The 144,179-nt window shown below is 41.1% G+C and overlaps 2 protein-coding genes across 5 annotated transcripts; one reads left to right on the top strand and one right to left on the bottom strand.

Moving 5' to 3' along the window:
• Positions 1-39,284: 39,284 nt before the first annotated feature.
• On the top strand, positions 39,285-84,904 carry FXR1 (FMR1 autosomal homolog 1). Of its 2 annotated transcripts, XM_081328361.1 has the most exons (17): positions 39,285-39,973; positions 58,491-58,543; positions 59,058-59,151; positions 62,339-62,410; positions 62,743-62,891; positions 65,345-65,438; positions 66,046-66,162; positions 66,286-66,456; positions 67,943-68,021; positions 68,298-68,407; positions 70,099-70,185; positions 71,204-71,411; positions 76,704-76,907; positions 78,615-78,815; positions 79,604-79,684; positions 82,891-82,982; positions 83,878-84,904. In XM_081328361.1, the coding sequence occupies exons 1-17, from the start codon at positions 39,923-39,925 to the stop codon at positions 84,046-84,048; spliced, it is 2,034 nt and encodes a 677-aa protein (XP_081184487.1). In that variant the 5' UTR covers positions 39,285-39,922; the 3' UTR covers positions 84,049-84,904. The 2 variants fall into 2 exon arrangements, with proteins under 2 accessions (XP_081184487.1, XP_081184488.1); XM_081328362.1 differs by lacking the exon at positions 79,604-79,684 and having other exon boundaries at positions 39,293-39,973.
• DNAJC19 (DnaJ heat shock protein family (Hsp40) member C19) lies at positions 84,027-98,134 on the bottom strand. 3 transcript variants are annotated; one of them, XM_081328364.1, is made up of 8 exons: positions 98,006-98,134; positions 91,863-91,914; positions 90,127-90,200; positions 89,637-89,713; positions 88,307-88,377; positions 86,794-87,889; positions 84,966-85,926; positions 84,027-84,189 (listed from the first exon to the last, which is right to left on the bottom strand). In XM_081328364.1, exons 1-6 carry the CDS (start codon positions 98,006-98,008, stop codon positions 87,819-87,821), a joined length of 348 nt encoding a protein of 115 aa, XP_081184490.1. In that variant the 5' UTR covers positions 98,009-98,134; the 3' UTR covers positions 84,027-84,189; positions 84,966-85,926; positions 86,794-87,818. The 3 variants fall into 3 exon arrangements, with proteins under 3 accessions (XP_081184490.1, XP_081184491.1, XP_081184492.1); XM_081328365.1 differs by having other exon boundaries at positions 84,966-85,063; XM_081328366.1 differs by lacking the exon at positions 84,966-85,926.
• Positions 98,135-144,179: the final 46,045 nt, after the last annotated feature.

Genomic DNA, 144,179 nt, shown 5'->3' with positions numbered 1-144,179 from the left:
CAGTCAAGGAACCACCGACACAGACAAGGAATCAAACAGTAAACAACAGCCTAATCAAAATGTGAATACTCCTACAAACACTGGACTAGGGCAGTTCACTTGTATATAAATAGAGAGCAAAACTCCTGTCTCTTTTCTAGCACTGAGGATGTTATTTAGTTGGGTAACAAAATGTCCAACCAAGAAACAACCAAGTTCAGGGAGCCCTAAGGACCATACAATTCAACTCTGAGCTACAAATATTCTCTTCTATTGATATATTGGTGAGCTCTTCATCTGAATTATGTCATCCAGCTTTAGTATAGAAGTTCGGCATGTTAATAAACTCAATATCTTAAAAGAAGTTATTGATTGCCTCAAGTCAGAAAACCACAGTGTACTGTAATATCCTATTATGGATAGGAAATTGCAGGGATTTTTGACCCAAGATTTAACTAGCATGGTTTTCCCAAGGAACCTGGAAAACTGCAGCTTCATTCAGTTGCCCACTTGGGAACCTCTGTTCCCTGTCCCCGAACTACATTTCCCAGGATTCTTTAGGGAAAGATGGCAGTTAAATCATTTTAGATTTCTAGTTTTCTGATTCCTTTGATGTCTTGGTTCATTTATACAGTTCACTGCCACAAGGTGTCATAACAGTAATTAGTTTAGATCATTTATTTTTTTAAAAAGGAAGTTCATGACATTCTAACAACAGTTATTAACCATCACAGTTCAATATGCTAAAGAAATGTTTTTCTTAAATGCATTATTCAAGAATCTGTACCCCAGACTGCTAGGCAAAGCTATTGGCAGGTGTGTAGGTTGTGCATTTTATAGCTTAAATGTATCATATTACATATTGACTGCAATGCTTTTCTGTGATTTTTAAACGGTCACAATTTTTGTTAATTTTAATTGTAGTTAGAATCTATCCCAGGATGGAGGTGGGTGGGAGGAAGAGTGGTGCACTATAAATGAAATGTTTGCTTGCTTTATAAGCAAATCACATTTTCTGAATATTCAAAATTTGCTATGTAGATTTTATTTAGAAAATTAGCACAGCAATACTAAATATTTCCTTTCTATTAAATATATTTCAGAACAAGATATGTCCAAATAGGTGAACATACTACTCCAGTATAATGCAGGAAGACTGTAGACCAGGGGTGTCAAACTGCTGGCCCATGGGCTGGATGCATCATAGTGAAACCATGCCCACCCCATTGCTGTCAATGGCAAAAAAAATTGCAATACGTTGCACCACATCACGTGACGTTGCGAGTTTGACACCCCTGCTGTAGAAGATCTTTACTGTAATGCCATATTCGGAAGCTTTCCAGGGTCCTTGTTGACATAGTGATGAAAACACTACAGTGATGCAGTAGATGTAGGACAAGAGCAAGTAGAGTTGGGGGTGGTGGAGTTAAATGCATCTTTAGTTTAGAGTCCTTGCGCTGCCACAAGAAAATCCAGTCCAGTCCCAGAATTACTGCTGATAGTTAATTGACTGGATTCTTGCATATAGGTTTGAATAAATTTTCTATGTGGAACTTTACGAATGATCCTGATTCTTTATGCCTAACATTAATCTGATCAACTCATGGTCAGCACCAAATTGGCTCTAGATAAGGGTCAACGGAATTCAAGAGGGGCTGGAATTGTATTTCTTGTGGACTCTAAACTGATGAGGCATTTAACTTGCCCTCCAGCTCTGCCTGCTCTTCTCCTACAGTAGATCTACTTTTCATTTGATCTAGCACATCATCTTTTAAAAAAGCTGGAAAACATTTCCCTTCCAATAAGGCATCTACCAAGATAGGGGAGATAAATGTGTTAGTAATGACCTATAAAGCCCTACATGGCATGGGTCCGGAATACCTTGGGGAGCACCTGCGGCCGGCGTCAACTTCCCTCCGCCCAGTACGCTCCCACAGAGAGGGCCTCCTCAGGGTGCCACCGGTCAAAGAATGCCGACTGGTGGCCCCCAGGGGGAGGGCGCTCTCTGTGGGCGCGCCGGATTTATGGAACCATCTTCCAGTCGAGCTCCGGATGGCGCCTGATCTCCGCTCATTCCGGCGTGATCTTAAAACCCACTTTTTTGAACAAGCTGGCCTGGCCTGATAGGCTGGGGTTGGGTTTTATAAATTGGTTTTAATTTTAGTTTGTACTAATTTATTATGGGCATTGCTATTTAATTACTTTTAATAATTTTTAATTTTTGTATCTTGTTTTTATTATGTATTGCCCTGTTCACCGCCCTGAGTCCTTCGGGAGAAGGGCGGTATACAAATTAAATAAATAAATAAATAAGTAAATAAAATAAATAAACTAAGATATCAGCCATGACCCTGTGATTTAAGCCTTGCCCTACTAAAGCATTTGAGAACTTGCTCCCATGTCGAGAGACCTGGATAAATAGAATCCATACAATTGATAAAAAGTAGACTGTACTGTTATAATTCCAAGGTGTGAGAGGGAGGTAGATTTTGCTTCCTTCATTTTATTAATTTGCTGAGTAGATCTGGGAATCATAGATGGCAATCAGTCTCCCCATAAAAAACAGTATAAATAAGGGGGGAGGAAGAGGGGGGGGAACTCTCTCCAACCATCTTTTCACCAATGAAGGTGTACTGAAATTAAAGAGCTTATTCAAGAAGGTCATTAGTAGCAGTTTAGATTGACAGATGGTGTTGATTCTTTATCTGTTTTCCCCAAGAAACTGCTCTTAATAGCTAGAGACATGGCTACATTGGTTTTAGGGAGAAATTTCTCACTAAGACCGTCTCCATGAGGAAGACCATGTTTAACAATTACCGGTAGATTTTTCTCGTGTTTCAGTATTGGCACAAGATGTGGTAATTTCTAAGCTTTGGCAGGAAGATTCTCGGCATCTTCATGGTAGCTTTCCCAGAGCTGGGCTAATGAGAAAATTCCTGGTAGAAGGAATAAGAACTGTTCAGTTGTATAAACTAGGGATGAAAGGACATTTAAATCATAATTACCTTTTGTTGGACAATCTTTGGAAGAAGAGTCTCTGGGAGAAACTTTAAATTATCTCCCTTGTTGATTGGTAGGAAACACTCTTAATAACAGTCTTCCAATCTATGACTTATTTTATTTTCATTATAAATCCTCCTATTCCTTCTTTAGTTGTGCTTCTCTCGGATAGAAACCAGGAGACTCTGAGTTCTAGTCTCATCTTAGAAATGAAAGTCAGTGGATGACATTGAGCCAATCAACAGGAGACAGTGAGTTCTAATCCCGCCTTAGACATGAGAGCCGGCTGAGTGATTTTGGGCCAATCATCAGGAGACTCTGAGTTCTAATCCCACCTTAGACGTGAAAGCCAGCTGGATAATATTAAGCCAATCAACAGGAGACTGTGAGTTCTAGTCTTGCCTTAAGCATAAAAGCATGAAAGCCGGCTGAGTGACTTTGGGCCAAATCATGCTCAGTCCAACCTCCATCACACGATTGAGAGGAGAAGAAGGAAGTATTAATTATGTTCACTTGAATTACTCAAAAAGCAATAAAGGTAGGACAAAAAATAAATGAATGATATTTTAAATAGTTAGCATTCCGATCTCTAATTTTTATGATAAATTATAGAAGTAAGTTAGAGATAATATGCGTTCTCTAATGTGTCTCACTCATTTCCCTATTCTGAACCACTCTAGTTTATTGTAAAGTTTCCTCAGAAAAGAAATCAGATGGGATTGGACAACCAATACATTTAAATAAATAAGTGAATGAATGAATGAATGAATGAATGAATGAATGAATGAATGAATGAATGAATGAATTCACTGTTTAGGCATGATCTATATATGAATCTATAGATTCTGTAGTGTATTCAGTATTCAGTGAAGGTAAAATAAAATTCTTTTTGCATTGTCTTGTTTGTCTCATTTTTCATATTTATTTGATTAGGTATCTGGTCTTGTTTACTATTCTGTAACTTGCCTGTTCACTTGGCATTTCTCTCTGCTTATATGTCTGGTTCCATTTCTCTTTGTAAGATTTTAAGTAAAATTTTATAAACATGAGGAATTAATGAAATGGTTCGGTAATTTCATTCAATGCATATTTTCTAGCATTTTCTTTGTTATAGGTACTGTATGTGTGTGTTAGTATTTTAACTATCTCTTTGACTGTATTTTTTTAACAGTTCAATTGGTATTTCATCTAGTGTCTAGTGCAGACACGTCAAACTCGCAATGTCACGCAACATATCAGGACGGTTTTGCTATTGCCGGCAATGGGGTGGGCGTGGCTTCTGGATGATGCGTCCAGCCCATGGGCCGGCAGTTTGACCCCCTGGTCTAGTGCCTTTCTGTCAAATAGCTGCCTTGCTAACTAGCTATTGCATCTAGTGCAATTAGTTTATGAACGTGAAGGTAGTCCTTGACTTATGACAGCTTGCTTAGTGACCATTCGAAGTTATGACGGACATTAAAAAAGCTACTCATATGACCCATTCTCAAAGTTACGACTTGCTCCCCCCGTGGTTATTTGATCACATTTTGGTTGCTTGGCAACTGGCTCACATTTACAACTGGTTGCAGCATCCTATGATATCAATTTGTGACATTTTACTGATTTCTGGCAAAAAATGCCTATTCAGAAAAAGGGCTTTCCTTAATGACCATGTGATTTGTTTTACGACCATGATGATTAACTTTATGACCATCATAAAAATAGCTGTAAAATCGAATCTAGTCATGTGATGCTTCAACTTAAAACCATAGCAATTTATGACCGAAATTCTGGGCTCCATTTTTGGTCATAAGTTGAGAACTACCTGTGTTTTTCTCTATAAATGTTTCTTTTGTTCTATAACATGTTTGTAAAGCAGTATTTTCACCTTTCTCAAATTTCATTTGCCTCTAAATGATCTTTTCTATGAATACTCTTGAGCATTCCCTGCTTAGCTGTAAATTTCCCTGTGATTTCTATGATCTTCCTAAACACTTTTATTCTTGCTATATTATTTTATTTGTTGACTTTTTTCATTAAGATATCTTGCCTTGTCATTCATGCTTGGTATTATTTAGTCATTATGTGTCCATCTTGCTCAAGATGTTCCTCTTCCATCTTTCTCATTTAGTTTATCTTGAAAGCCACTTCAATTTTTTTCCTGGAATTTTGAGAATATTTATTTTTCTGTTTCAGGTTTCAGGATGTCTCTCAAATCTTCTTATAGCTCCACACCGTCCCTTTTGTAAAAATTGCTTTTCTGTTCTGTGCTTCCTCTAAATCAAATGTTGCTGGCACAGCTACTCTTTTTAATGCTTTAGAATGATCCATGTACTGGATCTGAAAAATTCACGGTCTGACCCAGAATCTGCAGCAGGAAATATCCTGATAGGATTGTGCAGTATTTACAGAATATATAATAACAGAGTTGGAAAGGGACCTCAGAGGTCTTCCAGTCCAATTCCCTGCTCAGGCAGGAAACTCTGTACCAAATCCTTGTCCAAATCTCTTCTTTAAAACTTCCAGTGTTGGAGAATTCCCAACACAGGTTGGTCCACTGATTAATTGTTCTGTCAGGAAATTTCTCCTTAGTTCCAGGGCTGACCTCCTCTTCTTTGTGGTAGCCTCTCAAATGTTGGAACACTGCTATCCTGTCACTCTTGTTTCTCTTTTTTATTAAACTAAAGATAAAGGTTCCCCCGCACATGCGTGCTAGTCGTTTCCGACTCTAGGGGCCGGTGCTCATCTCCGTTTCAAAGCCGAAGAGCCAGCGCGTGTCCGAGGACGTCTCCGTGGTCATGTGGCCGGCATGACTAGAAGCCAAAGGCGCACGGAACGCTGTTACCTTCCCACTGTAGTGGTCCCTATTTTTCTACTTGCATTTTTACGTGCTTTCGAACTGCTAGGTTGGCAGAAGCTGGGACGAGTAACAGGCGCTCACTCTGTTACATGGCACTCGGGATTCGACCTGCCAAACTGCCAATCTTCTGATCAACAAGCTCAAACTAGACATATCCAATTCCAGCAACCATCCTTCATATGTTTTAGCCTCCTAATCATTTTTGTTGCTCTTCTCTACCCTCTCTAGAGTCTCAACATCTTTTTTACATTGTGGCGACCAAAGCTGGATGCAGTATTTATTTATTGTCTGTTTCCTGTTATTTTGATTCTGATGTTGTCCATCTGGTTGGCAATAAAGAAGGAGTTATCCTCACAATTTATCTCCTGCATCACTACATTAACCCAGTCCAAATCTTTCAGTGATTTCAGGCTATTCCATTTCTACCTTCCAATTACATATTGGTGGTACAACATTTTTCATATTGAATTTAGCGTTTGAGATTTGTTACATAAATACTCAATAATTTTTCTGTAGTGCATCTGCAGAAGGTGCTTACAATTGTATAATAATGATATTTACTGGATATTTAATAAAATTAGTATTTATGATCCTGTAACTGACTTACAGCTGAGCACATATATACTTAACAATATCCTTTTTGAGTATACTTCCAATCTTTTCTTTCCTACGGATTCATTCCCTGAATAGTATTTCATGTGTCACTCATTCTAGTTCACATTACTAAGATATTCAATTTAATATGCTTAAGGACCTCTTTGACAATTTCTGATTTTCCTTGGTTCATGCTAAATCCAACCAAAACAGTTGCTCTCAAAGCACCACACAATGACCCACACCACAAACGCTAAATCAATCTGTGCAATCCACCCACGAATAAAGCTAAAGATTTCACTTTAGGGCTGGAATTGAAGAAGTAATAAATATACCCCTTTAAATAATGCAGTGATTATACATCCCAAAGGTGCTCAAATTTTGTGGAACCAAAACCTGTCTTGTGACAAGTTCACAACCTGTGAACTTGTGAAGACAGAGCGAGAAGCAAAGCTCAGAGGAAGTTTTGACGTGTTTCTATAGTGGAGATAATAGACGTAACCAGTGCTTTTCTTGCAAAAGAAAAAGGTGCCGGAACTCACACATGTCATACAACCCACCTTGCCTACCCTATAAGGTTCCATCCAAAAAAGGTGCTGGAACTCTGTTCTGAGCGTTCTATGAGAAAAAAAGCCCTGGACGTAACAACCAAAAGGGAAATGGCTCCCTTTTTCTTCCTGTCCTTTAGACGTGACCAGGGCCAAACCCAGATCCTCTCTTTACCTAATCGCATCAGACCTACACTGACCCTCCATGCCCCAGACAATCCTCTGTAATCCCATCTAAACCAAAGAGTAAAATTCACCTCACCAGCTCAATATACAATATATGCTGGTGATGACCTATAAAGCCCTAAATGGCATGGGTCTGGGTTATTTACGGGAGTACCTTTTGCCGGCGTTAACTTCCCATCGCCCTGTGCGCTCCCACAGAGAGGGCCTCCTCAGGGTGCCGTCGGTCAGGGAATGTTGACTGGCGGCCCCCAGGGGGAGAGCATTCTCTGTGGGCGCGCCTGCCCTCTGGAACCAGCTTCCTGTTGAGCTCCGGATGGCTCCCGACCTTCGCTCTTTTCGCCGCGACCTGAAGACTTGGCTATTTGAACTTGCCGGCCTGGACTGAGGGATTGGGATTTTAGATCTTAAATTTTAAAAATTTTAAATTATAGAATGTGTTTATTGTTTAGGGCTATTTGGTTTAATTTCATTTTAATTTTTGTATATTATGTGTTGTTTATAGTGTTTTAATTGCCCTGTACACCACCCCGAGTCCCTTGGGAGAGGGGCGGTATATAAATCCAAATAAATAATAAATAAATAAATAAATAAATAAATAAATAAATAAATAAATAAATAAATAAATAAATATACAGCCTAAGAACAGCCCTAATGTGGAGTTGCAACCTAAAGAAACCCCCAACCTTTCATCTTCTCATCAGTTGATGACCACAACATTCTATCACCTTAAGTCAGGGGTGTCAAACTTGCAACGTCATGTGACGTGTTATGACGTATCACGACTTTTTCCCTGTTGCTGGAGCTGGGGTGGGCATGGTTTCACCATGATGCATCTGGCATGTGGGCCGGCAGTTTGACACCCCTGCCTTAAATAATGAACTTCTCCAACTCTCCTCCCCAAAGCCCCATTTTGCCTAACAATAGTACTCATTACACCGACAAGGCCTGCTTAGCTTCCCCAAATTGACCAGCCAATCAGATCCCTAGGATTTCCCACCTTGCAGGCCTCAACTTCTATACAAATCTTTGTTTTCCCATTATTCGGGGTCTCTTTTTCTTGTAAAGCAGACATTTAATATCATGGCTATAAAACATGGCTCAATGGTGTGTGCTCCTTATTTCAATTGTTCCATGACAGTTAAAACTCACTTGCATTTTGCCTGGCTGAACATACAGCTGGTGTGCACAAACAAAGCTGATGTGCATGGAATGAGTGAATTCCAACAGCCTGAATCAATTTTGGGGAAAAGAATATGCAGCCATTTGTGGATCCCAACATTCCATTGAGAAGTTGCTAAGCAAAGGATAAACTGGAAGACATATAAGTACATATGCTATACTATTTAATCCTGGACCGGCTCAAGGTTGATTCAGCCATCCATCCTTCCAAGGTTGGTAAAATGAGGACCCAGATTGTTGGGGAAAATATACTGTGCAGTCCCACTCACACACACACATAACAGTGGTTTAGTGGGCTTATCAATATTTCCCTGCAACTCCTTTCACCCCAGAAACCCAGAATTGTCCCAATTAAGTCCAACCAAAAGCAGACCAGTGTTAATCTACAGAATAATGGCCAGTGAGTCCAAAAGGCACTTGAAGGTTACCCAAACAAGACAAATCTACCAGGCAAAATTAAATCCACAATACAAGAGGATTCACGAGGCAAGAAAAGTCCAGAGATCACAAGGCACAATCCAGAATCAAGGCATGGTGTCAATCCAAAGCAAGGCAAGAATCACAACAGCTAGGAAATGAACACATTGCCAGCATTGTCTCCATCTGTTTGCTGTGCTAAATAGCCAGCTTTTGTTGCAGCCCATCAAGAGGGGCGAGGCTGCCTCCTCACAAATAATCTGGCTGATCTTTGCTGCTCCTGCCTTTTCTCTGCCCTGCAGATTCTTGGATCAAGTGCAAAAGGCAGTTCCTCATCCTCATCACTGACTGGCTGGCTGCAGCTGCCTGCTTTCCCCACCTGAAGCCTCAGGGCTGTCCTGCTGCAACTGTGTTTCAGCCAAATCCCTCTCAGATGGCTGCTTGGGAGCCATTGGCCAACTCCCCTCCTGACTTGCCAGGAACTGGATCATCCTCTCCTGAACTGACAGCTGGAGAGGTATCTGGGGAAGCTGACGCTGTAAACCACTTAGAAAGGGCTGCAAAGCACTATGAAGTGGCATATAAGTCTAAGTGCTATCACTACACTACATCTGAATTTTATTTTAAATAAAGTAACTTTATTTTCTTTGCTGTAAATGTAGAGTGGTGCCATTTGGATTAGGACCCTTAGGAGAGGCTGTGGAAAGCCTAATCTTCCTCCCTTTAATCCATTTGCACCAGTACAGTTATTGTTTCTTGTCTTGCCTTCTGGTGCTATGGAAAATAAGTTGACCCCCTCTTCTTTCTGGCAGCCCCTCAAATACTGGAATACTGCTATCATGTCACCCCTAGTCCTTCTTTTCTCTAGACTAGCTACACCCAATTCCTGCAACCGCTCTTCATATGTTTTAGTCTCCAGGCCCTTAATCATCTTATTTGCTCTTTTTCTTTTTCCAAAATCTCAACATCTTTTTTGTAATGTGGTGACCTAAACTGGATGCAGTATTCCAGGTGCGGCCTTACTAAGAATTTAGAAAGTAGTAATAATACCTCCCATGGTTTTGATTCTATGCCTCTGTTTGTACAACCAAGGATTGCATTCAGTGGTGGGTTTCAGCCTAGATTACGGGTGTCAAACTTGATTGTGTTATGTGACGTATCGTGATGTATCGCTACGTTTTTTGCCTCTGTGGAGCCAGAGTGGGTGTGGCCTGCGCGTGACACATCCGGCTTGTGGGCTACCAGTTTATTTATTTTATTTATTTTATTTTATTAACACCTCTGTCCTAGATGAAACAAGATTTGAAGCTGGGACACCAGGCTATTGATGTTTGCAAAACATTAGAGCCAGTGGTGGGATTCAGCCACTTCGGCAGAACTGGTAGCTAATTTTTTGTTGCCCAAGACCAGAACGGACTTCTGGAAGTGGCATCCACACAGAGAACCGGTTGTTCACATATTTGAATCCCACCACTGATTGTATTTGCTTTTTTGCCTGCTGCTGCTGCTAATAATGATATAATGATGATGATGATGATGATGATGATGATGATGATGATGATGATGATGATGATGATAATGACGATGATGATGACATTCTTTGGCTTTACAATTCTTTAGGTGCTGTTGTAACATTATTGTCATGTAAAATGTAATTTAAAATTTCAGTATGATTCACTCATAAATGTAAAGTATGAAATTATGCGGGGTCAGTTTTATTTTTTTTATTTTTTTTTTAAAAAAGTGTTATTCTTTCATGGCAACTGGCCAAATCATATTCTTTTCCAATTGATCAACAGGCAGGTTTGGGATCCCTTGTTTTTGCTTCATATGAAACACCATATTTTTTTTCTCACAATGACCAGATGGAGTAGAAACCATTCAGAGAACAAAAGAGCCCAACAGCTGTGGCTGCCCAGTTGGGAGGTTACAGCAAAGGGGTCCCTTTCCTGAGTGGCATTCTGCCAATAGCCTCATCATCCACTGTAAATTAAAAAGACATTGGCAATACATTTTATTATATTCACCACACTTCCATGGCAACTCTGCTATCATCCTGCCCAATCTTTTGCTCCCCTTTGTGTCTGCATCAACAGAGGAGATGCTATCCAGAGGAAGTGATAGTATCACTCTATACAGGTAGTCCTGAAAAAAGTGACTTAGGACCATTTTTCACACTTATGACTGTTGCAGCATCCCCATGGTCATGTGACCAAAATTCAGATGCTTGGTAAAGCTGGATCTTATTTATGATGGTTGCAGTCTCCTCTCTGACAAGCAAAGTCAGTGGGGAAGTCAGTTCCACTTAACATCCGTGTTATTAACTAAACAACTGCAGTTAACAACCTAACAACTGTGGAAAGAAAGGTCATAAAATGGGGCAAGGAGAAGGGGACAGCAGAGGATGAGATGGTTAGATAGTCATCAACACAATGAACATGAATTTGGGCAAATTCCAGGAGACAGTAGAGGACAGGAGGGTCTGGCATGCTATGGTCCATTGGGATTGTGAAAGAATTGGACATGACTTAGCAACTGAACAACTAACAAATTGATGATGGTAGGACTTGTGATAGATTGAATCCAGATTACAGGCCAGTTGCAATTTTCTTCGAGTTCGAAAATTGCCTTCTATATAGTAGTAATGAAATGGTATGAGGGAATAACTTTGGAGACTGAAGGAAAACCAATACACTAGACAACCATCATGCACAAGGCATTTCAATCTACAGTAGAAAAAGGGGTGTGGGAAGCATCTCAGAATGGACCCACCATAGTTTGGGTGAAAGTAAATGTAAAGGAGGGATGAGGTACTTTCAGATTTGCAAGACTCTGCTACCATAGCCTTACAATAAAGGTAGAGTTATTACTCAGGATTAGTAAGTCTGGATAACCTCAGACATCAGTCTTTTGTGATGGTTATCTAGTCTGTGGATCTTCCTCCTATCCCCTAAAATTCTTCTCACATACTATTACAGGCAGGAATACTTCCATAATCTTCATCTTTGAGATGAGGAAGAAAGGAATGCAGTCCTAGGCTGCATTAATTGAAAAAAGCCAACGCAGTCCAGGCTGCATTAACAGAGGGATAGAAGCAAGATCACATGAAGTATTAATACCACCCCATAATGAGTTGGTAAGACCAGGGCTTTTTTTGTCATAGAACGCTCAGAACGGAGTTCCGGCACCTTTTTTGGATGGAACCTTGTAGGGTAGGCAAGGCAGGTTGTATGACACGTGTGAGTTCCAGCACCTTTTTCTTTTACAAAAAAAGCACTGGGTAAGACCACACTTGGAATACTGCATCCAGTTTTGGTCACCACGATGTAAAAAAAGATGGTGAGACCCTAAAAAAGAATGCAGAGAAGAGCAACACAGATGATTAGGGGACTGGAGGCTAAAACGTATAAAGAACAGTTGCTGGAATTGGGTATGTGTAGTTTAATTAAGAAGGGACGCGGTGGCTCAGTGGGTTAGGACGCTGAGCTTGTTGATCAGAAGGTCGGCAGTTTGGCAGGTCGAATCCCGAGTGCCGCGTAATAGTGAGCGCCTGTTACTCGTCCCAGCTTCTGCCAACCTAGCAGTTCGAAAGCACGTAAAAATGCAAGTAGAAAAATAGGGACCACTACGGTGGGAAGGTAACAGCGTTCCGTGCGCCTTTGGCGTCTAGTCATGCCAGCCACATGACCACAGAGACGTCCTCGGACAAGCACTTGCTCTTCGGCTTTGAAACGGAGATGAGCACCGGCCCCTAGAGTCGGAAACGACTAGCACGCATGTGCGGGGGAACCTTTACCTTTACCTTTTAGTTTAATGAAGAGAAGGGTGAGGGGTGACATGATAGCAGTGTTCCAATATCTCAGGGGCTGCCACAAAGAAGAGGGGGGTCAAGCTATTCTCCAAAGCACCAGAAGGCAGAACAAGAAGCAACGGATGGAAACTTACCAAAGTGAGATCCAACCTAGAACTAAGGAGAAATTTCCTGACAGAACAATTAAGCAGTGGAACGACTTGACTCCAGAACTTGTGGATGCTCCAACATAGGAAGTTTTTAAGAAGAGATTAGACAACCATATGTCTGAAATGGTATAGGATTTCCTGCCTGAGCAGGGGTTTGGACTAGAAGACCTCCAAGGTCCCTTCTAACTCTGTTATTCTGTTAAGGCAGAACAGAGGAGAAAGAAACAATGATGCTAAGCAATGTTAGATACTGATTTTAATTCTTATTTACCAGTTGGAACCATGGGATATAAGACAGATAAGGGAGGGATAAATGGATTTTTAATCTGTTCATGTCTACTTGCATCAGTGTATAGGGATATTTTAAATTCAATGCTCAGCTGAATTTTGCTGGGTGGCTGATCCATAGGTAAAAATATATTTTTCAGATTATATAGTTTATATATAGCTAAGATGCTTTAAGTGGCAGCAGCAGACCAAAATACAGATCAAGACTGTGGATTGGAGATGGGGGAGAAATCAAACAGCTATCCTGATCATGATTTTTCCCTTGTTAATTTGAGTGTCTCATTATAAAATTAATGCATTTATTTTCACTAGCATTTTATACCCTAGATGGCAGCAGTGGCACAAAATAGCCATGGAGAAAATGTAGTTTGCTAATCATGATTATATATGTTATTTTTGGTGTGTTCATTTAGGTGGTAATGAATTTATTTATATAGTTCATCAAGCTTAAGTAAGGAGATGATTTTCTGAATGAAACAATAGAAGCTAATTGTCCAATGCAGTTTACAGCCTTCATCCAAATTACTGGAAATGCTTCATTTGCATTAACTTAAGAACCTTTACAACAGTCCTGTAAGGCAGACTTGCACTACTTGTGATTTTCCTATCAAATATGATATGAAACTTGTAAGCAGTTGAAGGCGAGAATTAATGGCTCTGCTTAATAAATGCCTAGATTACAGGTGTCAAACTCGATTGTGTTATGTGATGTATCGTGATGTATTGCTACGTTTTTTGCCTCTGTGGAGCCAGAGTGGGTGTGGCCTGCGCGTTACACATCTGGCTTGTGGGCTACCAGTTTGACACCTCTGTCCTACTGTAGATGAAGCAAGATTTGAAGCTGGGACATCAGACTATTGATGTTTGCAAAACATTAGAGCCAGTGGTGGGATTCAGCCAGTTCGCACCACATCAGCAGAACTGGTAGCTAATCTTTTGTTGCCCAAGACCAGAATGGACTTCTGGAAGTGGCATCCACACAGAGAACCAGTTGTTCACATATTTGAATCCCACCACTGATTAGAGCTCTCAATAACTAATCAAAATAATTGTGTCTGAGATTTTAAGGATTAAATCAAGAAACTTGGCTTTACCACTGTCCAAACGAGACCAGAATTAAGCTTATCTTCCTGTTATATTTTCTTCATATCTTGCTAAGATTTTATTTGACTGATTGACTGATTGATTGACTGACTGAAAGCACGTGTGGGCTGCTCTAACAGTTAACAGAAAGTTTTGGAATTTCAATCCTGTCTTTCTTTTATTATCATTAATATTTTTAATACTTTTATATACTATTTTTATTTATTGTTGTTTTTTTCTGTTAACTATTTTGTTCTTAATAGGGTACTGTATGTAAATGGCAGGCTAACAATTTGTAAACAAATTTAATATTTAATAGCTCAAAATCCTTTTGCCCTATTTTGCAAAGGGTGGAAAACTAACATTGTATTATATCAATCAGTATTCAACTAGGGAGGATTGTTATGTATGCAGGCACCTGCATAGCAACAGCCACCAGGGGGCGTTGGCCTGGACGGTTTTGGCGGGAAACCCAGTTTCGGCTGGAAACCTAGGGCCAACCCCATTGGCTGTCCGCTTACCTGGCTAGGTATTTAAGGAGGCCAGGTAACCCTCATCTCCCAGTTCGCTACCCCCCCTTCCAATAAAAAGCTGAACTCGCATACCGGCTGGCGTCTCTTCCTTGCGTCGGACCCACTACACAATAGTGGCGACGAAGGTGGGATTGCTGCCGACAAGGAGCTGAAGTCACCGGGGGAGCGCTCTGCGAGCTGAAGGGAAAGGCATTTTCTTTCCTTCTCCCCCCCACGACCGCCAGCCGACCGGACCAGCCGACCGGACCACGCCGGCCACCGCATCTGCAACTGAGGCCGCACACCGCACCACGACTGAGACCGCACCAGCACCGCAATGGCCAGGGCTGGACAAGGACATTGAGGAACGGGTCAAGGCCTGTTACACATGCCAGAGATCCAGGCTAGAAATGCCACACGCACCCGTGCACAGGTGGGAGGCCACACACACACCCTGGTCCCGCATCCAAATTGACTATGCAGGGCCATTCCAGGGCCAACTGTTCTTAGTAGTGGTGGACAGCCACTCCAAGTGGTTGGAGGTAGTCCCAGTGCCCAACATGACCTCGGGGAGGACAATCCAGGTGCTCAGAGCTCTCTTTGCCACACACGGCCTCCCCGACATAATTGTGTCTGACAATGGGCCTCAGTTTACCACTAATGATTTCCAGGTGTTCTTGAAGGCGAACTGGATTAGGCACGCCACCTCCATCCATCGACCAACGGGCAAGCTGAACGGATGGTAAGGATGACCAAAGATGCACTCCGGTGCATCATTAGCGGGGACTGGCATCACAGACTGGTGAAATTCCTACTCGCCCAGCACACTACACCATGCGTTGCTACCAGGAAGAGCCCAGCAGAACTGCGATGGGGAAGGCGTCTCATCACCAAGCTGGACCGTTTACACCCAGACCGGGTAGCAGCCGAGACGGTTAGGCCCCCCCCATCATCATCATCATCATCATCATCATCTTCATCGCCATTATCACCAGCACACAGAGTTCTCAACGTGGGGGACTTGGTCTGGGCGAGGAACTGTGGGGCAGGGCATCCATGGGTTCCAGGGACAGTGGTTGAGATAACTGGACCCCTCTCCTACATCGTGGGGGTAGAGGGGGAGAGACACATAAGGCGACACAACGACCAGCTCAGAGGAAGGGTCCCTGAGCGCACCACACACGCCCAACTGGAGAGCCACACCCCAGGAGAGGCCAGCCCAACCAGAAACAACACAGAGCAGGAGCCAGAGGAGGGGGGGCCTCCTGAACCCAGCTCTGTTCAACCCAGCACAGAGGCCCCAGGAACCAGCTGTCCAAGCCCAGGGCCAAGCCACACCCAGACGGTCCACCCGGCCCCCCAGGACACCTGCCTACCTGTTGGACTATGTGTGCAAATGACCCCTACACAGTTGCATTGGTTTTTTTATTATTGACACACAGTGTATATAGTTATAGTTAGTTGCAAGTTGTTTCATTGTTATGTGGTTCTTCTCTAAGGGGGGAGGGGTGTTATGTATGCAGGCACCTGCATAGTAACAGCCACCAGGGGGCGTTGGCCTGGACGGTTTTGGTGGGAAACCCAGTTTCGGCGGGAAACCTAGGGCCAACCCCATTGGCTGTCCGCTTACCTGGCTAGGTATTTAAGGAGGCCAGGTAACCCTCATCTCCCAGTTCGCTACCCCCCCTTCCAATAAAGAGCTGAACTCGCATACCGGCTGGCATCTTTTCCTTGCGTCGGACCCACTACACAATAAGGATAATATGTGTATATGTGTTAGTCTTTTTTTAAGACACTTTTTCTTTTTATTACTTTGTTTTCTGTATTTTTTCTTCTTTTGTCCTCTTTTAAAAATATTTTAGTGTTTTGTAGTTTAACTTTCATGGTGTCACAGAACACTTTAAAGTTATACTTTTAAAGGTTTCAAAAGTATATACTGATTAAAAGTAACCAACATAAAGACAATGAACACGTGGACAGCAGTTCTAAGTCAGTTCTATTACATCTTAAATATGTTTGTTTGTTGACATTATGTTAAAATATCTGGTTGAACAGAATTGTCTTTGTGTAGGTCCCACAAAGACAATAAAATGCATGCTTCACATGGGGAGATTTCCTAGCATCACCAGGACATTTGATTCCCAGACAGCTGTTTGTCACAGCTGTTTAGCATGGGAGAACATCTGGAATTAGGCCTCCAATAGATGATCAGAGCGCACGGTACACTATCACTATTTCCACTGTCCAAGAACTAGTTTAAAAAAAGATCTGCAATTAATCATCTTCTGCTTTTCCAACTTGGAAATTTTACTCCCAAATTCTCTGCCTTGCTCTGAAAGCTGCCACAAATTCTGATGCAAAACAAATGCATCATGTGCTATCCTGACCAAAAAGAAAAGAAATGTACAGGGGCATTGAGCTTGTCGATCAGAAGGTCAGCAGTTTGGCGGGTCGAATCCCGAGTGCCGTGTAACATAGTGAGCGCCTGTTACTCGTCCCAGCTTCTGCCAACCTAGCAGTTTGAAAGCACGTAAAAAATGCAAGTAGAAAAATAGGGACCACTACGGTGGGAAGGTAACAGCATTCCGTGCGCCTTTGGTGTCTAGTCATGCCGGCCACATGACCACGGAGATGTCCTCGGACAAGCGCTGGCTCTTCGGCTTTGAAATGGAGATGAGCACCGGCCCCTAGAGTGGGAAACGACTAGCACGCATGTGCGGGGGAACCTTTACCTTTTACCTTTATTTTGCCTTTGCTTCTTTGGTCAATTTCATCTGTACTGGTTCACCTGGGTTATTGAGAGGCAAGAGAGACTAACAAATGTATGACTGAAGAGAATGTCCCGTTTCTGCCATTCTAAATCAGGAGTTGCATAGAATTATTGCACTGCTATCGTCCTCTTCTGTTTTGGTCGCCATGATGTAAAAAAGATGTTGAGACTCTAGAAAGAGTGCAGAGAAGAGCAACAAAGATGATTAGGGGACTGGAGACTAAAACATATAAGGAACGGCCGCTGGAATTGGGTATGTCTAGTTTAATGAAGAGAAGGACTAGGGGTGACAGGATAGCAGTGTTCCAATATCTCAGGGGCTGCCCCAAAGAAGAGGGAGTCAAGCTATTCTCCAAAGCACCTGAAAGCAGGACAAGAAGCAACGGATGGAAACTAGTCAAGGAGAGAAGCAACCTAGAACTAAGGAGAAACTTCCTGACAGTTAGAACAGTGGAACAACCTGCCTCCAGAGGTGGTGAATGCTCCAACACTGGAGGTTTTTAAGAAGAAATTAAACAACCATTTGTCTGAAATGGCATAGGGTTTCCTGCCTGAGCAGGGGGGTGGACTAGAAGACCTCCAAGGTCTCTTCCAACTCTGTTATTCTGTTACTCAATGGCAAACGTGAGTTGAGCACTCACCAGATAGAAAGCCAGAATGAAAATTTAATAATCTTACCCAATCTTTGTTTTTTCAATATGTTTGACTGGCGCTCCAGTAGATAGTTAGGAGTCAAAGTTCATCACTTATGGATGGCATCAGCTGTTTTAAAGTTAGGGCAGAACATATGGCTAGGAAATTTAGAAGGTGGCAAACAGATGGGAGGAAACATTTTCATATCAACTTTCTCCCTTGAGATTAACAGCTAAGGTCATCTTTGGGCATGTTCTCTCTCAAACAGCGCTGATATGCTATGATTTAGCTGCGGTGCTTTAACTTTTTACTGCTTTGAGATTAATTCTTCTCCTTCTCATATTTGTTTCCCATTCTGATCTGGTGGATTAATTTTTTTCCCTTCCCTTCAGTCATGTCCAATTCTTGGAGATTACCTGGACAAATCCCTTGATTTTCTTGTCAAGGTTTTTCAGAAGTGGGTTGCCATTATCTCTTTCCTAGGGCTGAGAGAAATGGACTAGCCCAACGTCACCGGCTGACTTCATGCCTATGTCAGGACTAGAATTAACAGTCTCCCAATTTCTGCCTTGAATCACTACATCAAACTAGCTCTTGGCTTAAAAAGTGGGAAATTATAAATCAGACTTTGCCCTCAAATTGACTTTAAATGCTAGAACAGGGGTCCCCAACCTTGGCAACTTTAAGACTTGTGGACTTCAACTCCTAGATTTCCCCAGCCAGGTGGCTGGGAAATTCTGGAAGTCCACAAGTCTTAAAGTTGCCAAGGTTGGGGACCCTTGCGCTGGAAGATGAAGTTAAAAACTGAAAAATACTATTTCATCTCATTGAAAGTAGCAGTATAGGGAATGATGCTGAACACTTTACAGGTAGTCCTCAACTTACAACAGTTCATTTAGTGGCCATTTGAAGTTACAAGGGCACTGAAAAAAGTGACTTATGACCATTTTTCACACTTACAACCATTGCAGCATCCCCACGGTCACAAGATCAAAATTCAGATGATTGGCAACTCACTCATATTTATGATGGTTGCAGTGCCTTGGGGTCATGTGATCAGCTTCTGCGGACCTTCTGCTGAGCAATGTTAATGGCAAAATTCACTTAACAGATTTGCTTAACAACTGTGTGTTACTAACTTAACAACTGCAGTTAATCACTTAACCACTGTGGTAAGAAAGGTTGTAAAATGGGGCGAAATTCACTTAACAAATGTTTCAGCAACAGAAATTTTGGGCTCAATTGTGTCTGTACATAGAGGACTATCTGTACTTCCAACGCTATTGTAGGAGATGACAAGGCTGAGGCCGAGGGAGGGGACAAATGTGTCATCAGTTTGCAGTCCCTTTGTGCCCACAAGAGATCAAAGTTGAGCCCAGCTTGAATTCATTTGACTTTTATCTACCAACAATGTGCTTTGACCGTTGGACTCAATTCTGGTCATAAGTCAAGGACTACCTGTACAAGTTCTTTTTTTTTATTGAAAAGTTTTACAGTACATTTTATCTTTAACAGTCCCCCCTCCCTCCACCCACCCCTACCTAACCCTCCCTATCCCTCCCCCCCATTCCCCCCTCCCCCCCCCCGACTTCCCAGAGCTAAGTACAAGGTATAAAAACAAAGAACAATCATAAACATCCATATGCTAACAACAATAAACTATTAAGTCTATCGCACTCTAGCTCATATAAAATGACTACAAGCAATACTGATATTACATAAAAAAGAGAAGAAGAAAAAAGAAAAGAAAAGAAAAGAAAACTTATTCAAATGCTAAATGAAACTTTTTAGTCCCATATTTGTTCTGGATATAATCAATCCACTTTTTCCACTCCATAATATAACGTTCTTGCGAATGATCCTTCAAATGAGCCGAAATCTTTGCCATTTCCGCCAGGTCAGAAACTTTAAGAGTCCATTCTTCTATAGTCGGCAGTTCCTCCTTCTTCCAATATTGACCTATTAAGAGTCTTGCTGCTGTGATTAAATTCAACATCAACTTAATGTCCACAACAGTAGCATCTGTAATTATACCCAATAAAAACAATTGCGGACAAAACTTTATCCTTTGCTTGAAGATCTTCTGCATATTCCACCAAATCTTTATCCAAAAAGCCTTAACCTTTTTGCAGGTCCACCATATATGAAAATACGTTGCATCTTCGCCATTTCTGTACAAGTTCTTTAACAGAAATTGGAAAAAGCCTGTTGAGAAAGCATCAACAGTATTGCCATTCCACCCTGCTCAAAACTTTGGCTTCTTTGGATTTTTCTTTAAAAAAGAAGAAGGGAGAGGGGGGGTGTTGTAATGTATAATTTGTCCCTGAACATTAAGTCCCCTGCTTCTTTCCGGTCCGTTCAGAGTACAAGACAGGAAGATGGGAAAGGCAGCGTGAACCAGCATCCACAGCGGGAAAAGTCAGTGAGACCTTATCCTAATTTTTTCAGATGAACTTCCTCCAAAACTCTTTGTTTGAACTGCTTTTCAAGAGAGGAACAAACAGAGAAGACTTCAAGGCTTCCTAAAATTGAAAGCTTCTCCCTGGGGTAATTGAATTTTTTTTTTAATCAAAAGACTGATAAAATCGGGTTCCAGGAACAACACAGAAGGAACAGATAAAGCCAAGTGGGAATTGGTGAAACAGAGCCAGAGTTACCGTATAGGCCTATTGAAGGTGGTCAAGCTAATTAGAATCGGTAACTCAGGCATTCTATCCCATGCTGAGCAAATGACCCTATAAGTTTCGACTCTGCCTGCTATAGTTTCTCTCTCTCTCTCTCTCTCTCTCTTTCTCTCTCTGTGTATGTGTGTGTGCGTATTTCAGAAGTAAAAATAATAATGTGAATGATGGATTTTATGTCCTTGAATGGCCAACACCAACCTGAAGTCTAGAATATGGCAAATTTCTTTTAAACAAAAGCCTTTTGAATTCTACATAGCTCTCTGTCTTCACCGCTGTTTAAAACCCGTCTTCTAAAAATTTCACACAGAGCTTTCTGAGATGATAGGTTCAAAAAGAATTGGGGGTGTGTGGAGGAGGGAGAGAAAGAAGCAATGAAACCAAACAGTTTTACATTTCAAAAAAAATGCTCTTAGAGGGATGAGGTGGTTTCAATTCGGGTAAATTTATGGGCAGAAATGTCAGCTTAGATCAAAGATGAATAACTTGCTTTTTTACAAGGCAAAATGGTGCTCAAGGAATATTAAAACAGGGAGTCCTCACCTTATAACCATTAGTTTAGTGACCGTTCAAAGCTTTAGCAGCACTGAAAAGGTGACTTATGACCAGTTTTCACACCTCTGACCATTGCAGCATCCCCATGGTCACATGATCAAAATTCAGACACTTGGCAACTGGCATGTATTTATGACAGTGGCATTGTCCAGGGATCATGTGATCACTATTTGTAATCTTCCCAACTGACTTTCAACAAGCAAAATCAATGCCAAATTCATTTAACAACCCAACGGTTAACTTAACAAATGTGTCAAAAATGTCCTAAAATAGGGCAAAACCCGTTTAACAAATGTCTTGCTTAGCAACAGAAATTTTGGGGTCAATTGTAATCATAAACTGAGGGGTACCTGTAAAACAGATTGGAGCTGTACGTGGAATTCAATTCCGAGCATAGCAGAGATTTCCGAATTCTTGCTCAGTAAGGGGCATTGTGTCAGGCCTAGATGAAAAGGTAATCCGAAAATTTCTGCTTGTCAAAGTAATCCATTGGACCCGATATAATCCTGTGAGATCCAGAAGACACAGTCTTGGAAACAGGCCTTAGTAGTCTGGGCGTAAATTCTTTTGTTTTTGTGAGATTCCTTGATAACTTTAATCACACCATGCATTTGAATTATTACTCTTAAGTTTCAAAATCTTAACCTTTGTTGCTTCTGGTTCACGCTATGGTATGTTAGGTTCTGATAGACGAGGACTCAGAGTGGTTTTTGCAATGAACGAGTTTATTGAATACACAATTGTCAACTGGCAACTGTCAAGTGTTGCAACCTTTTATAGTGGAACTGTAACCAATTAGAGGCGTTTATTCTCCCGCTTCTTGCTATTCGCAGCCAATGATTGCACCTGAATCTCCCGCTCAAACCTAGCTACGGTGCAGTCTGCAAATTCCCTAGTTTGCAACTATTTACATACACAACACCCCTTACCCCCCAGTTGTTGTTATTTATGAACAAAATCCTTCAAGTATTTAGGTGGCCTATGGATTCTAGAAGGGTATCTATTGCCCTGGCTGCTAGGGACACCCTTACCAGATTGTCTGCTTAGCTGATTGTCTCTGTTGGACCTGGGCTCTTGGTTAACTGGCTCTGATGCTTCCCTATTGCTGTTTTGTGGATTTGTTTGTGTTTGAAGATCATCTGATCCTGGCCTACCCCGCAGGGGTATTTCCCAATTGTACTGACTATATTGCTGTTGTTGGTTACCAGGGACTGAGTTGTTATGCAATTCTGCAACCCCACTATCTGGCAGGTTGTTATCACTGAACCAGGATGTACTGTTCCCCACAAATGTGCTTTGCTCCCCTTCTTCAGGTACGCACCCACTAGTTCGCTTCCTCAACTGGTCTATGTGTCTCTTGCTGATCCTATTCCCTTCCCCCTCAATAGTATAAGACAGGGGATCTAAAATTTCAGTAACCACCCCTGGAATCCATTTGTCCCCTTGTGCATAGTTCCTAGCCCAGATTAAATCCCCCACTTTAAATGTTCTACTAGGCATGTCCAGTTCAGCACTTGGTGGAAGTCTGTCAGGGTGTAATCTGTCCAATTTGGTGGTTAGTCTTCTTCCCCACCTCATTTCAGCTGGACTTTTGCCCGTGGCAGTACATGGGGTCGTGTGTTGGGTCAGCAAGAATTCGGCCAGTCTTTGAGGCCAGTCACCTCGGATGATCCTTTTTAAAGCGTCTTTCGTGGTCCTCACATTACGTTCAGCCAAGCCGTTGGAGGATGGGTGGAAGGGTGCTGATGTCTTGTGCTTAATCGAGTTGGCCTTGAGGAAATCCTGGAATTCAACAGAGGTGAATTGTGGCCCGTTATCTGACATGATTACATCTGGTAACCCGTGAGTGGCAAAGAGGCCCCTTAATACCTGTATTGTTCTACCCGAAGTCGTAGAGCTGACTGGTACTACCTCTAGCCATCTAGAGAAGCTGTCAACAACCACCAGAAATGTTACCCCCTGGAATGGTCCAGCGAAATCAATATGAATCCTGGACCAAGGATTTCTAGCTAACTCCCATTTATGCGTACGAATGTGTTGTTGTTCTGGCCTAGAGCGTTGGCACAGGTGGCAATTGGCAACGCATTCCTCAATGTTGTTGTCCAGACCTGGCCACCACAAGTGACTCCTAGCCAACGCCTTCATGCGTACTATTCCTGGGTGGCCTTCATGTAATTCTAATAGAATGGCTGGCCTGTGGATTTCAGGAATAACCACACGATTTCCCCACAGTAAACATCCCAAATGAACTGACAGTTCATCTTTCCTTCTGAAATATGGGATGTACTTGGCATCCGGATTTGCATTTGGCCACCCGCTTAGAACCCAGGCCATTATTCTCTTTAAAGTTGGATCAGAGTTTGTTGCCACAGCTATATCTTTAGCTGTTAAAGGCCAGTCAGGGATGTCCTGTAGAGACATTATTTGTCCCACAGGGGCAGGGTCATCCTCAGTGATGTTCAAGGGCAGCCTGCTCAGGGCGTCAGCATGTCCCATGTCCTTGCCCGGTCTGTATTGGAGAGAAAATGAATATGCTGAGAGGAAAATGGACCACCTCAGCATTCGGGGTGACATGATTTGGGGAGTCTGTTTATCCGTGGTAAACAGTCCCAACAGGGGTTTGTGGTCCGTCAGTATGGTAAAGTTCCTACCGTAAAGGTAGTCATGGAACTTCTTTACTCCGGCCACAATTGCCAATGCTTCCCTGTCTATCTGCGCATAGTTCCTCTCGGCTTTGGTTAGTGTCCGGGAGTAATATGCGATTGGTCTTTGTAACCCTTGGTTGTCTAAATGGCTGATCACAGCCCCCACACCATAAGGTGAAGCATCACACGCTAGGTAAATAGGTTTATTTTCTATAAAGTGGGTTACAGTTGATTGGCTGGAAAGAATGTCTTTTAACGTTTGAAAACTAACTCTATGTTTATTCTGCCACTGCCAAGGGGCCTTCTTATCTAAGAGTCTGTGGAGGGGTTCTGCAATGGCAGCCTTGTGAGGTACAAACGTATGGTAAAAGTTTACCAAGCCAAGGAAGGCTTGTAGTTCAGCCTTGTTTCTTGGCTCAGGAGCCCATTTAATTGCCTTAATTTTGTCAGGGGTAGGATGGATTCCATTCTTGTCTATCCTGAATCCCAAAAAATCAGTGGACTTAACCCCTATGGAACATTTTTCCTTTTTTAATTTCAATCCAGCCCCCCTAAATCTGCCCAGTACCTGTTCCAGCCGCTCTACTAACATTTCCTCATCTTTTCCAGCTATCAGGACATCATCAAAGTAAGGGCATACACCAGGTATGCCCTTTAAGGTCCTCTCCATTACTTCTTGGAAGATGCCTGGAGCAGCTGCAATACCAAATTGCAGTCTGTGGACCCGGAACGCCCCCTTGTGGGTAACAATCGTCTGTGCTTCTGCAGCCTCTTCAGAAACAGTCAATTGTAAGTACGCATGCGCCAAGTCTAACTTGGCAAACATGGCGCCGTCCTGGATCGTCGCGAGGACCTGCTTCACCGTCGGGACCGGGTAAGCATGCTTTTTCATTCCAATGTTCAGGGTGGCCTTATAGTCAGCGCAGATTCTCACATCCCCATTAGGTTTGAGGGGTGTGACAATCGGCGTTTCCCATAGGCCACCCTCAACAGGTTCTAAGACTCCTTGGCCTACTAGCCTGTCGAGCTCGGCCTCGATTTTTTCCTTCAGGGCGAAAGGCACCCTTCGGGCCTTAAGCCTGATAGGTTTCACTGAAGGGTCTAGGTTAAATTTAATCGGGGGCCCTTTGTATTTACCGAGAGACCCATCGAATACGTCTGCAAATTCATTGCAGACTGATTCGAGGGTCTTATTTTTAATTACTGAATTTATTCCCCCAACCCAAATGCCCAGGGCCGGGAACCAGTTAAGGCCAATTAGACTAGTCCTATGCCCTTCAGTAACTATTAAATCTAAGACCCCCTTAAATCCCTTAAATTTTACTCTAAGGCTAACCTTCCCTTTTATTTTTATTGGGCTTTTTTGAAAGTCTGTTAACTGAATTTTTGTTGAACTAAGTGGAATTTTTCTTCCACTTAATTGTTCAATCCTCTCAAGGGTTTCACTGGAGATTATTGACACTGAAGCCCCTGAATCTATTTCCATTCTGCAAGGAACCCCTTGCAGATGGACTATGATTTTTAATTTTCCTTCTGGAAAATTGCTGTTTTTCCCTTTCCACCTGCGATTGACGCGCGCCACCTCCCCTAGATTTGGAATTTTAACCCGGGGTCTAGGGGTCTCTTTGCCACTAAAGTAAGGGGTTACCTTACCTTCGGGCCACACATCGACTTCGTGCAGGCGGTTGTCACGAGCGCGGCTCCTACAGATGGCCTGGATGTGGCCAGTCTTCCCACACGCCCTGCACTTTGCATTTCGGAATCGGCAAGATGCACGGGGATGGTTGCCTCCGCAGCTGCCGCACCGGTTTTGGCTGTCGTTGTCTCTCGGTCTGGTTGCGGTGTCCCTCCATGGTCGTTGTGCCCCGGTCGCTTGTCTTTGCGGAGTTGCGGGTTGTTGTCGGCGGTTAGGATCGGGCCCCTCACTTCTGGGCGGTCTTGGCGCCAATTTCCCGAATCGTCTTGAGACCTCGGCGATGTCGTCTTCCCACTGCTGGTCCACCTCCCCGCAGTCCACATAGCCCTCTTGGTTGATCTCGGACGCCGCTGCCATGCTACTGCGGGGGGGGGGTCGCGATACCCGGTAGACTCGTACGTTAAGAGTTCGTCTATAACCTCCTGCAGATCGCCGGTGGGTTTGGCGATTATTCTGTTTTGTAGCTGCTCATCACGCAAGCCCAGTACGACTCGGTCCCGAATTCTTATTTCTAAGTTATCGTATTTACATCGTACTGCGGCTTCCCTGACGGCAGCGACAAATTTTTGAATGGATTCACCCGGTCTCTGGTTCCTTTTCTCAAAGATGCGGCGCCAAAAGAGCTCAGATCTCCTAGGTGTAAAGTGGACCTTTAGTTTGGCTAAAAGGTCGGCATAAGGCACGCTAGAGACTGGTTGCGGTTGACACAGTCCGACGGCGATTCTGTAGACCGGTGTGCCGCAAATCGTCAATAATGCTGCCGCCTTTTTCCTGTCATCAGTGATTCCGTTCACTAGCAGGAACCCTTCCACTTGACCGATGTACTCTTCCCAATCCTCGGGGAAGTTTAGGTCGAATTCCTTCAAGGACCCTATTTGCGCCATTCGGAGAATTTTTCTATTTCACCGCGGCCGCTGGTTGACTGTGACTCGTATTCGAATTTGCCGCCTTTGCGCAACAATTCTCCGATTCTCTGGTCTTCTGTCTATCCCACCTTCGTCGCCAATTGTTAGGTTCTGATAGACGAGGACTCAGAGTGGTTTTTGCAATGAACGAGTTTATTGAATACACAATTGTCAACTGGCAACTGTCAAGTGTTGCAACCTTTTATAGTGGAACTGTTTGAACTGTAACCAATTAGAGGCATTTATTCTCCCGCTTCTTGCTATTCGCAGCCAATGATTGCACCTGAATCTCCCGCTCAAACCTAGCTACGGTGCAGTCTGCAAATTCCCTAGTTTGCAACTATTTACATACACAACATGGTATATGGGCTTAGGCTATCTTTGGAGTCTTCTAGAATATTTGACTGAATATTTTCAAAAATCGGTAAGATCCGGAGCCATAATAATTGCATGCAGAGGCATGAATATACATGCCAAGTTCTACGCTTCAGTGGATTTTGATCAATACAGGTTTCATAGTTTGTTCTCAAACTATGAACTGATAGCCATTTGTTTAGCAACCGTTTGAAGTTACAATGGCACTGAAAAAAGTGATTTGCAACTGATTTTCACAAGACCGTTGCAGCATCCTCACAGTCGTGTATGTGATAAAAAATCGGGCACTTCGAAACTGGCCTGTATTTATGACAGTTACAGCATCCTGCGATCATGGGGTTGTCATTTGGGATTTTTCCAGATGGTTTCCAACAAGCAAAATGAATGGGGGAAGTTGGATTCGTTTAATGACTGATAATGATTCATTTAACAAGTATGGCAAAAATGGTGGTAAAATCAGACATAACTCTCTTAACAATTGCCTTGCTTAGCAATTGAGTTTTTGGTCCCAACTGAGATCATAATTTGAGGACTACCTATTTCAGCTAATTGATCAGTTTCGTCATGTTCGTGCTTTGCAAAACACTGTTTATCCCTAAAATAAGTAACAGGTGGCTATGTACAGATTGATTTTTCTGTTCTTTGCTTTCTCATTTTCTACTCTTTTTTTCCTTTTCCCTTTGCTATGATCCTTTTTATTTATCTCATTGTCCATCTCATTTCATAGAACTGTAGGATTGGGGAAGGGCTTTGGGGAAATAGGGTTCAAACTTCTGCCCAGGGTAGAAGACAAAAATATATAGCTAAAGCTGGTTTATACAGCAGCATTCAGCAAACCACACCGTTCTGGCCTTGCAAATTGTCCTTGCTTCCAACCACATCCATCCATCAACCCTACCCAGACAAATGATTGTCCAGTCTATGTTTAAAAATATTCGTATCTTCCCTGTCTGCTATTCTCATTAGCCCAATTAATTAACACTGGATTTGGGCATTTCTGTCTTATATCCATCAGAAACAAATGGAAGAAACACTTTGCTTAGAAATACTACTGTAATTTTGCATAGCAATAGCCATAGCACTTAGACTTATATACCGCTTCACAGTGCCTTTCAGCCTTCTCTGAGCAGTTTACAGAGTCAGCGTATTGTCCCCAACAATCTGGGTCCTCGTTTTACTGACCTCGGAAGGTGAAATCAACCTTAAGCTGGTCAGGATTGAACTGTGAGCAGAGTTAGCCTACAATACTGCATTCTAATCATTGCACTGCCACTTCATAAAAGGAGGAAAATCCTAATACCAAAGTTAAGCTGAAAACCCAAAAGCACAATGATGAAATGTAGTACATGTTATTTATTTATTTATTTATTTATTTATTTATTTATTTATTTATTTATTTATTTATTTATTATCACCCATCTTCCTCCTAAGGTGGAATGTCTTTTTTTTTTAGATCTTGAATAACTGATGGATCAGCAGAGGAAAAATCCTACAACAAAAAAAACATTTTTTGAAATGGGTGGAAGATGGTCACGAACACTGATTTCCAGGAAAAATGAAACTGGGTTCTATCTGGAGCGACATCATCATCCCAGAAGGCCCTTCTTCTCAATTCAGAAGGTGCAGGAAAAGATGACTGATTTTTAGAGCAGTTAAGAAAAAAACAACCACAACATTGCATATTCTCGTTAAAGAGACAATATTATTGGTAGAGCAGTCTAGTGATGCACACTCATATGAGAGTTCAGGGGATGGATAACCAAGAGAGGTACCTGCATACATTTTTCTTTCTTCCATTCAATCGTGTCTAATTCTCAGAGACTGCCTGGACAAGTCCCTGCAGTTTTCTTGGCAAGGTTTTTCAGAAGAGGTTTGCCATTGCCTCCTTCCTAGGGCTGAGAGAGGGACTGGCCCAAGGCCACCCTGCTGGCTTTGTGCCTAAGACCAGGTTAGAACTCATAGTCTCCGTCATAAGTCACTTTTTTCACTTCCATTGTAACTTTAACTTTAATTTAATTTAATTTAATTTAATTTAATTTAATTTAATTTAATTTAACTTTAACTTTAACTTTAACTGTAACTATGTATAAGCAGGCATATACATAGAATGAAGGCTACTGCTAAGCTTGTAAGCCGCCCTGAGTCTTCGGAGAAAGGCGGGATATAAATGGAATTTTAAAAAAAAAAGGGTCAAGTCTATGGAGATTGTCAGTCATCCAGGTCATGGTTGCCCCAAAGGTACTTTTTCAAGAGGCAACTGGACTTAATTTTTCTTTGAAAACATTTCACTTCTTGGATGAGAAAGAAAATCCAGTTGCCTCTTGAAAAAGGCACCTTTGAGTCAAAGAGTCAAGTTTATAAGTTGAGGACTACTTGTCTTTCAAATAAACAGGTCGGTGCATCAGGTTACTTGAATCACCATAGATTTTTGTCAGTTTTCTTCAAATTAGTGTATTATTGGTGTATTATGGGTCTAACTCATATTATTTGCAGCCAAGTTGACACTCAGGTGTTCTAGTTGAAGACATTTATTTATTTATTTATTTGATTTGTATACCGCCCTTCTCCCTAAGGACTCAGGGCGGTGAACAGTGACATAAATATCAAAATGCACAAATACAGATATTGAAAACAAATTAAACCCTAATGCCCCAATGCAGAAGATAAGTTACCTTAAAACAATAATTACAACAGAACCCGTCAGACCAGACCGGATTGCTCAAACAGATAGGTTTTTAGGTCGCGTCGGAAGGAGCGAAGGTCGGGAGCCATCCGGAGCTCAACCGGTAAACGGTTCCATAGGTCAGGCGCGCCCACAGAGAACGCCCTCCCCCTGGGAGCCACCAGACGGCATTCTCCGAACGGCGGAACCCTTAGGAGGCCCTCTCTGTGGGAGCGCACTGGGCGGAGGGAAGTTGACGCTGACAGCAGGTGATTCCTAAGGAGGAACCAGTTGGGAAATGGAAAGGCTAATATTGTAAACAAACTTTAGTATTGTCAGTCTGATTTCCTTTGTATTGTTCCCTCTTTAGTTGAGCCCCATAAAAACACCGTAGTTTTTGGCCAGCTGCAATAAGCGACACCAGTATCAGCATATGAATACACTTCTTTTTAAAGGCTGCTGAGTGCATATTTCCAGCACCAACAATTTTAATCAGGCAAATTCACCTGCAGATTACAGAAGGCCAAACCAACTCGTTATCATTATTGACCAGAACGGTGAATAATATTCCAAATGTAGTCTTGCTGATATTTCTTATGGGCGCACATCAACTCACTTTGAAATTAGCAGAATCTTAGCCAATTCAAAGACTGCAGGGGTGTACATTTTCCTGACTAATTGCTCTTTTATTCTGACTATATCCTAATGCAATTTGTGACCCTTTATGACCCAAATAGTTTGTGAAGAAGGCTTGTGCAGTTGTTTAGTTCTCAGGAACCCTTCATTAGTCAGAGCTATTTAAAGCCAGAAAATAGGAGGTAAAATGACATTCAATGAATAAAGTTAAGCTATTTGTTTTTATGAATCTAAATGTTAGATGTTATGTCTCTTTTCTGACTGTCCTCCTTCCTCAAACACTTAATGGAATCAGACTATTTGAAAGTCTACCGCTATCAAGTTAAAAACTGAATAAATTGTAATGGATGAAAAAAAAACAGTATAGGTAATCTTCTACTTATGACCGCAACTGAGCCTAACGTTTTTGTTGCTAAGCAAGACAATTGTTGAGTGAGTTGTGCTTCATTTTATTTTACTTTTTTTGCCACAGTTGTTAAGAGAATCACTGCAGTTGTTAAATGAATCATGAGGGTGTTAAGCGAATCTGGCTTCCCCATTGACTTTGTCAGAAGCTGGCTGGGAAGGTTACAAATGGGGATCACGTGACCCCAGGACAGCACAGGGGTCATAAATACACGTCAGTTGCCAAGCACCCGAATTTTGATCATGTGACCATGGAGATGCTGGAATGGTTGTGTGAAAAATGGTCATAAGTCATTATTTCCCATGCTGTTGTAACTTTGAATGGTCACTAAATGAATGGTACACTACAGGTGGTGTTCAACCTATAGCAGTAGACTAGACTAGACTAGGCTAGACTAGACTAGACTAGAATTCTTTATTGGCCAAGTGTGGTTGGACACACAAGGAATTTGTTTCCAGTGCATAAGCTCTCAGTGTACATACAAGTAGTAGTGGTAGTCATAATCACATACAACATGAAAATACATTCATCATAAATCGTGAAATACAACACTTCATCATAAATCATAAGATGCAACACTTAGCGATAGTCATAAAGTACTAGCTAAGCAAACAACATAAATCATACTAGGGTACAAAAACCCCCAATATAAATTGTAAGATACAAGCAGCCAGGTTATAGTCATAAGAAGATAAGGATAGGTAATAGGAAAGATGAGGAGTATCATAGTAATACAGCTTTACTAAGTATTTTGACAGTGTTGTAGGAATTAGCTGTTAAGCAGAGTGACTGCATGGGAGAAAAAACTGTCCTTATGTCTAGTCGTTCTGGTATGCAATGCTCTATAGCATCGTCTTGAGGAAAGAAGTTGAAATAGTTTATGTCCAGGGTGTGAGGGGTCTGTAGATATTTTCACAGCCCTCTTTCTGGCTCGTGCAGTATACAGGTCCTCAATGGAAGGCAGGCTGGTAGCAATTGTTTTTTTTCTGCAGTTCTAACTATCTGTTGAAGTCTGTGCCTGTCCTGTTTGGTTGCTGTACCAAATCAGACAGTTATAGAGGTGCAAATGACAGACACATTAATTCCTTTGTAGAACTGTATCAGCAGCTCCTTGAGCAGTCTGAGTTTTCTGAGTTGGCGCAGGACGAACATTCTTTGTTGTGCTTTTTTGATTACATTTTTGATGTTAGGTGTCCATTTTAAATCTTGAGATATTATAGAACCTAGAAACTTGAAGGTCTCTGTAAAGTAGTGGGTCCGACGCAAGGAAGAGACGCCAGCTGGAGTACGTGTTCAGCTCTTTATTGGGGGGGGGAACGTACTGAAGAACGTTAAATACCTAGCCAGGTAGGCAACCAGCCAATGGGGTTGGCCCTAGGTTTCCCACCGAGACTAGGTTTCGCGCCAAAACCATCCAGGCCAACGCCCCCTGGTGGCTGTTACTATGCGGCTGCCTGCATCAGGATACATAACAGTCTCTATTGTTGATACTGTGTTGTCTAGTATTGCAAAAGGTTGTAGAATAGTAGGGTTTCTCCTAAAGTCTACTGACATTTCTACAGTTTTGAGTGTTTTTAGTTCAAGATTGTTCCAGCTGCACCACAAGGCTAGTTGGTTAACCTCCCACCTGTATGCCGATTTGTTGTCTCGAATGAGGCCAATCACTGTTGTATCATCTGCAAACTTCAGTACTTTAACCGAGGGATCTCTTGAGTTGCAGTCATTGGTATATAGCCATGGTGGCCAACCTAAGGCACACGTGCCACAGGTGGCACACAGAGCCCTCTCTGTGGGCAGACGCGCCGTTGCCCCAGTCCTAGGCCTTCAGCTGGGTTTTATAAAACTTTTTAACTTTAGGCCTCCGCCGCCGTGTGGAAAAAAAAAAGGTTCAATCAATCAATTTCAACTTCTTGCGGGGAAAAAAAAGATCTCACAAATTTGGAATTGTTTGAACTTTTTAGACCCACCCAGTCTGCCATTATCATCGCAGCCATGCCAACCCAATTGGCCACACCCACCCAATGGGCCACGCCCCCGGCACCCGATGATACATAAGTGGCTTTGGGGCTGCAGTTGGGGCACTTGGTCTGTAAAAGGTTCGCCATCACTGGTATATAGAGAGAAGTGGAGACAGTACACAGCCCTGAGGGGCCTCTGTGCTAATTGTAGAGGTATCTGATGTGATTTTGCCTAGCTTCACTTGCTGCTTCCTGTCTGTTAGAAAGCTTATGATCCGCTTACAGGTGTGATCAGGCATGGCTAGCTGATTTAGTATAGTGAGAAGAATATCTGGAATGATGGTATTGAATGTTGAACTGAAATCTACAAAACGGACCGTTGAATAGATCTTTGGAGATTCAAGACGTTGTAGAATGTAGTGCAGAGCCATATTAACAGCCTCATCTGCCGATCTATTTGCTCGGTAGGCAAAATGCAAGGGGTCTAACAGTGATCTGTGATGGTTTTCAGGTGGGCTAGCACTAACTTTTCAAAGGTGTTCATAAAACTACGGATGTCAAAGCAACCGGTCTGTAGTCATTCAGTTCTTTGATGGAGGGTTTCTTTGGCACTGGGATGATAGTAGAGCATTTGAAGCAAGAAAGAACATAGCACATCTCTAAGGTAAAAGGTAAAGGTTCCCCCGCACATGCGTGCTAGTCGTTTCCAACTCTAGGGGCCGGTGCTCATCTCCGTTTCAAAGCCTAAGAGCCAGCGTTTGTCTGAGGACGTCTCCGTGGTCATGTGGCCGGCATGACTAGACGCCAAAGGCGCATGGAACGCTGTTACCTTCCTACCATAGTGGTCCCTATTTTTCTACTTGCATTTTTACGTGCTTTAGAACTGCTAGGTTGGCAGAAGCTGGGATGAGTAACAGGCGCTCACTCTGCTATGCGGCACTCGGGATTCGACCCGCCAAACTGCTGATCTTCTGATCAACAAGCTCAGCGTCCTAACCCACTGAGCCACCACGTCTCTTAGCACATCTCTAGTGATTTATTAAAGATTTGGGAGAAGATGGGGGCCAATTGATCAGCACAAGCTTTCAAGCAAGGAGGAGTTACCTTGTCTGGGCCTGGTGCTTTTCCAGCTTTTGTCTGTGAAATAGACCTTGCCAGTGCTTTTTTTGTAAAAATATAATAAAATAAAATAAATGGTGCCAGAACTCACACACGTCATAGAATCCGCCTTGCCTACCCTACAAGGTTCCATCCAAAAAAGGTGCCAGAACTCCGTTCTGAGCGTTCTATGAGGAAAAAAAGCCCTGGACCTCGCATATCATTTTCTGTGATTGCCAGAGGTGGGGGACCCAAGGGGATGGGGTCAGTTGTAGGAGGTGTGGCTGTTGTTGGTGTATCTGAGATGGGGATGATGGAGATAGGTGACAGTCGTTTCCTCAAACCTACAGTAAAACACATTCAGGTCGTCCACCAGTTGTCGATTTCCTTCAGCATGGAGAGGTTTGCTGTAGCCGGTGATATTTTTAATTGTTTTCATCATATTTGCTGGATCATTTGTTTAGAACTGATTCATTAGCTTTTCAGAGTAGCTTCTTTTTGCTGCTCTGATCTCCCTTGTTAATATATTTCTGGCCTGCTTGTATAGCAGTCCATCTTTTTTCCTGTAGGCTTCCTCTTTGGCATGATGTAGTTGCTTGAGTTTAGCTGTGAACCAAGGTTTATATGTTCAACCCTAACAACAACAACAAAAGAAAAAAAATGGTGTACAAAAAAGGAGGAAAAAATGGTCAGTTAAATTTAACATTTAACATGTAGGATCTACCCTGGCTGGGTGCTGAAAGAAAAGAAAAAAGCAATAAATTCTCCTCCCCTTTTACAAACAGGAGGCAAATGCCATTCTTTGTCAAAAGCATTGTAAATTGTGGTCATGTGATGGTGGGGTATTGCAAATGGCCATCAATGTAATCGGAGATCAGAACTTTGAATCTGGGTCATAGGTCTCATATTTGGGATCTGTTGTAACTTCAAACCTTTGATTGTTTGGCTGTCCAGTTGTAAGGCGAGGACTACCTATATATGGCACTGTTTCTCGAGCTAGGCAACTTTTAGATGTGTGCACCTCATCTAGCTGGCTGGGGAATCCTGAGAGTTGACATCCAGTCATCTGAAAGTGGCCAAAGATGAGAAACATCAGATAGGCGGATGTGAGTCCCTCTTCCTGAGGTGGGGTCCTGGGGGTCAGTTGGGTCTGTTGCTCACGTACCTTTCTCCCAGCTGCATGGCAACGGCCTTGCCTGGGCTACTCGACACTCTCTCGGGGTTGGCGGTTGAGTTTCCCAGGCATATGGTTCTGGGAGATTTTAACCTGCCTTCCCTGGGTGGCGCGTCGGGGGTGGCCCGAGAGTTCATGGCTTCCATGATAGCCATGGACCTGACCCAGATTATTCAGGGTCCGACTCACGAGGGGGGAAACACGCCCGACCTTATTTTTATCTCTGGGCAGTGGCTTAATGGTCTGGGTGGGGTTACTCCAACATCTCAACCCCTTTCATGGACAGACCATTATCTCCTGCAGTTGGGCCTCCGTCATGCCACTCCCTGCTGCTGGGAGGCGGAACCGACCAGGTGGTTCCGCCCCAGGCGCCTGATGGACCCAGATAGGTTCCAGACGGCGCTTGGATTGATTTCTTCCTCCCTTTCTCACAGCCCGGTCGAGACCTTAGTTGACGCCTGGCAACGGGCAGCTTCGGAGGCTGTCAACCGTGTTGTGCCTTTGTGGCCTCTGACCCGGCGCAGATCCCGGCTCGCTCCTTGGTTCTCCGTAGACCTGCGGGAGATGAAGCGCCGGAGAAGGGGCCTAGAGAGCATTTGGAGATCCAGTCGGTCCGAGTCTGACTGAACACAGTTAAGATCCTTTTCTAGATCTTATCTTGTGGCAATGGAGGTAGCGAAGCATGCTCACTTCGCTACCCTCATTGCATCCGCAGATAACCGCCTGGCCGCCCTGTTTAGAGTGACCCATTCCCTTTTAAATCAGGGCATGGGAGAGGACCCCTTGCAGGGACGGGCCGAGGAGTTTAGTGAGTAACTGGTGGATAAAATTGCTCAGATTCGGGCTGGCTTGGACTCCGACTGGGCAGTATCTGACGAAGGGGAAACAATGGGTTTGGCCGATAATATCTGGGAAGAGTTTGATCCTGTGACTCTGGATGAAGTGGACAGGATCATGGGAAAATTAAGTGCCGCCATGTGTTTGTTGGACCCGTGTCCCTCCTGGCTGGTTTATGCAGCTCGGCAGGTTACACGAGGCTGGCTCCTGGCAGTTATTAATGCTTCCTTGAGTGAGGGGTGCTTCCCTGCTGCCTTGAAAGAGGCGGTGGTAAGGCCCCTCCTCAAGAAACCTGCCTTGGACCCAGCTATTCTAAATAACTTTCGTCCTGTCTCCAACCTTCGCTTCCTTGCGAAGGTTGTTGAGAGCGTGGTGGCACGGCAACTCCCTTTGGTCCTGGAGGAAACTGAGTATCTGGATCCATACCAATCGGGTTTCAGGCCCAGGTACAGCACGGAGATGGCATTGGTCGCGCTGATGGATGATCTCTGGTGGGCCCGAGACAGGGGTTATTCCTCTGTCCTGGTCCTATTAGACCACTCAGCGGCTTTTGATACCATCGACCATGGTATCTTGCTGCGACGTCTTGAGGGGTTGGGAGTGGGAGGCACCGTTTTACGGTGGTTCTCCTCCTACCTTTCGGGCCATTCGCAGATGGTGTTGGCAGGAGGGCAGAGGTCAACCCCTAGGCCACTTAGTTGTGGGGTGCCTCAGGGGTCGGTACTCTTGCCCCTCCTGTTCAACATCTATATGAAGCCACTGGGTGAGATCATCTGTGGTTTCGGGGTGAGGTATCATCAATATGCTGATGATACCCAGCTTTTCATCTCCACCCCGAACCAACCCAGCGATACCCTCGATGTGATGTCCCGTTGCCTGGAAGCAGTACGGATTTGGATGGGGAAGAACAGGCTCCAGCTCAACCCGGCCAAGACTGAGTGGCTTTACGTACCGGCATCTCGACTTGTTCCATCTTTGTTTATGGGAGGAGAGGTGTTACCTCCCGTTGATAGGGCATGCAATTTAGGCGTCCTCCTGGACTCACGACTCAGTTTTGAAGATCATATTGGAGTCGTGGCCAGGGGGGCATTTGCCCAGGTTTGCCTGGTGCACCAGTTGCGCCCCTATCTGGACCGAGATGCCCTACGTACGGTCACTCATGCACTCGTTACCTCCCAGATAGATTACTGCAATGCTCTCTACATGGGGCTGCCCTTGAAGACCACCCGGAGGCTCCAGCTGGTGCAGAATGCGGCCACGCGGGTAGTGATGGGAGCATCCCGATACTCCCATATTACACCCCTCCTGCGTGAGCTGCATTGGTTACTGGTTGTCCTCCAGGTGAGATTTAATGTGCTGCTACTTACCTTTAAAGCCCTACATGGCTTAGGCCCAGGATATTTGCAGGACCGTCTGCTGCCGGGAACGACTTCCCATCGCCCAGTGCGCTCACACAGAGAGGGCCTCCTCAGGGTGCCGTCGGCTAGACAATGTCGGCTGGCGACCCCCAGGGGGAGGGCCTTCTCTGTGGGGGTGCCAGCCCTGTGGAACCAACTCCCCCTTGAGCTCCGGATGGCCCCGGATCTCCGGTCCTTTCGCCGCGGCCTCAAAACGTTCCTTTTTCATCAGGCTGACCTGGACTGACGACAGGGTTTTTTAAAATGCTTTTTAATTTTTAATTGTTTAGTTTAACTTATTTATTGGGGCTGTTTATTTAATTTCTTTTAACTTTTGTATTGTTATTTTTATTGTTGTTAGCCACCCTGAGTCCTTCGGGAGATAGGGCGGCATATAAGTCCCAAAAATAAATAAATAAATAAATAAATATGTATACCACTGTTACAAGGTCACAGTTTCCCATAAGTGATTAGGCAAATCCACAGAACACCATTTTGAGGCATCTGCTGATAGCAAAGGGATCCATGGCTTCCCACACTCCTTAGAAGGAACCCCAGAGGCATCAGCCTTTCCATCCTTCATAAGAACATAAGCAATGCTTGGCTGGACCAGACCCCTGGTCCATTCCAACCAGCACCCTATTCTTCCAACCCAGTGATCAACCAACTTTCACAGACATCTATGGAGATTCTCAAGCTTCCAGGTCATGCTTGTCCCAAAGGTGCTTTTTCCAAAAGGCAACTTGACTTTCTTGGTTTTTTTTCCCTTTTAAAATGTTTTGCTTCTCATCCAAGAAGTTTCTTGAGTTTCTTCATGAAGAACTAAATAAGCTTCTTGGATGAGAAGCGAAATGTTTTCAAAGAAAAAAAAACAAGTCCAGGTGCCTTTTGGAAAAAGCGCCTTTGGGACAACTCTCACAGACCAACAAACCTAAGAAGCCCAATAGTTTCTCAGCAGATGGCTATCAGAGGCAGACCCACTGCTGTCATGTTAAGAATCATGGATCCCCAGAACTTCCAGGAATGAGTCCAACCTTTTTCTCTGAAGCCAACCAAGGTGGTATCCTCCACATCTCATGCTAACAAATTCCAGAATTTGATTATGTGTTGCATTAAAAAAAATATTTTTCATATGTCCTATTCTTCTAGGGTTCAGTTTCATTTAGATGACCCCAGTGGTGGGATTCAGCCAGTTTGTACCATTTCAGCAGAACCGGTAGCTAATTTTTGTTGCCCAGGCCCAGAATGGATTTCCGGAAGCAGCATCCACACAGAGAACCGGTTGGTCACATATTTGAATCCCACCACTGGATGACCCTGATTTTGGGAAAACAGGTTCACCTTATCCATGCACTTTTTCAGATGTCAGACACCTCCTTTCCATTAAAAAAACCTGCAAGGGCCACAATCTTCATATGGATGCTGCTTCCAATCTTGGACCATCTTAGCTAGACCTTCTCCTTGGGCCCTTCTCTATCTCCACTTTATGCCCTTTTCTGTGATCAAATACACAATACAGCTCAATTTACGACAGTTGAGCCAGAATTTCTGTCGCTAAGTGAGACATTTGTTAAGTGAGTTTTGTTGCATTTTATTAAGTGAATCTGGCTCCCCTATTGATTTTGCTTGTCAGGTTAGAAAGGTGATCACATGACTCTGCGGCACTGTGACCATCATAAATATGAACCAGTTGCCGAGCATGGTCATGTGACCGTGTGGCTGCTGCAACAGTTGTTAAGTGTGAAAAGCGGTCATAAGTCACTTTTCCAGTGCTGTTTGTCCTCATGCCATAGATTTGTATAAGATTAACCACTCCCAGGCAGCCACCCACTCACCCTTGCTGCTCCCCATATGGCTTGTAACAATAAAACAGTGTTTCTTAATCTTGGCGGTTTTAAAAAGTGGACTTCTAAGTCCCAGAATTCCCCAGGCAGAATGCTGGCTGGGAAACACTGGGACTTGAAGTCCACGCTTACTTAAACCAGCCAACGTTGAGATACCACGGAGACATCCCAGCTCTTCTCCGATTCGACCTTCCATCGAAGCCCACCAAAGGATCACCGGTCCTAGAGGAAAGAGGGGTGGTGGTGGAAGCTCCCCCGCCCCACTCCCCAACCACAGGTATTGCACTACAACTCCCACACCTCCTACTCCAGTGTATAACTCCAGTGTATAAGAGCCTTGGTGGAGCAGTGGGCTAATGCCTCCTTAAGTAACACCAGCTGCCTGCAATTAGTGCAGGTTCGCATCCCACCAGGCTCAAGGTTGACTCAGCCTTCCATCCTTCCCAGGTAGGTAAAATGAGGACCCAGATTGTTGGGGGCAATTAATGCCGCTTGGGGTGTGTGTGTGTGAAAGCCCTAATAAGCAGGCATGTACATAAAATGAAAGCTACTGCTAAGCTTGTAAGCCGCCCTGAGTCTTCGGAGAAGGGCGGGATATAAATGGAATTAAAAAAAAATAAATAAAAAGAATAACGGCTAAAGAGCCGCTAGGAATGCTGGGAGTCGAAGTCCCCACCACAACACTAGCCACGGGAAGACGACGCGCAAGCCCCGCCCCCTGGGGGGTGGGGTGAAAAAGCCAGAACTCGCCTTCGGGGCTTGCGCGAGGCGCCCGGGGGACGGACGCCGAACCGCCGAGGAAATCCCTCCGCCGCTGTGAGTCGCCCGCGGCGACTGAGGGCGGCGCCGCCTCCTCCTCCGCCTGTCGCGTTTGCCGTGCCGCTCCGCCTTCCCGCGCCCCTGGGCCTGCGCCGGGTGTGCGGAGGGGGAGAGAGCCCGGGGGGAGGGGGGGAAGAGAGGGCGTCCCCTCCTCCTCCTTCTTCTTCCTTCCTTCCTTCCTCCTCTAACCCACTCAGGTGGCGATAGTTTCTAGAAGCCCGTCCCGGCGTCCTTTGCGGCCCCAACATGGAGGAGCTGACGGTGGAAGTGCGCGGCTCCAACGGGGCCTTCTACAAGGTACGCCGCGCCTCGCGCCTCCCGTCGGCGCCACCGGCTGAAGGGGGAGCGACAGCGGGAAAGGCCGGGAGCTGTGATGGCGGGGGCTACTTGTGTGTGTGTGTGTGTGTGTGTGTGTGTGTTTGTGGAGGCCTCGGCCGCCGTCGCTCCCCGGGCGACCGGTCTTTGGGGCTTTCCGCCCCAGGCCGGAGAGGGGAGCGAGGGGGAAGGCCGTGAGGGGCCTGTGGGAGGGAGAGCTGAGGAGAGGCCGGCGGGCCGGGAGGCGGCGAGGCCGTTTTGTGGTGCTTGCGGGGAGGTTTCATCCTCAGAAGTGGGGGAAAAAAAAGGATGCCGTGAGGCTGAGGGGCGGCTTCTCGTCTCTTCTCCCGGCCCTCGGGGAGGACGGTTCTCTCGGGATGCCTTTCAGCCCCCTCCCTCCCTCCGTGCCCGTAACCGTTTAAGCCCATCCATAAACCATTAAGCTTCGGTCTCCTTTGTGTGTTTTCTAGTGCAGAGAGACACACGGGGACGGGCAGGGTTGTGTTTTTTTTTTCTTCTTTTTTTTGCTTCACCAGCCCAGGACGAGTGTGCCAGGTTAGGGGTTTGAACTCTTCTCTCTCTTCTTAATCGTGCCGTCTTTCCTGGGGGACCTTTACTCATCTTTGATTCACCCCCCACCCCCGTTTGAAGTCATACAATTAAAAATACCAAAAAACAAAAACAAAAAAGGAACCCACTAGCCTGAATTGTTAGTCCTAGGACAGGGGTAGGCAACCTCGGCTCTTTTATGACTCATGGACTTCAACTCCCAGAATTCCTGAGCCAGCTATGCTGGCTCAGGAATTCTGGGAGTTGAAGTCCATGAGTCATAAAAGAGCCGAGGTTGCCTACCCCTGACCTAGGACATCGTGTGGAAGTTTCGTTTCCTCCCAAATTCAGGAAACTTTGCAGGTCACAACTTTTGTGGCATAATGTGTGGCTCCTGTAGTCTTGGAGGACCGGGGGGGGGGGGGAGGGGGGGCTCTGGAGTTTTATTTATGTCACCAGAAAGCCTTTTCCCCTGCTACCCTCTCTGGAATGCCAGGATGTTGCAGGATCAATACAGGATACTCTCAGCTGTGGCTGTCAGTCTTGTCTTCCTGAGCCAAGCCTTGGATTCTTGAAAATCCTAACCCGTTTTATGGTGTGAGGCCTCTGCCTTCCTTTAGAGAAGTGCTGCTAGCGGTCAGCGGTGTGTGAATGTTAGTTTATCAGTGCCTTGTGTAAATTAATTGCGTGCGATAACATGCATATACTGTGCTGCTTGTTCTATCCTGCTATCAGGTGCCATATTCTTTTGTTATTGTTTTTTTATTTCAAGTTGAGTGAGTAGCGGTTAAGTATATATATAGTAAGTCTCATGGAAATTTGAAAGATACTTAAAAAAAGATGTTCCAAGGACTGTGCTTAATAGTTTGGTAAGACGAATAGGAGGAATCTCTATAAAATATTTAATAGCTTCCTGTCACACTTTTGAATTCTTACATAGCATGTGAGCTGTGTTCTTCGTTTGTTGTACTAAGAAGGTTTATGTCTTTTATTTCTCAACATAGCATTTTTGTGTAGTTTCTAGGTTCTAAAAGGAGATCCTAATTTTAAAAAACGTTATGTTAGCATTGAGCCAAATGGCTTATAAAGTTTCTGAACTGGGAGGGTCGTTTCATTAAAAAAAATAAGATAAACCGGATGGATGTCTGGAGTCATTCATTGAAGCCATAATGATATACTCTGTGTGTGTATGTAAAAAGTTGGGATATATTCTGTACTGAAACATTTCTCCTTTAGTTCACTCAAATTTTATCTTCATCTATTTTATATCAAAAAAAATGAGACAGTGCCTGAATTTGTAGAAGTTACCTCATGCCAAAAGTAGCTGCAATCAACTGGTATTGATGTTTTAACAGAAGTTTGTTTCTTTGTTGCTTTTGTGCATATAAAAGAAGGGAGGTGGAAGTGGTGTTATTAGAATGGAAGATGTTGTGATGGTATCCTTTCCACCTCAGTAGGTATGTAGCTGGAGGGTTTTTGTTTCCATTTTGTTACTGGAAGCACAGGCCATCTCAACAAGTCAGCTCATTTACCAGCTCAGTTCTCTTGAACTGGGATTATCAGAGCTCCATGCTCTCATAATCACAGAAATGGCTTATACCAGGAGTGTCAAACTTGCAACGTCGCGTGACGTATCGCAACTTTTTCTCCATTGCTAGTAATGGAATGGGCATGGTTTCAGCATGACCCATCCAGCCTGTGGATCGGCAGTTTGACACCCCTGGCTTATACAGATGCCATCTTGAGAAGATTGTCCACAAGTTGCTATTGCTGTAGATCATAACTACCTGCTTATTAAATCATATGCTAAATTGCACCATATAAAATGCTGAAAGTGCTGCAGTGGGTTTCCTTCAATTATTGGACCCAGTATTAGGTGTTGGCGTTGGTCTATAAAATTTTAACTAGGTACTAGGAATTTAATATCTTCCCCAGTACCATCTAATCTATGCACTGAAGGTAGCTGGGAAAACCCGAGAGGCTGGTTTGGTTCAGAGTTCAAGGGCTGACATTAGGACATTTTCAATCACAATAACTCAGTTACAAAGAAAAGGTAGCTATCTTTTAGCCGTCAGGTGAAGATGTGCTTGTTTATCCAGGTATTTGTAAAATAGTGATTCCTAGATCAAGCAGTTTTTAGATTTCCTGTTTATATGACTTTTTTTTTACAATTTGGTTTTGATTTGTGAAAGTAGTTATAAAGAGTTGTTTGTTCTTTAACATACTATATTTCTTTTTAAGTTGTTTTGGGCACCAGTGGAAAGAAGAGTGGTATAGAAGTAAATAATAGTCATTTGGTAATGGGATTTAAAATTATGTTATGAAGTCATATTAAAACAACCATTGGCAGGTTTATTTTCTCAAAATAATTCTGTACTATATTTCATTTAGATTGAATTTGAATACTGAGCAGACAGCAACACCAAACATGTTATCTGTTTATTGATATTGTGCCTCTTCATTCAGGTAGTTAAGTGGATAGCCAAATACAACATATAAATTAAAACAACCAGAAAAACAAATAAGTCAAAACTTGACTAAAGTTATGAGTCGATAGCTATAAAAGCTAAATTATGACCAAATATAAACTTGTGAAAGAATTGTGCTCTGTAGCCTGAGAAATAAGGGCAGAGAAAATCCTCTTCTTCATGCTGGATAAATTGACCTTTGAGAGGAGAAACTTTTTCAATATTACTGGTCTGCTTAGTGTCAAATCTTTTAGGCCATTGAGTACCCCAATTTTCTTTCTTGGAAGTACTTTATAAAGAATAAAATAGTAACTGCCATTGAATCTGATTATTTCTTTAGTGTTCCATATTACCTTTGCATTTGCAGGACTATCACATATTTACTTGCTAATAGCTATTACAATCACCCGAACAGTAATATGTATCTGTTATCATTTTACATATTCTAAGAGATACTATTCCTTACAGAAGCCTATATCTGGCTTTCTCTCTTTTTTTTTTTTACAAAAAGTAACCTTCCCCACTGTGATACTGAAAGACATGTTGAGAGCCTGTCTTTCGAAGAAAATAATGTGCCAGAAACATTTGCAGCAAAGAAGAATGTGAAAGCATCTGAGGCCCTCTGAAGATGCTGAATCACAACTTGTAGCATCCATCACCATTAGCCATGCTTGTTGGAATTACTGGTCATTGCAAAGAGCACATGAAAGATATTAGTTTCCTTACCCCGATACAGGTGATAGCTTTCAGATGGCTAGATTTGGAAACTAGTTTTTAAAAAATCAGGCTAACCAGGATTTTAGAGAAGGGTCTCTACATCCTTACTTGTATATTAATGAAGCTAAGTTTCCTGCCTCTGAGAAATATTGTTGATGCCGATTTTCTCCCCATTCCACAAAGGTGTTATACTATGCATTTCCTATTTAGCATATGATCAAGTCAGTGTGATTATTCATTGATCATTGAGAGTCATGAAAATCAGAATATTTAATAATGCTTAGTTCTGCTGAAATATAACTATTATGGTTAACCTGGCTGAAATTAGTAAAAAACAATATAAAAATTGTTACGCTCTAATTGCTGCTTCATTGTTTACCACAATTTGTATAACTAGAAGGCAGCGAAGATGATCTATATCAAAACAGCTGAAGTTTGTGGTGGGAAAGGAAGCACCAAAAAGAGTTGCTTTTTATATTTTGTATTCTGAAATCAACATTAAGTTTTGGACTTTCTCTTCAAGGGGATTCTCAAATAATTGACAGTTAAAAATACCCCTCTAAAACAGTGAAAGATTAATTAAGCATCTAGTAAAATTATCCAGCCGACACGTTTTCATCATTTTTTTTACAATCTGCAAAAAACGTTTCCTAGAAGAAAACATCACGACTTAGATTAGCCATTTGGAAAGACGTTTCTCTGCATCTCAGAGGTTTCTGAGGTATTAAAGAGGGGCTCTGAATATTATTTCAGTAAGTGATCGATTTCTTAAGTGAGGAAGGGGCCTTTTGTCATCTGCTCCTAAACCATTTTAAACTTTCACACCAGGCTTATTAGGGCTGTGGTAAAAATTCTGGCAGTAGTAGCTCCCTCAGCCCAATAATAATAAAAATAATATTTGGGATTATATTGGGTTGGACTTGCATACAGTTCTCAGTGAAAGGAATTTGTTGTACTTACTTGAAAGTAATATTAGGGTGTTTTTTTCCCCTTTCCGGATAAAATTGAAGGATTGTCTGAAATTCATTGAGAAAATAGTAATTGAATCAGATCAGCAGCAGAAGCAGATAATCTTCAGTACTGAGATTAGTTTTAGAGTCACATTAATACACCTTTAGAAGAACTGTAATACTTGCTGAAAACTTTAGCACTTAGATGGCAATCCTTCGATATATAGACTAGGCAAAAAAGTAAGAAAAGCATATTGGATGAAGATGGTGGCAATCCATACTGTTTTGTACCCATACAAAAAAAAACCCATGGATTTCATGCATGAAAATAAAGTTACCTGTATCCTATAATTATATAATATACCCCAGGACTGGCTTTCCTGTTCAAATTTGATTTACAGTCCCATTCAACAGGAAGCCAGCAGGTGTGTGTGTGTGGGGGGGCAGTCAACAGTTTGCTGTCTCTGGTTGCCCCTGCCTTTAGGAACATCTTGTATCCTGACATGAGGGATTTCCCTAGTTTCTTGGTTTTCAAAAAGACTTTGAACACTTTATTCTGCAGATTGGGTGCACACTAGTAGTGCTAGAAGTGCCTTAGTTTAGTTATGTTAGATTGATAATTGCTGTTTGATCAGGTTGTGTTACATTCTGATTGCAATCTGCCTTGAGTCATTTGTAGAAGTGGGTGATCTATATATAATCACATAATGTGACAGCTTGGGAATCACTTTTATTTCCGTACCAAATGTAATTATGATGCAGCTATTCTGCCTTATTGTATACTAGTATATTCTTAGAAATTTTGAACAATTGCATTAGAAAAGTCTAGCTGAAAAATGTGTAATATTTTGTTCTTTTAAAGAAACCTTTGCTGTCAGTGTTTCATATAGTTTTTTTAACGTGAAGGCTAAAATTTCATGAATGAATTCATTGAGACAAATCCAGTGTTCTGCATTGCCTACCCATATGACGGAATGACTTTCTAAGAGGTTCTGTATCTGTTTCAACTTTTCTATAGACAGCGTTTCCAAAGTAGTTTACACTACAAATAGAAATAGATATGCAGAAATCTAAGAAACATCCACTACAGGTAGTCCTCAACTGACAACAGTTCATTTAGGGGCCATTCAAAGTTACAGCGACCCTGAAAAAAGTGACTTATGACCGGTTTTTACACTTACGACCATTGCAGCATCCCCATGGTCACGTGATCAACATTCAGACGCTTGGCAGCTGACTCACATTTATGCTGGGGTCACGTGATCCCCTTTTGCGACCTTCTGACAAGCAAAGTCAGTGGGTAAGCCAAATTCATTGAACAACTGTGTTGTTAATTTAACAACTACAGTGATTCATTGAACAAAAGTGGCCAGAAAAGTCGTAAAATGGGGCAAAACTCACATAACAAATTTCTCGTTCCACAACATAAATTTTGGACTCAGTTGTGGTCCTAAGTCAGTCAAGGACCACCTGTATTTGCACTTTTTTTTAATGTTCAGCAGGTACCTCTGAGTTTTAACCTAGGTCAGAATAGGCCTGACTAAAAAAAGATCTGTATCCATTTTGTCTAGTGGGAATATTTTTAATTTTAACAGTTATTTAAAATAATATGCTTTGTATAAATTAGACTAATTAAATATGGAATATCACTGATACTTTTCGTTTTTGAACAGAAGTGACAAAATTTGCTACCTTTAATATGTTTTGAAATCATTAGTTTGACCATAAGTGATACCTGCCTCTACTTTTGCTTGCTTCTGCTACCCGTGAGTCATATGTCTTTTTTTAGTTTGAGTTCTCATTGGCTCCCTCACATTCACTTGTCACTGTCAAGTTGCATAGCTGTGAGGTTATTTTGGGCTATCTGATTTTGATAGTAGAGCTGTGAAGACCTTAGCAGCTATTGAGTATTTAAATATTCTGACTTTGTTCATTTTAAAATCTTTTTTGTGGTAATCGATTATTTGTATTAGTAATATTATTAAAGATTACAATTAGAAAGATGAAAGTTAATAGAAGCAAAAAAAAAAGAAAAGAAAAAAGTGCAGAAAAAATACACAGGAAAAAAGCATAAAAGCAAAAAAAATATTGGAGACTCTGTAGGCTTGACATCTCACCGCCTGCAAATGATGGACTGAAATCCCTGCCAGGCAGAGGCAGAAACAAGGGACATACTCTTAATATGTAATAGGTATAATTTAAGGTAATGTGAGCGATATAATTGTTTAGAGAGAAAACAAGATCTCATCAAAAGCTGCAGTGATAGATGCCCAATTTATTGTTTCCTATAAGATATAAAACCAATGAATGGATTGTTGGTATATTGTACCTAGTATAAAGTTTCTGGCTGATAGCGACATCCAAGGGCTTAAGTATCGACTAGTCCTAGTTGAAGAATTGTATAATTGGTCATTCACCTTTTTAACCAAGCCACAATTTTAAGTTCCCTGAGCTGCAGTCTCTCCTTCTTGTCAGAGATCACTTGAGTGGGCTATTTTGCATGAGTTTAGCATCCCCTGACTTCTTTTCCTTTTGGATGAGCTGGTGAGGATCATGCTGTTGGGCTCTTGCGCTTGAGCATTCCTCAGTATATTTTACCTGTTTGTTTGTATCCCACCATTTTTTTTTGCAAATAATTCAAGGCAGCAAACATCTCTAGCATGCCTTCCTGCTCCTGTTTTCCCCAAAACAACTACCCTGTGAGGTGGGTTGGATTGAGAGAAAGAGTGACTGGCCCAAAGCCACCCAGCTACCTTTCATGGCTAAGGCGGAACTTGAACTTACGGTCTCTGCTGTCTAGTCTGGTGCCTTAACCACTATATCAGGAGTAGGCAACCTTGGCTCTTTTATGACTCATGGACTTCAACTCTCAGAATTCCTGAGCCAGCCATGCTGGCTCAGGAATTCTGGGAATTGAAGTCCACGAGTTATAAAAGAGTCAAGGTTGCCTACTTTTGCACTAGTCCAAAGTGGCTTATTATATTTGACCTGCTCTTAATCCCCGTGGTCTACAGGTAGTCCTTGACTTATGACCATAGTGGAACCCAAAATGTCTGTTGTTAAGGCAGTTATTAAATGGGTTGTGCCTCATTTTATGACCATTTTTGCCACAGTTGATAAATGAATCATTGCCGTTCTCAAGTGAAACGTCGTTAAGTGAATCTGGCTTCCCCCCATTGACGTTGCTTATCAGAAGCCGTCTGAGAAGGTTGCAAATGGTGATCACATAACCACAGGATACTGCAACCGTCATAAGTACGTTCCAGTTGCCAAGCGTCTGAATTTTGACCGTGGGGATGCTGCAGTGATCATAAGTGTTGGCCCTAAGTCATTTTTTTCCAGTGCTGTTGTAACTTCAAACTGTCATGAAACGAATGGTTGTAAGTCAAGGACTACCTGTATTGCTCTTTCCAAAAAGATCTGAACTACTAATAGTAAGGAGTATTTTTTTAAAAAATCCCATTTATATCCCGCCCTTCTCCGAAGACTCAGGGCGGCTTACAATCTAAAGCACAAATCAATGTGCTTAGCAATAGCCATCATTCTATGTATATGCCTGCTTATTAGGGCTTTCGGCCCCCCCCCAAGCAGCATTATTACAAAGTCAGCTTACTGCCCCTAACAATCTAGGTTCTCATTTTACCTACCTCGGAAGGATGGAAGGCTGAGTCAACCTTGAGCCTGGTGGGACGCGAACCTGCACTAATTGCAGGCAGCTGGTGTTACTTAAGGAGGCATTAGCCCACTGCTCCACCAAGGCTCTGGACTTTAATACTTGAAAAAGGAGTAAATGTTTGACCAGCATGTCTGAGCAGGGCTCCCTCAAAAAGGAGGCCAAATTTTTCTTTAACTGCTGGTACAGTTGGTAGCTGTTGATACTGATATACTTACTATAGTGAAATATAGAAGGGCAGTTCTTGAGACTTGTCTTCTGATAGGGGATTATTTTGACTAGAGATGCAGCAAATTGGATTTGACATATTATACCCATAGTGTAGGGACGCGGTGGCTCAGTGGGTTAGGACGCTGAGCTCGTTGATCAGAAGGTCGGCAGTTTGGCGGGTTGAATCCTGAGTGCTGCGTAACAGTGAGCGCCTGTTACTCGTCCCAGCTTCTGCCAACCTAGCAGTTCGAAAGCACGTAAAATGCAAGTAGAAAAATAGGGACCACTCCGGTGGGAAAGTAACAGCGTTCCGTGCGCCTTTGGCGTCTAGTCATGCCGGTCACATGACCACGGAGACGTCCTCGGAGAAGCGCTGGCTCTTCGGCTTTGAAACGGAGATGAGCACTGCCCCCTAGAGTTGGAAACGACTAGCACACATGTGCGGGGGAACCTTTACCTTTACCCATAGTGTACACCTTATCACTGAGCTGTGGTCCTTCACTTTCCTGTAGTAATGGAACTTTTGGTCCATACTTTCCTGTAGTAATGGAGTGTTTTGTCCATTAATATCTCCGCATTGACTCCCATTCACTTTCCACATTCCCACTGCAATTCTCAAATTTTTCCTCTTAAAATGGTTTGTGTAGAGTTTCAAATTTGCTGACTTTCAGTTCCTTGTTACTTGCTTTATACTCTGAGATCTATTTTGACACATTTGTGGGGTTGTAGTCTTTCCCAGTGTTGTGTTGTCTGCTTATTTCTCATTGTGGACTAGGGTCAGTAGAAAAAATTAAAATGGCATTTTGATTAGTAATTTAACAAAATGATTTCCCGCATAATTACCTTTTTCATGTTGAAAAGTTTATATGTCTGGAAGAAATTATGGAAAATAGTGTTGATGTATATTGTGATATTCTTGTGTATAAACTGATTTTGTGTAAAGCAAACACTAGTACTTTGACAGTGATTTAACGCTGTATTTTTTTAATTCAATTTAATTTCTAAATAAGTATGTAGAGGATTACAGTTTAAGTCAGTGGATTTATGCTTATGTGTCTGAATTAATTTCTGAGTAGATTTGTGTAGAATGGTTCTGTGAAGCGGTAATTTCAATAATTTTGGTTATGGTGATGGTGGTATTTACTCAGTAATCAAAATTGTCTTTGAAGGTTACAGAGTTAAGCATTTAAATCAGAAAAACTACATATATTAAGTATAGAAAAAATATTATTTATATATAAAAGCAATATCCCAGGATTATGATGGTCATTTTAAATTAAAAGTAAACCAGTGTCCTTAAATGAGCAACACAGAGTGCACTTGCCCAATCATTAAGCAGGCAAAAATGAAATTGTGTACGTAATACTTGTTCTAGAAATATGGCAGTGGCTTTGTGTGAACTACCAGAACTAATTGAGTGTGTTGAGATCAGTTTAAAAAGCCCAGAATGGCTTACGGTCTAAGAATCTCAAGGATTATTCTAATATACCATCCAATCAATGGGCTAAGATCAGCTCGGGAGGCCTTCCTTGTGTTCCCACAGGTTATGGGTGTCCCATAGTGGGATGGTCAGGAAGGAGCTTCAGTTGTGGGAAACTGTCAGAAAGGCTCCTGTGCTTTGTTTCAAAAAATACATGAAAACCAGGCCATTTAATTCAGGCACGTGTGTCATCGAATATAGAATAATAGAGTCGGAAGGGAGAAGAATCCCTGCAGAAACAGGAGAATTCTATACCATTTCAGATAAATGGCTGTCAGTCATCTTCTTGAAAGCCTCAACTGATGGGGCACCCACAACTTCTGAAGGCAAGGCATTCCACCGGTTGATTGTTCTCAACATGAAGAAATTTCTCATAGAGAAATTTAGAGACCGCTTGTTCATTAGATTGACTGTTTTTGTTGCTCAGGGATTATTGGTTTTATTCAGGGGAATAAAATTGGGAATTGTGGTCTGCAGGATTGTAAAGTTGCCATAGTTGTCCGCGCCTGGTTTTATTGCATTGTTTTATTGGCAGTTTTATAAAGTTAGGAGCTGAGTGAGTAAGCAGATAGGGACTGTTACTGTAAATAGGAATATCAGGCGGCTAGGATGGGGCTGCAGAGTTTCAAAGGGCACCGCAACAGAGACACTACTATATACAGTACTCAAAACCTCAGATGTTCTACACCACTGCACGAAGTATAAAAAGTAAACAGTGAGAACTAGCGAGCTTAATTCAAGGACACAACTTGGTGGGATAGTATACATGATTAGTACATAGCGTGAAAAGCCTACAATTTATTTAACAGTGGAAAACCTAGTAAAAGGCATGGAATGTTGCATTGTACATAAAGAAAAAATATACTTGCCCAAAAATCTTGGAGCTGCAGTGTGGCAATTTTTTTGAAAGGAGATGAGTAAGAATAAAAGAAGAGAAACAAAATTGATACATGTGATCTGTACATTCCAAAATGGTATCAGTTTTGTTTTTCCTTTTATTCATACCCAAATTCTTTCAACAGGGAGTCCCACCAGTTTGATTTTTCTCCATTTTCTATGTCTGAAGCAGTAGTATGTGTATGTGTACCATTGGTGGTATATGAGCACCGGGCTGCTGGTACGCGGTGTTGCCTTCCTTCCCCCCCTTCGCGTCGCGCCCATGCAGCGGCTTTGCTGCATTGACCCGCCAGGAGCTCTCCGTGGACTGGAGCCTGTTGGCGGAGGTCGGGGCCAGCCGTACATACCGATCAGCTGCTGACTCTGTACAGCCGGCCCCAACCTCCGCCCATGGGCTCCAGTCCACAGAGAGCTCCCAGTGGGTCGATGGCTTCTCGGCGGCAGCCCCAGCTGGTGAGGCTGGGAGGGAGGTGGCGGCCCGGCGCTGGGGCTGCCAGGGCTCAAGCGCCAGGATCAGCGCTGCTTTGCAGCTGTTTGGTGCTTCTTCAAGGCTGTCAGGGCTCAGCGGAAGTGCCAGGATCAGCGCCAGGATGCAGCTGGAATTGCTGAGCCCCGAATAAGCACCAATCACCTGGAAAGCAGCACTGGTCCTGGCGCGTCTGCTGAGCCCCGAAGAAGCACTTATCACCTGGAAAGCAGCATTAATCCTTGCTCTCACACACACAAACACGTGCGAGCAGTTATAGCTGAAGGCGTTTCAGCCTTCAACTACGGCTCCCAGTCCACCAGCATTTGCAGAGAGAGAGAGAGACAGAGAGGCACTTGTGCTTCCCTTCTCTCTCTCTCTCTCTTCATGCCGGCTTGCCCCCTAGCAGGGTGCCTGATTGGCCCTGTGCCCGCTCCTCTCCCATCGCCCTTTGCAGGCCTGCCGTAGAGCTGGACGTGAAGCGCCCGGGGAAGGAGCCACGCGGGCGGGTGGGTGGGCAGGTAGCGAGTCCCCTCTGAAGTGAAGCTGCGGAGACGCCACGTCCTCCCAGACCACGCTCCATCGCCTCAGCACTGCACCTGTCTTCCGTGTGGCCACCGCTGCTGCCGTCATTTTCCAACAGGCGCGTCCCCAAGGAGGCTGATGGGCGCCACCCGCCCAGCCCCAGGGTCTGCCCCCACCCCACCGCCGCCGTCTGAGGGTGGATTTCTGGCCTCCCTCTGTGCGTCTCCGATAAGGAGCAAGGCCCCTCGCGCCTTCTGAGGCAGCCAAAGCCCGCTTGGGAAAGAACGATCTTTATGGAAGCAAAATAAGCCCAATTTCGGGACTTTAAGGTCAACTGCAACGGAAGCGTGACTGTGTCTGATACCTCCCTATCTTGGACTTCAGAAAGCGGTTTTCCTAAACCGAGAGTGCCTGGTAGCAAGAGGAAATAATGGGGAAAGGAGACGCGGTGGGGTGGGGGAGTTGGACTCATTGAAAACACAATTGCTCAGAGAATGGAGGAGAGAAAAAAGAGAAGAAGCGACCCAAAAAGCTTAGGGAAGAAGTGGAAAAACAAAAAGGTGACAAAAGAAGAAGCCCAGAATTGTGAACTGCTGAGAATGAACCGAGGTTGGTGGAGGAATAAAAAGAACTTTTTGAAATAACGATCAAGTTATAAAAAAAAAACAGGGAAGGAAGGAAAGAAGAAAGCTAGGGACAGTGGGAGAGAGGGAAGGAAGGAAGGAAGGAAAGAAGAAAGGTAGGGACATGGGAGGGAATGAAGGAAGGGACAAAGGGAGGGAAGGAAGGAAGGAAAGAAGAAAGGGACAAAGGGAGGGAAGGAAGGAAGGAAGGAAAGAAGAAAGGTAGGGATATTTGCCCTTCAGAGTATAAACAGTAACATGCCTATTGAAAAGTTTGTTTTCCCTCCTGCCCACTCACAATAGTAACCCATGGATTCCCCCCAGCACACACAGACACCCTGCAACCTGAGGGAGGGAGGGACAGTGGAAGGGAGGGAGGGAAGGAGAAAGGGACAAAGAAGGAAGGAAGGGACAATGGGGGAGAGGGAGGAAGGAGGTCACCCACCCAGTCCCACCCCCCTCCACCAGGGACCCATGGATTCCCCCCCCCCACAGGCACCCTGCAACCTGAGTGATCACATGATCCTGGGACACTGTGACCGTCATAAGTATGAATCAGTTGCCAAGCATCCGAATGTAAATCACATGACCCTGGGGATACTGCAACAGTCATAAGTGTGAAAAATGGTCATAAGTCACTTTTTTCAGTGCTGGCTCACGGGCTGGTTGCATCATAGCGAAACTGCGCCCACCCCATTGCCGGCATTGGCAAAAAAAAGTTGCGAAACGTTGCAACTTTGACACCCCTGCTGTAGTGCATAGAGGAGGTTTTAAGATCTGTCTTTTGTCAAGAGATCTCTGGTGGCTACAGGTGAGAGCAATTGGCGATGGCTTATTCTTTGCCATAGTCTAGGACTGTGTTCCTTTACGTCCTGCCTGTTGCTGAACCAGGGGTGTCCCTGCTAAAGTGTTTGCTCCAGCTGTTCTCTGCTGCTGAACCATGAAATTTGGACTTTAGGATTTGGAAAATCTTTGACTTGCATATTTTAATGAACATTCTAGAAGTAATAGTTTCTTTTATTATATGTAATGGGTTATCATTCACTCTAGGGGCTACAGAACTGGTTTGGCGCTATTTTTCTTTTTTCAAAATGGGATTTTTGTTACTTCTGTGATCCCACATTTTGGTTCTCCGTGTGTATCCAGATACTGGAAAGCTGTCTTTCAATTATTATTGGCCAGTCATGTCATTTATCATTGCCTCATCACCTGGAATGGAATGTGAAGATGGAGTGAAGAAACGTGATATTAGAACAATATTTGTCTCGCTCTCTGTCCACCAGTGGAACATTTGGCCTGAATTGTGGCCATTGGCAGAATTTGCTTTTAAAATACTCGTGTGTGATACTGTTGGCATGATGGAGAGTTTATGGCTGTAGCTCACACGGTTTGTTCTCCGGAATCCTTGCCTTGAGTTCCTTGCACCTCAAATTTTCTCCAAGCGGTGCAGCTCCCTTTTGGGAATGAACATCTGGATTCTGCCAAGGCTGTGCATAAATGGATAGTGTATGTGCATAGAGAGGAAGGATCAAGAATTACTGTGTGGGATTTGAGTGGTTTTCCATTTAATTTTCACCTTATTTCCCCATCCAAGAAAGTGGATTCAAAGCTTATTGGGCTTTTTACTGTGGCTGCTTAGCTCAACCAAGTAGTTTTTCGTTGTGAAGTATATCTGGTGTTTCATTGCTTTCTCTTTGTGCAAGAGTGGTTTCCCTGCTCCATGTATTCAGCAGTTTCCCCCTCCTGTTCTAACTACCCCTGCCTCCCTGTTTTGGTAGACAAGGTGGAATAACTTCTAGATGCTATATGCAGGAGGAGGAGGAGGAGATTAGAACCTTTAATTCATTGGAATTCACTGAAAAGGCCATCCTGACACAAAGAGATTATTGGCAGCAGTGTCAGATGTTGTGGAAAGCAGAGGAAATGGCCTTGAGGGACAGGAAGAAGAGCTGATGCCAAGACTGGTCAGGTTAAGATCATTGGCCTTGAGGTGCCAGGCTAGTCTTTGTGGGTTAGGATCGTTATGCTCTCTGCATTCCATGGTGGAAGTAAAGAGTGAGCACGAAGGAGGAGGTAGCATCATAGCTAACAGGCCTTGGGAACATGGAAGGCAGAAGAGGGAATTGGACAGGGTGCTGGACCACTAAAAAGCAGAGACATCACCCTGCCAACAAAAGTGCATACAGTCAAGGCTATGGTCTTCCCAGTTGCAATATATGGCTGTGAAAGTTGGATCATAAGAAAGGCTGAGCGCCAAAGAATTGAATCCTTTGAACTATGGTGCTGGAGAAGACTCCTGCGAGTCTCTTGGACTGCAAGGCGATCAAACCGGACAGTCCTAGCGGAGATCAAGCCTGACTGCTCTTTAGAAGGCCAGATCCTGAAGTTGAAACTCAAATACTTTGGCCACCTCATGAGAAGGAAGGACTCACTGGAGAAGAGCCTAATGCTGGGAAAGGTTGAGGGCAAGAGAAGAAGGGGACGACAGAGAATGAGGTGGCTGGATGGAGTCACTGAAGCAGTAGGCGTGAGCTTAAATGGATTCCAGAAGATGGTAGAGGACAGGAAGGCCTGGAGGAACGTTGTCCATGGGGTCGCGATGGGTCGGACACGGCTTCGCAGCTAACAACAACAACTGGACCACTGCAGAAGATATTCCTTAGTTCAGAAGATGGCAGTAGGAGAAAGAGATCAACTTTGCCTTAGTTAAGATAGGAATGTTAAATGGGCGTATTGTCTTGACAAGCTTTCAAGATTTGAGATACATTATCCTGCTAGTAATATAAGTGGTTTTGGTTTTGTTTCGTTTTGTTATGCCAGCCTCACAGAGCTCTTCAGTCTTCAGCATAGTGCCTTATAAAAAAAACCCTCTTCTTAATGAAATGGTTAAAATATGAGCTATATGTTACTATTGTTAGTTGGATTCACGATGGAATGAATGCATCTGGTGAACACTCGTTAATGGTTCCACTTCAGTTTGAAGGGTTGAGTTGAATGCCACATGGTTTAGCCCAACATTTTATCAGGCATTTATATTGCCAGGTCTGCAGGTATTACGGTATTACAAAGCTGGGCTGAAAGAAACACCGGTACAATGTGACTCTTCAGCTGCTTGGATCAGGATGAATAGGGATCCCTCCTGGGGACGTATAGCGTATTTTAGTTCTGATTGCTATTTGAAGTTTTAGCTTGCTTTAATGTTATGTGTTATATTTATATCATATATTATATTTATATATTATTTAATTATTTTGTATGCCATGTTGAGTTTGGTAGCTATGTAAAATGTTTCAAATCAGAAAAATATAGACTGGCCTTGAATAGTGGACTGAAATTAATAGGAGGGAATTTCACAGGAAATTCTACATCTAGATAGGAAATACGAAATATAGGGCACAAGAGATCTGGCTTGGTGATACCAGGTAGTAGAAATGAAAGGCTTCTGGGTGACCTTGCCAGCCATAAGCCAAATCTGAGCCACCGGTGTGATACATCTACTAAAAAAGCAAATGCTATTTTGGGAATGCATTAACAGGATCATAGAGTCTACTTATAGGAAGTAATTGTACCAATTTGCTTACCTTAGTCCAATCTCATTTGGAGTTTTCAATTACCTCATTTATTAATGTTTTCTAGCCTTCATCAAACTTTTAGGAAATTTAAGCATAATTTCAGAAAATGCTTAGTATGGAATATAGTAGGAGATCAACCCTGACGGCTCTTTAGAAGGCCAGATCCTGAAGTTGAAACTCAAATACTTTGGCCACCTAATGAGAAGGAAGGACTCACTGGAGAAGAGCCTAATGCTGGGAAAGGTTGAGGGCAAGAGAAGAAGGGGACGACAGAGAATGAGGTGGCTGGATGGAGTCACTGAAGCAGTAGGCGTGAGCTTAAATGGACTCCAGAAGATGGTAGAGGACAGGAAGGCCTGGAGGAACGTTGTCCATGGGGTCGCGATGGGTCGGACACGACTTCGCAGCTAACAACAACAAAATTAGGTGTTAAATCAAGACTGAATAATACTACTCTTATCTGGCTCTGAAATGTTACTAAAGTTGGCATCAAATGAGCTGTCTTGGACCAGACATGGAAATCACTGGCCATGCCTGAGAAGTCACTTGTTTGAAATAAGGGGATCTAACACAACATTTCAGGGTTAACATCATTTGGAGAATTTAACTAGAGATGTATCAATTAGCGTGGTTTTTCACCTAACAGGAATTCAGGAAAGGTTCTGATTTGACTTGCTTTGGAGGAACTAAATTAAGTATCAGTTCTACTACTTTTTCAGATTTCTTTGAGTCAGTTTAGTGAATCTTCCAAATCCAGGAAATAATCCTGGGAACCTTCATATTTCTCATTCATTCATTTAATTTGTTTGTTGTTGATCGATACTTAGTCTTTAATTAATTAATTGATAATGCACAATGTTGGGATTTGTAGGGTTTGTATTTATTCATTCGAATAATTATCAAATGTTTCTTGCATTGTATGCAGTAAATATTTGTGTCCATCAGTAATGTAATGTTGGGAAATAATTTTTAATAGAAAGAATGAAGAAAGTTTATATATCTTTTCTTTCTATTTCTCTGCATCACCTGCGGTGTTATAAACTCATCAAAAGCTAGGAGTCTTATTCTATGATGGCCAAGGGATTCACCTTATGGCAAGACTGATGGCAGTTCCCATGCAGACTTGGGATGCACTTTACTCAGCATAGTAACAGATACAGAACTGAGGTTGCATTAAGGTGTCAGAAATCCTGGGGTGTTTCTTTTTTATTCTGGAAGAAGAAAGTACATAAGTGCCGAGTGACCACTTGCTCGGCAAATATTTGCCGTTATAATGGTACTGAACAAGGAGGCTTATAACCAGTCCTCGTGTTGCGCTTGACACAGTGTCCCTGCAAGTCACATAATCACCATTTGTGACTCTCTGCCATCTTTTCGAAAGCAAAGGGTAAAAATCCCTGCAGTTTTTACTCTGCTAGTCGTTGCTGACTGTGGAGAGGGCGGTGCTCATCTCCATTTTAAGGGCTATTGAGCCAGCCCTATCCAAAGGTTACTGCAGTCATGTGGCCAGCGTGACGTCACAGACACTGTTGACTTTCCCACCAAAGTGGTATCTACTCACTTTTACATACTTTTGAATTGCTAGATTGGGCAAGAACGGGAACTCACCCCGTCGTGGGGCACTTGGATCTCGGGCTGTCAACTTTTCAGCTGACAAGCTCAGTGGCTTAAGCATTGGGCCACCACCCCTTAAGCAAAGGTTAAGCCAGCAAGAAATCTCAAGTTGCCATCATTGCACTCGTTGTGGCATTGCACTCAATGACCTCACCTGACTGTAACTAGATCTACCATCTTAAGTCATGTGATTTCTCCCCCCCCCCATTTTATGACAGCAGTGCTTAACAGTGGAGTTCTCTCCCAATTGCAGTCATTAATTGCCAATTAACTGCAGGTTGTTTGTCTCGTCTGAACGTTTGTTTTTGGTAGTCTGTATTCTGTCACAATGAAGGTGTCAAGAAACTGGATTTGACAATAATGGTTGGATATTTTTTTTAGTAATATTTCAGAGTCAACAGTGAGATTGGTGGCATATTTAATAAATAAAGTTTGGGAAATACCAACTATGAATAGTTATTGGTCTGGGTAGGAAACAGGTAGGAGAGAATTTGAACAGGATGCAGGATTTTTTGTTCTATCAAGAATAATTTGTTGGGGAATATTAATGATTCATTAGTCTCCATATCACTGCAACCGGAGTGTGAGCAATTCATCAGTATTTCTTCTCCATTAAATTTCAGTCTCTTAAATGAAACTACAATCTTTAGTATCTTCTTTGGCACTTCTGAATAGACAGTAGGGATTTTGTAATAAAATGTTATATTTTTGTGCTATAAATTACTGTAATAGTTTTTGTTTTTGTTTTATCTCAGGGATTCATCAAAGATGTTCATGAGGATTCACTCACAGTTGTGTTTGAAAACAAGTATGTATTACAAGCATTGCTTTTCCCCCTTTCATTTTGGTTGCAGAATGTGCCCATCTCATCTTTTTTACTCTGAAAGGAAAGGACTGTTTGGCTAAATCGCTGTAGAATTTAAAGCAGGGGTCTTCAAACTGGGCCCTTTTAAGACTTGTGGACTTCAACTCCCAGAATTCCTCAGCCAGGCACGCTGGCTGAGGAATTCTGGGAGTTAGTCCACAAGTCATAAAAGGGCCCAGTTTGAAGACCCCTGGTTTAAAGATACCAACACTTTGAATTGTATGTGATAGCCCACTGTATTGGCAACCAGAAGAGCCAAATTAAAATTGGTGTCACTTTACACTGGTGAGTTGTTCTGCCTGCAGTTTAGTCCCCATTTTCTAACAGCTGCACTTCTGACATGTGTCTATACGTAATGGGGTTCGGTGTTAAATTAAACTTGATAGTATTCCATTTAAATGACATGTAGCATTCTTAGTACTCATTGCATAATCTAAAATATCTATTCAATTTACAGCTGGCAACCAGAACGCCAGGTTCCATTCGGTGAAGTAAGATTACCACCACCACCTGACATCAAGAAAGAAATTGGCGAAGGAGATGAAGTAGAGGTGATTTCATTCAAGTATTTCTTTGCTTACTTATGTGGAAGTTTCTTCTGGAAGGTTAATGACTTATTACATTCCAACACATTAATGGTAGAGTTTAGTGTGCTATATCACTGAGATGAGTGAACTTGTTTTTTTTAACTGCTTCAAAAATGCAAAATATAAAAAAGCAGAAACGTTATATTTTAAAAAGAAAATTATTAGAAAAATTAAAAAATTGGAAGAGTTGCTTTTGGGCAGGTTTTTTAACCAGCCATGTTTAAATTAGTAAAAAGAAAATCACATGAATATTAGTTGTTAATAGTTACACAGTACAAAAGATTTGTCTTGAATTCCTGCCAAACCTGAAGCTGGGATATAGTTAGAAATGACCTCAAACTCATTGCTCCACATGGAATTTTACACTCCTGACAGAAGGCCAGGGTAGGATATTTTAATGCCAAATAACTTTTATTGTCATGAATGCGTTTTTAATAATTACCCAAAATATGCTTTCTTGGAGAAAAGACACCCTGAGTGGTGGATGTAATATTTTGAACCCTGTAGGTATGCTAGGAATGCTGAGAGCATGCTGTAGGTGTTTTTACAAAATGGTTGCCATGGTAGGTTTAACCAGTCATGCAATATTTATAGAAGGCAGATTGGATGAGGCTTCCTCCTGTCATATCCTGTAGACCCTTCAAGATACTTTTTATAATAGAACTTCACCATGCCTTTATTTTGGGCAAGTACGAACATTGTTTGAAAGCTTCTTGGATATGCGTAGTCCAAAGATGTTCTTGTAGATAAAGATATTACTACTGGTTAGTTTTGTTGTTGTTCAGTTCTATAAAGCTAAATTCTTTTAGTTAGAGTGATAAAATGCAGCGGGCAAAATTTCATTATTTATTCTGTTCTGTCAGAATAAGTGTAAAAGCTATTTGAGGTTCCAGTGTAAAGAATATTGTCTGAAGAAAATTCAAATTGTTAACCTAGTTCTCTTATTCTACATGAGATGTGTAAGCTGTTTATTTGAAATTTGTGATTGATATCACTGATTAAATCATATGTTCAGCCAGGTGGTTTGTGCTTCTGTGCTTGGATTTTAAACATTTGGGATGTGTTGGAATGTAATAGCCATTATTTCTTCATTAGACTTAGAGAATGGATATAGGATAGCTAGGAAGAGGTATGACTTTATACTTTCTTGCTATAGTATAGCAGAATTGGATTGATACAGCCACAGATTAAGTTATATCAGTCTTATGTTTTTGTCCAATAATTTGTAAACTTTAGTGATTGGATATAGATTACTAAAACTCAGGTCAAATATGTTTCAGATTAGATTATCGTGATGGCTACATCCACCACATTTTCTTCAGTAGAGAAGTAATTCATGTGTGGGCATATTTAATTTCTTTTTGTTATAAAAGTATGTTCCATTATGATTAATTGACAGCATTATTAATTGCATAATAACTTCGTTTCATTTCTATACCACTGAATCTGCTGTGGACTTCTAGTGGTTTACAATTCGTAATTAAAGCATCTACAGTAAAAGTAGAGTTAAAACATTCACATAAAATAAAATAAAATTGCAGTAGTACCTCGGTACTCATCATTAATTGGTTCTGGGAGGTCTGATGAGGACCAAAAGGGATGAGTACTAAACAAATTTTTCCCCATAAGAAATGATGTAGTGAGTCACAAGGTAGCTGACACTAACAAGTTCTGTTTTGTGCATTGAATATCAAACAAACGAGTACCGGGACAAATTTTTTTGCATCAAAGTGCATTGAATACCAAATTTGATGATTTTCAAAGCAGGTGAGCACAAAGGTTCCACTGTATTATATTTAAACCTACCATAATCATTAGAAACTTTATCAAACAATCCAACCAAAAATCAGTCAATCAATCAATCAATCAATCAATCAAATGCTATCTAGAAGAGTTCTAAATAATTTTCAAGTTGAGAAGGCTGCTCCATGAAGAGATAGAGCAGTGAATATTTTTTTTTAAAGTTATACCCTTGCAAGGTGCAATTGCAGCAGTCTAGATGAATGCTGATAAGAACAAACACTACTGTTGCAAAATCCTTGTATTTTGGGTAGGGCCACAACTTACACATCAGCTAGAGCTCAAAGGTAAGAGGTAAGAGCTCAAAATATGGCTGAAACCAGAGAGAGAATTGTGAAGAGGAGACACACCATAAGTCATTTTAAGGCTGCAGACATTAACTCCTCCTGTCAAGAAGTGTGCACAACATCTTGGATCCAAACAGTCAAGTTGCCCCCTATTCCCCCCCCACCCCCGCCGCCGCCCCTGAGAACCTATGATGAACAGAGATCAGAGTAAAGAGCATCTGGTTTTACCATCACAGTAGAACATTTTAAGCCAGTAATTTAGATGCCTGTTTGCGTTTTTCTGTTGTGATAATTCTTTAGGATTGGGGAGTGCTTAGATGCCTCCACTGTGCTAGAAAAGAGACCAGTGGATTGAAGGAGATACTTTTCTCCTATATGAGCAGGTTTGAATCAGACTATTATTTATAAAGTTCCATTTTCTTTAGACTCAGGAAAATTATTTAAAATCAGCTTCCCCCCCCCCATATAAATAGAGTTCAATATTAATTTTATTATTGTAAAGCTTTTATTCCATTATATTCAATTTCAAAGTAATTTGTAATAAGCATTTTCTTTAAAATTGAGGGGAAAATATTTAAATTAAAACTTTGGCAGGAGAATTTCATCTAGTTAAAAACGTAGCTTTTTAAAAAAAAACTTTTTTCTGCTTTGTATATCTAAACTTCTGTCAAAAGTTTAAAGTATGCTTTACTTACTACTGCCTAAGGAATATGATTTTTTAAAAAAAAGGCTAACTACCCTGCTAATCTTTAAATTTAAGAAGATTCTCTTGATTTAGATGTTTTGATGCTTCATAATATTAATTTGTAGAAAAATAATTACTTTGGAGCAATTACATGACAGCATAGAGAAGTGAACCATCTTTCAACATAGGTATAACCTCTTTACGGCGAGAGAAAAGAAACAAAATATTCAGTTAACTGTAATTTCTCGTCTGATTTTGGGGAACTATGATTAGCAATTATGGAATAATTATAAATATTATATAACATTTTAAAATTATTTTCATACTAAAATGGAGGTTCAAAGCACAGTGGTCTAAATGGTGTATAATTTACTTTCAGGTTTATTCAAGAGCAAATGACCAAGAGCCTTGTGGCTGGTGGCTGGCAAAGGTTCGAATGATGAAAGGAGAGGTAAGTAGAAGTGGAATTGTACCGTGAGAGAGATCCAGCTAAAGGGAGCATTAACTTTTGTGAAGTATTTGAATAGATAAGAACCACTTAGAAGTTAAACTATATATTTAGTAACTAGCTTCTTATCCATGGGGTCTTTGGTGCATTCTGAGTTTGGTTGTTTTCTTGCAAACATTTCATTATCCAACTAAGTAATATCATCACTGGTTCTTCTGCTAGAACAGTGAAGTTCTAGTACTGATGATGTTACATATTTGGGTAAAGTAAGTATTCTGAACCTTTGATCAGCAATGGCTTATTTTTAAAAATTAAGAAGAATAATCTTTTCTCAGTTTTATGTCATTGAGTATGCTGCTTGCGATGCCACTTACAATGAAATAGTCACATTTGAAAGACTTCGGCCTGTAAATCAGAATAAACCTGTGAACAAGAATACATTCTTCAGATGTGCTGTAGATGTTCCAGAAGATCTGAGAGATGCGTAAGTACTATAAAAATTCTTTACATTAGAACTTTATTAGGAATTGACTTTCATAGATTATCCTGAGTTTGATGTTGGAATTTGAGCCCTTTTTGTCTAAAGAAAGAGTGAATCTGCCTCTCTTTGCAAATTAACACAGAAATTCTCTTTTTGGGCTGGGACTCATATTTTGGAAGGTCTTTGTATTCAAGTTATTACGGTAAGATAGAAAAGGAAGAGTCGATCAGGAAGTAAGGCTTTCTCATCAACGGGAAGAAGTGTGTGGCACATGGAGTACAAAGACCGATGACTAGATTTGAATAGGCGGCAGAAGGCAGGGATTACTGAAAAATATGGAAGTGAAAGAGGAGGGAGTTACAGACTATCATACAACGTTGCTTTGGAAGATTATTTTTTAAATAAGATTAAGTTACCAGATACATGAAGTTTAGTACGGTGGTACCTTGGTATAGACCAGACATGTCAAACTCGCGATGTCACGTGACATTGTGCAATGTATCGGGATGGTTTTGCCATTGCCGGCAATGGGGTGGGTGCGGCTTCCGGCAGTTTGACACCCCTGGTATAGAGTAGACTGCTTTGAAACTCATTGAATTTTGTACTCGGTGCATTTTGACGTGAAAATTTTATCCTGGTACTCATTGTTTGTTTGGTACTCAACGCATAAGCTAGAACTTGTCACTGTCACCTGCCTTGTGACTCACTACATTATTCCTTTTGGGAAAAAATTGATTGGTTCTCATTGTTTTTGGTACTCACTGCGGCTCCCGGAGCCAATGAACGAATTTTGTCCTGGTACTCATTGTTTGTTTGGTACTCAACACACAAGCTAGAACTTGTCACTGTCACCTGCCTTGTGACTCACTACATTATTCCTTTTGGGAAAAAATTGATTGGTTCTCATTGTTTTTGGTACTCACTGCACCTCCCGGAACCAATGACCGAGTACCAAGGTACCACAGTATCTAAGGATGGAGGTTGTATCACTTTTCATAACAGCACTAAACATTTTTATTTATTTTTTATTTTATTTTTATTACATTTATATCCCGCCCTTCTCTGAAAACTCAGGGTGGCTTACAAGCTTAGCAGTAGCCTTCATTCTATGTATATGCCTGCTTATTAGGGCTTTCACACACACCCCCAAGCGGCATTATTACAAAGTCAGCTTAATTGCCTCCAACAATCTGGGTTCTCATTTTACCTACCTCGGAAGGATGGAAGGCTGAGTCAACCTTGAGCCTGGTGGGATGCGAACCTGCACTAATTGCAGGCAGCTGGTGTTACTTAAGGAGGCATTAGCCCACTGCTCCACCAAGGCTCTTTTTTTTGAGGTAGGCTTTATAGTTAAGTGTAAAATAATAATTCATCTGTATCAAAGGTCACAATTTTTATGGCACAAAAGGACATATACATGTAGTCTTCACTTACAGGTAGTTTGTTCAGCAACTGTTCAAAGTTACAGCAGTGCTGAAAAAATAAGTTTACAGCCCATTTACAACCTTTTCAATGTCCCTGAGTCACATGAGAGGGATTTCAAGAGAGCAAGCACCTGAAGGCAGGAGAAGAAGCAAAGGATGGAAATTAACCAAAGAGAAAAGCAACCTAGAACTAAGGAGAAATTTCCTGACAGTTAGAACAATTAACCAGTGGAACAACCAGCCTCCAGAAGTTGTGAATGCTTCAACACTGGAAGTTTTTAAGAAGAGACTGGACAGCCATTTGTCTGAAAGGGTATAGGATTTCCTGCCTGAGCAGGGGGATGGACTAGATGACCTCCAAAGGTCCCTTCCAACTTTATTATTACTATTGTTCCTCTGCACATTGAAAGCGGTGCGACTGCACCCGCATCCACGTGGCAAACAAAAGCTGAAACTGAGTACATTAATCTTGTCTCTTTCCAGGTGGAAAGAGCAATCGTGGTCATGTGATTTCCCACTTAGCAACTGCTTTTGTTAGCTGCAGAGTTGCCAATCCTAATTAGGGGTCGTTGAGTGAGGACTACCTGTGTGCTAAAGCAAATTATTCTCAGATTGCATAAATCTGAAAAATGAAACTTCGATTTAGCAGAACTCAATGCAGTGCACCTCAGATGCCTCAGATAATATTCTTCCTGCTTTTACATCATTTGTATAAAAACACCTTGATTCTAATTTGTATTATTTGTATAGTAATATTCCTTCAAATGATGCACAGTCTGATTTAGTGGACAATTGGGATAATTGGTCTGTTAAATCAATGTTTCACCTTGTAATATTTTGTTGTGTTTTTTTTCTTTTGGAAATAATTTAGTATACATTTTCAGATCTTTTCTCAATAAATGTAAATGGATTTTTAAAAATTGCTTTCTGGCTGTGCCTTAGAGCTTTTTCAGTATTTTCAATTTCTCCAACTGCATGTCTCACTGGTCACCCTGCAAAATGAATTAATTAATTCATACCTTAATTTTCTAGGTGTGCTAATGAAAGTGCTCACAAGGATTTTAAGAAAGCTGTAGGAGCTTGCAGAATTTTTTACCAGGCTGAAACAGCTCAATTAGTAGTTCTGGTAAGAAAAAGTTTCTTCCTTTTTTACCCCATCGATGAGCAGATCATTTTAATGCTGACATTATGTTACCAATTTGATATGTTCGGTCTGGATTGTATAGAAAAGTAACCAGTATTATATTACCATACCTTTTGACTTGTGAAAAGAAAATATTCTTTAGAGAATGCAGATTGAAGAGTTGCAGATAGGATCTCACGCAAGCTATAATCCAAGCTGTACTGTTTGGGCCTGGCAACCTTTGCCTAGTGGATCAAACAGCAACCTGTGACCCATAGCAAAGGGTTTTGTCTTTATTTGGTGTCACTTTGATTGCCACAGCTGTTGCATCTGAATCAGGCTTTATACTAAAAGCACATCAAGCTGCACTGAGCAAAGTAGTTCAGCATACTCTCTTTGACTGCTAATAACAATACAGATCTCACTCTCCTGATAAACTAATAAAAATAAATATTTCAGATTCAAATGGACTAGCACACCAAGGTGATTTTCTCTCTTATTTGCAGTGTGTTCTAAACTAGAATTAAATCAATGCTAGGTAAAATAATTAGATTTTTTAAAAATTCATTGTCTGTAAAATGAAGATCCTTATACATCATTTTTCTTTCAGTCTGCCACCGAGGCAACAGTAAAAAGAGTGGGCATACTCAGCGACATGCACTTGCGTAGCATTCGAACCAAGTTAATGCTCATGTCAAGAAATGAAGAAGCAACAAAGCATTTAGAAGTGAGTGGGTCTCAGCTGGTTTGACCGCCCCCCCCCCCTTTTAATTATGCTTCTGGCTTAGTCACTGAAACGGTGTTCATGCTTGAAGGTTTTATAAAGAATGACCCTTTTTTCCCCCCCTAGTGCACAAAACAGCTTGCAGCAGCATTTCATGAAGAATTTGTTGTCAGAGAAGACTTGATGGGACTTGCAATAGGGACACATGGCAGCAATATACAGCAAGCCAGGAAGGTTCCAGGCGTTACTGCAATTGAACTGGAAGAAGATACCGGAACTTTCAGGATCTACGGAGAGGTAAGAGAGAACGCTGAAAAGTCCTGCTTTCAAGTTGGGAAGCTGTGACTTCTTTGAGCTTAGGTCTAGAGGTCTGAATGTAGACTGCAGGGAATGTACAAATTCCGCTATTTTAATCCCAGTACAGTGCAAATATGAGGCATTTGGTGGAAGAGAAGGCAATATAAAATATTACACTGTTTTATTCAGTTGTGGTCTTCTTCAGAAATGCCTGGGGATTAAGTTCTACACAATTTTAACAGTTGTTAAATGCATTTGTGTAAAGCTTTCTCAAATCCACCTCAACTATGCTCATATGACAGAGCATACCTACACATTGGGTTTAGATTCCTACTGGCAGTTGATAGAATAACCCCAATTTAAGTACATCTGAAAATATTGCTACGATGTTCCTGATGAATTCAACAGTTTCTCGTTTAAGAGTTGTTGCATAAAGGCTAATGAACTTGCCTCCCCCAGATGTCCCATTCCTTCAGGAAATGCTGGTAATAAATGGGAGAGTGTGCTTAGAAGGAAAAAGGAGAGGAAGTCTTTGGGGAATGTTTGAGACTGTTGAAAGAAGCGACCCAACAGAGGCTTTTGCCAGTAAAAGTTGGATCGCAGCTACACAGGCTTCCAAAGATATTGCCACACTGTAATGTGCAAGGGGGCAGAAAAGGAACATGCAAACATACCTCAAGAAGAATCATATTAACTATAGATACTTAGTTGTGTTCCCCCCCCCCAAATTTTGAAGGAATACATTTCATAGTACTCCATTCAAAGTAATCACATGCTACAAATATAAAATAAAAGGAAAAGAAGTAAATATATTTACACTATTTACACTCTTTTGCTAGACGTAGCCTGATTACAACCAGCGGCTATTTTTACTATAACCATGCAGCAGCAAGATGTTACAGAGTAGATAAGATATGGTAATACATGTTCGTAATGTAACATTTGGTCTTCATGCTACAATACAAAGCCACACGGTAGGTTAGGATGATCCCTGATTTGGGGAGAACTAAGTAGGTGTGCCTTCTTTCATTATATGGCATCATTAGGATACTTTTTTCTCTAACTAAAGGACTAGATGATGAAGTTCAGTTGGTTGTGTGGTTTCTTTGCAGGAATGCTGGTTGATTCAGGATTATTAAAGAAGAATCAAGGTTCTCCTCAGATCTGAGAAAATTTTAGATGGGTGACAAAATGGGTATCATAATGTTGAGCCTTAGATAAAAACATGTATTTAAATAGTTGTGTAAAAGCATAGGCACCAATTGGCAAATATATGTGGTAGTTTGAAGGTAAATTCCCATAGTCCCATAGTGTTTAAGCACCTGTCTGAAAGCCATCATTTTTAATTAGCCTGGTATAGATACTTGCATTTTCTCATTGCAAAAGAGAGTACATGTAGTTTTATCTCATTTTATATGGAAATAGTTGTTCCCTAAAAGTGTTTTAACTGTTAATGTTTAATGCATTACGTTCTGTTTATTACCAGAGTGCTGAGGCAGTAAAAAAAGCTAGAAGCTATTTGGAATTTGTGGAGGACTTTATTCAGGTTCCTAGGAATCTTGTGGGTACGTAATAATAATACAATTCTAACAGTAGCAGGGAAAAGTTTCAACATAAAAATCTTTTCTTTTCTCCATCTTCTCTCTCTCTCCCCCCCCCTCTCCTTCTTATCCTTCTCCTCCTTTCAGTCATAGAAGTAGTTCCATCAGCAGGAGAGCTGAATTGGACGTCAGCCTTAAATTATTATAAATAATTTTCCTGACTTTTTCTTGTTGATGGTTTACTTGAGACCAAAGTCCCTATGATAATCCAAAACTTAAATCTCTTTTTATTTGTTAAAGGGAAAGTTATTGGTAAAAATGGCAAAGTTATTCAAGAGATTGTGGACAAATCTGGAGTCGTGCGAGTGAGAATTGAAGGAGACAACGAGAATAAACTGCCCAGAGAAGATGTACGATTTTAACTTCTTTTTTTCTCCCTTCCCTTTGCAATGAATGTGCTCTGGGTAATGTAGAAAATAAAGGGGGACCTGAGATTTTGTTTGTGGAATAATGGTGGGAAGGGTGATTTCTTCATGCCACTTTGAGCTCCTGGGAAAAAGGCTGTATAGGTAGTCCTCAACCTACGACCACAATGGGGCCCAAAATTTCTGTTGCTAAGCAAAACATTTATTGAGTTTTGCCCCATTTTACGACCTTTCTTACCACAGTTGTTAAGCGAATCATTGCAGTTGTACAATTAAAAAGGTAAAGGTAAAGGTTCCCCCGCACATGCGTGCTAGTCGTTTCCGACTCTAGGGGCCGGTGCTCATCTCCGTTTCAAAGCCGAAGAGCCAGCGCTTGTCCGAGGACATCTCCGTGGTCATGTGGCCGGCATGACTAGACGCCAAAACAATTAGTAACACAATTAAGGGAATCTGGCTTCCCCATTGACTTTGCTTATCAGAAGATGGCAAAAGCTGATCACGTGTCTCTGGAACCCTGCCAATTGTCATAAATATGAGTCAGTTGCCAAGCGTCTGAATTTTGATCACGTGTCCCGCCGGGGCTACTACAAAGATCATAAGTGCGAAAAACGGTCATAAGTCACTTTTTCCAGTGCTGTTGTAACTTTGAACAGTCGCTAAATGAACTGTTGTAAGTCGAGGACTAGCTGTACATAAATCTAACAGATATGTACTTGAGTAGCTGCATGGTTAGTTGTGAAATCACATTATTTCTTTAATGTGCTGTGTAGTAATGCTCAGTTGGGCTCAAGACTTTGTGGAGCATTATGTTGCCCAGTGGGACTAACCAGGTAACTGTAGAAAGATACTGTAGAAATAGGGTATCCCTCAGATAGCTCAGAGGCATGTGGTTCTAAATTGGCGGTTTGAAGGACTGCATTCTTTCATTGAAGCATATGCATTTGCACCGTGCAGTCATGGGAGAGTACTGTGGGCTCTAGATTGTGCTCACCTGTTTAGTGATGGCATAGCGTTCACTGATGTCTGTATGACCTCTGTCTTGTAGAAAGTACATCCAAGTAACTTCAACAACACATCAGCATTTCTGGCAAGAGTACAGAGGTTCCTCACTAATTGAGTTGATTAGAGACACAATCTTGACATCAGCTTATTCTCGATCCAATGAGTGTATATATCAGTTATGGCTTCTGCTCCAAGTGGGTTTGGGCCCTAAGTTAGCTAATTCTTTTAAAAGTTGATTTCCAAAGTCAAAATCTGGGTTTTGTTGTTCTCAAAAGTTTTCTGTGGATTTTATAACTTCAAGCCGATTTGGTTTTAGCTTCAGGTTCACTTGAGAATTCAGGTTAATTCTCTTAAGATTTACTTGTTTGTAAGATACACACAAAACAAATCTTAACAACTGGCTCTTTAGCCAAACTGAATTATATAGACATCATACCAATAAACAGACCAAGTTTATGCATAGGAAAAAAACACCCTCATACTAGAATATTTTTGAGACTGCCCTGGAATCATAATAAATAAAATAAGACAGATGCGATCTAGCACATAAGTTACATTGTAGCTTTATTAAAATAGTGTTTGGGTTTGTGTGTGTCCAGGCACCCATATACAGTTCCAAGAATTATTTGTGATTTAGTTTATATATATTTGAAAAACATATTTTTTCTCTATAGGGAATGGTTCCATTTGTGTTTGTGGGTACTAAAGAAAGCATAGGGAATGTCCAAGTACTTCTTGAATACCACATTGCCTACTTAAAGGTAAGCACTGCTTGATGTAATTTTCAGATTTAGTTTGCAGTCCACTCTTACCTAAGAGGGTCTGTTAAATAAATGTGATTTGCTGCTGCGGAGTTAGGAATCCAAAGTTGATTCTGCCTTTTTCTTATGTATTCTAGTACCTGCGGGCAGAATTTTTAGATCAACCTTGTTATATTTCCATCGTTGTTGCTATTATTTATTTTTATGTATTTTTCTAATCTATACTGTTTTTCTCAACCCCTGTATTAAAGCCTGACCATTTTCAGCCTAATTGCTACTTTTTCATTTTATAATTTCATAACTCTGTAATAGGACTACACAGTAGCTTTAACTGCAAAGATTTTTACTCTGGCAATTTTAAAAAGTTCATTTGAACAAATATAGCTGATACATAAGTGACATCTTATGCCAAGAAATGTTGGAAATTGGTCCTCGATGTGGAAAAAGTAAAAATTGTGAAACATTTTTTTTATCCCATTTATATCCCGCCCTTCTCTGAAGATTCAGGGCGGCTTACAATCTAAGAAGCACAAATCAATGTGCTTAGCAATAGCCTTCATTCTATTTATATGCCTGCTTATTAGGGCTTTCGCCCCCCCCCCCAAGCGGCATTTTTACAAAGCCCAACAATCTGGGTCCTCATTTTACCTACCTCGGAAGGATGGAAGGCTGAGTCAACCTTGAGCCTGGTGGGACTCGAACCTGCACTAATTGCAGGCAGTTGGTGTTACTTAAGGAGGCATTAGCCCACTGCTCCACCAAGGCATTTGAAAGAAATGTATACCAAACTATCTAAAACGTATTAGTTATTTCTGATCCAACCATGCCTTGTTGGCTCTCACTGGCATTTAAGTGATCAGAAGCTCTTTGACCCTGTAATTCTGTGAATGTAATTATTAGCAGAGTTAGAAACTGCTTTTTTTTTTCTTCCTAAAGTGAAGGGTGCATAAAAAATAACTTGGGGAAAGTCATAACATTACATAACTTTGGTTTATATTTAATGCAACTCTCAATTCAGGAAGTAGAACAACTACGGATGGAAAGGCTGCAGATTGACGAGCAGTTGCGTCAAATTGGCATGGGTTTCAGGCCTTCATCTACCAGAGGTCCTGAGAAGGAGAAGGGCTACACCACCGATGAAAGCACTCCTTCGTCTGTACAGGGTTCGAGGTCCTATAGTGGAAGAGGCAGAGGCCGGAGGGGGCCCAATTACACCTCTGGATATGGTAAGTGTGCTTAAAGATAAGCAGTGACAATTTGCTTTGCTCCTATCATCATTAATAGGGAATATAACAAGGGCATTGTGCTTTTTTTACCATATTCATACAATAGCACGTGTGTATGTGTGTTAGGTATGTGCATGGGTTAGATATATACTTTTATTTTGAGCGCAGGCAACAGAATTTCATTTTCAATGTGTGCCAGTGTGCTCACATTGGAAAAATGACAAGGTTATCTTAGATGTTTATTTTTCAGAGTTTTTGATACATTACAAACATTAAGAGTATCAACATCATCAATATGGATTTCAGGAAAATGTTTGTTTCTTACAGCTTAATTCAAGCTTTTTATATTAAGTGCTGTCTGGATGTGATTGCTTATGGGACATCAAGTTGGTGTCGATTCTTAGCAATCACAATCATATTCCAGGATGATCTATCCCCAGTGTGGCCACAGTATTTAAGTGCATCCAGCTGGCGACTATTGTCTTTTTCTTCTCTTTCTTCCCATCTTTCTTAGAATTATAGATTTCTCAAGAGAGTTAGGTCTTTGCATATGAGTCTGCACAGTTTTGATATTTTTGATATCATGGTGTCTAGAAAACTTTTCCAAGGCTGTTTAGTGCAGGTCTCTAGTATATTTTTTAACGTCTGGTTCCTTTACTGTTAATAGTTGATCTTAAAATGTGGTCCTTGCCACTTCTAAGGCTGGTTTCTTTGTACGTCTTAATCAGTTTCTTTATATTTATTTGTGCTTTTTCTACTGTACTTCTTGACTTTTATTACTTGAGCTTGCAGGTTATTTGCATTTTCAGCTGTCAAGAGTAGTATCATCAGCATAGCTCATTTGATGTTTCTGTCAAGTTTTAACACCACATTCATCTTCACTGATTTTTCTTCTGGGCTCATACGTCTGTGGGTATTCCATCAGTTCATGGAGCCTTCCAATTTGGTAATTAGTGGAGCACTCATCTGACTTCAACTTCTAGTACTACAGGTTCTTGTAAATAGGAAATATCTTCTAAGGCAGTGAGGGCGAACCTTTTAGAGACCAAGTGCCCAAACCGCAACCCAAAACCCACTTACTTATCGCAAAGTGCCAGGGGCGCATCAGCATTATGGTGTCCTCGGGGGGGGGGGGGAGGGGGCAGTGCCGCCTCTGGCAGGCAAAAACCAGGGGCGCAAAAATGGGCCACTGTGCTGCAAGGCGCTGCACCACGCAATAACGGGGCAGGGCTAGTGAGTATCACGGAAGCACTAGCCCTGCCTCATTTGCAGTACGTGTATGCTCGCGGCCTCGTGCGTGCGCGCACGCATGTAAAATGCTTCCCCCTCCCTTTTCTTCCAGTCCACCAATCGACAATGGTTGCTGACCTCTGCTGTACCATCTCTACTCGAGCTTGCTAATTGGCCACTTCGCCTCCTTTGTGCTGGGTGGGGCTTCTGCTCCGGGCGGCAGTGGCAGCCTGATGGACCTGCTGCTGGTGGTGGTGGCGGCACGCGTGCCAACAGAGAGGGCTCTGAGTGCCGCCTCTGGCACGCGTGCCCTAGGTTCGCCACCACTGTTCTAAGGTATCCTGGATTTTAATTTAATTTAATTTAATAATATTTCTATACCGCCCTTCTCCCGAAGGACTCAGGGCGGTGAACAGGGCAAGAATAAAAATACAGATTACAAAAGTTAAAGCAAGATTAAATAAATGCCCACATACTAAAATACATCTTTAAAACCTAATAAAATAACAATAACAACCCCCCCCCCCAATCCCCTCATCAGGCCAGGCCAGCTTGTTCAAAAAAGTATGTTTTTAGCTCGCGGCGAAAGGAGCGAACGTCGGGCGCCATCCGGAGCTCAACCGGTAGCTGATTCCATAGCTCCGGGGCGCCCACAGAGAAGGACCTCCCCCTGGGGGCCACCAACCGACATTCTCTGACCGGAGGCACCCTGAGGAGGCCCTCTCTGTGGGAATGCACAGGGCGGAGGGAAGTCGATGCCGGCAGCAGGTGTTCCCTCAGGTACTCCGGACCCCTGCCATGTAGGGCTTTGAATACCATTACTAGTACCTTGAATCTCACCCGGAAGGCAACTGGCAACCAATGCAGCTCACGGAGCAGAGGTGTAATGTGGGAGTATCGGGAGACTCCCAACACAACTCTCGCGGCTGCATTCTGTACCAGTTGGAGCTTCCGGGTGGTCCTCAAGGGCAGCCCCATGTAGAGAGCGTTGCAGTAGTCTAGTCGAGAGGTCACGAGCGCGTGAGTGACCGTACACAGGGCATCCCGGTCTAGATAGGGCCGCAACTGGCGCACCAGGCGAACCTGGGCGAACGCCCCCCTAGTCACAGCTCCTATGTGGACATTTTGACTGCATAGAATTCCAGTATGCTCCTTCCATCCCTGTTTGAGCTTTGAAACCGTCACTGTCTGTCCATTGGTATCCTCTAGTTCAGAGGCCCCCAACCTTTTGGGCACCAGGGACTGGTTCCGTGGAGACAGGTTTTTCCGTGTTTTTGTGTGCTGCCTGCATCCCGCGGATGGGGGCTTCGCTTGTTTACGTGGCCTGGTTTTTGGCATGCCACGGCCTGGTGCCGGTCCACAGACCAGGGGTTGGGGACCCCTGCTCTAGTTTACCACTTCAAGAGTGGAACCATTTTGAGTTCATTGAGCTTTGGAAGACTCTTCTTGTATTTTTGTATTAGTTTTCATATCTTTATAGATGTCGTTGTAATAGCCTTCTTACCTTTTCCAATAGGTCTTTGTAAATACCTAGTTTTAGTCTTTTTTTTTTTTACTTTGGTTTTTCCTCCTGGAAATTTCTTACCATTTTTTCTGACAGCTGGTTTGCATTTTTTTTTTGTTCTTGTTTCCCAGTCTTCGGTATTTTATTTTCATGGTCGTCCTTAATAACATTTGTAATAACTTTGTCAGAATGGATCATTTGCTTCTGCATAAACTGCCTTTGGCAACTGCTTTACGGGGGGGTGTTATAGAATGCTTTCCTACCCAGAACTTTCCCGTTGTCTTCATCTTTGATTACTAAAAACAAAAATTTGAGTTGCTGTGAGGTTCCATGGTGGCCATTAGAAGGCGGACCCAGCTAATTCCTCTTAGAAGATATCTAGAAGGTGACAGAATAACAGAATTGAAAAGCACCTTGGAGGTCTTCTAGTCCAACCCTCTGCTCAAGCAGGAGAGCTTATACCATTCCAGACAAGGGGCTGCTCAGTCTCCAGGCTCCAGTGAATTTAATTTAATTTAATAATTTGATTTCTATACCGCCCTTCTCCCGAAGGACTCAGGCCGGTGAACAGGGCAATACAATAAAAATTGAATACAAAAATTAAAAAACCATTAAACATCATGCCCATAAAATCAATACATATTAAAGTTAAAACTAGTTTTAAAAACCCAACCCCATCCCGTCAGACCAGGGACCAGAATGGCGCACCCATGACTTCTGAAGGCAAAGTTAATTGTTAATTGTTCTCACTGTCAGGAAATTTCTCCTTAGTTCTAGGTTGCTTCTCTCCTTGATTAGTTTCCATCTATTTGTTGTCTTGTCTTAATGGTGTTTTGGAAATTATATTTTGGATAGTTTGGAATTATATTTTGGATGTGACATTTGTGATTTTACTTATTTCTTGCTGCCCTTAGGTTTTATGAAGTGATACATATAAAGATGGTCAAAATGGTTTGTTTTTTCCTTGTAGCAAAGGCAATGATTAGCTTAGGTGAGAGGGGATTACAAAGGTCTTAGTCCTGGCTTCTGACAGAAAGAGGTGGAATTAATATTTTTCTGCTGGGTCCATCTTCTAAAGGCCAATACAATACCTCAGAGCAAGTCCCAACTGCTGTTCTTGAGTGTTTGAAGGGCTATTTTCATGCAGATTTATCTGGGTGCTTTATATGCCTTGGGAATTGTTGGTAACATGCTAGAAACCTTATGTCTCTGCATGCATTGCCAGGAAGTGTGCTGTGTACAGTGAATACAAGAATAGTTGTTAGACTAATATATGCATTGGTGATTAACATTGGAACTACGTATCCAGTGGTGATTATATGGAGATTATGACAGGTGATAATGTAGTGATAATCACTTGTGATTATGACAGGTAGGGCTTTATATTTGTAATGTTCTTGATGATGGATTGCATGTAACATAATTAGCAATATTGACCTGGTTCACTATTCGATTCCATACAGTTCTTTTTACAATGCCATGGATTCTCTCACCTCTTACCCCAGCATAGTATCTATAATTGTACAACTGAGTATCATCCGATTTGTTTATAATTTTGAATTTTGGGAGCTAGGATAGCTGTATAATGTAACATCAACATAATACCTCTAAGGAATGCAAATATTGGTAATTCTTAGTCATTGTTGATTTATAATTGAATAAATCAGACAATTTGCTAAGATAAATAATAACTAACTAAACACCATAGACCGTTCACAATACAAGACCCACAGTACTGGAATGTGGATAAGCAACCCAGTGCCTTGAATCTTGAATAATAAACCCAATCTTGACTAATAAATCCAATTATGTAAATGAACCCCCCATTGTCATGCAGTTATCTAGGATGGTATTTTGGTCTGAAAATTTCTAATGGGTCTTCCTTGGGGTCTTGAAACTGAGTAAGAAAGCATTTTGCTTGGGTTTGCTCTTCTGCACACATTTCAGGAAGAAGGAGTGAAGGTTTGGAAGCAGAAAATATAATGAATAGTGTTCACTGGTTCATTATCTCAAAATGTATTATGCATGGCAGAAAATGAAATTTTACAAAATCAGGGCCACCTTTTTATTAAAAGGCGTATAGCTCCTATTCCCCCCCCCCATCCAGACTACATCACATTCTGTTGTAGAACATATAACTCTTTTGGGGAGCATTTTTTCCACTGCCAGTATCACATAGTTAACAAACAGCTAGGGCTCATTCCTTAAAAGCAGTAGACTTTAAAATATGTTGGCTCTTAGCTACCTTCATATACTTTCGACCTCTCTTAGCACTTCTTGTTTTCTCATTTGGATTGCATGACTTTTCATCTAATACATCTAATCTACCTTTTGGATTAAGTACTACCTGCTGCAGATACAACAAATGTCCTGATATTAGATGTATATAGTCTGCCAGATACCGAATAGTAATTTTCTCCTTGTAAAGCAGTAAATCTAAATGCCTGTTGGGAGAACTGCATATGGTATTTCTTTGTGGCTTTGAAACGATTCCGACCCTTATAAGTATTTTGCTGCTTTACCTTTTTATTCTTTTGGTTCCGCTTTTCTTCCCCAAGGGACAAATTCTGAGCTATCTAATCCCTCTGAGACGGAATCGGAAAGAAAAGACGAACTGAGTGATTGGTCACTAGCAGGGGATGAAGATAGGGAGGCCCTGCACCAGCGCGACAGCCGAAGACGTCCACCAGGAGGAAGACGTAGTGTTTCTGGGGGTCGGGGCCGAGGTGGCCCCCGAGGTGGGAAGTCATCCATCAGTTCTGGTATGGATAATGCGTTTCAGATTCACGCCAGAAAAAACGTAGTTCTACTGCTACCACTTTCAAGTTCCATTATCTCGATTCGCAGGATCGGAAAGAAAAGTAAATTAGATGTAAATAATTCTTTAGAGGACTTCATGTTTTTCATCTCAGCTAATCAGAATAGGTTGCCTGATGGTGGTGGTGGGGAGACCATGTTGATGTCACTGGTGTTGGGAAATGGGATTGCCTAGTCCAGGACGTATCTTAAGGAAAAGCAGATACGTCCTTGGCAACTGCTGGATGATGATGATGATGATGATGATGATGATGATGATGATGATGATGATAATATAGTAATAGTAATAAAAAATAAATAACGATGATGATGTTGGAAGGGACCTTGGAGGTCATCTAGCCCAACCCCTAATCAGGCAGAAAACCCTGTCCAGTCTCTTCTTAAAAACTTCCGGTGTTGGAGCATTCAGAGCTTCTGGAGGCAGGTTGTTCCCCTGATCTAGAAAGTTGTAGTTGTTTCAGAAAGTAGCCTAAGAGGTGGGGACAATGTTGCAAGTGGGTTAATAGAGGGACCTGACAGACAGATGAAAAAGATACCAAGGTTCATGCCAAAAGCAAATGAAAAAGGGAGAAGGACATTCATCAGGGTTATTAGCTATTTGCTAAGCAACCAGTCATAAGTTGAGAACTACTTGTATGGTCCACGTTTTAAGGGGAAATGAGCAGACTGGTGTTTGTTTTTTTAAAAAAAAAAAACAAAACCTGAAAGATTCAGTGTTATTTCTGAGTTCAGTGTATCATGCCACCAGTGAACAACCACGGGAATTTTTATACCTGCCTCAAGCAGCCCCGAGTGCTTTCTCAGTTGCCATGAGAAAGAAAATGCTAAACTAAGATGCAACTTAGATTCACTGAGGTTATTACATTTTGAGCTTTGAATGCTTTTTGCTTTGCTACTTTTATTTTTTTTCTCATCCAATGGACAGTTGGAAAGAAATTATATAAATGGGTTCAAGATTCTTTCATCAGACCCTCAGTTAGATGACTCTCCGAAAACCGAGCCAAGCGGGACCCAACTTAATATTGTGAGACAATTCAGGAAAGCAAGTAGACTTGAGCCAGCTTAGGACAGTTGGAGGATAACATTCCAAGAAAATTTCCCCTCATTGGGGGACAGTTGGGCAGCTGCATTAGGATATTACCAATTTCTGTATTCAGTCTCTCCTGCTCACAGACCCTAAGCCTGTATTTTCCAGCGTGTGCATACAGATAGATGTCTCATATGGACATTGATGGAAAGAATTCCAGTAGCTATGATGCGCATATTCTTCCCACTTTATTTATATCCTAATTTAAAGGCCGCCAGAAAGACACGGAAATTTTATGTCTGACCATTTACCCCAGAAGATGAACAAAAACAAATTGCCACTAGGAGGATAGAATTAAAGCAATGGCCTCGGTGCCCATAATCCCCCCCCAAAGCCTCTACCATCTACTCTTTAGCTTTTGTTTCGCTTTCAAGAGCAATATTCTCAGCTTTCGAGAATGTTTCAGATTTTTCCTAGGTTGCTCAGCAGATTAATATGCATGTTCTGGATTAGATTACTTTGTACTTACGTTGCCCTCGTGACGTTTTGCTTAAAACGGTAGAAGAAAACGACAGAAATTTACGTGCCGCTTCTCGCCTTTTTCTCGTTCTTTTTGTTCCTGTAGTGCTGAAAGACCCAGACAGCAATCCTTATAGCTTACTGGATAACACAGAGTCCGACCAGACTGCAGACACTGATGCCAGTGAATCGCATCACACCACTAACCGACGTAGGCGATCTCGCAGACGGAGGACTGACGAAGACGCTGCCTTAATGGATGGGATGACAGAATCTGACACGGCGTCAGTTAATGAAAATGGCTTAGGTATGTAAATCGCTTGTAACGAAACTGAAAAGATTCATACCAATAAACTTGTATAATTGTAATGTGCTATTACAGTCAATTACTCTTCATTTTCATAGTCACCGCTCTAATTGTAATTTAATGTTGTGTTAACTGTTTGCATAATTGAAGATGTCAAATACATGTAACCAGAACAGTTGAGGCTACGTAGAATCCATGCAGGCCATTTTCTTATAACTGCATTAAAATCCTTCTGGTGTGAACACAACCAATTTTCCACCACTGTGTTAGAAGAATGGAGCATTTATTCCAAGTCTTACAAAACAAGGCTTCACCTACCATGAAATGCAAAATTGATTTAGTCTTGAGGATTTTGAAACCCTGTTTAGAATAAATAAATGTAAACTTAACATCCATTTTATCTTTGGTAGGGTCTGAGTGATTTTGTTGCTTAAATTTGTGGATTAAACTGAATTAAAAGTAATTGAAATCAAGCAGCATACCCAGGTTTCTTATTCCTCTACAACTGTGATCTCAGATACCTTTAAAAGTCAGTAGGACTTTTTTTGATGTAGTTGTCTCTCCGCATTCTAAAACCGCAAAGTACATCAAACAGAAATATTTCTAATAAGAGGGGGAACTGATTTCTTGAACCAGTGTTTAACTTTTGGTATCAACATAATGCCAATTTAAACATGGCCTTATACTGTTGCTACTCCATTTGCAATAGGGTTTTTTCTTTGTGCTTCGTGCTGAGAAAAAAAATATTCATCTGTAAGATGGTTCATGCCTCAACTTTGCAATTGCAGATGATAGAGACAAAAAAACCCAGCGACGCAATCGTAGTCGCAGGCGTCGCTTCAGGGGTCAGGCAGAAGATAGACAGCCAGGTAACTTAAGTGGGAAGGTGACCCATCTCAGGTCACAAGCATGAAGGAATGCTCCATGTCTACCGTTTGTGTACCTCTGAAGCGTGTAAAGTGCCTTTTGTGAATAATAATTACTTAATAACTAGGACCACAGGCTGAGAAATTACTAGTTACTCATGTTCCAGTAACTAACATTAGCGTCTTATAACTGGTCATGCTCCCATTAAAACAGAATGATTTCTAGATGTCAAGAGTGGAAATATATGCCATAATGACTGTCTGGTGGGGCTCATTTCATTTCTGGCAACTACTTGTTAGTAGGAATGCTGGCTAGCTTATTAGTACTGCAATAAAACATGAAGTTACTTGCATGGTATTTGCCTGTCTCATATTTTGAATTAATATGATTGATATTTGGAGGAAAACAGAAATCACACAACTGCAATAAAGCAAAAAATAGTTGCATGCTCTGTCTGCCATTGTGGTTTGATGCATCTTTAAATATGTACTAACAACTTAAAAGTACCGATTTTAATTTCTTGAATAATCCATGTTTGTTGCATTTGTAAATATCTTGCGTATGTTAAAACAAGTTCAAGAACATTAATGTGTTCTCTTAACATGTTTCTGTAGAGTTCAAAGGCTTGTGAAGTTTAGTACAATTAAAAATTAAAGGAAATGAATTTCACACTACAAAATGGTATAGAATAATAGACACATGATCTTGATCAGTTAACCACAAAAATCCTTTGATGGATAATTAAAAATTGCTTTCTCAATCTGCTTCTGATGGTTTCACTTTAATTCTGGAGAACTGCAGCATGACTTCACTGGAGAAATATAGTAATCAAAAGTCCTATACCAATTAGGGATCCTTAACAAATTAAGGCAGTATGTTTTATGATCAATTAATCTTAAATTCTGAGACAGATAATGACGGCCGCTGCTGGGAAGTATTTTCAGATATGCTGCACATTTTTGGCCACATGGTGAATTTGTTTATTAGTTACACCTTATTCATCACACAGAACTCATTTTTAATACCTCTTCCCCAATTCTTTTCCAATATACTAAACTGGAAAATATAGGTGCTATATGGAGTCAAAAGGAAAGAACAAAGCTATGGTACTCCCTGTCCTAAGGATATTCTTCTCTTAAAAAAAAAGAAAAAAAGAAAAGCATTTAGTTAACTATTTTAAGATTTTTAGTTATTTGTATTCTGCTTTTATTATTTTTTACAAATCACTCAAGGTGAGGTCAGCTCCAACCATTCTGACCTTCTGCAAGAGCTTAAAGACCTGACTGCCAATTGGCTTGGGGCCCCAGTGGCGAGGGGCTTCACATTGGGAGTGGTTCATAAATATCTCATCCCACCTCCCCTCGCGCCCCTCCCCGCTCATCCTACTCCCTTCCTCCTGAACTTTTAGTTAGGGTTAAAATATTTATATATTTATACTATATAGTTTTATCCTTTTAAGCCACCCAGAGTTACTCTATGGTAAGATGGGTGGCCAATACATTGAACAAATACATACAATAAACAAAATGTGCAATACATCTTCCTCCTCCTGTTTCCCCACAAATAGAATAGAATAGAGCTGGAAGGGACCTTGGAGGTCTTCTAGTCCAGCCCCCTGCTCAAGCAGGAGAACTTATTTATACCATCTCAGACAGGTGATTGTCTAGTCTCTTAAAAATCTCCAGTGATGGAGCGCCCACAATTTCTGGGGGTAAGCTGTTGCACTGGTTGATTGTCCTCACTGTCAGGAAGTTTCTCCTTAATTCCAAGTTGCTTCTCTCCTTGATTAGTTTCCATCCATTGTTTTTCGTCTTTCCCTCTGGTGCTCTGGTGAACAACCTGGCCCCCTCTACCTTGTGGCAGCCCCTCAGATACTGGAACACTGCTATCATGTCTCCCCTATTTCTTTTTTCTTTAGATTAGCCAAAGCCAAGTTCCACAGCCGTTCTTTGTATGTTTTAGCCTGCAGGCCTTTGATCACCTTGGTTGCTCTTTGATTTTTTTTTTCCAAACTCTCAACATCTTTCTTGTGACACGGTGACCAAAATTGGCTTCAGTATTCCAAGTGTGGTCTTACTAGGGCCTTATAAAGCGGTACTAATACTTCACGTGATCTTGATTCTATGCCTCTGTTTACACAACCCAGGATTGTATTAGCTTTTTTTTTTTTTGGCTGCTGCTGCACACTGCTGGCTCATAGTCAAGTGATCATCCACTGGGAGTCCAAGGTCCCTCTCACAGTTACTGTTTTTAAGCCAGGTCTCACCTGATCTGTCCTTAAACTTTTGGTTTTTCCTGCCTAAACGTAAAACTTTGCTTTTATCCACGTTGAAACTCATTTTCTTGGAGAGGACCCATTGTTCAAGTTTGTCAAGATCTTTTTGGATCCTGAGTTTGTCTTCTGGGGTATTGGCTATTCCTGCCAGTTTAGTGTCATCTGCAAATTTGATGTGTGCTGCTGCACACTGCTGGCTCATAGTCAAGTGATCATCCACTAGGACTCTTAAGGTCCCTCTCAGTTACTGTTTTTAAGCCAGGTCTCACCCAGTCTGTACTTGTACCTTTGATTTTTCCTGCCCAAGTGTAAGACAACAACCCTCTGAGGTGCATTGGGCCAAGAGAGAGTGATTGGCCAAAAGTCACTCTGCTGGCTTTCATGGTTAAGGTGGGATGCTAATGCCACTTCAGTTTTTTCTTACCCACTTTCTCGCCTCAGAAGAAATGTTCCTAAATCTAAGAAAGTTCTCTAAAATATCTCCTTGGGCTATGTATCTATCTGCCTCAAGTCTATCGCCTGTTTGGACTAAAACATGGGTTGTTTTTTTAATCATTTTACGGGGTTCTTTTCAAAACCTTGACCATCTTTCAAGTCTTCTTCAGTACCTTTAAATATACCTTTTTAAAAAAAACCAAACCCTGCAAGCCATAGGAAAATTGTAGAGTTCTCCTTTGATAATAAATAAGGCAAAAAATATTTTGAAAGTGACATATAAAAAAAAAAGCAAAAACAGGTCAATATGGATTTAATTTAAATTAGCTGTATGAAGCTTCAGGATTAATCATTAAGTTTTTCTGTTTGGGAGGGCCTCAAAAGATGACTGAATTTGTATAATATGAGCCTTGGAACGTAAAAGGATAAATGTAATTCATCCAACGGGGAGTTGGATGTCTTCTAAATGTAAAAGTCTGTACATTTTTCTCCTCACAGTTACAGTTGCTGATTATATATCAAGAGCAGAATCTCAGAGTAGACAAAGAAACCTCCCAAAGGAAACGCTGGGTAAAAACAAGAAAGAAACGGTAAGAAAGCTAAAAAGAACTGATTCCTAGCTAGAGGGGGCACCGTGGTTAAGAAGCTGAGATGGTCAGCTGCAAAACTGGCAGCCTGGGTTCGAGACCCAAGTGCCACGTGACAGAGCGACCTGGTAGATAAATAGGTGCCACTTTGGTGGGAAGGCTTGGGGGGGAGGGAAAGCCCTAATAAGCAGGCATATACATAGAATGAAGGCTATTGCTAAGCACATTGTGCTTTAGATTGTAAGCCGCCCTGAGTCTTCGGAGTAGGGCGGGATATAAATGGGATTAAAATAAATAAATAAAAAAGGCAAGAGTGTTCCATGTTTTTGCCAGGCTGGCCAGGGAAAGATCTTTGGACACAACTGGATGGGGAAACCTTTACCTTTACATAATATCCATCTATGAAATTACTTCCAGGATTAAATTACCACATCCACCTGTAGGTACTCTGAAAAAGGTCTGCCAGTTTGCAAGGCAATGTAAAAAAATAGGAAAATTGTTAGAAATTTATTAGCAAATTTAGACAACTTCTGTTAAGAATACCTTGCCCTGATCACATTTTCCAGCTTTCTGAAAATGGCAGCCCTAAGGCAAGAATGCCACTTGCGTCTGGAAATAATTACCTACCTTGTTCATTCGACAGTGTTTTCAACTGGATTTTAAGAGTGATTTAAATAAGTGGGCAGTATAGATAACTGGGTATAACATCCAATAGGTACTGTAGATAACTGAGTATAACATCCACTATTACGTGTAAAACGTTCATGTAATCATCCCTCTAAAATGAATGCCTTCTGTGCTCTGAAATTGGGGTGTGTGTGGGGGGGGTATTAATTATGGTTTAATGATTCACAGTTTTCTCGTTCACCCAAGTTGTTTTTTTTTCCTTCTTTCAAAGGTGAAAGATGTAATTGAAGAGGTTGGCCTTTCTGAAAAAGCAGTAAATGGCCCGGCAGTGGTTTCTGGGACTGAATCTTCCAAGCAGCAGCATAGTCCTGAGGAAAAGCCTAGTACTATACAAGAAGATGGGAATAAACAGGAAGAAGCTGTGTTGAATGGTGTTTCATAAACAAGAGTTCCTAGTTTACAGTTCTTTTACATTACATTTTACAATAGTGCTTGTATAAGCTTGCCAAAGATAGAATATGGATTGCGAGTCTTGACACCGCACTTTCAGTTCCTCCATTTTGAAAAACAACAGGGAGGGATCCTGAAAAAAAATATCCAATGTTGAACATACTTTGACACCTACTGTGTTATAAATATCATCAGATGTGCCTTGAGAATAGTATATGTAACATTTAAATAAAAACAAATTGCTGGCTATAGGAAACGTTATTTTGTTTTCAAAATATGACAGATGTGGGGGGGGGGATCCCTAACATAACCTACTTTATGAAAGCATTAGCTGCTTTTATTACATTTTTAATAATATGCAACCACTTCTTCACCTGAGGGAAACTAGAAAAAAAAATGCAGTCTAAAATATTTTGCACTGAATTGTAATTTCTCCATTAGTTTAGTCTGGAAACTGGTCTGTTTTAATACATGTTTTTTAAATGCTGTATGTAGTGGGGAAAACTGCAGACCACTGGAATACATTTATTAAATTCTCAATCTGCAGGGATATTGGGTGACATTGGCAGTGACTGTTCTACATTGAGGCTTTGTTTGATTTATTTATTAAACTGTACAGTATTTAAAAATCAAACAATAGCTTTAGTTAAAACACTTAATTCTGAATTAGTCATGTCCATTAAGATAACCAGAACTACTGAAAAGATCAATTTCCAGAAAGTTTATTCTGTATAAACTACATATGTTAGTCCTTAGAGTATTTTTATTTTTGGTTGTTTGATGTGCAATATGTTTTTGTATGCTGGTAGAAAAATAAAACCTTGATCTTCCATTGGTTGATCCTTAAACATTTGCTAGTTATTAATTTGTTATACAAGGGTTGGAAATAAGATCTCATGGAGGCATTACCTTTGAATGAAAAGTATATTAATGTCATTTTCTGAAAGGTTTGTGCAGCTGGCGACATTGTTCCTCATTTTAGTTGCAGATCTAAGTCTTTCCTTTTGCTGGTTATTGCATAGAAAGCAGTAATAGGACAATTTAGGAAAAAAATGATAAAATTCCACTTCCAATTGGATTCTCTCCGATTTAAATTTTTGATCCTAAAAATCCTGGCATTCTAATTAGATATGAGATAACTTATCATTTTAGAGTAGAGTAGAGTACAGGAGAAGAGAAGCTGAGCTGGGAGGGACCTTGGAGGTCTTCTAGTCCAGCCCCCTGCTTTTTATCTCAAGAGCGAGTCTGATGTAGCACAAAGAATGCATTTTGCATTTTTAAATTTCTTTTTTCATTAGAACTAAGTCACAAAACCTCTTTTACCATGCCTCTCAGTAGATTAATAAAAGCTTAGCTTTTAGGTTAGGGGTGTCAAACTCGCAACATCATGTGACGTGCCGTTTCATGACTTTTTTTGCCATTGCCGGCAATGGGGTGGGCGCGGTTTCGCTATGATGCATCTGGCCCCTGGACTGGCAGTTTGACATTCCTGTTTTAGGTCATACTTGTTGCTTAGCATTCCCTATAGCTGTGAATGATGCTTGTAACAGTGGATTTTTAAGATTCACACACTTTTTTTTAAATGATTATATTTCTATAAACTCTGCTAGTGATCCATTGAGCTCTGCCTACTCTGAATTGCCTACTGCCACCTAATTAAATTTCTGCTATCTTAAAATTATGGAGATTCTCTGCAAAAAAAGAAGTCATTTTAGCTAATCTTCATCAGCTTCAGCTCAGCTTCAAGTCTATTAAAATAGTTGCTTCGATGGAGAGATCTGATCAAATTTTCACTGAATCAGACTACTCCCCATCCCTTTATAAGTAAAGATGTGGTTAAACCTCTTCCACACGTGAAGTGGATTGTCTTCTGTGGGGTAAAGAATGACACATAAGAAGTCCAGATTCAGTATATAGTTTAGTCCAGGAGTCCCCAACCCCCGGGACGCGGCTTGTTCGAAACGGCCACGGGAGAAATGGGCAAGCGCGGGCATGTGAAGTTCCACTTGCGCAAGCGGCAGACAAGCGCGCTTGTGTGTGAAGCTCCACTGACGTGAGCCGAGAGTAAGCTCCATTCAGGTGAATGGAGCTTCAGGCGCACCACTCGCGCGAGTGGAGCTTTACCCACGAGTGCAAACACCCTCCCCTTGCATGTGAAGCTCCATTTGTGTGAGTGGAGGGCGAGCGCACCGTTTGCCTAAATGGAGCTATGCTCCTTCCACTCAACCCCCCCCTCCTGTGCCAGGCCGCCAGGCTGGAAAGATTGGGGATCTCTGGTTTAATGTTTTATCGCTTGATCTTATGTGTAATATTCTCCCATTCTCCTAATGCTTGCCATATCTCTCCCCTTGTTCTCAGTGCTCTTTCACAGAACTATTCTGTCTACTTTCACCCTTCTTAACTACTGGAGATAGTTCGTTCGCATTTTCTGTCGTGATACTTCCTATATTTCAACAGGTAGGCAAATACCATAGCCATACTACAGGAATATGGCACCAAGAAGACGACAAAATTGCTCAGAGGCCCTGTTTCCCTAAATTTCTCCAGATCCCCTTGGGGGGAAAAAATCTATAATTTCCTATATTTATATTTTAAGATTGTTGATGCTGTGTCTTGAATTCTGCCTAAAAAGTGGAATCTAATAATATAATCATCTCTAGATGACCCTGCCATCTCCAAGTACTTCATACCCTTCCCTACTAGAGTCCCGCATAAAAAAAATCCCCAAACTACTCACTGAAACGTAGAATTCCAAGATCTGTCCTAAAGAGCTTCCTGCTCTAATTACATTCAATGTTGGATCACACAACTTGAGTTGATCTGGGTAACAAATTAGGCAACCTCCAAGATAAAAAAAAAGTTTGAAAAAAGCATACAGCTCCCAGAGTAGGTTGAGCAACATGTTTTGTAAGCTACAGAAGGCTTAAATCAAAGATCAGCATTTCAGACGCCACAAAATCAATCAAAAAGCTCAACAGAACCGTTTTTTCCCTCATTTAAAGGGAGGGAAAAATTCTAGTATACATCTAAGACAGAGAGAAGAGACAACATTATTCACAACACTTAATACTTGGATTCTTAAAATCCATGACAGCTTCAAGCCTAGTTCTTTCCCTTTTTGTTTATCCTCTTCAAATATTCACAAAGGCAGCAGCCATTATTCAGAAATAAAGTTTTTCTTAGTATGAAGGAATTGAAATTTTTTATTTTGAAAGCTCTATTAGAAAGTTGGAGACTACCAGCTTGGTTCTTATTCATGAATGGCTGTTTGGTCAGCAGGAAGGTATAGCCCAGCTTATGAGAGCGACTGTTCTATAACAACGCTTATGCAGTCATATAAAGAAATACTGTAAGAATTTTATTGCTCAGCAATCATGGTAATAAAAAATCACTTTTGAAGAATACTGTACCATAATTCTATGATAATACAGCTGTTCTCAGCTGAGAAATAAATTACTTCAAAATATTATTAAGCCTCAAAGGTGTTTTCAGCAGAATCTTCATGTTCACATTTATCCTGCTAATTTTTTAATCTAAAACGATAACTCTGAATTTCAGATATTACTATCTGATTAACTGGTTCTGTACAAACATGCACTGCATCAGAAGTTGTGGTTGACATTAATTTCTGAAAATAACCACAGAGAAGGATATGCCCTACATCAAAACAATATCCTTTTGGCATGTATGACAGCTTCATTTGTCAATTTTCTTTGGGTTGTTTTGAAAATATATTCTAATTGTTAAATCAATGATGTGTTTTCATTTCTTAGCTTGACTTTCCAGTAAATCCTTAGCTTCATTAATTTTGGCTGCAACATAAGGAGACCCACCTGGTAAAGAGGAAAATATGGTTGTCATGTTCACAATATAGAAATTATGCCATTATTCTGGTAAATGAAATATATGTAATCAGTGAACTGAATATTCAAAATAATAAAACATTTTAGTCATTTCAATAATAAAATGGTCCACATACAAAAACCTTTACATTAGAAATGGTAATGGAACAATATTTTTTATTTTATTTATTTTAATTCCATTTATATCCCGCCCTTCTCCGAAGACTCAGGGCAGCTTAATATCTTGCCATGCTTATCAGAAAATTTTAGTTTTTCCCTGTGTGCATGCACAACTTTCAAATAACAAAATTAGGAAAACAGAACTGAAAATGCCTAAATTCAATTCTTATTTTTTTTCCATGTAGCCCCACAGACAGCCATGTAACATATTAACATCTTCTGATTTACCTTTATCAGGATGATTCAAAAGCATGATTCTTCTGTGAGCTTCTCTGATTTTTGCTTTGTTAGCTGTAGGACTAACAGTTGTTTTTAATTAGATAATTTATAACTAGGAAAAATATTCAAAAATCAGACAGATTATTATTAAAAACACCAGTTTATTGCACCTATTTCACTTCACTACCTCATTTCACAGAATGACTTAGGAGGAGGAAGGATATTCTGAAATTTTCAGTATCCTTAAGAGATATTTCCAAACTACAGAATCTTATTTTTTGTGATAATATAGCAAAAAAACAAATGGCTTATTCTGATTGTTCTGCAATTACACATAGAAATATTTCCTCCCCTCCTCCATTGTTTGTCCTATTAGGATAGTAAAAAAAATAGATCCTTCATTACATCACCCAGTTATTGAACTTCTTTGCCTAACTGGCTGGGTGAATTACAAATATGACAAATCTGTTTGCCTGAGAAAACAGCATTCAAACTTTTAGGGAGCCATGGTTAAAATGCAGTATTGCAGGCTAACTGCCCACTGCTAGGAGTTCGATCCTGACCAGCTCAAGGTTGATTCAGCCTTCCATCCTTCGGAGGTCAGTAAAATGAGGACCAGCTGGTTGGGGGCAATATGCTGACTATAAACCGCTTAGTGTGTGCTGTAAAACACTATGAAGTAGTATATAGCAATAACACTTAGACTTATATACCGCTTCATAGTGCTTCACAGCACTCTCTAAGCAGTTTACAGAGTCAGCATATTGCCCCCAACCATCTGGGTCCTCATTTTACCAGTCCTCAGAAGGATGGACGGTTGAGTCAACTTTGAGCCAGTCAGGAACAAACTACTGACAGTCAGCAGTTAGCATGCAATACTGCATTCTAACCACTGTGCCATCACAGCTTTAAGTGCTATGTAAGTCTAAGTGCTATTGCTAGTGCTATTCTAGAGGGATCTGAAAACTTGGCATCCACCCTAACTCCAAACACTATCTTGGAGACCCTGTCATTAACAATACTAATGTAAAATTGGCTATGTTCTGATCAGAGTTACAGCCTATATCAGGGGTGTCAAACTCCCGGCCCGTGGGCCAGATGCGTCATCTGGAAGCCACGCCCACTCCATTACCGGCAATGGCAAAACTGTCCCGATACATTGCGCGACGTCACGTGATGTGAGTTTGACATGTCTGGCCTATATGATGCAAAAAGATTACCAAAAACTTTTTATGTTCAAATCATAGCTACAAAAATCATGCCAACTAACATGTTTCCCATTCTTTTCTTGTGCAGTTTTTCCTGGAAATATTCCTGTGATTTTTAATTTTAATTTTACCTCACTCCTAATATTAAGGCAGCTTCCCGCTTGTTCATTTTGCTTTCGAATCCACCTCTGTAATAGCCACTGAAGGCCTGAAAATAAAATACATTATTATTACAAAAGCATTATGCAATGCTACAAATAAGAAATTAAAGATGCACATCACCTAATTGTGGCAAATAGAACAAAATACATAGTCCAATTACATACGGCATTGCCAAGAAGTAGAAGAGGTGACACAATTTCTTACTTTTAATGTCTTCCCACTGGGTTTAGTTCATCACACCAACTAAATAATCATTTTTTCCTAGCATGAGACAAAAATATTTCTATAAAACTCAGCAAATATTTTTAATTCATTTGCATACCAATAAGCATAAGGCATAGAATGGGCAAATCTGGGATCTCGTAATCCTAAGTACTGAACTGTTTCTGTCTAATGCTCCATGGTAAGCAAAGAAAATAATATTGCTGCAAAAGAATACTGAGAAAAAAACAAACTCACAGTTTTTGGCAGAGATTGCAGAGTTTGCTTTACTTGTGGTTCCATTTGCTTCACTGCTTGCAGCGCACAGCGACCTTGGAAGGAAAGGAAAGATTCCACTTCAGCTATTTAGAGTGAGATCTGCAGAACTTGTAGACGCAACTAGACAATCCCAGGACAAAATGTAATGCTTCCACACAAGCTTTCTACTACTGCAATAGGCTGAAGAGTGTGTGTACTTCCTATCCCACTGAAAGGATTTAATTTATTTTTCCTCCCACACATCACTCAGGTTACTAAATCCTAGGAAGGGCTGCATTCACCATGTTCAATTATTCCCCCCCCCCTGCTTGGCACATTTCAAATTCTATTCTAAAGGATTTAGAACTTAACTACAGCAATTTTTAAAAAGGCAATCTATTTTAAGAATTTCACAAAGTCAACAATAAGAAATCTAAATTAAGCACAAGGACACTAAACAGCACATCTCTTAAAGCATCATTTGTGTGTTAGGTTTGGGCAGCAGAAACGAAAGAGCAAGGCAGATGCTCTTTAACTATGGTATTCCTTTCAGAAAATCATGTTTTAACTAATTTATTGATACAAAGACAGCATTGTAATTAGAGGATAACATATTTACGATAGACATAAGAGAAACTCCTAACCCAGGGAAGTGTGTGGGGTCAGGGAACATCAGTTTAAAAAATGGTCTTGAAAAAGACTACAAGTCAGTGGGATGAGTGAAGTTTCACGAATGTCATTAATGCTTGTTAGTTTTATCAAGTTTTGTGACTGTCCATAGCTTTCATAGTAGACATTTTATAAATGGACTGTCCCCTTCATAATGGTCATTTTGCAAAAATCTCGCGGTACTTTATCAGCATTCCAAATATGACTTTACCGCACAAGACTGGGAAGTCCGATAACCTGGGGATCAGCTTCCTCTGATGTGATGACAAATTCTGAGTGTTTTCATGTAGGATATTAAGCGCAGGTAATGAACTGACAATCCATCCTCTCTTTTGAAGCTCGACAATTTATTGCCATGTTGATAAATTGCTGTCATTTAAGTAATACCCTAGACTAGAGCATTTAGTTGATGATACTCCTCATCCTGGTGAAGGTGTTAACAATATTTAAAATCATTTTGGTCCAAATTTCCATGTGCAAGCCCTATGCAGAATTATGTCCAACAATACAAATGTAATTCAAACAGATTAAGTCATACAGAGCCAATGTACAAATTACATTAAGCTGTAATGTAGTATGGGCTATGTCAGGCATGTCAAACTCGTGACGTCACATGACATCGCGCGACGTATCTGAGCTTTTTCCCCATTGCCGGCAATGGGGTGGGCGCAGTTTCGTGGTGACGCCTCCGGCCCGCGGGCCGGCAGTTTGACACCCCTGGGCTATGTGAACCATACTTAACAAATGTTGAGCCAGTCAATAAACTATGGTTAGCAAATCAGTGTTTTCTGCAATATGTGAACCTACATTTATGAGATCTGTTTTACACTTAAAAGCACAATAACAAATGTGATACGAAATTAAATGTATCACATAATTAGCAATATTCAGCAAGAAATAGTGCCACTGAAGCCATCTGCACGAACCACTGTCTCTTTGTTTATTAAACCATCCAAATTACCCCTGTAGAGGCCTGTGCTTCCCAACACTATACTGTATTACTACTATCCATTATAGGATAGATATTTAGCACAAACTGAAATAAAGCAAGCTTTCCAAGTACCAACCTGCATAACTGGCAGCAGCTATTGTCAGGCCAACTACAATCATAGTACCAGCCTAAAAGGAAGGAAAAAAGGAATACCATAAAATGAAAAAAAATATTAACTTCAGAACATTATGCTTGGACACTCATCAATGAAAAAGATTTTCTGAATATATAAAAGTGTAACCAAACATATGAGACAAGTGATTGCTTATACATTATAGAGGTCTTCAGTTGGTCTGTGTGGGGGGGGAGGGGGAGGAAGAGGGAAGAAATCATGAAACCTAGATTTATATGGCTAGTGAAACATGAATACTTTTCTTTTAAAACTAGGACACAAAACATTTTCATATTCGCTCATTCGTTTCTGACTGACACATTCTATAATTCAGAAGCTTGTATTATGCCAGTTTCCTAACTTATATAGGTATTGTAGTGAATAACTTCACCAATGGGATTTTACTTTCTCTCTTCTACCAACCCTTTGGAACAAATCTCGGGTGCAAACTTAACAGAGAGCCAGACAATCAATTTAATTGCTCAGTGGGTTAGGACGCTGAGCTTGTCAATCTGAAGGTCGGCAGTTTGGCGGGTCAAATCCCAAGTGCCGTGTAGCAGAGTGAGCGCCTGTTACTCGTCCCAGCTTCTGCCAACCTAGCAGTTCGAAAGCACGTAAAAATGCAAGTAGAAAAATAGGGACCACTACGGTGGGAAGGTAACAGCGTTCCGTGCGCCTTTGGCGTCTAGTCATGCCGGTCACATGACCACGGAGACGTCCTCGGACAAATGCTGGCTCTTCGGCTTTGAAATGGAGATGAGCACCAGCCCCTAGAGTCGGAAACGACTAGCACGCATGTGTGGGGGAAACTTTACCTTTATTAAAATAACTGCATATGTATAAGAAATTCCTCTCTTAAAAGTTCTAAGAAATCTTAAGAATTATTTTTATTCCAACTGGATACAATAGCATTTAAAAAAAATTCCTAGGAATTCCTATCGTCACTGATATTTGACAATATACTCATTAAATTTCAGCTATCAATAATTCATGAATTAAGAAACTCAGACTTAAGAACATACTTTCCACAGTTCTTTCACTGTATACATATAAATGATTTTATGTTATCTTTTCCAAAATAATACCAGCGAGCAATCAAGGTTATTAATTTTAAGCCATAAAAGTTCCACTGGTAGTTGTTATTTATATGTTTAGGCAGTCTCATGGGAAATGCTTATTACTCATGTGAGTTAATAACCTATATTTGAAATATATAAGAAATGATAAGCAACATTGCTAAGATTATATCACTGTAGTTTTTTTATCAACGGCTTTCCTGCAGCTACTCAAAGGTCGTAAATGGGAAATAATTTATATCTAAAAGTTAGTAGGATGAAGTTCCATTATTTCAATAGATTTTATGTATGTAGCATCTAGTTCTTTTCAGTAAGGGTAAAACAGAATAACTTTGGGAGCTGTGCAAATGCAATCAGTTTGGGGCCTTGAATTTTACTCTTAAAAGATTTTGGCTAATACCTTGAGAATACTGCAGCTCTATTGTATCTAGCACATGACAGACCTGAATTTTGTTTAATATACTTTACCCACTTTTTCAAGAGCATAGTTTCTCCAAAATATTTGGAAATATAAAATAGTAAAATTCAGTATTCAATTATAAAGAACTCTGGCATTTAAATAATTTTAAAACAATCACTTTAAGTAAAATGCAAGTTCAAATATTTATCAGCAACAATGTAGTATTTTAAAAATGGAAGACAAAGAGAAAAAAATGTATTTTAATGCCCTTTTAAAATGCTGCCAGAGATGGTGCTAGCCATCTTATCTTGAATGATGGACTGCGTGCCCTCACCTGCTAACCTTATAGATTTTATACAGTGTATTGGCAAGTGTCGCTTCCAAAGATGAATAAAGCACAATCCATAGAGCGTCCAAGTGAATTATATGGCTTCAAAATCTAAGGGACTGGTTTGGACAAAACTCAACAGCACTTTTTCGTGTGGCTGATAAAAACAGGATCGCCAACATTCAATAATGGATGTGGCACAAGAAGAAGAAGTGAATTACAGATTTAAAGCTATAAATTAATGCCAGCACTTTTAATTCTGCCTGGCATCACAGTAGCACTCCGATACATGTGATGTGACCACTGTTACAATATCATCTGAGCTACAACTAGAGCACAGGTCTGCAACCCGCGGCTCCGGAGCCACATGCGGCTCTTTCAGCCGTCTCCTGCAGCTCCCAGTCCTCTGCCATGTGCAGTCCAAAAAAAAAAGTGGGACTAAAAAATTTCAACCAATCAATTCAAATATGCAGGGTAGGTGCATATCTCGCCTTGGCTCCACACTTCAGTGAAACCCTGTTCTGCGCATGTGCACATGTATGCGTATGCGCACACATTTTTTGCGGCTCCCAGTTTTTCCTTTTGTGAGGGAACCGGTTCCGAGTGGCTCTTTCACTGTTTCAGGTTGCTGACCCCTGAACTAGAGGAAAATTGGATACATTATGTATGGGAGGTTCAAAATAGTTTTCAAAACTATCACTTAGATGTGCAGCACATTATAGTAATTCAAATTATGCCACCTTTGCCTAGACCAGGGGTAGGCAACCTTGGCTCTTTTATGACTCGTGGACTTCAACTCCCAGAATTCCTGAGCCAGCTGGCTCAGGAATTCTGCGAGTTGAAGTCCGCGAGTCATAAAAGAGCCAAGGTTGCCTACCCCTGGCCTAGACTCTCCAAGAACTCTGTGATATCCAGGTATTCACAAACAGGACATAGGGACTAAACTTGGGATTGGAAACCAAAAGCATTATGTAGTATATTTTCAACATACACTTTTAATATGTTCTCACACTACCAATCTTCCAAACCTTGCACACCTACGCACAGCAACCATGATCTGGAAGTTGAGTCATGGCAACTGAACTTCTTATTGATTTGAAACATTTCACTGCTTATCCAAGTTGCTTTTTCAGTCTGAGCAAATTGGTTAGGGGGATCTCATATATGTCCTCGGGGGAGGTTTCATTTCTTACCTAATCTGGATAAGTTCATTAGGTAAGTAGGCAGAGAGTAGTTGAGTAGTTTCAACTCTTAAATCCTTTACCCTAATGACTCTCTGCCTACTCACCTAATGAGCCTATCCCGGCTACACGATAAATGAAACCTCCTTGGAGGACATAAATGAATGAACGAACCTTTATTGTCAAAGTACAACCATGTACACATTGAGATTGGGTGAGCCTCCCTTCGTGCCCCCACCACCACCACAACTCACAGTGACAACAAACCCACCATCTTGTTATATTTGGTCCCCTGACCAACTTGTCCATACTAAAGAAGCTACTTGGATAAGAAATGAAATATTTTGAACCAACAAGTAGTCCAGTTGCCATGACACAACTTCGACAACTCTTTTCTGGATGACTGAGAACCTTTTGACACAGTAACTGTGAATTAACTAAGTTTTAGTTAATAGCCCAGCAGATGGCAGCACCTAGCTGACCTTGACTAGTTGCTGAAAAATTAGTTAAGGCTTAACCTGGTTAGTGCTTCAGTTATGGCTACAAAGTTCAGACAAAGTTCAGACAGTCATCAGATTGAATAACAGCAAAGAAATATAGAAAATACTCTTTACTCCCTGAAGCAAGCAGATTTTGTGGCCCAGATTTGGTATTCTTATTTTGAAGTCCATCCCAAGACAAACCAAGGGTATGAAATAGACTGGGAAGTTGAAAGAAACATTCCTAAAGGATATGCAGAAATCCAAGGGGAAAAACCCTTTTAAGATTGTGGTCTATATAAAGCCAACAGAAAACCTTGTATCGCCAAGCATACATCTGAAGGTGAGATAGAACGTTACTGATTAACACAGACATGTCAAACCCGTGACGTCACGTGACGTCGTGCAGCATATCGCAACTTTTTCCCCATTGCCAGCAATGGGGTGGCCGCAGTTTCAGCATGACGCATCCGGCCTGCGGGCCGGGAGTTTGACATGCCTGGATTAACACAACTGCAGTTGCTGTGGAAACCTTAAGAGATTGAGGGAAAAGTAGTGGATGGATATTGAACTTCTCTTCTTTAACTTTTAAGTTGCCCGAGGCTTTTGATGGACAGTAAAAACTTTAAAATAAATAAATGCAATGACAAGCCATTCTTATACTATGGCCAAGATAACTAAAGGTGGCTATAGCGATGTTTAATTTACCACCTGTTGGAGATGGCTTAATTTTAGCAATTAATAAATTCTACCCTTCAGGTTCTACCAGTGATTGCTTTTTAGCCACAGTATTTATTATTTAGTAATAATACTGGCTGAGCAATACTAATCTATTCCATTCTGTAACATTGGAATGGACAGAACAAACCTTGTGTGTAAGGGAAGACGGTCCAACAATGCCCAACTCTATATACCTTACTTCATAGAAAAGGAATGCATCCAAATGCTTTTTCCAGGCAGCCTGAATGGGTGATTTAGTCGGAAAATAAATGGTCCTGCAGGTACTTATGAACTTTAGATCTCCCTTAGGCAAGAAAGCTGGCTAGGTAACATTGGGTCAATCACGAGACGACCATGAATTCTAGTCCCACCTTAGCTAAGAAAGCCAGCTAGGTGACTTTGGGCCAATCACCAGGAGACTGTGAGTTCTAGTGTCACCTTACCTAATGAAAACCAGTGTCAGGATTCTGACAACCAGCTGGATGACTTTGGGCCAATCATCAGGAGACTGTGAGTTCTAGTCTCACCTTAGCGGCTAAGGTGAGACTAGAACTCACAGTCTCCTGATGATTGGCCCAGTCACCCAGCTGGCTTTCACTGGCTAAGGCTTAGCCAATGAAAGCCAGCTGGGTGACTTTAAGTCAACTGCTCTCTCTCAGCCCGACCCATTTCACAGCTAGTGGTGATGGTAGGGAAAATAGGAGGAGGAAAGAGTATTAAGTATGTTCAATGTGTAGAGCAGGGGTAGGCAACCTTGGCTCTTTTATGACTCGTGGACTTCAACTCCCAGAATTCCTGAGCCAGCACGGCTGGCTCAGGAATTCTGGGAGTTGAAGTCCACGAGTCATAAAAGAGCCAAGGTTGCCTATCCCGGTGTAGAGTAAAAGGCAGGATAAAAACCTAACCATTGTCCTCATGGAGTCAGGAATCAGTGATAACAAGCAGGCCAGGATAGTCATCCATATTCAAAATCCATATTCAAAAGCAAAGCCTTGGTGGAGCAGTGGGCTAATGCCTCCTTAAGTAACACCAGCTGCCTGCAATTAGTGCAGGTTCGCATCCCACCAGGCTCAAGGTTGACTCAGCCTTCCATCCTTCCGAGGTAGGTAAAATGAGGACCCAGATTGTTGGGGGCAATAAGCTGACTTTGTAATAATGCCGCTTGGGTGTGTGTGTGTGTGAAAGCCCTAATAAGCAGGCATATACATAGAATGAAGGCTACTGCTAAGCTTTGTAAGCCGCCCTGAGTCTTCGGAGAAGGGCGGGATATAAATGTAATAAAAATAAAAAATCATGGGCAATAGTAGTTAAACAGCTCTGAACATATCCTCAGGGAGAGGGCAGCCCCTCTCTCCCCCCCCCATGATTCTCAACCAAATTCCTCTTTTTTTAAGCTCCATTTAGGTTCTGCTATAAGGAGAACATCACAGCGATAGCCTAAGGCAGGGGTCTTCAAACTTGGCCCTTTTGTGACTTGTGGACTTCAACTCCCAGAATTCCTCAGCCAGCATGGCTGGCTGAGGAATTCTGGGAGTTGAAGTCCACAAGTCACAAAAGGGCCAAGTTTGAAGACCCCTGGCCTAAGGAGGCTGAAACAAGGGTTGGAGGGGGAGGGTGGCTATTGACAATTGGGGGGGGAGGTCAGGGTTCCCAGACCCTCCCTTCCTCCCACCCACCCACCCACCCACCCCCGGCAAAGCAAACCCTCTCTTGACAAAGTGGCTTGTTTCCGTTGTTGTGCATCCGGCGCCCGTGTAGGCGTGCTGGGACTACAACCCCCAGGATTCCCCGGCTGGCACCACCACCACCACCACCACGTCCGGGATTCCCAGAGCGGGAGAGCGCCAGGAAGGGGAAGGCCGTCCCATCCACCGCCGCCGCCGGTGAAGGAGGACGGTCAAGCCACCGTTCCCACGCACTCACCATGCCTGCCGCGCTCCTTTCACGCGCTCGGGGAGAAAAGCAAAAGGCGGGAAAACCAGCCGCGACCCTCCCGCCCCTCGGAGAGGCTGAGCGGCCCTCGCGCCTTCCCCTCGGACGCCCTGCCGTAAAGCCGAGGGCGGGCCTTGTCGTAAAGCGCCCGCGCGCTCTTCCGCCTCCTGACCCCGCCCCTCCGGCAGGCTCCGCCCACCCAGGCGCGGAATTCGAAGAGAGGAACGAGCGCGCGGGGCTCTTGGCCCCGGGTGGAAGTGGAAGCGGAAGCAGCAGCGGCAGCGACAGCTCGGCTCGCTCTTAGGCTTTGTCAAGTATTTGCACCAGGTTTCCCTCAACTCGCGCTTCCCTCACACACACACCCCTGAACCCCAATGATGGGACTTGTTCTAAGCCAGGGATAGGCAACCTCGGCTCTTTTATGACTCATGGACTTCAACTCCCAGAATTCCTCAGTCAGCTATGCTATGTCAGCTATGCTGACTGAGGAATTTTGGGAGTTGAAGTCCATGAGTCATAAAAGAGCCGAGGTTGCCTACCCCTGTTCTAAGCCAGGGGTCTTCAAACTCGGCCCTTTTATGACTCATGGACTTCAACTCCCAGAATTCCTCAGCCAGTATGCCTGACTGAGGAATTCTGGGAGTTGAAGTCCATGAGTCATAAAAGGGCCGAGTTTGAAGACCCATGTTCTAAGCTAATGAAGGACTCTGTATGTGTGTGTGTGTGTGTGTGTGAGAGAGACATGATAGCAGTCTTCCGCTATTTGAAGGGATGCCACAAAGAAGGTGTGTGTGTGTGTGTGTGTTTGTGGGGGTGTGTGTCAACCTATTCTCCAAAGCACCCGAAGGCAGAACAAGAAGTAATGGTTGGGAATTCTCCAAGGAGAGAAACCAACCTAGAACTAAGGTGAAATTTCCTGACAGTTATAATCATAATCATAATAGTAAAGTTGGAAGGGACCTTGGAGGTCATCTAGTCCAACCCCCCCCCCCCCCCGGCTCAGGCAGGAAACCCTATACCAGGCGTAGGCAACCTCGGGTCTTTTATGACTCATGGACTTCAACTCCCAGAATTCCTGAGTCAGCTATGCTGGCTCAGGAATTCTGGGAATTGAAGTCCATGAGTCATAAAAGACCCGAGGTTGCCTACCCCTGCCCTATACCATTTCAGACAAATGGGCTGTCCAGTCTCTTCTTAAAAACTTCCAGTGTTGGAGCATTCACAGCTTCTGGAGACAGGTTGTTCCACTGGTTAATTGTTCTAACTGTCAGGAAGTTTCTCCTTAGTTCTGGGTTGCTTCTCTCAATGATTAGTTTCCATCCATTGCTTCTTGTCTTTCCTTCGGGAGCTTTGGAGAATAGCTTGACTCCCTCTTCTTTGTGGCAGCCCCTGAGATACTGGAACACTGCTATCATGTCACCCCTCTCTCTTCTCTTTGTTAAACTACACATACCCAATTCCAGCAGCTGTTCCTTGTATTGTTTTAGCCTCCAGTCTCCTAATCATCTTTGTTGCTCTTCTCTGTACTCTTAGAAGAATTAGTCTAATTAGAACAATCAGTGGAACGACTTGCCTCCATTACTTGTGAGTGTTCCAACACTGGAGTTGTCCAGAATGCAATAGGGCAAGGGTGGGGAACCTTGGCTCTTTTATGACTTGTGGACTTCAACTCCCAGAATGGCTGGCTCAGGAATTCTGGGAGTTGAAGTCCACAAGTCATAAAAGAGCCAAGGTTCCCCACTCTTGCTATAGGGTCTCCTGTTTGAACAGGAGGGGTGGACTAGAACAGGGATCCTCGACCCCCGGTCCATGGACCGGCACCGGTCCGCAGCATGACAAGCAGGCCGCACAAACAAGCAAAGCTCCATCCTTGGGATGCAGGCAGTATTCAAAACCACACCCTGTCTGGTCCCTGGAAAAAACCTTTCTCCATGGCACCGTTCCCGGTGCCCAAAAGGTTAGGGACCTCTGGACTAGAAGACCTGGGTTCAACATGGAGACAGCATTGATCATGCTTATTGATGATCTCTGGTCCTTATTTAGTGACTGTCTCGGGGTTATGCCGGTGACGAAAAAGTAACTTTATGGCCAATTGTTACATTTTGTTTTATTATTTTCACAAGTCTGTAAAGCAAAGGAAAGCTGAAGTAAGATCGTTAGCACAATCTTAATGACTGAATTGCTGCTCCCAATTGTGGTTGCTAAATGGGGACAACCTGTATTGTAATAAATGCAATCTATCTGGATAGTTTATTTACTTTGGAACCAACAAATTGTTTAGATCTGGCCATTGTGATATATAAACGTGGCTTGTGGGAAGCCAGCAGGGAATGTCAGAAATTGTGCTTATGTGACTAAGGAGATACTGTGACAGCCAAAACTCTAGGATTGGTCGTAAGTCCGCTTGTTCAGAACCAGCGTAACAGTCACTGAATGAGCAGACATAGCCCCAGAAATACCCTTGTATCTCATCTTTTCGTCTAGAACAGTATTTCTTAAAGTGGTCCTAGGGCCCCGGGGGTCCTTCAAGACCCTCTCAGGAGTGCTTGAAATCAAAATTGTTTCCCACCTCTGTTGAAAAATAATTCACAATTAAAATTCCATCAAGCACCTGTGAGAAGTGATACCAGCAGCTAATGCATCAATTTTAATTATTAATGCAGTAAATATAACCCGTATGAATAAAAACTTGTGGGGTCTTCCATAATTTTCAAAACTGAGAGGAAAAAAAAATTGAAGAAACACTGATGTAGAAAAACATATGTAAAGAGGGAATGAAATAGCTAGGTAAATAGGGAGGGAGAAGACTAATCTTTAAACAGGAAAGCATGCAATTATTCTGAAGTTAACAAGTACATTTGTTCCTGGGAGACAGACATCACCATCCACCAAAGCAACTAATTTTGTTTGATCAGACTGTAATTTACACAGCATTAAATGAAATCCCGCCAGGAAAAATAATGTAATGGAAATTAAACTTTGGGGCATAGTCAAAGGGCAAATACCTTTGCATCTACCTGCCCTCCAAATCCCCGTATTTTACATTGTCCTCCTGATCTAGTTTACTAAAGCTAATAGGAGTAGCCGAGGGCTGAACTGATCATCCTGATATTTTTGTTGTTAGCTGCGAAGTCGTGTCCGACCCATCACAACCCCATGGACAACGTTCCTCCAGGCCTTCCTGTCCTCTACCATCTTCTGGAGTCCATTTAGGCTCACGCCTACTGCTTCAGTGACTCCATCCAGCCACCTCATTCTCTGTCGTCCCCTTCTTCTCTTGCCCTCAACCTTTCCCAGCATTAGGCTCTTTTCCAGTGAGTCCTTCCTTCTCATTAGGTGACCAAAGTATTTGAGTTTATTCAAGTGCCTGCTGAAATCGAATCAGATCCATCGGGTTTCTGGCACCAACTATCTTAATCATTCTTCAACCCTTGCATATGTCAGTGGTGTCACTGAGACACAAGCTGGCCAGATCATCAGAAATAATCACAATGACCTTCACTAATAGATCACAGGTGATCTGCTCTGACTCAATGCATTCTAGTTTGATGTTTTATATAATCTGTTTCATGGATTATTCTTCAATTATATTCAATTTTACTAAATTTCAGCCATAATGATGGCCTTTTTTATTGCCATTTTCCAACATAGTTCCTATTTAGGCCTCAAATGTAACCAAATGTGAGCTTTGAAATGAGTTCGCGAACAATCACAATAAACAGGTAGTCCTCGACTTGCAACAATTCATTTAGCAGCCGTTCAAAATTACAGCTTAAAAAAATTGACTTACTATCAGTCCTCATGCTTATGACCATTGCAGCATCCCCACGGTCATGTGTTCAGAATTTGAGCGTTTGACAACTGGCAAATATTTACAAGGTTTGCAGTGTCCCGGGGTCACGTGTTTCTCATTTGTGACCTTCCCAGCCCCCTTCCAACAAGCAAAGTGAATGGGGGAAGCCAGATTCGCTCAACAACCTTGTGATCCACTTAACAACCGCAATGATTTGTTTTAAGAACCGTGGTGAAAAAGGTGATAAAATCTGGTGCAATTCACTTAACAAACATTTTGCTTGGCAATGGAAGTTTCTGTCTCAATTGTGGTCATAAGTTAAGGACTACTTCGACCAGTATTCTGGTTGAAACCTGTTCATTAAAGCATTTGAGCTAGAAACACCAAGGTTGTGATTGCTCAGTCACTAAGTTATGTCCAACTCTTGGCAACCCCATGGCCCACTGTCTCCTGGAGTTTGGCCAAATCCATGTTTGTTGCGTTGATGACACCATCTAACCATCTCACCTCTGCCGTCCCCTTCTCCTTTTACCTTCCTACTTTCCCACCATCAGGGTCTTCTCCAATGAATCCTCTTTCCTCAGTTGATGGCCAAAGTATTTCAGCTTCAGTGTTTGTCCTTCCAAAGGATAGTCAGGGTTGATTGTCTTTAGGATTGACTGATTTGATCTCCTTGCGGTCCAACAGCACAATTTGAAAGCAAAAATTCTTTGGTTCTGTGCCTTCCTTATAGCCCAGCTCCCACAGCCATATGTTGCTTCTGGGAAAGCTCTAGTTTTGTCTATAAGCAACACCAAGGAAGTCCTGCTAATATACATAAACTGTGAGAAGCCAGAAGAGAAATTTCCATCTCTTCCCCCCCCACAAAGCTTCTTATGAACTACAGATTACAATTGCAAAAGGCAGGAGGGAATCAACCCAGGACTGTTGCAAACTAGTTATAGTAAATATTCAGTGCGTAGTCCGTTGTAAATAAGCAATACTGCAAAATAGTTCTCTCCGAATCTGTGTATAAAATCTGAACACCAGAGCTAGAATTTTCCCTGTTCCGTGAACTTTCATTCTGAACCGTGGAAAAAAAAATTCATTTCATAATGGATCCAAAATATGTACTTTCTGCTATTGCTTTTGTTATGTGTGAAACACTGTTATTAATACATGACACTATATTATTAAGAATACTCACAAACAAGTACCAGAGCAGTAATTCACCCTCATTTTGTGATAATCTCAGCAATCAAACAATTCAGCTTGTCCATCTGGAAAATGCACGTGGTATTAAGTTTATCCAGATTACTATGGTGGTCAGTTGTGTTTGTGCAGAGCTGCTGTAGGAGAAATGGCATTAGAGTGTGCATTCACTCACAATCCAGGGGGAATGTGTTTAGAACAAAAAGGGAAAAGGGGAAAGGGGAAAGTGTCACGGGTGATAGGGGTGAAATTGGAGGTCATGGACAAAAGGAAAGAAAATAAATACAAGAAAGGGATAGAAATGATAGATACAGATCTGAGGGAACAAAGGACATTTTTAAAAATGGAAATTATACAGCTATAAAATGATTAACAAAGATACTGTTCCAGTTTTTATGACAGGTTAATTTGCTATTTGAGAAAAAAACAGTATAGTCCTCCATTATAGAATGAACTATATAAGTTCCTGTTTTAACTAAGAGGAACAGTTGCTTTCTAATCACACTGTGTAGACGTTGAAAAGACATTTTTAAGGCTGAATGGGAACTAGTTTCAAGCTTGTTCATGTTTTATAGGCTCAGGTCTGTTCCTTCAATTGTACACAATTCTCTAAGTCAGTCAGCCGTGACTTATTTAGCACAGAGCTATACTGAAAATGCATTATAAACCATTCCGTTGCTTTTTTTTTAAATGGCTATTTTCCTCAAATGTTAAGGTAAAAGCATACATATTCTACTTGTATGCTTAGGTAAAGGTAAAGGTTCCCCCGCACATGTGTGCTAGTCGTTTCTGACTCTAGGGGCCGGTGCTCATCTCCATTTCAAAGCCGAAAAGCCAGCGCTTGTCCGAGGACATCTCCGTGGTCATGTGGCCAGCATGACTAGACGCCAAAGGCGCACGGAACGCTGCTACCTTCCCACTGCTTTTGTAATCTGCCCAGAGAGCTGTAAAGCATTCTGGGGTGGTATATACAGTAAGTCTAAATGCTATTGCTGTTTCTACTCAAACAAATATCCAAGAATGGCTTGAAGAGATTATGTTCCATCAAGTTGTTATAGATTCTTAACAACCATTTAGATAGATTTTCTCCATGACAAATCGCCTCTAAACTGATCTTTCAGGTCTTCCTATGTGCACTTATCTCCACTGTCTTTGCATAATTTGTGTCTGGTCATTTGTACCTTGATTTGTTCAGTGATTTGTTTGTTTCTTGGCCGGTCATGGTATGCTCAGGAGTCTTCTCCACCACCAAAGTTCAAAAATGTCAAAAAAAACCTTTCTATTTTGCTTCTTCAAATGTCTACTTTTGCTTCGACAGAATGCAAAAGAGAATACAATTGCTCATACTGTTCCGATCTTTGTAGGTATAAACACATCGTGGGTATCTTTTCCAAGGGTTTTGTGGCTGCCCGGCCAAATGTTAGTCTACAGTGTATTTCTTGACTGTTTGTTCCTTTACTGTTGATGATTGATCCTAAAAGGAGACCTATCTACTACTTCTTTATCTCCACTGTCAGTTCTAAGGCTGGTGATTCTGTGTGTTGTGATTAGTTTGGTATTCTTTATATTTAATTTAATCCCATTTTTCGCTGCGCTCATCGACTTTTTTTTTTAACTAGGGCTTGTAGAGAGTGTAATAGACAACACAGTCACTTGCATTGCTCTGATCTTTGCAGATATAGTCAGATCATGGCATATGAGTATCTTTTCCAAGACCTCGTGGGCACTCTACAAAGTGGTGTACTTCTTGACTGCCTGTTCATTTTTGTTTATGGTTGATCCTAATGATCACAGGACCCAGGGACATTGCAGCTGTCTTAAATACATGCCAGTTGCAAAATATTTGAATTGATCCTAGAGGTATCCCAGAGGGATGCTGCCATAGTCATAAATGTGAGAAATGGTCATAAATCATTTTTTTTTCTTTTTTATTGAAAAGTTTTACAAAATTTAATAATAAACCCCCCTCCCCCTCCCCCCTTCCCTCCCCCCCCGACTTCCCAAAGCAGAATACAGGGTGTTATATATAACAATCTTATGCAAACATATGCTAAACATCTTTTAAAACGTTAACAAACCTTCCACTCTTTAACTCCCTTATAACAAAACTAAAATAGTTATAATAACACATCTATAATTGTTAAAAATTATTCATAAGCTATTTGAAACTTTTTAGTCCCATATTTGTTTTGAATATAATCAATCCATCTTCTCCATTCCAAAATATATTTTTCTTGTGATTGTTCTTTCAAATATGCTGAAATTTTTGCCATTTCAGCCACATCCATTACTTTAAGTATCCATTGTTCTATTGTAGGTAAATCTTCTTTCTTCCAGTGTTGCGCCACCAAAAGTCTGGCTGCCATTATTAAATGTAACATTAATTTGGTTTCTATAACGGTACAATCCGAAATAATCCCCAATAAAAATAACTGTGGAGTAAATCTTATCTTTTTCTTAAAAACTTTCTGAAGAATCCACCATATTTTTATCCAAAAGGCTTTAACATTTTTACATGTCCACCATATATGATAATAAGTAGCCTCTTCACTATTACATCTCCAACACTTAGGTGGTTGATTTGGATACATACATGCTAACTTTTTAGGGTCTAAATGCCATCTATAAAACACCTTCTAAAAATTCTCTCTTAAGTTTTGCGCTTGTGTAAATTTTACATTTCTAACCCAAATTTTCCCCCAAGTATCCATCATTATGGGCTATAAATCACTTTTTACAGTACCTTTGTAAGTTCAAGTGGTCACTAAATAAATGGTTGTAAGTTGAGGACTACCTGTAAAATTCTGCTTTTACCCCAGGACTAGAATTAAAGGGACTTTACTGAAGTTTCTTTCATTCTTGCTTCCTTGTTCTTTCCCAACTGAGTGGGGTTTAAAAGAGAAACCCGGCCAGAGATGCTGTCAAAATCCAAACCCGTTTTATCAAGGATACGAAGCTCTTGATGGGATGAAACAAACCCAGGTTGAGTCTCAGCAGCAGAAATTGTTCCAAACATAATCAGTGACAACTCTGGTTATAGAAAAATAATGAAATGATGCACTATTGACTTCTCTTTTTTGTCTAGGGGAAAAGCCTGAGAAGAAATAGGTAGCCTAGAGAACTAAAAATAGTAATTAAAAAAAAACTTTTATCAGGTTTTGAACCAACAACCTTCTGCTTGTATGGTTAATATTATCATCATTGTATTACTGTAGAATTACTGCTAAGGATAACTCTAGCAGAAGACAATAGAGTCTATTGTTAACTATTGACTCACTAGAAGATTGAGCACGTCTGCTTTTGTGAAGTAGCCAATGAATTTGCCAGGGTTAAGCTGTAAATTAAGTAAAGTCCATTCACCAAAACAGAAGACCTGATGCAAAGATAAAGAAGAAAAAAGAGTATTGTATTTCGAAATCACAGCAGGAAAACTAATAATATGCACTATGTTTACAGCATGCTGTGATTGGTGGGCTAAGATTAAATATAAAGCAGACCAAATATAGGTAGCTATTAACTTACGATCAAAATTGAGCCCACATTTTCCATTGGGAAGCAAGAAAGTTATTAAGCGGGGTTTGCCCCATTTTACGACCTTTCTTGCCATTGTTGTTAAGTGAATCACTGTAGTTACTAAGTTAGCAACAGAGTTATTAAGTGAATGTGGCTCCCCTGTTGACCTGGCTTGTCAGAAGGTTGCAAAAGGGGATCATGTGACCCGGGAACCTTCAACAGTCATAAATACATGCCAGTTGCCAAGCGTCTGAATTTTGATCATGTGACCATGGGGATATTGCAATGGTCATAAGTCCCTTTTTTCAGTGGTGTTGTAACTGCAACTGGTCACTAAACAAATGGTTATACGTCAAGTCAGTACACTACCTGTACTGACAACAGGCACATCAACCAGTTTTAGATCTGTGAATGAAGATACTGCAATGGTGGATAAAGTCTGACTTTTAGGTATCAAAATCAACCGTAAAGTAACCAGCAGTCAAGAAATATACTAGACTAGCGCTTTTTAGAGTAGCAATAAAGTCTTAGAAAAATCAGATGCCATCACGTGTAAAGCAGACAGACAGGTAGACATGTCTAAACCCAGAAAGATCAGAGCTGTGAAGGAAAGGCTTTACCTTGTGATGCTCTGAGGAAGCAGATTTGGACTTTGAAGAAGCACGATCGAGAAAATGATGCTTATAAGGTTCAGCGTTGAAGAAGACTCCTAGAGACATTAAAGAAGAGAGCAAATCAATCCAGAGTTCTCACTCAAGGGCAAGGCACAAATGGCCAGGTGCAGCATACCATATTTTCGGCACATTATGTGAAGAATCAGTCCTTAATGCTGGGAATGGTGGAAGCAAAGCAAGGAGATGGAAAGCTCAATGCAAGGCATGCAGGAAAATGTTGATAAGGCAAACTGAAGCTGATTTAACCCATTGCAGATCGGACCTGAGTCAAGTTAAAATGGCAGCAATGGACAAAGAACTTTGGTGAGGCATTGAGTGCCAGATATTTAGAACATAAAATAATAGAGTTGGAGGACCTTGGAGGTCTTCTATTCTAACCCCCCTGCTGTACCGTTTCAGACAAATGGTTCTCCAATCTCTTTTTGAAAGCCTCCAGGGACAGAGCACCCACAACTTCTGAAGGCAAGCTATTCCATTGGTTGATTTCTCTCACCATTAGGAAATTTCTCCTTAGTTCTAAGGAGAGTTAGAGAGTTAGTTCCAGTTTTCTCCTTGGTTAGTTTCCATCTATTGTTTCTTGTCTTGCTTTTTGCTGCATTGGAAAACAGTTTGACCCCCTCATCTTTGTAAAGGTAAAGGTAAAGGTTCCCCCGCACATGTGTGCTAGTCGTTTCCGACTCTAGGGGCCGGTGCTCATCTCCGTTTCAAAGCCGAAGAGCCAGCGCTTGTCCGAGGACGTCTCCGTGGTCATGTGGCCGGCATGACTAGACGCCAAAGGTGCACGGAACGCTGTTACCTTCCCACCGTAGTGGTCCCTATTTTTCTACTTGCATTTTTACGTGCTTTCGAACTGCTAGGTTGGCAGAAGCTGGGACGAGTAACAGGCGCTCACTCTGTTACGCGGCACTCGGGATTCGACCCGCCAAACTGCCGACCTTCTGATCGACAAGCTCAGCGTCCTAACCCACTGAGCCACCGCGTCCCTACCTCATCTTTTAGGGGCCCCTCAAATATTTGGAAAGTGTTATTGTATTCTCCCATCAACAGTTTCTTTTTAAGGTCGAATAGGCCAGCCTTTTTTTTTTTTTTGGAGAAGTTACTTTCTGGTTCCATGATCAACCTAGTTGATCTTCTCTGAACTAGTTCTTTTTTGTTTGAATCCATTTTAAACTAGGATGCTCAGAATTGAGTTCTGACAAACGTACCATAAACTATTATTTCCTGTGATCTGGAAATTGCATTTTTCTCGATTGAGCCTAAAATGACACTTGTCCTTTATACAGCCTTATCATAGTGCTGTTACATTTTTAGATGGTGGTCAGCTACTAATAAAAAGTATCACAGAATTGTCATTCTTAGAGTAAAGATTTTCTGTGTTGTTCTGAGGTGTAGAGTTCATGAATTGATGAAAAGGAGATGATCAAGGCCATGGTCTAAGCTGTAGTGACAGCAAGAGTTAGTCTGTGATAATGGCGAATATCAGTCAGTAGCTTGGGTGGAGGATGAGGATGGAGGTTCGTTCTGCAAGCTTGTGGGTTGGTTTCCAAATGATTCATTACCAGGCTAGGTAACATCTTCAGTGCTTCATGCTGAAAACGTTATTTAGTCTGGTAACGAAATGTTTGGAAACCAACCCACAAGCTCGGAGAACGAACCTCCACCCTCAGAGTTACCATCAATAAGACTACTCCTATATAATGTATGAGTTCAATACTAGTCCAAACATTGGAGGATTGATCAATGGAAGCAAAGAACTTGCTCCAACAGTTTCAGGAAGTGCCATCTCCTTAGGTTTTTTTAATCCCATTTATATCCTGCCCTTCTCCGAAGACTCAGGGTGGCTTACAATCTAAGAAGCACAAATCAATGTGCTTAGCAATAGCCTTCATTCTATGTATATGCCTGCTTATTAGGGCTTTTGCCCCCCCCAAGCGGCATTTTTACAAAGTCAGCTTATTGCCCCCAACAATCTGGGTCCTCATTTTACCTACCTCGGAAGGATGGAAGGCTGAGTCAACCTTGAGCCTGGTGGGACTCGAACCTGCACTAATTGCAGGCAGCTGGTGTTACTTAAGGAGGCGTTAGCCTACTGCTCCACCAAGGCTCTTCAAGATCCTTCTTATATTCTTAGTTCTGTTCCCAAAGATGGAAGGTTGAAGATAAAAATGACAATCCACAGGGCATGTGGTTGTTGTTTTTTTAAAGGTCTTGACTATGTTTTCTGCCCTGGGAGAACAAGGTATATCTGGAGTCATGAAATTTAGTTGTGTAGGGTAGTGTTTGATCACCGCAGATGGGGACTGCAGCCAAGAAATTAAAAGATGCTTGCTCCTGGGGAGGAAAGCCATGGCAAATCTAGACAGCACACTAAAAAGCAGAGACATCACCCTGCCAAGAAAAGTGCGTATAGTCAAGTCCATGGTCTTCCCAGTAGCAATGTATGGCTGTGAAAGTTGGACCATAAGAAAGGCTGAGCGCCAAAGAATTGAGGCCTTTGAACTATGGTGCTGGAGAAGGCTCCTGCGAGTCCCTTGGACTGCAAGGGGATCAAACCGGTCAGTCCTAGAGGAGATCAACCCTGACTGCTCTTTAGAAGGCCAGATCTTGAAGCTGAAACTCAAATACTTTGGCCACCTAATGAGAAGGAAGGACTCACTGGAGAAGAGCCTAATGCTGGGAAAGGTTGAGGGCAAGAGAAGAAAGGGACGACAGAGAATGAGGTGGCTGGATGGAGTCACTGAAGCAGTAGGCGTGAGCCTAAATGGACTCCAGAAGATGGTAGAGGACAGGAAGGCCTGGAGGAATGTTGTCCATGGGGTCGCGATGGGTCGGACATGACTTCGCAACTAACAACAACAAGGGCAGTGTTTCTCATCCTTGGCAGCTTGAAGCTGTGTAGGCTGGCTGAGGAATTCTGGGATTTGAAGTCCAAATATCTTCAAGCTGCCAAGGTTGAGAAACACTAGTGTAAGGAATTCATGCTCAATGTTTTTGAAGGTTCTGTATTAAGATCTAGGCTGCAGGCTGCCGAAAGTGTCAAGTCCAGGTCTGCTATACAGCTAGGGAAGTCTCTTGTACTGTAATCCATGTTAAAGATTTGGCCTCTCTGCGCTTCTAGAGATCCACTGCAGACTATTTGTAGAACGGCCCAATGTCTAGACTTCTAAGAATTCGCCACTTCTCTTTGGCTCTAGATGGAGAATGTTTTAATTTGGCAAATAAGAATAGTTTGTCAAAACTATGGTAACTACCAATCTGCAATTTCTCTATTATGTGGTCTTTCAAAACATGTTAACATTATTTTTTGCCATGAATGCTTGACTTAATTAATAGTGAACTAAGTAATTCTTCTTAACAAAACAGCCTTTTCTTGGTTGAAGTTAGTGGGTTTTCTAACTACTGTTTTGTACATTCATGTACAAGCCATTGACATTTGTTCCCACCCTCATCACCTTCCACAATTATTTAATAGCTGAGTAAAGGTATAAAATCATTCACTCCCATCTTAAATAAAACTGTGTCAGACTAATAGCTAGATTAATACATTTTAATGATTGCTATTTTTTGAGGGGGGGGAGTGCAGAGTAACAAAAACAAAAACAAAATTGCTGCATATATGCTGCATCTAGGAAAAAGTCAACTTTAATGATAAATCTGGCCTGAGAGAACCAACCAGAATGCATAGAGTCTGAATAGGATTTTAAAACCCAACTGTGCACAGAAATTAGAGTTTTGCCCCTGAATCATATGGAATTACAGTGCTAGATGTGTGTGCCATGCCTACACAATAAAACCCAGAGGAAGCTGCTATTTCTGTTGGTTTTATTAAACCAACCAAGCAATTTAATTCTTTTGTTCAGGAGAGTTCTACTTCATTGATTAACAAAAGCAGGGATATAATTTTTTTTCAGCCTTTTTGAAAAGCCTGAAATGTCAAGCCTTTTAAAGCAGATTATTCTGCCTCTGTGCAGTGAATACAGCCAGAGTAACCTTTTGTCTACAATTAAATATTCTAGCATAAATATAAAAGAAAATCAGAGATGGGAAGATTGACTCACGAGAGATTGGAGAGGTAGATTCGCAGAGTGATAGTGCAAGCAGCTTGCTTCTAATTAAATATGCGACTGAGTCTCAAAGCATTCCCTTTCAGCCTGAGAGAGAAGAAGTTGTTGAAGAATGGGAAGGAAGAAATATATGTCAACTCATCTGTCTGTCCAGAGCATTTCCTCGGGGTATATAGAGGTACTTTAGAATGTTTATATTGCTATTTATTTTCAGGGTGAAAATAAGGGGCCAGAAAGGTTAACTCTGGAGACCAAGGGCAGGCAAAGCCTTCTTGAAAGTTTGACTCTCAGCTTGGCATGTTCCAACTCTTTTCACTGGCAACTAGATGGGTTGCTAGCAAGTGTTTTGTGGTTAATGGGGTGATGTTGAGGAAGATAACTCCAGGTTGTGTTTCATACGCTCGATAACCTTTCTCTGGCATTTTCAGAGTTCAGCACCTTTTCTCATCATTTCACGTGCTAGCTTATTTAATTTTTTTTATTTTGGGGGAGGGGGAAATTACAGTATCTATATGTGTCTCTCTACCTTTACATACAGTGAAGTCCATGTGCCTGTTCATATATGCCTTCATATTACCATTTGTAAATGATGAAGCCAAAGGTAACGTTTAAGGCTCTTTTAGCCATTTTGAAGCAAATGTTTTTTTTTAAAAAAAAATGATATGATTTGCAGTGGGAGACTTAGCTTTATTTATATTCATAAGTCTTTCATCACATGGTATTTTCAGTAAAGTACTTAAATGTGGTTCTTATAAAATGCTGATGATATAAAATACACTTGATCCTCTTAGGGTTTGCAGCTTCCACAAAAATGTTGCAAAATATTGGAAACCCATATATTCTTAGTTATAGCCTACTGGGGTTTTTAAAAAAGTTAACATATTATTGAAATTATACTGCAGTTATGTTTTGCTGTCTGTGCATTAACTTTCCTGCAACCTGGGTGAGACAGACCATTTTCTAATATAAATATGCATTTTGTAGTGATTTGATGTTATAGCAATATTCTTCAGTTTACTGTAGTTTACCCTCCTGCAATTTCCTTTTTGCTTTACCTTGATTTTCTGGTTTTATGATTAAATAAGTGAGCTAGCACTATTAAAAGATGGTTTAGGTGACATTTATATATTGAAACTGTTGCAGTATATAGTACTGTATAATTTATTGGGATTTTGCTATAATAATATTTAAACAAACAGCTTCCATAAGTAGATTTCTTATGGCTATTACTTCTGAGATACTATATACTTACATTTTAGCATGAATGGCCCCCTTGTGTTTTATCTTACGTACACAGATATTCATGCAGGAGACATAAATAAAACAAACTATTTTAATCTTTTTCTTTCACTTGTATGGACTAGTCCATTTTATTACTGTCACATACTTCATTTAGACTACCTGCAATAATATATAATGCATTTGTGTACACTAAAATAGTGAGCTGTATTAGATCAGGTAATGAACATTTATGAAATGGGAATGTTGTGTACTGTAAGGATATCAAAATGGTTTGTGGGTGTACGATATCTACGTGGTATATGTGACTGTGTTTGTTTTTGTGAGTGTGCCTGTTGGTGTGCATATATATCCTCCTCCCTCAGAAAGGCAAATGTCCTTTTATATATTATCTTGAAGAAATATAACTTTTGAAATTTAAAATCACCTATTTCTTATGCGAGATTCAAAGAGTTGACTTTTAGAGATAGAATCAGCTCCACTGCTAGAAATACACTGGACATAAGATTACATTTCTAGCTTGATCCAAAGTATATAATTTATTTCATCTTCACACTAAATTAAGAGCTCAGTGGAAAAAACATGTGTAAAGGATTTTTAGAAATCCTTTGGACATGTACCTTTAAAAATCATAGTGAGATCTCATGATGCAGAAGTGGCTAGGTAACTATACAAAAACTATGAAATGCTATTGAGCTGAGCATTTAAATACTGCAGCTACAACACATCCTACTTTTACTCTTATTCAAGACAAAGAATTCTATACTATTGAAAGAACCATTTAATATCTTGCTGTACCAACATGTTACCTTATTTTTACCCTCAGTGAATTTTCCAACATTCTATTCATCCCTTGTTAGTTTCATTTTTTTGCAAATAAAGTAAAAAGCCATTAACAATGATTTTCAATTTTCTGGAACATTTTACCAACAATATATGAAACATCCATATTCCGAAAGTAAGTGTTAATTATGCCCAAAGTTATTTTGGATGAGATAATGGACTCTTCATAATTTTTTTAAAAAAATTAGCAAAATGGGCATAGAACATAGAATGAGATAGGTTATGCTAGAATAATGCTTTTATTATATGTTGCATACCATTTGTATTATATTATGATTCTTAGTCTTAGGAAATATTCCTCCACCCTCTTTTCTTTCGATTTCAGAAATTCATTAAACAGATGTGGCCTTTTTATTAAAAAGAGAACTGATGTTTTGAAAGCTGTGAACTTTTTGAAAGCTGTGAACTTTTTTTCTCAGCTGTTTGGATGTTTGTATTTTTAACATCCTGAAAATGTAACACTTGTACACAGTTATTATTCTCTATTGTGTGATATTAGAGCTTCATGCAGTATTTTTATTATGCTAGGATGAAGTGAAACGTATGCTGTCTATGTGTTTGTGTATAGGCAAAGCTGAGATACTGCACACTATAAGCAATAATTTACTTCTTAATAAATATGTCTCAAATAAACACTTGGAATTCCCTATAATTTTGGTCCACAAATCATTCTTAGTTCATTTTATCCTTCTCTTTAAATGGATTTACCGTATTAATTGGTTTTTAGTTAGTAACTTTTTTCCCTATATATAATGCTGTTACCTAAATTGACCACAGTATATGAATCATCTATGAGCTGGATTCTGACCATTACTTGTCTCATTGTTGTAATGTTTGCTTTTGTATTGGTTAAGAAGAACTGAAAAAAATGAACCTTCATTAAGGGATTTGATGGCATCCTAAGAGCAATTGAAAATAATAGATTTTGTGTTCTTTCATATAAACATTTCTAGCAGGTATAATAATTTGCTTATTCTTGGTATAGTTTAACATCTTTTCACTGATTCCTTCTGAAAGACATGGGAAGCACAAAATACATTCACAATCTTGACTGATAATGTGTCATCAAGTCATGGTCAACCTTAGTGACCATACAGAAGATTTTCATTATTTAATGCCCATTAATCTCCTCTGAGTCATTTCAACATTGGAATGGACCGGACTGGAGAGCAGCCATAAACTAGCCCTAACCATTTACCATATGATTTATACCTGCTCTTGGTGTCTTTATTATCCTGTTAGAAACAATAACATAAACTCAAATTAATTTCATTTTTAATAGCTGCTCTACTAAAGGTGCAACTTAACTGAAAATATAATCCCTTTTAAGAACAGCTAGCTTTATACACATCTAGTGTTATACATATTAACATGTAGCCAGCTTGTGAAAGCTAAGCACATTACTGAATTGTTTTGCTTTGGTTGACAACCAAAAGGGTATTATTTGAAAAAGCAGAACTCTCTGTCCAGCCAAAGTATGATATTACCCATCTTCAGTTCTAAAAAGATAACCTTTAATTAGATCATTGGTAGAATGTACTGTTGCCTAGTTTTATAATATTATAGCTATGCACAAAACATTTTATACTTGTGTGTCAGGTTGACTGGTTAGGGGCTACCAGTCAGACTTCATGGGTAGCATTTAAATCTTCTTCTTTTTTCCACTATCTCTCTGTATAAATGGGACATATTATCCTCCCTTCAGTGCGATTGTGGGGTCCCACGTCAAATTGTAAATCACATCATGACCGACTGTAAGCTGAGGGCATATACTGGTCCAGTCTCTGATTTTATTTTATTTTTAATATAAACGATGCTGCATTTCAATGATTAGAAGGCCTAGACATTGGTATTTGAATAGAGATCTTTTTAATGTTTATATGTTATTGGGTTCTAATAATCTAGTTGAAATGTTAATTTATATTGCTATTCCACGTATGAAATGCCATATGCTAAATAAATAAATTCCCACTGTCTGATTGCCCAGGATTGCCCAGGGAAGACTCTGGCATTCCCATGTAGTGATAACATCCATCTGTGAATGAGACTCATCATTAATAGGATATCTCCCAGAGATTTACTTAGCTGTCTTCCTTGAGAACAATACTATATAAAACACGGTCTATTCTTTATATGGAGTAGAGATCATTAGTTTGCATCCTTTTACAGTCATTGGGCTGAGCTGGATCGTAATGGAGAAAACATACATAAAGAAAATTTAGGTAGCTCATTCCCTTGTTGTGTTTCAGCTCAAATAATCTTCCCAAGCTTTCCCCCCCCACCTCTGTGAAGATGCTTTGGGGTGGAAAAAAAAAGCAGAGGTAATAGGAAAATATCAATTTGGCACGCCTGCTTCTTTCACGGAGACGTAAAAATCAAAAGGAGCAGACATAAACCAGGAAATACGATGCAATGTACAGTTTGTGAGAGCTTCCCTGTTGGAGACAGTTCATGTATGCAGCTGTTACTCATTTAATGTTAAGTAATCAAGTGATAAGACATCAACTGATATGCTGTGGGTTTTCTGAAATACGCTTTTTTTTTGTCTAATCAGTTTGATGAGAGGCCAGTTCTCCTTAGCAGGATGTGAAGAATTGGCATGATGATAAAATGCGTGGTAATTGTGAAACCTGCATTTTTGATATTACGATTCAAAGCCAAATTATGCATCATCTGGGATACTATGCATTCACTTTCCTCCTGCTTTTGTTTTTAATCTGATGCATGTGTAGGGAGCTCTAAATCTGAGCAAAGAAGCAGGTCTTAGGACGGCCTGTTTAAACTTGGCTAACGTTTTTGTGGGTTGAAATCAGATGGCATGTGGTCCCAACAACAATTTGTAGAGATGGAATCTTTGTGTGGGAAGCAGCATGGAAAAAATAAATACTTTCACAGGTTAAGTTTGAGTGTGCAACAGAAAACTTAGGTAAACTGAAAATACTGGGAGATTTCGTAATGGATTTTCTATATAATGAATCATCTGATATATTAATGCAGGAAATTCAGTTGATGTAGTTACAAGCAATCTACAGGTAATTTTCGACTTATGATGAAAATTGAGCCCAAAATTTCTGTCGCTAAGTGAGATATTTGTTAAGTGAGTTTTGCCCCTGTTATGTAGTGGGTCCGACGCAAGGAAGAGACACCAGCCGGAGTACGTGTTCAGCTCTTTATTGTGAGGGGGGTGCGTACTGGAGAACAAGGGCTACCTGGCCTCTTTATATACCTAGCCAGGCAGGCGGCCAGCCAATGGGGTTGGCCCTAGGTTTCCCGCCGAAACTAGGTTTCCTGCCAAAACCGTCCAGGCCACTCCCCCTGGTGGCTGTTGCTATGCAGATGCCTGCACCAGGATACTACATAACATCCCCATTTTACAACTTTTCTTTCCACAGTTGTTAAGTGAATCACTGCAGTTAGTAAGTTAATAACACAGTTGTTAAGTGAATCTGGTTTCCCTATCATTGTGCTTGTCAGTTGGTGATCAACTGTCATAGATGTGAATTTGGCTTCCCCATTGACTTTGCTTATCAGAAGGTCCCAAAAGCTGATTATGTGACTATGGGACACTGCAACCATGATAAATATGAGTCGGTTGCTATGTGTTTGAATTTTGATCACATGACCATGGGGATGCTGCAACATTATAAGTGCGAAAAATGGTCATAAATCATTTTTTCCAGTGCTGTTGTATCTTCAAACGATCACTAAATAAACTGTTATAAGTTGAAGACTACCTTTATATTACACTGCACTTGTAGCAATAACATTCTTGACCCCAGTTGACTGAATGGGTGTCATTGTAGGCTGCTCGTGAATAGGCTAAAATTGAACCCCAGCAAGATGTGGTTACTGTTCATCCATCCTGGCAGTATTCCAGGGTATCTCTGAAGCTCTAACCCTGGAAGAGCAGATATGTAACTTGAGAATACAGGTAGTCCTCAACTTATGACCACAATTGAACCCAAAATGTTAGTTGCTAAGCAAAATAGTTGTTAAGTGAGTTTTGCCCCATTTTATGACCATTCTTGCCACAGTTGTTAAGTGAGCCACTGTAGTTGTGAAGTTAGTTATAGGGCTGTTAAGTGAAACTCACTGCTTGTCTGAAGGTCACAGAAGATGATCGCATGACCCCGGGACACTGCAACAGTCACAAATATGAGTCAATTGCCAAGCACCTGAATTTTGATCACATGACCATGGGGATGCTGCAACGGTTGTGTGAGAAATGGTCATAAGTCACTTTTTTCACTGCCGTTATAACTTTCAATAGTCACTAAAGTAATAGTTGTAAGTTGAGGATTACCTGCATATCTGGGTTATGGGCCCTATGCAGCTTTCCATAGTCTTCTGAATACAATTTAAAGTGTTGGTATTGCCATAGGATACCCTTCATGGCTTGGCAGAATACTATATTTGCCCATAAATATAAATATAAATATATTAGCTCAATAAATTTGATATTTGTGAGAATAGCAATTGAAGCTGCCCCACTTTTGGGAAGGAGGGTTAGATTGAGAAGTGTTCTGTCAGTGGAAGCATCAGAAAGGTCTCGGTCTAGAGCAGACAAGTCAAACTTGCAACGTCATGCGACGCCGTGTAACGTATCGGGAGAGTTTTGCCATTGCCGGCAATGGGGTGGGCGCAGCTTCTGGATGACGCATCCGGCCTGCGGACCGGCAGTTTGACACCCCTGCTCTAGAGCAGTATTTTTCAAACTCTAGAACAGTGTTTCTCAACCTTGGCGACTTGAAGATGCCTGGGAGTTGAAGTCCACACATCTTCACGTTGCCAAGGTTGAGAAATACTGCTCCAGAAGAACATCATGCCTCCTGAGGTGAGATCCGCCCCCACCGTTTTGGCCTTCTGAAAGGGCCTGAAAACTCACTGTGCCAACTGACCTCGGGCCCCAATGCGGGTATGTCATTCTGGAGGTTGTTAATTGGCTGAGGTAGGAACCTACCTCCTCCCTGTGTTCATCTTGCTCCTTTCCTCCCCATCATTGTTAATTTTAAATCAAATTTAATGTTATTGTCTATTGTTTTAATGTTTCATATTGCTGTGTTATTGATTGTAAGAAATGGGCAGCGTATGAGTTGAATAAACACGCAAGCTGTTAGAAATTCTATTTATATATATAGCACCATAGATCAAACAAAGTGTACAGTCACCATGTGCTTTACTACTTAACAGTTTTACTGTTAACAGGAAACTACTTAGAATAAAAGAACATAAGAGTATATAATATACCATAGATCCAAACTTATAAACACTGCCATCTACTAGCTGAATAGTAGTGTAGTTTTTGCACAAAAATACATTCCAGCTATGTATTAGAACAGGGCTTTTCAACCAGTGGTACGGGTACCACCTGTGGTACATTGGCACCTGGCAGGTGGTACGTGACCATCCTAGAAAAATAGTAGCGGGGGAGGGGAATGGCAGCACCACACAAGCCTGAGTGAGAGATGGCTGGAGCTGCAGGGCTGTCAGGACTCAGTGGAAGCCCATGATCAGCACTTCTTCGGGGCTGTCAGGGCTCAGTGGAAGTGCCAGGATCAGTGCCAGGCTCCAGCTGGAGCTCAGCACTGATCCCGGTGGTTCTGCTGAGCCCAGAAGAAGCGCCGATCAACTGGAATGTTGCAGCATCTCCAGGTTCTTGTGATTTACGTTCAGATGCTTGGCAACTGATTCATGTTTATGACTGTCACAGTGTCCCAGGGTCATGTGAAGTGACCAAAACCTGTTGCAACCACCCAGCAGACAGGGGGAATAAAAAACAAAAACCCACCCCACTCCACCCCCACTGCCAATCCTCAACAGAAATGCTCACAACAATGAAAACCTTGGACAGGAGGAAGAGCGCCACCGGGCGAGCAGGTAGGCGTCTTGCTCGGCTGTGACTTGGGGGGCACTTTTTCCAGTGCCATTGTAACTTTGAACAGTCACTAAGCAAACTGTTGTAAGTCGAGGACTACCTGTACTTCATCACTTTTTTACTACGTTTTTGACACCTTGCTGGGTGACTGGTGTTACTCGGATGTTGCCATATCATAAAAGTGGTACAATGGGTGAAAAGGTTGAAAAGCCCTGTATTAGAATGCAAACAAATAAATTCCTTTTCAGCAAGTAACAAGTTTACTTATTACATTTACATTTCATTATCCAAAATAACTCTGGATGGCTTTGTTATCTTCTGTATTTTTTAAAGTGTTTTGCGAACTGTCATTTATTATTTGCTGAATTTATATTGATAAGCTTACTCTGATGGTTATTATTCAGTCACTGCTTCTCTAAAAAAAGCATTTCCCCAGTATCAGACAGGCCTCAACCCTGAATGGCTTTTTTTAAAGCTCTGAAGGTGTAACGGTATGTGGAAATGGCCTTGGAGACAGAAGATCAAGCCATAGACTGGACAATCAGCATGTAAAAGATGTCTCAGCCCACAGAAGGCAAGGGGGAGATGAGAATCTTTTCAGAAGGGACTCTTCCTAGTTTGTTATTTTTTAAAAAAACATTTTTGTCACACATTTTTTTATATACAATTCAAAGCCGTGAACATACTAATGCCTAAGTGCTTTAGCTACCTCAGAATACCTGAGGAACTGTCTTATTTCAATTGTATTGACCCATTCCATTTGGTCAGGCAGGATGTCAAGCTTGAAGTTCGCTTTGCTGGTGCAACAATTATTGCTTCTTAGCTTGCCAATGAACTTGGGGGGAAGGATGGGGAAATGGAATGCAGGCTCACAGATAAAGAAGGCAGACCGTGAGATTCAAGGACGAGGCACCAGGACACAGAGACATTTTCTCAAAACAATATATTTGCTCCTAATTGGGCAATGTGACCTGTTAAGGGATGGGAGGGGGGATTTTGTACTTTTACTATAGGGGTTTGCCTTGGGATTTACCAGAGCTGGTTTTGCTTTCATATGTGCCGAAGTGAGGTACTCCATAAAGTTTTATATTAAGAGATTGGAATGTCTTGAAGATGTTTGCTTAGTTGGGTTTGTCAGTCAGAATCATGTCACCAGGAAGTTATGTTATTCACCTTGTCAGTTAAAGAACTTTGACTGGTAGGGTCTTGGGAAAGAACCTTCTCTGCCATTTTCTTCATTCCCCAGAGCTGAGGTTGGCTCTCGCACCCTCCTGACCTTCTGGAAGAGTGTGAAGACTTAGTTCTGCCAACTTGTGTGGGGATCAAAGAATGGCACACAATCTTGGCGTTCGTTGGTGTTCTAAGGGTGCTCCATCCGTCTTTGAGCCTACCTTTTTATCTCTGCTCTTACTTGTTTGTTGCTCTATTTTTAATGTTCTTTTTAACTGTGTCTTTTTTATATATATTTTTTCTGAAAACACCTGAAGTCACTTTTAGACAATGACATGGCAGTGTCTAAATTGAATGAATGAATGAATGGGTGAGTGAGTGAGTGAGTGAGTGAATGGCTCTTGCTTTCTATTTTCCCCATAAAGACAATAGTCTTGTGAGGTGGGTTTGGCTGAGTGACTGGCCTAAAATCATCCAGCCGGTCTTTCATGCCTCAGGAGGCCTAGAACCCAGACTCTCCTGGTCTCTAAGCTAGTACCTTCCATGCTACATTAAACTAGCTCTCCAGGTTTCTTTTCTGGAAAGTAAGAGGAAAGGACGGTAGATGTAGGAGATGACCAGGCTGAGACCAAGGGTGGTGTCAAACACATCATCATTCTGGAGTCTCTACGCCCCCATAAGAGACCTAAGCCCACCCCCACCCCTTTCAAGTCCATTGACTCTTACCTGGCACCAATTCACCTTGACTGTTTGTAGTTCAGATTCTTGTAGCATGAAATAAGCTTGTAATACTTTTGAACTCTATCCTGGTTGGTCTGACTTCTTGCACCTGACCGGAGAAATACTTTCAGTCTTGCAAGAGTCTGTTAATCTAACCATACAATGCAGAGAGAGCTGGTATTCCTGGCTGTGCTTCTTGTCTGGATTACTTCAAAGGGTTAATATAACTTATTTGTGTAGGTCAGGGATCTCCAAGGTAGCCATTATGGCTGACTGGCGAATTCTGAGAGTCGAAGTCCTCAAGTCTTAAAATTGCCAGGTTTGAAGACTCTTGCAGTAGGCTTTGGAGTCTTAAGTGTTGCTTCATTTTTTCCTAGTACTGGGTAGGGAATGTGAGCAATGTCAAGACCTTAATGCTGAGGAAGTCATATTGTTATTCGGTTTATACTGTTATATTTAGTTTTTATTCTATTTCTTTCTCTGGTTGTCTGTAAAGCGTTAAGAATCAGGTATCATTGAAGCAGCATATAAAGCCTGTCAAACAAACTGACAAGCAAGCAACAAATAAATAACAATTTACACCAATTTGTTTTCAGACTAAATAAAATGCAAGTTTTAGTAACATAATATGTGGATGTACGTGTACATCTTAGTTTACGTTTATGACTGCATATCTTAAGTGAGAACTTAATTTTTTTAAGGTTAAAAAAAGCTTTTATATTGCCAAAAGTGTAGAATCTATTTAAAATCATCAGATATATCATTTATTCCCACAGAAGATAGTATTTCATATATATCTACTGCATACAACCTATGACTAACTCAAATGAAATATACTGCTCAAAAAAATAAAGGGAACACTTAAACAACACAATGTACTGTATTTAATAGTAGGATGTCTTATTTTGTGTTCTCTTTATTTTTTTGAGCAGTATATATGCTTGTTAGTCAACATGTTTAGTACTCTAACTCAGGGTTCCCCAACCCCCAGGGCCATGGCCCATTGGGAACCAGCTGGTGAGGGCGCGAAGCTTCATTTGCATATGTTCAGGATTTAGGTTGTGCACATGAAAACATTCCCCTCCCACTGCCGAAATCATGAAAGCTGCCGGCAGCATTGGTGGTCTGCCGAACCAAAAGATTGGGGACCCCTGGTTTAATTCATCAGTGTTGCAGTTAGATTCCAAGACATTGCATATAATATGTTTTAGATTCACCTTCTCAGATTGTTCATTTTATTTATTTAGATCAGGGGTGTCAAACTCAATTTCATTGAGGGCCGCATCAGCATTGCGGTTGCCCTCAAGGGGCCCGGGTGGGTATGGACTAGGTGGGCGTGGCCTACTGGGTGGGTGTGGCTAGAGTGCATATGGCCTACTGGGTGGGCATGGCCAGCTCTACATCATTCGCATCAAGGGTGCCTATGGGGGCCTGGGCAGGAGTGGGACAGATCTGAGGGTCTCTGGCAGAAGGAGGGTCTCTGGGCCAGGGCCAAGACAGTGGGGGCTGTTCCCTCACTGTTTCTAGCATGGCTTCGCAGACCACATGAAACCACTTCTCAGGCCGGATCTGGCCCCCGGGCCTTGTGTTTGACATGTCTGATTTAGATAGACATGCCTTCATAAAAATGTTTTTCTGCTTAGAAACATAAACTGTTCAATCAAGAACTCTCATCAGAATCATGAAACTATCAAAAGCATTACTAAAACTAACTTAAGCCGAAAAGGTCAGGCTGAAGATCAAGGTCTGCAGGTTTTTTCCTTTTAACGACCCTGTAATCCCTTGCATTGAGGTGGAGTCAGGGCGACTGAATGGAGCTGAGTGTTTGCTGGCTGGATGCCCTTCCTGATGCCTCTGAGGAGCTCACAGCAGATATTTTTTCTTCGCGCTCAGAGAGAAAAATACCTGCGGCTACCTAGGTTTGAACTCACAGCCTCTGATTGTGAGACAAGAGCTCCACCTCTAGGCCCTCATGCCACTGACAATCATTAATCTCCCCAAAACAGGATGAGTAAAGAATATAGGCATCTCCAAAGGGACTATATCATAAAGCTTGGAAGCAAAAATAGCAGAAGCTCTTATTTATATGCCCAACAGATAAAACTCAGAAAATGAAAGTCTCATTAAGAGGGCCTTTCCCGCTGATTTAAATATCTGGATGAGTTTACATCAAGCTAGGTGGTCCCTTAGATAATTAGCAGGGAGATGTTTAGGTCTAACCACTTAAAATTATGCCCAGAAAACAATTAGCTACCAGTTGGCAGCTTGCTATAATCAAACTGAGAAATAACTGAAGCATAAATGAAGGTTAGCAGTTTGATCAGCTCAGGAAGAGTTGCAAGAGGCTCATTACCACATTATTGCACAAATGTTTCTTGTGCTATTTACCTCCACCTGGCTATGAGGTTGGGAACTGAAGCACACTCCCAGATTGTAGAGCTGCCTGTTAAGGTGGAGAGCAGTCCCATCCAGAGCAAAGTGAAATAATACAACCTTTCATTTAGTGCATGGGTAGGCAACCTTGGCTCTTTTACGACTCGTGGACTTCAACTCCCAGAATTCCTGAGCCAGCTGGCTCAGGAATTCTGGGAGTTGAAGTCCACGAGTCGTAAAAGAGCCAAGATTGCCTACCCCTGATTTAGTGACTGTTCGAAGTTACAACGGCATTGAGAAAATTGAATTGTGACCATTTTTCACACTTACAACTGTTGCAGCATCCCCTTGGTCACAAGACTAAATGCGGATGCTTGGCAATTCACATCCATAACAGTCGCAGTGTCCCGGGGTCATGTGATCACCTGTTGTGACCTTCTGACAAGCAAAGTGATAGGGAAGGCAGATTCAATTAACAACCGTGTTATTAACTTAGCAGCTGCAGTGATTCACTTAACAACTTTGGCAAGAACAAAACCCACTTAACAACTATCTTGCTTAGCAACATAAATTTTGGGCTCAGTCGTGGTTGTAAGCTGAGGACTCACTTTAATTCCTAACATTACAATTCACTGGACTGTGACTTCTGGGCTCAAAAGTCAAGCAGGGGTTAAAACGGGTTTAAAAATGGGTTAAAAGTAGGTTAAAAATGCAAAGTTAAAAAGGGTTAACAAGTTAAAATAAAAATAAAATAATATAAAATTTAATTTAAAAAAATAACAAAAACAAATCAGTTTTGAACTACTGTAATTTTTCCTGTTTTATGTACTGTGTAATCTAACCAATAGAAAAGGTTAATATTGTGTATAAAAAAGCCTAGACTTAATTTAATTAATGTAGGGACGCGGTGGCTCAGTGGGTTAGGACGCTGAGCCTGTCGATCAGAAGTTCGGCAGTTTGGCAGGTCGAATCCCGAGTGCCGCGTAACAGAGTGAGCGCCTGTTACTCGTCCCACCTTCTGCTAACCTAGCAGTTTGAAAGCATGTAAAAATGCAAGTAGAAAAATAGGGACCACTACGGTGGGAAGGTAACAACGTTCCGTGCGCCTTTGGCGTCTAGTCATGCCAGCCACATGACCACAGAGACGTCCTCGGACAAGCGCTGGCTCTTCGGCTTTGAAACGGAGATGAGCACCGGCCCCTAGAGTCAGAAATGACTAGCACGCATGTGCGGGGGAACCTTTACCTTTACCTTTAATTTAATTAAAGGCTTAAGATAAAAAAAACCTACATCTTGGTTTAAAATCCCAGCAGTAGCATCCCTACTTAAATGTTAGTTTAAAAGGCCTGTCTCCCATTTAACTAAACCAACATTTAACTTTCAATAATTGAGAGCAAGTCTACCAAACTCTATAGAAAAATATTTTGACAATAGCTACTGAAGTGTCAAGAAAATCTCCATCCTAGAATGAACTGAAAATTGTAAATCAAGTCCCTAAAGACAAAAGGAAAATAAAAAGCTATATTTTTTTGGGAAAACACCATTCCCCATCATCTTTCCCATCAGAAATCTTAATTCCTAACATAGATCATCCACTCAGACAATCCAAGAACCCTGAGAATCCAGTTTCCTATTGACAGGAGCCTCTCTGCCATGTCTTGAGTTTATTCTGCCTTTTCCTTATTCACCCAGTCAAAAGAATCATTTACTTTCCAGATGGCCGTGTGTTACCAAGCCCCAGATGACCAGATATGTGGCTGTTACATGAAGGAATTGAACTTCATAGGATCAAAATAAGCCCTGTGAAAGAATGTAGGTCAGGGATCTTCAAACTTGACACAATTTTAAGACTTGTGGACTTCAGCTCCCAGAATTCCTCATCCAGCATGGTAGTAATATCATGACTGGCTGAGGAATTCTGGAAGTTGAAGTCCACAAGTCTTAAAGTTGCCAAGTTTGGAGACTCCAGGCCCAGGTGCTGAACAGTTGCTCTATTGCCACAGAAAAACAGTGCACCCAAGGTACAACAGCTCCATGAAATGGTCCAGAAGGAAACCCTGCGTTGTAAGAGGCCCTGAGGCCCCTGAGAACAGGTAGGCCTCATTATTGCTACCTGATCAGAAGTGTGATTTTTTAATTGTTGTTAGGAATGAGTCTGAGTCTTCAGGTTCAGACGTGACCAAAGTGTTCACTGGCACTCAAGCATTAACAGAAGAAACTGTATCAATGGAAGAGGCACTTGAAGAGATACAGGTAGTCCCCAACTTATGGCCGTAATGGAGCTTTATGGTCTTAAGTTGTGATGGTGGTAAAGTGAGTCAGCCGTGTGACCAATCCGATCTTGCAAACTTTTCTGTGGTGGTCGTAAAGTGAACCCATTGTTCATTATAGGCTGGTTTTGCTGAAAACTGGAAGTACACGCCATTTTGGGCAAAACTGAGGTAAAACACAATCATGTGACAGTGGGACGCTGCAAATGGCTGTAAATGTGGATCAGTTGCCAAACACCCGACATGACTGTGGGGGAGGGCAGCCGTCAGAACTTTGGAATTGGGTTGTAAGTGCGTCTGGAGAGGTCCATTGTGAATTTGAACAGTTGGTAAATGACTGGTTGTTAGTCAAGGACTACCCATATAGCAGGGATGTCAAACTGCCGGCCCACAGGCCAGATGCGTCATGCTGAAACCGTGCCTACCCCAGTTCCGGCAATGGGGAAAAAATCGTGATATGTTGCGACCCGTCACGTGACGTGGCGAGTTTGACACCCCTGCCATATAGGCTAAGGTAGGTGACCCAAATCCTGAGTTAAGTAAGGTTTCAACAAGTCCACCAACCTGTCACAGAAAATACTCAAGCCATTTATTTTATTTGCTTAGACTTAGAAAATGACTCAAGCTGATAGTTACGGCAATATATATAAAAAAGGTAATAGCTCCGCAGGCTCTTTGGTGTAATCATTGGTCTGCTTCCCTGCCTGAAACTTTGTTTGTATGCTGTATTGAATTATCTGGATGAAGATTGGACTAGAAACTGATCATCCCTGGATCATGTCTGAAGCTGAATTTCACCTCAGCCTACATATTTGGACAAATAAGCTTTGGTGTCTGTGTTGTCTATGCAGAAAGATTGAAGCCTGCACAGATTCGTCTGGTGCACCTGTTGCATCTCTTCATGGATTGGGAGGCATTGCTCATGATCACTCATGCCTTGGTCACCTTCTGCATAGATTATTGCAATGCGTCCTACATGGAGCTTCCCTTAAAGGCCACTCAGAATTTGCAGCTGGTCTGGAATGTAGTTGCACAGTCACTTTGGATGAATCTCTGTATGCCCACGAGTCAATCCATGTTGGGATAGGTTATCCACAATGACTACCTGATCAGCCTGAATTGTATATCGCTGCTGAAAGCTGTACTAAGATAGATCTCAGCCAATCTCAATGTATACACGGTTGTACTTTGACAATAAAGGTTCATTCATTCATCTAGATCAGGGGTCTTCAAACTTGGCAACTTTAAGACTTATGGACTTCAACTCTCAGAATTCCTCAGCCAGCTATGCTGGGAGCTGAAGTCCACAAGTCTTAAAGTTGCCAAGGTTGCAGACCCCTGGTCTAGGCATCTTTTTTGTATTGTGGTGAACAGAACTGTACACAGTACTCCAAGTGTGGCCTCAATAGTGCATAATTCCAGGCTGCTACTCTCTTTAATCAGCTTCCAACCATTGTTTCTCGTCCTTCCCTCTGGTGCTCTGGTGAACAACCTGGCCCCCTCTGCCTTGTGGCAGCCCCTCAAGTACTGGAATACTGCTATCATGTCTCCCCTATTTCTTCTTTTCTTTAGACTAGCCAAACCCAAGTCCCGCAGCCGTTCTTCGTATGTTTTAGTCTCCAGGCCCCTGATCATCTTAGTTGCTCTTCTCTGAATTTTTTCCAAACTCTCTTCTTTGGTTACTTTCAGATGGCTTGGAATTACAGGAGTTGAAGTGGAATATGTATTTGTCAAATATATTTTTGCCATGTAAATTTAACATTTTTTTCCTTCCTAGTGGGGTTTTTTTTTTTGGATCAACCAAATTTTGATACACTGGTCATGACAGAAATCAGTTGACCAGCTCATTGCTTGAGTGTGATGTTGTGGCCTAAAAGAGAGTGATTGACCCAAAGGGAGCCAGCTTTCATTCCTAATGTGGAACTAGAACTCACAGTGTCCTAGTGATTGGCCCAAAGTCACCTACAATAGCTGGCTTTCATGCCTAAGGTCAGACTAGAACCCATTTTCCTGATTTCTAGCCCGATGCCTTCACCACTAATGCAAACTGGCTCTCATAAATTTGATAGATAAATAAATAAATAAATCAAAATACATTTGGGGAAAGTTGGTATGTTCTCTTTGCTTTTAGGGCTATCAGTGGTGGTGGCACACTGGGATCACATCTATGTTTGCATTATTTGACCAAGCCATTCATAAGATGTCACACGAGGAGGTTGATCTTGTTCTTTGAAATCCCATAATATTCCAGATTTTCTGCCTTCAATTTTACACCAAAGATTTCAGAACAACAGCAGGAAAGAGGTTTTCATGATAAGTGGTGTATCTTTCATCAGAATCTTTATTCCTCTATCATAAAGCAAAGGGTAAACGTCGTTTCTGTTGGTAAAATCATTATTAAGAAATAAACATTGGATTGTAGGTCAATACAATTATCTTACAATCTTACATAAGGGAAACCTGTTAAGACCATTCAGAAAAAAATCGCCACCAGTGCTATTTATAATAATTGCTTGGATGTGTAAAAACAAACTATGTTTTCTAAAAAGTCCTAAACTTCACAAAGCTGATCTTTTTTTAAAAAAAGAAATTAGTAATGAATTTTGAATTGAAGCACAATTTTTTGGATTTGAGGCACTATACATTTCTTTGCCCTTACAAGAGTGCAGATGCCAATGGTGAAGTCACATTGGTTAAATGTTGCATTGGAGAGCTGAGAGCGTAGCTAAGCCATTGATGTTAAATCTCTTCCTTTGAAGATCCAAAGATATATTTTATTACAGGACTTATTGTAAAGGCCAGTATTTTTCCAAGATGGCCATGTTGGTGCTATAAGTGGAGCGTTGGGAATAATCTTTTTCTATCATCTATGTTCTTTAAACCACTTCTCTGCTGTGGTGATTGAAATTATTTTGCCTGTAAGTGTGCCATTATGTGTAATGACACATCCAGGCTCCGACCTGCTGCTTTTCGAATGCCATCTCTTAAGTGCTTCTTCGGAAGTGACACATATCTGCTGCCGCCACACACCTTTTCTTCTGATTGCAACCACACCACCCTTCTTAGACTGTCAGCAAATGCAGTTGGATGGCTTTCCTACCTCTGAGAAATCCTTGCTTTCTCTCATTGAAATGGATTGGTTCAAATTATTTCTCTGCCTGCCACTTCCATAGTAAGTATAGACTTACTATCTACAGGTTGGAGAGTTTTGTTATAGTCTTTGCTTCTGTCATCAGTTGGAAAAGACCCATATCTTTCTGGCCTTCAGACACTGTCATGTCTCTTTTGTCTAAAGTAGTTGTAAAAACCCGAGATTTATGTCAGTCAATCTCCTTGGGTTTAGTCTTCCACATTGAAGGCCTACCTGAGAGACGACTTTTTTTCTTCTGCTTTTTTTTTTTCGGAGGTACAGGTAGTCCTCAACTTACGACCACAATTGAGCTCAAAATTTCTGTTGCTAAGTGAGATTTTATTTTATTTATTTATTTTTATTTATTTTTATTACATTTATATCCCGCCCTTCTCCGAAGACTCAGGGCGGCTTACAAGCTTAGCAGTAGCCTTCATTCTATGTATATTTGTTAAGTGAACTTTGCCCCATTTTATGACCTCTCTTGCCACCGTTCTTAAATGAATCGCTGCAGTTGTTAAGTTAGTAACGCAGTTGTTAAGTGAATCTGGCTTCCCCATTGACTTGGACAGTATTTAATATTTATTTGTTATGTATATGTAGGGTTGTGGGTCTATACATATGTTGTATATGGTATGTTTAGGTGTGTGTCATGTATGTGTATGTGTTTCACTTTGAGAGCAGGCAACTAAATTGCATTTTTGATGTGTGCCGTTGTGCCCACAGTAAAAAAAATGACAATAAAGGTTATCTTATCTCTGTCACAAGGTCGCAAAAGGTGATCACATGACCCCGGGCACTGCAGCCGTCATAAGTAGGAGTCAGTAGCCAAGTGTTTGAATTTTGATCACATGACCTTGGGGATGCTGAAATGGTCAAATGTGAAAAATGATCATGTCACTTTTTTCAGTGCTGTTGTAACTTTGAACAGTCACTAAATAAACTATTGTAAGTCGAGGACTACCTGTATACCAATTATTCTTCTGATATTCTGCTTCCTTTTTTAAAAGCTTTATTTCATTTTTCAGAGGATAAGAAGGTTACACACTTCTGAAGAATACAAGCCAGATTAATAATTGGGAAAGGTTGTGAAAAGAAAGTCTAGGAGTTTGATACCTGCTAATCTAATATTTCTTAACTTTGGGAACTTTAGGATTTGTGGACTTCATCTCCCAGAATTCCCCAGCCAGCCAGCATAGCTGGTTGGGGAATTCTGGGAGTTGAAGTTCACATATCTTAGAGATGTCAAGGTTAATAAACTCTGGATTAATCATTTGAGGTTGGTGGATTTCCATGTAGTCTCCAACTTTCCTTTTTCTAGAGATGGTGGTAGAGACAGTGGTTAGGCTTCAGATCCAGAAGACCCCAGAGGAAATGGATTATCTAGACCTGTTTGGGATGGGTTTCAGACCAGTAAGTTCTCTTGTGTAAGGAGACTGCATGTGGGAATGACCTTGAGAGACAGGAGCAACTGGACAACAGTCATGTAAAAGATGTCTCACTCTACAGAAGGGAGGTGGGCATAGAAAGCCTTCCACAAAGGACCTTCCCTAATTTCCGGAGAGCCAAAGAAGAGATGAGAGAAATACTTTCAATGTGCAAGATTCTGTTAATGTAGCCTTATGATAAAGATAGAGCTGGAATTCATTGTTGTGCATTATGTGTCCAAAAGATGGTAATTTAAGTCTGGTCATTTATATCTTGAATGATAACTCTGGTTTGATTGATTTAACTACATCCTGTATTAAAATTTGTGGACCTATATTTTAACATATCTAGAAAGTGCCAGGAATAGATGAACTAGATTGTTTATCTAGATTGTTGAACTACAGAGTTCACTATACTATACTTAGCTGGCATAGTATAATATATACAGTAGTTAGTCCTAGAGGAGATCAACCCTGACTGCTCTTTAGAAGGCCAGATCCTGAAGTTGAAACTCAAATACTTTGGTCACCTAATGAGAAGGAAGGACTCACTGGAGAAGAGCCTCATGCTGGGAAAGGTTGAGGGCAAGAGAAGAAGGGGATGACAGAGAATGAGGTGGCTGGATGGAGTCACTGAAGCAGTAGGCGTGAGCTTAAATGGACTCCAGAAGATGGTAGAGGACAGGAAGGCCTGGAGGAACGTTGTCCATGGGGTCGCGATGGGTCGGACACAACTTCTCAACTAACAGCAACAACAATGCAGATAATCCTCGACTTATGACAGTTGAGATAAGAATTTCTGTTGCTAAATGTAACCCTAAGCCAATCATATCCAATTGTATGACTTTTTTGCCATGATTGTTAAGTGAATCACTGCAGCTATTGCGTGACTCATGTGGCCTTTACACAAATCCTGGTTCTCCGTTGGCTTTGCTTCTTGAAAGCCAGCTGTGAAGGCACCACTGGCAATTACATCACCTTGTATGTAGGTATGTATGCAGCTGTCATACATACATGCCAGTTGCCAAATGCCTGAATTTTTGATCAGGTGACCAAGAGGATGCTGCAGTGGTTGTTAAGGGCAAGAACCGGTCGTCAGTACCTGTTTTCAGTGCAAGTTAACTTCAAAAGGTTGCTAAATGAACGGTTGTAAATTGAGGACTAATTCTTACTACCGGTATTAACTACACATACTAAAGTTCCAGAGTCACATGGTTACAATCTGCTCAGTGCTCTTCTTAGGTAAAATTCCATCTGAATGAAATTTGCATAGCAGAAGCAATTGCTAATTTGCACTTCTTTATCATGAATTCTGCTTTGAAGTATGCAGCAATATGAGCAGATCGTTTCTTACAAAAATAGGGTTAAGCTGTTAGCCATCCAAATTTAATACTATGACTACCATTAGCCATTTTGATAGCTTTCAAATTAAAAGCTCTGTTAGTGACAAGTATTTCTTGGATCAACTCTTATTGCCTTCCAGGTATAATTATCAAGCATGCTTCATAAAGTGGACAAGAGCCTGCTATCCATAGTAAAAGCATTTCAAAATGCAAAGATGTAAGTTTCTAAGGCTTGCTATAGTAATCATTTTTGGAAAGAACATCCTTAGAAAATGGCTCTTTTTGCATATACTTTTTAAAGCTACCTGACAGTGCAGGTAGTGTTAATAATGGGACACAATGAGATGCTTCTCCTTTTAACAGAAGTATCCCTTTTTTGAGTTAGTCAGAAGAAGCTATGCTGATGCTAAAAATTATATTCTTTTTCTTTTAAGGATCGAGAGGATACTATGGAAATCTAATAGGATATAGAGACAGTGTATAGGTCACATAATGCTGATAGATATTCCAATCCTAATGGGCACAGAATCTGTAATTAATATGTACTTTTAACTTTTAAGAGTAAAGTAATGCAATTCTCTTGGAGACTGATTTATGTTTTTTTCCTAAAAAGTATGGATTTTCATGTCACCATTTATGAAATTCCCAGACTCAATTGGAGTCAGACAGTCCACAGCTCGTGGCCAGATCCAGCCCATTACAGGGAGTCAGTCCTCAACGTATGGCTATAATTGAGCCCAAAATTTCTGTTGCTAAGTGAGAACAGTAAGTGAATCACTGCTTAAGTTGTTAAGTTAGTAACACGGTTGTTAGGTTTATCTGGCTTCCCCGTTGACTTTGCTTGTCGGAAAGTCGCAAACGGCGATCACATGACCCTGGGAGACTGCGGCCGTCATAAATATGAGTCTGTTGCCAAGTGTCTGAATTTTGTTCATGTGACTAAGGGATGCTGCAGTAGTCAAAAGTGTGAAAAATGGTCATAATGTTTAATGGGCTACAATGTTTAATTCTTTTTTAAATGGACTACAATGTTTAATTGTAAATGGGCTACAATGTAAATGGGCTACAATGTTTAATTCTTTTTTAACTTTTGTACATTGTATTTCTATTGTATTTATTGCCCTGTATACTGCCCTGAGTCCTTCGGGAGAAGGGCGGTATAGAAATTAAATTATTATTATTATTATTATTATTATTATTATTATTATTATTATTATTATTATTATTATTATTATTATTATTATTATTATTATTATTATTATTAGTCGAAGTGCCATTGCAACTTCGAGTGGTCACTAAATGGACAGTTGTACGTTGAGGATTACCTGTATAAAATCATGATCCAGGTTCTATCATTTTGGCATTATCCTGGTTAAGAAGAGACACCTGCAATCCCAGGTCTCAGAAAACGAAGCATGTCTCTCTGGGTTGCCTGTTTCCATCTGTGGGTAAAGATTCCTGCCCAGAGTTTCCTCTGTTGACAGGTTATCCGAGCGACACTGAATAAGGAGCAGTATAGAAACATTTTCTAATCAAGCCCAGCTGTTTTTATGTCTGTGGACATAATGCAGTGGGCAGGTCCATAACTGAGGAAGGGTAGAGGGGCACCAAAGAAGGAGGACGGTTGAGTTGGCTTTCAGATGATCCACTATATCAGGGGTAGGCAACCTTGGCTCTTTTATGACTGGTGGACTTCAACTCCCAGAATTCCTGAGCCAGCCACGCTGAGGGGAAAGGGAGAGGTTTCCAAGCTGAGCCATGCTGGCTCAGGAATTTTGGGAGTTGAAGTCCACGAGCCATGAGGGGGCCATAGTTCCCCCATGCTGGCTCAGGAATTCTGGGAGTTGAAGTCCACGAGTCATCAAAGAGCCAAGGTTGCCTACTCATGGCCTATATCTAATGGGGTAATGAGGTTTATTTGCAATAAGGATCCTCTGAACTGCATTATCGGAATTTGGATAGATTCTCAATCATCCAGGTCATGGTTGTCCCATAGGTGCTTTTCAAAAGGCAGCTGGACTTTCTTGGGTTTTTTTTTCCCCCCTTTGAAAACATTTCGCTTCTCATCCAAGAACTGAAGAAGCTTCTTGGATGAGAAGCGAAACGTTTTCATGCAAAAAACAAAAAAAACAACAACAAACAAACAAAACCAAGAAAGTCCAGTTGCCTTTTGCAAAACACCTTTGGGATATGTATTTTTTTATGTTTCCTTCCATAATTCTGCACCAATTTCAAAACACATTTGTTCATTTCTCTCCTTTGCTATTGAAACAGGTTCTGGAGAAGAAGAGTCACTTTATGGGAAGTCTGTCCTTGCTCCAAAATATCCATTTATGAAGTGTTTGTAAAGCCTTTCCCCTCTAGGCTTACCCAGATGAATATTTACGGAAGGAACACTTGAAAATAGAGACGGACCGGGGAACTGAATTAATAAAGTGGAGTAAAGGGTTAGTTGTTTTACAAAGGAAATGATGCAGTTCAGAGGATCCTTAGTGCAAATAATCCTCATTACCCCATTAAATGTAGTGGATCACTCAATTTCTCCTTCTTCCCCATGCCACCTCTTTAACTAAAGAGAATACGTTTTATGGACGGATAGAAAATGCTATTTCCTTGTAATGGATCTGTGCAGGGGGGAAAAAAACCAATCCATATTCTGCAATAACCAGCAAAGAGGCATTCTTTGCACCTTGCAAATTCGCCTGTGGAAACCTGCCTTCCATTTCTGTTCTATACTGTAATTTAATTAGCTTATTTTTAGGTTCTCTTAAACGGCATTTTTTTTAAGTCTCTGGCCTGAGATGATGTTTTATAGGAAGCATTTGAAAGGGAAGGAAATAGTTGAAAGCCAACTCCTTTCCTACCTCTTTGGTGCCCCTCTAGCCTTCCTCAGCTATGGACCTGCCCACAGCATTATTCCTTTAACCTGCCCAACGGCAGCTGAATAAGGAAGAAAACAATAGGCCCATAAAATACCCATTCAGTAAATCCTCTTGCATCACAATTATCACCAGCTGTAGCCAATTAATCTCAATCGGCCATTTATATTCTGCTGAAGCAAATCTCAGGCTCTGGGATAAAGACAAGATCCTTGTTTATTTTCAACGCTTTAAAAAAAAACCTCAGGGTCTATTTTGGTTGTTTGTTAGGCAGGGAGTTCAGGAAAGACTGTGTGCTGCACGTTGAGGTTCTGTTTAAACCCACCGTAAAAGTGACCAGGGAGTTTTTATAATGTACACTAAAAAGGAAGCGGATTTCGATTTGGAAGGGGTATATATTTTAGGCAATACATATATATATATATATATATATATATATATACAGTGCTTTTTTTGTAAAAGAAAAAGGTGCCGGAACTCACACATGTCATACAACACGCCTTGCCTACGCTACAAGGTTCCATCTCTCTCTCTCTCTCTCTCTCTCTCTCTATATATATATATATATATATATATATATATATATATATATATATATATATGTAATTTTTTTTTAGATTGCTCTAAAATTTACACAAATATGAGCTGTCACTGTTGTGACTACTGCCTGTCGATGGCCTTCGGTTAGGCTGAAACAGGAAATAAAGATTTGTCCCATGTTTGGGGCCTAGCAAGGTAATCTAAATAGTTAACAAGCATTTAACATATATATATATATATATATATATATATATATATATATATATATATATATATATATATATATATATATATATATATATATATATATATATATATATGTGTGTGTGTGTGTGTGTGTGTGTGTGTGTGTGTGTGTGTGTAAATTACTAACAAAGAATTAAGGGAGACTAAGATGCATTTCTGACTCTTTAGTCTTCATCAGTCAGTCATACCCTTCTGAGATATATATATGTTAAATGTTTGTTAAGCATTCAGAATACACTTGCTTAGTCCCAGATATGGGACAAATCTTATTTCCTGTTTCAGCCTAGCCCAAGGCCACACACACATACACACACACACACACATTCATACATACATACATACATACATACATACATACATACATATACATACATTTTTTTAAAAAAAGAAAAGGTGCCGGAACTCCGTTCTGAGCATTCTATGACAAAAAATACTGTGTGTGTATGTTTGTGTATCTTGAGTGTTTTGAGCATCTCGTCAACCCAAATATCGGCGAAATCTGACTGATGAGAGCAAAGAAGCTTGAAATAGGTATATCAGTCTCCCTTTAATTCTTTCTCAGCAATCCAAATTTATTTTATATGGTGGTTTCATGTATTGCCTGCATCCCACAGATGGGGCTTTGCTTGTTTGCAGGGACTGGTTTCTGGCATGCCGCGGCCCGGTGGCGGTCCACAGAGTGGAGGTTGGGGACCCCTGCTGTAATAGGTGTGGGCAAGAAGGTTACTTAAAATTGTTCCCTATAACAATTAGCAACCTGCAGAAATTGGCTGAAGGTCTTCCAAACTGGCAACTCTAGTGCAAAATCGTGTTTTACTCAAGCTTTGTAAAAAAAAGCAAGTGGAATCCAACTTTATGGAGAATGAAGGATCTGTATAAAAAGCAAGGGCGGGGGGGAGAGGAGGACATTGTATAGCATAGCAATCTCAGAAAAGATTAGTGGTTATTTTGTCATGGATTTTGAATGCTTTTATTACCCTTTACAGGTAGTTCTCGGTTAAAAACGATACCAGCAACATCACTCTTAAGCAAAGAACAGATAATGGTCATGATGTGAAAAATCATGTGATTCTGCCTAACTTACTATATTAGTTCCAGCTGTAGCCATTAATAAAATCAGATGAGAGCTGCTGCTACTTTTTGCCTGCTTCTCCTCACTTTGCTAGTTGGAAGCCGGCTGTGAAAATCACAAAAGTTGATGACCACGAGATGCAGTCAGAACTGAAGAAGCTTCTTGGATGAGAAGCGACATGTCTTCAAGGAGAAACAAAGTCCAGTTGCCTTTTGAAATAGCACCTTTGGGATTCCAAGAAGATAATAAACAGTTTTCCTGGAGGAAGCTGAAAGAATGTGGTGACTTTGTGGTAAACAGAAGTAGGGACTAGTTTTACCCATAAGCAATGCCCGTTTTGCCCTCTGCCGGCTAGATTTAATTGTCTTTCCCTGAATCTCTTGTTGCGGCCATAACCAAACTGCCAATATTTTTATTTTCTGTACATTTCCCCCACAAATCTTACTTTTCTGTATCGGGCTGAGATGACACTTGATGAGACTTGTGACTTAGTACACATGCAGGGCATTCTGTTGTATTCCCATCTCACCCTTAATTGATGAACAAAATAATGCTAATTTTACCTTAAAAATAATTATGAGGTAAGGCCTCTCAATCTCCCCTTTCTCAATTACTATTATAGACCCACCAATCCTTGACTTATTCTTTTGTATTAAGTGTCCTGCACAGCCTTTAAGAGCCAGCAAATGCAGCTATTTTGGAATGTGATTATTAACTAAAAATGTGCATAGATAAATCACCCTCTGCTAGGTAGATTTAAAATAGCTCAGCTTGCTTCTCTGTGAAGATCTAGCTTTCTTTGTTGTGAACGGCCAGTCAGGGTTTGGCAATGGGCTGATGCCCATCAGCTTGTCCCAAGAAATCACTAGCCCCACACGTATAGGGAAGCATATTTTGGACTTTGTTTTTCCTTCAAGCAATTGCATAATAACCTGAATCTGGAGGGAATTATATTTAGCAATTTGCCAGATCTTGTGCTGACCGTCTTGTTGCAAATGAGAGCTATCCATGACTTCCATGTAGAAAGAGGACCTATTCTACTCAGTGAGTAGTGCTCAATGGTACTATATCCATATGGAGAGAAATAAGCAGTGGGATACCACAAGGCTCCGTCTTAGGCCCAGTACTCTTCAATATCTTCATTAATGATTTAGCGGAGAGAATACAAGGGAAACTCATCAAATTTGCGGATGACACTAAACTGGCAGGAATAGCCAACACCCCAGAAGACAAACTCAGGATCCAAAAAGATCTTGACAAACTTGAACAATGGGTCCTCTCCAACAAAATGAGTTTCAATGTGGAGAAAAGCAAAGTTTTACATTTAGGCAGGAAAAACCAAAGGTTTAAGTACAGATTAGGCAAGACCTGGCTTAAAAACAGTAACTATGAGGAGGGACCTTGGAGTCCCAGTGGATGATCACTTGACAATGAGCCAGCAGTGTGCAGCAGCAGCCAAAAAAGCTAATACAATCCTGGTTGGGGACCCATGGACTAGATAGAAGACCTCCAAGGTCCCTTCCAGCTTCTATTCTATTCTATTCTATTCTATTCTATTCTATTCTATTCTATTCTATTCTATTCTATTCTATTCTATTCTATTCTATTCTATTCTATTCTATTCTATTCTATTCTATTCTATTCTTCCACTCCAGATACTTAATGGATTCTTTTGATTTCCAGAAAACATTTGGGAAGTTTCCAGCTGTCTGGTGGCCATTTTTGGCTCAGTGCCTGGCAAACCAGTGGCAAAGGGAAGCAAACTGGAGCTGGACCTCAATTGCCTTTCAGTACCCTCATTCTGTGGGATCATCCAAGTTGGACCTGTGCTTTATTGAGATCCTTTAGGACATGAAGTACCAAAAATGACACATGAAGTACTATGGAAGGAAGGAAGGAAGGAAGGAAGGAAGGAAGGAAGGAAGGAAGGAAGGAAGACGAGCAAGTCTTACTGAGCATGGATATATGTTCATGTTTGAGCCTACATGATGTAATAAGAGAAGGTGCAAAGCATGTTCATTTTATCTCCTTTTCTGCATCAGCAGTTTGTCCAGCAGTCTAGCAGAAGTGATCAGGGTGATCTAAAAGTGAATTAGGGTGATCTGCTCCCTTTTAGGGAGGACTCTATAGTGAGTTCTCCCACTTAGCTACCACTATAATCAATTTGCGTAACATCTTGCCAAGAAAGTTGCTCTGATTTGCCAACCTACTAATTCTTAATGGGCAGAGTCTTTGGTGGTGACGAGGCCAGTGTCTTGCCATATTAACAGGGATTTCTTTGGATCTCCCAGCTGTCCTAAAGAAAGCCTTGGTGAGCCACTTTTTGAATCCTATGGATCCTGCAGCCCTAGATGTTGGAGATGACCAGCCCAAGGGTGGGATCAAATGCATCATCAGTTGACAGTCTCTGCACCCTTCTCTGTTGACTCTTACCTGGAGCCAATTTTCCTTGACCATTAGTAGTTCAGATTCTTCTGTGTAGTTAGCATGAATTAAACTTGTAGTACTTTGAACTCTATCCTGGTTCCTGACTTCTTCCACCTCACATTACATAACTGTTGGCCAGTCTTCTCTTTTAGAGGAAACCATTTGAAATGTTGGTGAATTTCTAGGGTGTAGCACCCTAGAAGAAGGAGATGCTGCATGGAATCTGTTAAGAATGCTGTAGTACAGGTAGTCCTAAACTTACAGCAGTTCATTTAGTGACCATTTGAAGTTACAACGGCACTGAAAAAGTGACTTATGACCATTTTTCATGCCTCCCTGTGGTCACATGATCAAAATTCAGATGCTTGGCAGCTGACTCATATTTGTGACGGTTGCAGTGTCCCAGGGTCATGTGATCAACTTTTGCGACCTTCTGACAAGCAAAGCCAATGGGGGAAGACAGATTCACTTAACAGTTCTGTGACTAACTTAACAGCTGCAATGATTCACTTAACAACTGTGGCAAGGAAGGTTGTAAAGTGGGGGAAAATTCACTTAACAACTGTCTCACCTAACCACAGTAAATTTGAGCTCAGTTGTGGTCATAAGTTGAAGACTACCTGAAGTGGAACAGGGCAAGGGATTGGATTAGACGATCTGAATGCCCTTTTCCAAAGCCTGTAGCCCAGGGGTGTCAAACTGCCGGCCTGCAGGCCGGATGCGTCGCGCCGAAACCGCACCCACCCCATTGCCGGCAATGGGGAAAAAGCTCCGATACGTCGCGCGACGTCACGTGACGTCGCGAGTTTGACATGTCTGCTATAGCCCATGATACTTCTCCATGACTGTCAGCTGGACTTTGGTAAGAGCAAAATGATGCCTTCAAATTCTAAACTTTGTAGAAGTTTCAGAAGTTTACCAGATTAATGGTATCTAAGAGGTTTAGAGGACTACACTCTATCCAGGTCCAGATTGTCATCCACCAGAATGTCTAATAATATTATGGTCTTCTTAGTCCCCAGGAAAGAGAGGGACAGTTTGAAAAAATATTGCAAAAGTTTGAAATTCTTCCATTATTTGAAAAATGGATAAATAGCTCTGCCTTGACCAGGATATGGAGAACCAAGTTTTCAAAGATTAAGAGGATGTTACCTGCAACATAAATATGATTATTTCATAACTTTATACTACTTATGTAGTGTTCATTTAATACCCAGAAGCTTTATTTTATGGAGGTTCTCAGTCAAAAGGCAACTGGACTTTGTTCTGCTTGAAGACATTTTGCTTCTCATCCAAGAACTGAAGAAGCTTCTTAGATTAGAAACGAAAAGCAAAAGAAAGACAATCCAGTTGTCTTTTGAAAAAGCACTTTGGGGAGAAACTTTATGCATTTTTTTTTATAAATAAGCAAACTTATGTTCCGTCAACATAATGAGGGGGAATGGGTTACAAGAATAGGTTAGGAGTTAATTTGCTTCTGGAGATAAATACTCTTAGAATTGGTGAAATGTCAGCCAGAAATTTGCTTTAAAGATGCTCATACTCATGTTTATGCATAATAATGCATAATACGTTGGAAATTCCTTACAGACCTATAGACTCTTTGCTGTCCCTTTTTTAAAAAAAAGATGTTTTTAACGAAATAGCAACAATCCTTTCTGAAGACCAAAACTAATATATTTTAATTTAACAAAGCAATGATACATATTCAAGATCTCTTAAGAATTAATACATAATTTATACCTTTGTACTTAACAACGTATAAGTGCCTTTCTAGATCAGATTAACATCCTTTACATGAATCTCAGAAATATTGAAGTCATTAGAATAGTTAATGATCTATCACTGGACAGGAAAGTTCTGTTGACCTGTTTCTTTCAATAATATTCTAAAATACTTTAAAAAAAAGTAAAATGCATGTACCGACCTTACAACATGAGGATATTGGGATTAAATAATGTGTGTAAATTGACATTTGGCAATGTACTTTGTAATGACGCGGTGGCTCAGTGGGTTAGGACGCTGAGCTTGTCGATCAGAAGGTCGGCAGTTTGGCGGGTCGAATCCTGAGTGCCGCGTAACAGAGTGAGTGCCTGTTACTTGTCCCAGCTTCTGCCAACCTAGCAGTTCGAAAGCACATAAAAAATGCAAGTAGAAAAATAGGAACCACTACAGTGGGAAGGTAACAGCGTTTCGTGCGCCTTTGGCGTCTAGTCATGCCGGCCACATGACCACGGAGACGTCCTCGGACAAGCGCTGGCTCTTCGGCTTTGAAACGGAGATGAGCACCGGCCCCTAGAGTTGGAAACGACTAGCACACATGTGCGGGGGAACCTTTACCTTTACCTTTTTTGTAATGTAAATGCACTGTAAACCTATTTAGGGCTTATCTGAATTATACTGATAATAACTTCACTAATTTCATCCTGAGAATTCTGTTCTTCCTTCTCTAGATTAAATAAGAATATGGAAGCATACAATTTAGAAGATTAGCAAATTGGAGTAAAATGGTGATGAAATGCCAGTTCTCCCTATGTTGCATAGGAAGTAAGATGGGAGGGTTAGTTATTTTTATTTTTTAGATAATCTTTATTGTCATTTTTTTTACTGTGGGCACAATGGCACACATGAAAAATGAAATTTAGTTGCCCGCTCTCAAAGTGAAACACATACACATACATAACACACACCTAAACATACCATATACAACATATGTATAGACCCACACCCCTACATACACATAACAATAAAATATTAACTACTGTCCATCTTGAATATATAACGGAAGGAGGAAACTTGAGAGTTCACAAGGTTAATGCTGTGTGGAATGAAACTATGGCTGAATCTGGATGTTCTGCTTTGGATACCACGGAGCCCCCTCCTCCCAGAAGGGAACTAGGAAAACAGGTCATGAAGAGGATGTGTAGTGTCCCAGATAATCTTATTATGCTATCCTTCACTCTGACAGAAAGAAGAGGGGGTCAACCTAGACTCCAAAGCACTGAAGGCAGAGCCAGAAGTAAGGGATGGAAACTAATCAAGGAGAGAAGCAACCTAGAACTAAGGAAAAATTTCCTGACAGTTAGAACAATTAAGCAGTGGAACAGCTTGCCTCCAGAAGTTGTGGATGCTCCATCACTGGAGGCTCTTAAGAAGAGAGTGGGCAGCCCACTCGTCTGAAATGATATAGGGTCTCCTACCTGAGCAGGGGTTGGACGAGAAGACCTCCAAAGCCCCTTCCAACTCTGTTATTCTGTTACTTTGAAATAGCTGATGGGCAGAAGGACCAACGTTGGTTTTAGCTTCTCGTCTTTTCTTATAGGATGTCCTCTTTTAAAGCTCCTCACTTTGTTGTTTACAGAAACAGAAAGCAGGAGAACTTCGTTGTCACTATGTAATCCATTACTATCAATTGTCTCCCTCCTTTCCCCAAAATTGCATGTCCGTTATGAAAAAAGCCTTTATTGCTTTCCATCTAGGCTTCTCACACAAAGCAAAACATTAAATAAATATTTGGGGGAAGGCAAGAATTTCATCAGGACTCAACCCTGATGATACCAGTGGGGGAGCGTGTGTGTGTGTGTGTGTGTGTGTGTGTGTGTGTGTGTGTGTATGCAGCTCCCACTTGGCCTTTGCTTCCTTCTTTTATGCAGCTAGCATGCCATCCATTTTTACCATGTAGGTAGTCCCACTACTAATCCTCTAGATTTGATAGATCAACCATTCCCAGGATTTCTAGTTAGCTAGGAATCCCAGCACACATCTAAAGTACACGGGTTGGGAAGTGGCTGGCTCTATACTTCATACAACAAACCAAACTCTCTTACTAGCACTGATGATATTATCTCCACAGTTCAACTCTGAATTACATCTCTCCATACTTCTGTAGAATCATATAACAGAATACAAGTATTTCTCAAGTTAACAACAATTCATTTAGTGACTGTTCAAAGTTACAACGGCACTGAAAAAAGTGACTTAGGATCGTTTTTCACACTTACGATGTTTGTAGCAGCCCCATGATGATGTGATCAAAATTCAGATGCTTGGCAAATGGCTCATCCTTATAACCATTGCTGTGTCCCAAGGTCATGTGATGACCTTTGGCAAACTTTTAACAAGCAAAATCAATGGAGAAGCCAGATTTGCTTAACAACCGTGTTACTAAGTTATTAACAGCTGTGGCAAGAAAGGTCATAAAATGGGGCAAAACTCACTTAACAAATGTCTCACTTAAGGACAGAAATTTTGTGGTCATAGGTCAAGGACTGCCTGTAATGGAATTGTTGGCATGAAAACTATATAAGTGGATGCTATTAGTGATGTGCCATGGGCATGTCTCTCTCTCTTTGTGTGTGTGTGTAATTATTACTTACTAGTTCTTTTTTTAGAATTCACCCAACTAAACAAGCAAATGAGGCGCATTTGGAGTACACCTGAAGCAAAAGGTTGACTGTACTTCGCTGTATTATATTGGGGTGATCCTTTAAATGTCGGATGTTATGCAGTTTCTGTAAATAATTCTAATTGTGAGACCATGTCTATCTTTATCCAGTGACAATGGCACTTTCTTCTATTAGAAATTAAGTACCAATGTTCACAAAGAGTTCATCATCTTTTTCTGGGATTAGGATAATACAGGGATAATTCAAATGTTAAGAGTATTCCAACTCCATGTATCACATTTTGTACATGCTTGAATTAGTGTATTAAGTCAGCTGAAGAAAAAAAATGCCTATCCCCCCCCTTCCCTCCCCCTCCCCATATTTGGGAGATACAGTTTCCTCAGTCCCAAACCCTCCCAGGTGCTCAATGGTATCAACTAGCATGTGGAGGGGTGCAATTTTTCCTCCAAAGGTAGTCCTCGATTTACGACCACAATTTCTGTCGCTAAGCGAGAAAGTAGTTAAGTGAGCTTTGCTCCACTGTACGATTTTTGCAGTGCCCCACGTTCACGTGATAAAAATTTAACGATCTTTCTTGCCACGATTGTTAAGTGGATCACCGCATTTGTTAATAACATGGTTGTAGAGTGAAACTGGCTCCCCCATTGACTTAGCTTGTCAGAAGGTCACAATAGGTGTTCTCATGACCCTGGGACACTGTAACTGTCCAAGGGTCATGAGTTCACCTTTCATCACCTTCTGACAACCAAAGTCAACTGTAACTGTCATAAGTAGCAGCCAGTGCCAAGCATTCAAATTTTTATCATGTGTCCATGGGGTGCTGCAATGGCCGTAAGTGTGGAAAAATGGTCGTAAGTCACTTTTTCAGTGCTGTTGTAACTTACTAAACCAATGAGTTTGCGTTGAGGACTACCACTTTTTATGCGACGCCCTGAAATGAAAAACCAAGAAGGTATTTGTAGTTTAGGAT

The sequence above is a fragment of the Vipera berus genome (genome assembly GCF_964194415.1).
Source record: "Vipera berus genome assembly, chromosome: 5".
Classification (NCBI taxonomy): Eukaryota; Metazoa; Chordata; class Lepidosauria; order Squamata; family Viperidae; genus Vipera; species Vipera berus.
The sequence above is the reverse complement of the archived record's forward strand: the minus strand, read 5'-3'. Positions and strand labels throughout refer to the sequence as shown.

What these genes read in the sequence shown, in the direction of transcription:
- FXR1 (XM_081328361.1), top strand. Translation starts at nt 39,923, where the DNA reads ATGGAGGAGCTGACGGTGGAAGTGCGCGGCTCCAACGGGGCCTTCTAC. An exon ending in CAGCTCAATTAGTAGTTCTG is followed by an intron (nt 65,439 to 66,045) that starts GTAAGAAAAAGT and finishes TTTTTCTTTCAG; the next exon opens with TCTGCCACCGAGGCAACAGT. An exon ending in AGTTAATGAAAATGGCTTAG is followed by an intron (nt 78,816 to 79,603) that starts GTATGTAAATCG and finishes TTGCAATTGCAG; the next exon opens with ATGATAGAGACAAAAAAACC.
- DNAJC19 (XM_081328364.1), bottom strand. An exon ending in AGCTGCTGCCAGTTATGCAG is followed by an intron (nt 90,201 to 91,862) that starts GTTGGTACTTGG and finishes TTTCCTTCCAAG; the next exon opens with GTCGCTGTGCGCTGCAAGCA. An exon ending in TGCAATCTCTGCCAAAAACT is followed by an intron (nt 89,714 to 90,126) that starts GTGAGTTTGTTT and finishes TTTTATTTTCAG; the next exon opens with GCCTTCAGTGGCTATTACAG.